The 144,179-nt window shown below is 39.1% G+C and overlaps 3 protein-coding genes and 2 pseudogenes across 3 annotated transcripts; 2 read left to right on the top strand and 3 right to left on the bottom strand.

Moving 5' to 3' along the window:
* Positions 1 to 49,523: 49,523 nt before the first annotated feature.
* Positions 49,524 to 55,600, bottom strand: LOC137831897 ((-)-germacrene D synthase). Its single transcript, XM_090296883.1, has 7 exons — positions 55,397 to 55,600; positions 55,028 to 55,316; positions 53,108 to 53,483; positions 52,783 to 52,998; positions 52,562 to 52,700; positions 50,556 to 50,801; positions 49,524 to 49,924 (listed from the first exon to the last, which is right to left on the bottom strand). The coding sequence occupies exons 1-7, from the start codon at positions 55,523 to 55,525 to the stop codon at positions 49,871 to 49,873; spliced, it is 1,449 nt and encodes a 482-aa protein (XP_090153009.1). The 5' UTR covers positions 55,526 to 55,600; the 3' UTR covers positions 49,524 to 49,870.
* A 20,822-nt stretch (positions 55,601 to 76,422) lies between these two features.
* On the bottom strand, positions 76,423 to 81,472 carry LOC137810609 ((-)-germacrene D synthase). The gene is made up of 7 exons (XM_068611972.2): positions 81,269 to 81,472; positions 80,799 to 81,081; positions 79,820 to 80,195; positions 79,502 to 79,723; positions 78,868 to 79,006; positions 77,605 to 77,850; positions 76,423 to 76,802 (listed from the first exon to the last, which is right to left on the bottom strand). The coding sequence occupies exons 1-7, from the start codon at positions 81,389 to 81,391 to the stop codon at positions 76,500 to 76,502; spliced, it is 1,692 nt and encodes a 563-aa protein (XP_068468073.1). The 5' UTR covers positions 81,392 to 81,472; the 3' UTR covers positions 76,423 to 76,499.
* Positions 81,473 to 111,951: 30,479 nt separating this feature from the next.
* Positions 111,952 to 112,287, top strand: LOC137806474 (uncharacterized). The gene has a single exon (XM_068606616.1). The coding sequence runs from the start codon at positions 111,952 to 111,954 to the stop codon at positions 112,285 to 112,287; it is 336 nt and encodes a 111-aa protein (XP_068462717.1).
* A 152-nt stretch (positions 112,288 to 112,439) lies between these two features.
* LOC137806463 (disease resistance protein Roq1-like) lies at positions 112,440 to 143,435 on the top strand (annotated as a pseudogene).
* Positions 133,594 to 136,943, bottom strand: LOC150023234 (uncharacterized; annotated as a pseudogene).
* Positions 143,436 to 144,179: the final 744 nt, after the last annotated feature.

The raw sequence follows: 144,179 nt of genomic DNA, 5'->3' as shown, positions 1-144,179 counted from the left end.
TGACTGTGTGCGTGGTTAGGAAAAGAGGGTGTGTGATCAAGATCACCTCTTTGTGGTGTTTGTGTGTTGTAGTTTGTTGTTGATTACCTAGTGAAATACCCATTGGTTTTCTAGGGACTGAATGTAGCTTTGGTAAGGAGTCAACCAGTATAAATTGGTTGTGCAATCTTTTCTCTCTCACTCATTACAAACTGTTTGATGTGGTTTTTGTTTCTGCTGCTATAAACAATCGGTTAAAATGAAATCTCAACCAATTGTTTTTTTGCAAACAATTTTAACTGTCTTGATTCTAGGCTTCCTTTATTGCTCTTTCTGTAATTCATCATTATTCTTCATTCTTAGCCAATATTTGCAAAAAGTTTGCTTTAAACAATTCCCCCCTCTTGTTAAGACCATTAATTCTAACAATTGGCATCAAGAGCTAGGTTCTTGAAATTTTCTCAAGTTCTGTTTTTCAAATTTGTTTCAATGGCTAACAAGTTACCCTTTGGGGAGGGAGCATCTATCAATAGACCATCTTTATTCTGTGGTGTGAACTATCAATTCTAGAAAGTCAGAATGCAGATTTTTTATTGAATCTACAAATAAATGTGTTAGGATCGATGGCTATAACAAGAGGGGGTTGAATTGTTTACAAAAGATTTTCACAAATACTTTGCTTAGAATGAAACATTAACAAACAATTAAGAAAAGCAATTCAGAAAGCCAATCAAATTACCAAACAGAAACAGATATCAGAATTATAATCGGTTAAAATAACGATTTAACCGGTTGTTTATGACAACAGAAAATATCAAACAGTTATGGAGAAAAGAGATAGAGAGAATTACCCACAAGGTTTATACTAGTTCACTCTATCCCAGAGCTACATCCAGTCCCCAGTCAAACCACTGAGTATTTCACTATGTAACCAATCACAGATTACAAAAACACAACACAAAGAGGTGACTTTGAATCCCACAAAGCCTACTCACCCTCTTTGCACACAGCCAACACCTCAAGCCAGAATCACACTGACTTTACAGGATTTGACAACAGTTTTTCAGAGAGTAATATGAACAATTACAAGAACCTAAACAAGGTTAGGAAACACCTGGAATCACAGTACACCAGAAACCCTATTGATCAGTTCTTGAATCACAACAAAGCTCAAAAGCAATCTTGCTAACACTTGGTAAAACACCTTTTCACAAACATTTGGTAATCTCTCAAATCAGAATATCAATATTGTCTATTTTATCAATCTTTTCAGGTTTGAAAGAAGACTTGAGAAGCTACCGTTGAAGGCAGATTTGAACAACCAAATCAGTTAAAACATTTTTTCAAAAAACCGTTATGAAAATTTATATTTAATCGGTTAAAACTACGATTTAACCGGTTGAATGGTTTTGACAGTTATACAACTGATTCAAAAAACAGTTTCAAAACATCTTTTCCAGCTAAGTGACAAACAACCAATTATCTTGAAACTTTAACCGGTTGTTTTTCCCTTTGCATGCAAAAAGACTTTAATCTTTAAAACAGATTGAAATAAGCTTTGTTTGAGAATCAAGACTGATCTTACAAAGATTCTAAACCCCATAACAAACCTAAACCTAAAACACAACACAACTTTAGGCTTCATGAGGATTTGATACATCAAAGTTTCCCATCTTCAACAATCTCCCCCTATTTGATGGAGACAATTCCTTGGGATGCTTTTAGGAATGTTCTTTGTTTAGAATTTGTTGAATCCTGCATTCACTAAACAAACACAGAAATATCTAGTTCAAAACAGATATGCACCACACATCAAATTTCAAATAAGCAGAGCTGCATAAGAACAATCGGTTATTTCGTACAGATAACCGGTTAAAAATATGTAAACCAGAAAACACATCAGCTTTAAAAATTCCAAAAATAAACCAGTAACACAGTCAATAATAGCAATGTTCAAAAACAGTAAACATAATTAAGAACATTACAGCTCCCAACAACACTTCTCCCCCTATTTGTCTCATCAAATAGACAAATGGTAGGATTAAGTTCCGTCCGGTTGACCGGGACGTCTTCGTGCGTGGCCTCAACCGTCAACTAAGGACTCCTTCCCACTGATTGCCTGCGAATTCCTGCAAAAAAGAGGACAAAGAGGCGCCCTAGCGGCCGTTTGCACTCCGACGCTCAAGTCAGCCAGCAAGAAACACCAAAAAACTGTCCACCCACGTATCTGAGCACCGCGTATGGCACTCTGGGGTGGTAAAAGAAACTGTGTATATGTGTGTGTGCTGTCTCCTTCAGGCAAAAATCTTCTCCGGTCACTTGTACGTAACCTTAAAGCCCGGGCAAGCAACCAAAGAGTTTCTCGTCAATTTGCCAAAGGTTCCAACCCCTTTTCCGACATTCTCCGCGCTATTTAAACTGCCCCCCAGCATTTAAAGCGCCTTAAAGCGCTTTTAAACTCAAACGTAACGCACTCATTAAAGCGCTTGATTACGAAACGTAGCGCATTTAAGACGTCGAAACGCTTGGGAGCCATAATAGTACCTGAATGCTAAAAAGGGAAACTGTATTGAATATCTTTAATTACCTGGCACCTGACTTGAGGGTGTTTCTATTCCGGCATTGCTGTCATACACGTGGAGGGCCTCACGACGCCTTGACCCCATCTGGGGGCGTTTCTGCCCATCTGGGGACGTTTCTGCGTGTGGGTCCTCCTGCTTGGGAGTGCTACTGCGCTAGTGGTGGCTTTTTGGGTGCCAACTCATGCCCCCAAGTATCTAGCCACTTACTCTGAGAGCGTATCTGCCTTCCTCTCACACCCTGCACCCGGTTATCCTGGGCGTGACCTTCCTCTTGGGTCGTATCTGTCCCGAAGGCGTCTCTGGGGCGGCAGGGGTACTTCGCGAGTCAGGCTGCCATTTACTGGTACTATCACTATGGCCTTGGAGCCACCTTTTTCTTCTCTTTATCACTTTCCCGAGATATCGGGACCTGAGGCTTTCCCACGACGTCGCTCCCTCCATGGTCTTTCCTACCCATGGGTATCGGGGAACCACACCATGATTGCCTTGCTTTTACACTGTTTAATCTGGCGACGCCCTCACCTGGGCGACGCCTTCACCTAGGCGACGCCTTCACCTAGGCGACGCCTTCGCCTAGGCGACGCCTCCTCTTGCCGTCTCTACATCTGGGCGACACCTCGGGCTGACTTTGACTTTCCAGTCGTTGACTTTGACCTTGACTTAGTCAACGCCCTGATACGGGACGGTACACAAGCCCCCCAGTCTTAAGCCGAAGACTTGTCTTCAGCGCAAAGACTAAAGCCTTGCCCCCGCCATCCACGTGCCTTCCTGATGACGTGTCATTCTCTGCTGACTCAACAAATTTTCGAATTACTGACGCGACATTATCTGAACCACAAGGGTATTCTTAATGACCGATTGGAAATTCCCTGCAATGGGGATGATTACGCCTTTTGGGCTACCCTTTATCGCGCGTCACGTGGCCCATCGCGTGGCCCTCCTTTAGAGACCTTTGCGCTTCCCCTGGGCAATCGACCTTCTGACGCGTGGCCCGATCCTGCGGCCCTTAGTTAGCGCCTCTTGGGTTACGAAATGTAACGTTTAAGTTACCCCAAACCCCGCGCTCACTCTACTGTTACATTCATTCACTCTGCAATTCCGCACTGTTCATCGCCTTCAAAACCCCTTTCTCTGCAATCGCGATTCTCTCCTTCCTGCGCTCTCCTACTGCCTCCAAAGGTACGGTTTTTCCCTCCTTGATGATTCTCTTTACTGTATGAACTGCCTGGGACTGTCCATATTACCGCATTTCTCTGGATGTTGCTTGTATGCTTCGTTGTTCCTCTTGTTTCCCTTCGTTCTTTTGCGGGTAGGGCGCTCCTAGGGTTCTTCCATTTTCCCCTTTTCTTCTCTCCAAACCCCTTTTCTCTGAACCCTTTCTTTCTCTTTTGATCTTCAGCATTGGTGTTGATGGCAAAAACCAAGACCACCGCGCCTCCCCCGCTCCCCAAGTCTCATTATAAGGGCGAATATGACTGGGGCCCCGACGAACTTCTGGACGAATGTTCCCTCCTGAACTCCATTGAGGACGTGGAGGCCCACAGGGGGGACCCTGCCCTCTATAACTTCAATGCTTTCCACAAGAGTCATGACTCCCAAGTCCTGGTAAGCCGAGTGCGACCTGGGATACCCGTTTGCGCGGACTCACGGGATAATGGGGGATGCGCTTTCTTCTTCCTCTACCAAATGGTGTTAAAAAGGGTGGGCCTGCGTCTGCCCCTAACTCCCTTCGAAAAAGAGCTATTGACAGAGATAAACACTGCTCTCGCCCAACTCCATCCCAACAGTTGGGCTTTCGTGAGGGGGTTCCAAATTCTCTGCGGCTACCTAGGAGTTCCCTCCTCTGTGGACGTTTTTCTTCACTTCTTCGAGGTAAAGAAACAAGGGAAAAGTTTCTGGATGAGCTTTTCTGGCATCGCCGGGCGCATCATCCTGACGCTCTTCCAGAATTCGTTCAAAGGCTGGAAGGGGAAATTTTTCAAGGTACGCGCGACCAAGCGCGATCCTACTATTCTAGAGGGCTTTCCCCTGTACTGGACAGACAAGCCCATGGCCCTTGGCTCTAGACAACTTGACAATATGCAAAGCCTTGGCGGGATTGGGAATAGTCTTTGATACCGCCAAGCTCATCGCGAACGAATTGGCTCTAGACGAACTTGCCCCGCCTGACCGGGATATATGCAAAGCCTTGGCGGGATTGGGAATAGTCTTTGATACCGCCAAGCTCATCGCGAACGAATTCAATGCCCATGGGCTTTCTACATACTTCGGTATCTGTTCTTGGCGATTTATGATGCATTAGTTGCTATGGTTATCTGCATTACCGTTTTTCACTGCACAATGTTACTTGCATTTCGCATCTCTTCCTGTATTGTGAATCCATTCACGTCGTTTGGCGCTCTAACCGCTTTATTTAACTCTTCAAGCTCTGAAACTATCTTCACCATTTTCTCACTCTTCATAACCTACTTACGTTCTTTCTTCTTGCACCCTTTCTTCTTTGTCGAAGGGCTGTTCTAACTGCTCCCCTCGCTCAACTCTTGCATTTCCAGCCATCTTGATCTTGTTAAAGAATGTCTTCTCACGATGCTTCCTCCAGGGTCCGTCCCCAAGACTTGTACCCTTGGGCCTCGGGCGAACTTCTTGATGAGTGTTCATGCTTGCTCTCCACCAGGGCCGTACGGGAACACAAAGGGGAGTTGTGTTCTTACGACCATCGGGCTTTCGCGAGGAGGCACGATGACGACATCGCTGTGCTCCCTTGCACTCTGGGGGAGCCAGTGTGTGGAGACGAACGAGCGAACGACGGGGTCCCTTTCTTTTACTTTTAACAGGTGGTGTTCAAGACCATCGGGGTGCGCTTACCCTTCTCCCGGTTCGAGAAGGAACTGCTGACGGAGATCAACGTGGCTCCAGCCCAGTTATATCCCAACAGCTGGGCCTTTGTCAAAGCCTTCGATGTCCTCTTTGGGTTTCTGGGTTGTGCACCCTCGGTTGACCTCTTTCTTCAGTTTTTTGAGGTGAAGAGACAGAGACACAACCTCTGGGTAACTCTCAGCAATGTACCCGGAAGAGTTCTCTTCACACCCTTTCAAAGCTCGTTCACGGGGTGGAAAGGCCGGTTCTTCAAGATCTGCTGTACTGATCTTGTTCCCGACGCTCTGGATGGGTTTCCGTTGTACTGGGTGAGAGAGGAAAAGGTCCTCAAAGCCAAACCCCTCAAGAATCTGGCTCCAAGTAATCAAATAGCTTGCCGGATTCTTGCTGAGGCGGGAGGTTTTGACTCTGCTACGGTGATCAGCCTGGAGTTCAACGCTAGGACTCTTGAGAAGTACATATGTAAGAACCACTGCCTTAGGAAACTTCGGCCTTCGTTACTTTCTAACTGTGCCTGTCTTTCTTCACTGTGTCTCTAACACATCTGTTCCCTTTGTGCAGGTTCGAAAATAAGCCGAGAAAAGAGGACACGACTTACTCGAGCGCTGCGGGCTGGGAAAGAAGCTTCGCCTTCCTCCAGTGATGACTCTGATGAGCGCTGAGAAGCGGCCTGTTTGTGTTTTTGCATTTTGTACTGAACATTGCTTGTAACAACAATTTTCCAATATCATAATTCTTTACAACGCCACTTTACTTTGCATATGCCTCATATACCGCGCAACTTCCTTTCGTCTCGTTCCGCCAATGATGCATGCCTTCCCTTGGGCGGCGTCTTCTTTCTGGGCGACGCCAAGACCTAGGCGACGCCTTCTTCCTTGGCGACGCCATGGCCTAGGCGGCGCATCACATTACTTCTAACAAGGAAAAATAATGGCTGAAAACCAAAGCACTTCTTTTTCTCAACTGGTTTTTCCATTTATTAGGGTGACCTCGTTAAAAAACCCCCGAAAGGGAAAAAGAGCGTCCCCTTCAACTAAATTGTTACATGTTGCTTACATAGGTCAACTGAAATAAAATTTTAAGTTGGCTGCATTCCAACTGCGCGGGATAGGGCCTCCATCTAAAGTCTTCAGGTTGTACGAACCGTTGCCCTTAGCCTCAGTAACTCTGAAGGGCCCGGTCCACTTGGGAGACAGCTTATTCTCCAGCTCGTAAGGGTGAGCTTTCCTCATCACCAGGTCGCCCACCTGAAACTGTCGTGGCTTTACTTTAGAGCTATATTGCCGCTCCACTCTTCTCTTCATCGCTTCAGCTTTTATTCTAGCTTCTTCCCTGGCCTCTTCTAGCAGATCCAGGTTTACCCGCCTCTCCTCATTAGATTCCTCCACCACAAAGTTTTGAAAACGCGGTGAGCTTTCGTGTATTTCTACTGGAATCATCGCGTCCGACCCGTACACCAAACTGAAAGGCGTCTCCATAGTAGAGGATTGGGGCGTGGTGTGGTATGCCCATACAATCCTTGGCACCTCTTCCGCCCACGCCCCTTTGGCCTTCTCTAACCTTCTTTTTAACCCCCTCAGCAGAACTCTGTTTGCTGACTCTACTTGTCCATTGGTCTGGGGGTGTTCAACCGACGCGAACACTTGCTTGATTCCCACTTCAGCGCACAGATTTCTTAACTGCTGACTGGCAAACTGGGTCCCATTGTCAGATATCAGGCGCCTAGGTACGCCAAAGCGACACACGATGTTTCTCCACACAAAATGTTGTACCTTATGCGCCGTGATCTGTGCCACGGGCTCCGCCTCTATCCACTTAGTGAAGTATTCGATGGCGACGATCAGATACTTCATCTGCCTGATTGCCAGTGGGAAAGGGCCCAGGATGTCAATACCCCATGTGTGGAAAGGCCACGGGCTGTATATGGACCGCAACTCTTCAGGTGGCGCCTTGTGCCAGTCGGCGTGCTTTTGGCATTGCCTACACCGCTGGGCGTGCCGTGCGCAATCCTCTTTCACTGTTGGCCAGAAGAAACCTGCGCGTATTACCTTGGAGGTTAAGGATCTTCCTCCTACATGGCTTCCGCAGATGCCTTCGTGTAGCTCCGCCATTATCCTGGTGCACTCATCTCCACTGACGCATGTTAGGATAGGGTGAGTGAAGCCGTGCCTGAACAACACCCCATCCACCAAAGTATATCTTGCGGCGTTCCTTTTGATTTTCTTAACCTCTTCAGGGTCCACTGGAAGGGCCCCATCCGCCAGGTATCGTTTATAGGGTGTCATCCAGGTGTCTCCCGTGGACAGGACACAAACCTGTAACTGCTCCTCCTCAGACGCACCCGCGTATATATTGATGCGGCGCGCCCTCTGCGTATCTTGGGTTAATGAGGAATGACTCCTCGGCCTTCCCCCTGATGCATAAATCTGGAGGACGTCCACCCTGTTGTCCTCCACGAATCGACGCGGAGCTTTGAGGGTCTCCTGGATCACTGTCCTCTGTCTACCCCCCTTGCCTGAGCTGGCCAGCTTTGCGAGTAGGTCGGCTCTGGCATTCTGCTCCCTCGGGACGTGTATTAACTCAAGAGCGTTGAACGCTCCTTTCAACAACTGGACGTATTTTAGATACGCCGCCATCTGGGGGTCGTTCGCCTGGAACTCACCCGACACCTGCCCCGTAATCAACTGGGAGTCGCTCTTCACTAGGAGGTTCTGTGCGCCCATCTCCTTGGCCAAGAGCATTCCTACAATCAGGGCTTCGTATTCTGCTTGGTTGTTACTTGCCTTGAAGGCAAAACGCAAGGCCTGCTCGATCAGTATGCCGTCGGGTCCTTCCAGCACTATTCCCGCACCACTCCCTTGCTGGTTTGAAGAACCATCAACCGAGAGCAGCCACTGTGAACCCGCTTCCACTTCTTGCTCACCTCCGGGCGAAAGTTCTGCTACAAAATCCGCGTACACCTGCCCTTTAATGGATCCTCTAGGCTCGTACTGTATGTCGAATTCTGACAGTTCCACAGCCCAGCGTACCATTCTTCCTGCCACATCGGGCTTCTGCAGCACCTTCTGTATGGGGAGGTTGGTCATTACCACCACCGTGAAACTGTGAAAGTAATGATGGAGCCTCCTAGCCGAGAACACTACCGCCAGCGCCGCCTTCTCCAGTGCCTGGTACCTTGTCTCAGCTCCCTGTAAAGCTTTGCTTACAAAGTAGATGGGCTTCTGACTCTGGTCCTGCTCTTGTACCAACACAGAACTGATGGCCCTATCTGTTACAGTAAAATACAAACGGAGGGGCACGCCCGTTACCGGTTTGCAGAGAACCGGAGGCGTCGCTAGGTAATCCTTCAGTTTAACGAAAGCCGCTTCGCATTCCTCAGTCCATGCAAAGCGACTGTTTCTCTTGAGGCACTGGAAGTACGGGTGCCCCTTTTCTCCTCCGGCGGAAACAAACCTCGAGAGCGCCGCCATCCGCCCTGTCAACTGTTGAACCTCCTTTACCGATGTCGGACTCCGCATGGCGATAATAGCCGCACATTTGTCGGGGTTCGCCTCTATCCCCCTCTCGTTGAGCAGAAAACCCAAGAATTTACCGGCCTCTACCCCAAAAACACACTTCTCGGGGTTTAACTTGAGGCGGTATTTGGATATTGTGTTGAACAATTCCTCCAAGTCTGCCATGTGCTGCACCCTGTTCTGCGACGCCACCACCATGTCGTCTACGTAGGCGTATACGTTCCTCCCGAGCATTGGCGCCAGGACCTTGTCCATTAACCTCTGGTACGTGGCGCCCGCATTTTTGAGCCCGAAGGGCATCACCTTATAGCAATAACTGCATGTTTCAGTCATGAACGCAGTCTTGCTCTCGTCCCTGGGGTGCATCTTGATTTGGTTATACCCTGAGAAGGCGTCCAGGAAGCTTAACACTTTGCTGCCAGACGCGCTGTCCACTAGGGCGTCGATGCTGGGCAGCGGATAGGAATCCTTTGGGCACGCCTTATTCAAGTCCGTGAAGTCAACGCACATTCTCCATTTTCCGTTTGCCTTCTTCACCAAAACGACGTTGGCGAGCCACTCAGGGTACTGAATCTCCCTAATGTGGCCAGCACTCAGCAGCTTCTGCGTTTCGTCTTTCACCACCTGTTGTCGCTCCTCATTGAACTTCCTCCTTCTCTGACGCACGGGGCGGACCGTGGCGTCCATGCTGAGGTGGTGGCACAGGAAATCGGGGTCGATGCCCGGCATGTCCGAGGCGGACCATGCGAAGGCATCCAGGTGGCGCGAAATCACTTCCGCCACCCCTTCCCGTTCTTCTGGACTTAGCGAGCTTCCTAACTTGAAAGCTTTGCCGCCAATCTCCCTTTCTAGGATGTTGGCCGCGGGTTGCTCCCTATTATCATCATCGGCGGGCGCCGCTTCTTCTACGGGCGCCGCCTCTTCCACGTGTGCTTCCTCCATTGGCACATCTGCTTCGGGCATCGCCCTTTCTGCTATGGCCTCTTCGAGCGTCTGCCTAGCGGGCGTTGCCTCGATCATTGTTGCGTCCGCGCTCGGCGGACGTTCGTACACCATGAAAACGCCTCTCTTCGTCTTCAGGCTGTTTTCGTAGCATTTCCTCGCCTCCTTTTGGTCTGATCTGATGACTATCACCCGGCCACTGAGGTCCGGTAGCTTCATCTTCATGTGACGAGTGGAGGATATTGCACTCAGACGGTTTAACGCCGGTCTGCCCAGCAAAATATTGTAGGCAGAATTAGCGTTCACGACGAGGTACCGAATGCTCTCTGTTCGGGAGGCCTCTCCGTCTGTGAACGTAGTCCTCAACTCCAGGTACCCCCGGACCTCTATCTGGTTATCCCCGAACCCATACAAACATCCCGTATAGGGACTCAGCAGATCAGGGGACAACCGTAATTTATTAAAGGTTGACAGAAACATGACGTCTGCCGAGCTTCCTTGATCAACAAGCACTCTGTGGACCTTCCTTCCAGCCGTGACGACCGAGATGACAACGGGATCGTTGTCATGGGGCACCACATCTCGGAGGTCTCTTCTTGTGAACACAATATCTGACTCCCAGGACTCCCCCGAGAGCCTCTCTTCAATTGAATTCACCCCCCTCGCGTATTTCTTCCGCTGGGAGGCGGTGGGTCCTCCGCCGGAAAAACCTCCAGCAATGGTGTGGACCTCGCCAAGCACCGGCATCTCGTGTACTGGCTCATCCGCCGGCGGCGGCAGGGTGGCGGTCGTAGTGGACTCCGCGACATAATCTTTCAAAAACCCAGTCCTTACCAGCTCATCTAGCTGGTAGCCCAACGACAGGCAATTATCAATTTGGTGCCCGAAAGCCTCGTGAAATTCGCACCAAGAGTCTTTGCGGGGCCCCAACACCTTGTCGGTTTTCGCCGGTCGCCTCAGCCTCTCGGCTATGTTGGGTACGGCGATCAGATCCTTCAACTCAACTACGAAGTTGTACCTCGCCGGTCTTGCTCTTTCTCTGGCGGGGCGTTCGCCTCCTGCGGGGCCCCGTGGCTGGGGCTTTCTGGCCTCGTAGGGGCGTCTAGCCTCTGGCTTCTTTCTCCCCGTCGTTGTCTCATTGACTCTGACGGGTTGAACTCGCGTTGGTCCCCTCGGGTGTGAGGGCACGGCGCTGGTGCGCTTCACGCATACCTCCCCTTCCGAAGCAATATGTTCTACCGCCCTACGCCGTAATTCAGCGAAAGTCCTGGGGCGATTGCGGATAATAGATTCTCCAAAGGGGCCGGGGCATACGCCTTTCACAAATGCGTACACGATCATAGGCTCCTCTGTTGTACCAACCTTCACGACCTGGGCCCCGAAGCGATTGATATACTCCTTCAGGGTCTCCCCCTGATACTGCTTCACGTCAAACAGGTCATAAGAGACCGGCGGCGGGGCCTTGTTGGCCAAATACTGTTCTCTGAATAACCGCGACAACTGGCGGAAAGATGTGATATGGCCCTCGGGGAGGCTGATGAACCAGTCCATAGCCATCCCGGTCAGGGTGCTCAGAACCGCCTATCAGGACCATCTGCGTGTGAAATGCCGCGAGGTGCGTCTCTGGGTCCTCCATCCCAGTGAAGATTACCTTGGGTCCCGCGAACGTGTTCGGGATCGCTGCGTCTAGGATCTCCTGCGAGAACGGGGTGGAAAACTCCCTTGGCGGGGAATGGTTCTCCGTCTCGTCCTGCCCAGGCCGCCTCCGATCGTTTCTCAGGCCCTGGCGCAACTCCTCATTCACACGGTGGAGCTCTTCGTTGCGCTCATGCGAGGCGTCAAGATCTGCCTGCATGCGCTCCTGCTCCATCTTCGAATCCGCCATGTCCTGCTGCAGCCCCCTCATTATTTCCAGGACCTGCTGCATGGATAGGTCTGCTGGGGCTGCGCGCGCTGCTCTTCGTCTGGTGGGGGCCATTGTCACTCCAACCTCCTTCAACGTTACTGTAGCTTGATAAATTCTCCTCGAACTTGTGATGGGGCTGATGTTTTAAATCGGCCCCACGGTGGGCGCCAAATGTTCCGTCCGGTTGACCGGGACGTCTTCGTGCGTGGCCTCAACCGTCAGCTAAGGACTCCTTCCCACTGATTGCCTGCGAATTCCTGCAAAAAAGAGGACAAAGAGGCGCCCTAGCGGCCGTTTGCACTCCGACGCTCAAGTCAGCCAGCAAGAAACACCAAAAAACTGTCCACCCATGTATCTGAGCACCGCGTATGGCACTCTGGGGTGGTAAAAGAAGCTGTATATATGTGTGTGTGCTGTCTCCTTCAGGCAAAAATCTTCTCCGGTCACTTGTACGTAACCTTAAAGCCCGGGCAAGCAACCAAAGAGTTTCTCGTCAATTTGCCAAAGGTTCCAACCCCTTTTCCGACATTCTCCGCGCTATTTAAACTGCCCCCCAGCATTTAAAGCGCCTTAAAGCGCTTTTAAACTCAAACGTAACGCACTCATTAAAGCGCTTGATTACGAAACGTAGCGCATTTAAGACGTCGAAACGCTTGGGAGCCATAATAGTACCTTAATGCTAAAAAGGGAAACTGTATTGAATATCTTTAATTACCTGGCACCTGACTTGAGGGTGTTTCTATTCCGGCATTGCTGTCATACACGTGGAGGGCCTCACGACGCCTTGACCCCATCTGGGGGCGTTTCTGCCCATCTGGGGACGTTTCTACGTGTGGGTCCTCCTGCTTGGGAGTGCTACTGCGCTAGGGGTGGCTTTTTGGGTGCCAACTCATGCCCCCAAGTATCTAGCCACTTACTCTGAGAGCGTATCTGCCTTCCTCTCACACCCTGCACCCGGTTATCCTGGGCGTGACCTTCCTCTTGGGTCGTATCTGTCCCGAAGGCGTCTCTGGGGCGGCAGGGGTACTTCGCGAGTCAGGCTGCCATTTACTGGTACTATCACTATGGCCTTGGAGCCACCTTTTACTTCTCTTTATCACTTTCCCGAGATATCGGGACCTGAGGCTTTCCCACGACGTCGCTCCCTCCATGGTCTTTCCTACCCATGGGTATCGGGGAACCACACCGTGATTGCCTTGCTTTTACACTGTTTAATCTGGCGACGCCCTCACCTGGGCGACGCCTTCGCCTAGGCGACGCCTCCTCTTGCCGTCTCTACATCTGGGCGACACCTCGGGCTGACTTTGACTTTCCAGTCGTTGACTTTGACCTTGACTTAGTCAACGCTCTGATACGGGACGGTAGAGATTATAAACAACAAAAGAAAAAATATTGTTAAGCTAAAAAGAAGGGTTGTCATTCCTTTGAAATTGCAGTTCCAGAATCTGTCTCTGAACTTCTTCAATTTGTTCATCCAGAGTAGAGAACCGAGTATCCATGTTGGTAAACCTTGACTTGCACATTTTATAGAGGTTCCTTTGATTGTCAGCAAAGGTATCCATTCTATTGATCATTTGCATTTCAAAGGATGACATGTTTGGCATCCTTTCTTCCATGTTGATGTTATGATGTATACCTTCTTGAGTTTCAGCAACAGGTTTATCTTGCATTGTTGCCTCTTCAGTTTCATCTCCTTCATTAGTTCCACTTGGGCCAGCTCGATCACCATCCTTGCTTACCCATCTTTCACCAATTTTAGTAAGTCCCATCTTGCTTAGGGATCCACTATTGATTTCACTGGAGGGCTTGATTACTTCTGCTAGCTCTCCTTCTACATCCACTTCCAAATAGTGAAGAAACTTAGAAATCAAAATGTCATAGGGATAATGAAAGTCACATAACCTCATAGCTTTTTGCATGTGCTCTTTGATGGTGTGAATCCAGTTGATCTTCACTTTATTCATGATGCAGTAGATCAAGAGAAGATCTTCTTCAGATAGAGTTGAATGGTTGCTCCCCCTAGGTGTGAGAATCCATGAAACTATGAAGGCCACAAGCCTTTCATCAAGCTTCAACCCTCAAATAGAAAAATTCCTCACTTTGGAGTGGGGATTCTTGAGACAACCTTTGTAAAACTGAATTTTGTTGAAATCTTCCACTACTCCAAGGTTTCCCCTATTAATTCTTAGTCCATAAGACTTCAGCCCGGTCACAGCAGACCATATCTCACTTGTGATGATCATATTTACACCTTTGACATGAGAAACAAGTGAGTCACCATCAAAATGAAGGTTAATGTAAAATACCTTTAGAAGACAAGGATAAATATTCCCTATAAGTTCTAGGAATCTCTTCAACTTTTGTTCCTTGAGAATACTCCTTATAGAATCCAACTTCTGCTGTTTTATCCATGTGAAGGAAACAACTTTAGGGGTATTCACATTCTTTCTACTAGTCTCAAAAGTAGATACTTGTTGATGAGATTGGTATCTCCTGCAAACCATCCTTCAAGCTTTGCAGAACTTTTGACACCCCTGGATAGATAAAAAAATATTTTTAAAGATAGATAGAAATAACAGTTCTATATCAACCGGTTATTTGTGAGTGAAAATAGTAGCTATTTAACCGGTTGAATGGTTTTGACAGTTATACAACTGATTCAAAAAATAGTTTCAAAACATCTTTGCCAAATAAGTGACAAACAACCGATTATCTTGAAACTTTTATCAGTTGTTTTTCCCTTTGCATCGAAAAACACTTTAATCTTTAAAACAGATTGAAATAAGATTTGTTTGAGAATCAAGACTGATCTTACAAAGATTCTAAACCCCGTAACAAAACCTAAACCTAAAACACAACACAGCTTCAGGCTTCATGGGGATTTGTTACATCAAAGCTTCTCATCTTCAACAAAAGGAATTTGGGATGCTATAGAAGATGGTCCTTTTATTCCACAAGTAAAAAAAGATTATGTGTTTGTTGATAAGCCTTGGTCTGAATGGACTGAGTCAAATAGTAAGAAAGCCAAGTTTGATTGGATTGTTATGAATATTATAACCTTTGCTTTGAGTAGTGATGAATTTTTCAAGGTATCACAATGCAAATCTGCATAAGAAATGTGGGACATTCTTGAAGTCACACATGAGGGGACAATTGATGTGAAGAGGGCAAGGAAGCATGCTCTCATTCAAGAATACAAAATGTTAAGAATGCATAAGGGAGAAATAATTTCTGAAGTGCAGAAAAGATTCTCTCACATTGTGAATCATCTTATGAGCCTTGGGAAGACCTTTGAGAAAGAGGAACTAAATATAAAGATTCTCAAATGTCTGGACACAACATGGCAGCCAAAGCTCACTGCCATATCTGAATCAAGAGATTTAACCTCTATGACAACAACTTCTCTGTTTTGTAAGCTAAAGGAATATGAATTGGAAATCAACCGATTGTTTGTTCAAGAAAATGAGGACAAACACAGCAAAGGCATAGCTCTGAAAACAACTGGACATAAAAGTTGTCAAGACTCAAGTGATAGTGAGGAAGATACACTCAGCTTGCTGTCAAAGAAGTTTAGCAAATTCTTGAGAAAGAACAACAACAAACATCAATCTTCCAAAAGGTACATTTCCAAGAAACTAAATGATTTCAATACTAATATGTATACATGCTTTGGATGTGGTGAGCAGGGACACATCAACAAAGAGAAAACATAATTCAAAGGAGAGAAAAGAGGCAAGACCAAGAAAGCCTATATAGCTTGGGATGACAATGAAGTGTCTTCTTCCAGTTCCTGAGAAGATGCAGAAGAAAATTGGTGTTTGAAGGCATCAACATCAAGCAGTGTAAGTTCAAATTCTTTTACCAAAGATGATAGTTACTATCAACTTCTTGAGGCCTTTAAAGAGACTCATGAAGAGGCAAATAAATTGGCTCTCACAAACAATAAATTAAAAGGTTTGAACAATTGGTTGAAAATTAAACTTAAAAACTTAGAAGAAGAGCTGGATAATTCAAAAAATGATTTTGAAAATCTTGAAATTATTTACAAAAACTCTTCTTGTAAGTGTAACTCAAGCTTTTGTGAAAATTGCAAAATTCTTGAAAACAAAATGTTTTATCTTGTGAAAACTGTGGATTAACTCACCAAAGGAAAATCAAATTTTGAGAATGTGTTAGCATCTCAAAATTGTGTGTTTGGAAAATCAAGTCTTGGTTTCAATCCAGAGTAAGAACAATGATTTTTCTAAACCGTTTTCAATCTTTGATAAAAAACAATCGGTTAAAAAGTCAAAACAATCGATTGTTTCTTGCTTCTCTTGTTTAAAGAGAGGCCATTCTGTTAAGTTTTGCAAAGCCAGAAAAATTCTTGTTCCTAAAGGCATTATGAAATGGATTCCTAAGAGTCTTAAAGATTCTTATGGTCAAACTAATATCAAAGGTCCCAAATTCTTTTAAAGATCAAATCTTGTTATTTGATATGTTCTTTTTTTCAATATCTTTCTTCTATAATCAAGGATCTGTAGAAGCTTCCTCATGTGGATGCATATGTTCAAGATAGTGCTTTGTTTCTTATGACATGAACTATTTCAAATTTGTACAGTGTCCTTGGAAAATAAATTTTTATTCTTATCTCATTCTTCCTATGCTTGAAGAATCTGTTATAAATCCAATTCATTGTTTTTACAATTATTTTCTGGGTTATCTGGTTAAATATCTGCTTTATACTCGAACAAATAATAAGTGTCTTGTTTTTATCTCAGTTTTTCAGTTTCTGTTGAAGAGTTTGGTTTTATTAATTTCAAACTTTTGTCACAGAAAATCAACCGGTTGATTCTGGAAAACAACTGATTGTTTCAGTCCTGACAATACTGGTTATTTCTGCCTTATTTCTCTAAGCTTTGAATTGAATCTCTGATCATTCTCAATACCGTTAGTGGTCAATGATGCATTTATTAGTACCTTGAACATGCATTCTCTGTGCAATTACTGCTCTTTATAGAATATATTTCTTTTTATATTGGAAATTAAAACCTTTTTAAGCTTGGTTAAATCAGCATGAGATTTCTCTCTCTGTGCTTTCTATTAGGGTCTGACGGGTCTGACATGATGCTTTATTGTTTTTTATTTGACTCTTATTTTGTTGTATTTGAACCCACTAAATGCCAGATTCTTGATTGCCTTTTCTGGTCTTAAATAAGTATGGTTATGAGTTGTTCTTCTTCACGAGAAGCAACTTGCTATTTTTCTTCTGCTCTATTCTGTTTTTGCAGTTTGCCTACACTATTCTTCTCTCACTGAACATGGAATCAACTCCTCCATCTTCCAAAAGGATGAAAACAAGGTCGTAAGAAAAGGTGTTAAACTTGAAAGCTAGAAATCGATGGATTTCTTATGGAATTTTAAAGAAAAACGTAAAAAAAATATCACTATTTAAGAAAAAATAGCATTTTTCTTAGTACATAACTGTGATAGATAATTATGATAGTATATATTAAATAAGTAAATCTTACATTTACTATTTATTTTCTTAACTCACTTTAACGTGACTGCTGTATATATTATTTATTAAAATATAATAGTTTCCTAAAATACGAAAAATATAGAATTTTTTTGGAAGTGTTGTCTGGTGGAAAATGGTTGATAGTATTTGATTTGAAAGAAGGATACAATCACGCTTAGCAACAAATAGTTGAACTATTCTTCACTCCAACCAAAGAGTCGAAAATGTCAGACGCAGCATTGCAAGTACTGGACGGAACGCAACTCAGAGGTCTCGATCTGTCCTTAAGCGACGGTTCATTCATCGGACTGTCATACTTGACATTGCTCATTCTCGCACCTGACGTCAACGTCTTATGTTAATGGGGAAGGATAGTAAAAGATGCAAAGAAGGAAATCATTATGAGAAAGAGCTAACTAAAGATATAAGAATATTAATAATATTATTCTTTATGTTCTTTGAATACACAAATACATTTTATAATATTATTGTCCGTTAATAACTATGAGATAGGTGTAACTTCTAAAAAAAACATAACAGAATTGTGATAACTCATTTTCTTCTATATGTTTCTAGAATTGTGATAACTCATTTTCTATATGTTTCTGAGCCTTATAGGCTTTTCTTTATTTCGAATGGGTTTTGATGTTTGGAGCCTATCACAATGCCTTTTGCTCCGTTGTGTACGTTGCCGAAAATGCATTTGATATTCTTAGAGACTACATCACCACCATCGCCGATGAACTCAAAGGTTTATTGTCTTCTTCAGCTCATGAACTCTAGGTAAACTTGTGCGTGTGATCGACCTATTCACGCTGAAACGTGAAAAAACAATAAACAATAAACTAATTTTTGAAAATTAACCTTTTTCTCTTAGGATGAAGGGATGTTACATAGTTCCTTCACTGGTTGTGTGTAATTTTTAGTATTAAGATGTGTGTTCTCTAATCTCGAAATCTAGATTCGTGGCCTTGATGCTTATTCTCTTTTTGCATTCATATTGAGTATGTCTGAATTGATTTTGTTATTTTGTTTAGTTGAAATCACAGAGTCTTCGTATTTTCTTTTGTAGGTAGGTAGGGGAGTATGTTTGATATCAATATGGGAGAATTTTTTATCTTAATTTGCACTTTTAAATATCTTGTAAAGTAGTAGATATTGAAACAATAACATTTTATGCCATCTGTTCCCATTTGATTACAATTGATTCTACTCTTTTTGTTATAATATTTTAATGTAGCCGTATATAACATTCAATGTATGTAGAACTTTATTCGATATTTTGACTTAATTATTAACTCTTGTGTGTCTTGTAGAAATAATGTCACATGTCAACCCAAAATTGACAAAATATTTAAAGCAGTTGAAATGTCAGGCTCTAAGCGCCAAAAGGTATTACTAGAGGTACTTGGTATGGGAACCTCGTCCTCGGCCGTTGAAGTGGTGCCTCCTATGACAATCATGCCTCCTTCTAGCCTGAGAAAAGGGGTCATCCGGGCAAGACGTCCCAGCCTCAAGCGGATACTAGGTCGTCTTCCACACCCTCAATATTGGGGCAGTCGTTTACATCTAGCCTAAGGTGTCCAAATCGGGATGATGCCTGAAGAAGAAAGCATATTGGTCACTATTGCGACGAATGACTTGGTAGAGGGGCTGACTGAGATGTTCCCTGGTGGTGACCCATACACTAGGCGGTGAACTAAAGAGAAACTCGACCGTTGTGGTGGCCAAGCTAAGAACAAAATTGGTGGAGTCCTCTAGCTCTCTAAAATCTACTCTGGAGGCCATGGGCAAGTTGGACGAAAAATGCAACCAAATTAGTGTTGAGGCTGACGAGGCTAAGCGTACGTTGCTCGATAAGGATTGTTGGTAGTTAAGAATTTTTCTCAATCGAATTGTTGATCGATAAGGGTCGCTAGTAATTAAGCGGCTGCTCTTATCGAGAGGTAGTCATTTGGTCGGTGAGGGTTGCTTGTAGTTAAGCAGCCGCCTCGTTCAAGCGGTTGATATAAGGGTCGCTAGTAGTTAAGCAACTGCAATTATCGAGTGATAGTTTTTCGGTCGGTGAGGGTCACTAGTTGTTAAGTGATTGCCTCATCCGAGCGATTGATTAGGGTCGTTAGTAGTTAAGCGGCTGCCAATATCGAGTAATACTTGTGTTGGTGTGTATTTTTTCGGTCGATAAGGGTTGCTAGTAGTTGAGCGGCTGCCATTACTAAGTGGTACCTGTGTCAACAATGTATAGAATATGCAAGATAAGAATATATAATTTTAAAGTGTCTCGTTAAAACCTTCTCGGTCGAAAACCCTCCTTAAAGATAAAAGAACCGAGCAAGAGCATATTACATTGTCTTTATTTAGAATTGTCAACTATAATAAAACTTGAGATGTTTAGCATTCCACATTCTCAGTACAGATTTACATGATAAAATTCTAAGTAATTAGCTTCGTCTGTCGCAATGTCTGAAACGTGGAAAGGTCCTTCCCAATTACTTGAGAATTTGCCCTCATTTTTTCGGGCGTCGCTGCGCATTCACCAAACCAAATCTCCCTTCTGAAAACTCTGTAGTATCACTTTTTGAATTATATTGCCTTACTTCCAGAATCTTGCATGCTTCTTCCCTTATTCTGCTTTTATCTCTGAACTCGTTGGTCAAGTCGAGGCTGACCAATAAGCTTTCTTTGTTGATGCTGAGATCGAGTGTTTGCCTTCATAGAGAGGGTTCTCCTACTTGAACTAGGATCATAGTCTTTGTTCCGTACGTCAAACTGTACAGGATTTCCTGTGTGGTAGATTGTGGCGTACACCGATAAGCCCACAAGACCTCGAGAAGTTCTTCTGTCTACTTGCCTTTAATTGGGCTAAGTCTTTTCTTTAATTCATTGATAATTATTTTGTTGGCAGCTTCGGCTTGGCCATTAGTCTGAGGGTGCTCTATCGAACTCGTGATATGTTTAATATCGAGCTTCTCATAAAATTCAACAAGTCCTTGATTGATGAATTGTCGGTCGTTGTCGGTGATGATGACATGGGGTATCCCAAAACGAAACACAATATTATTCCACACAAAATTTTGAACATTTCATGTTGTGATTGCTGCCAAGAGTTCGATCTCTATTCACTTGGTAAAGTAATCTATTCCAACTAGTAGAAATTTACATTGTCCCTTACCTGGGGTGAAAGGTCTGATGATATCCCTCAGTAAATCTGGCAATTAAAGTCTGATTCTTTTACTTGAAACTCTCATTTGAGCTGCCTGACAACGAGTTGGAAGTCACTTCTACAAATAAGTTTTATGGCCTCCATATTTAGTGCTAGATTGAGACCAGCTATAATAGCTTCATACTCGACCTGATTATTCAATGTTTTAAAATCAAATTTTAAGGCTTGCTCGAGGAGGATATCACCTGGTCCTTCGAGCTCTACTCCTGCACCGCATGACCTGCTCTTAGATGACCTATCGACATGCAAGATCCATTGAGAGTCCTCATCCTCGATCGGATGATGAGGGTTGAGCTCGACAGCAAAATTGGCCAAGGCCTGAGATTTAATTGCTCCTCTAGACTGATACTGAATCTGATATTCAAATACTCAACGACCCATCCAATCATCCGGCCAGCTTCGCTAGTACCTTCATTATTGGATAGTCAGTCTTGACTATTATACAATGATTATGAAAAATACATGTGCATCCTTCGTGTTGTTATTACCGAGGCCAAGCCTACCTTTTCGATCATCTGGTAACGTACCTTAGCACCGTGGAGTACCCGACTGATAAAGTAGACTAGTCATTCTTCCTATTCAGCCTCTTGCAGCAGTGTTGCACTGACCGCATCTTCTAAGACGACGAGATAAATCATTATGGGCTCTGTCGCGTTCGAATTTTGAATAACCCGGGGAGACGCCAAGAAAGCTTTTAATTGAAGAAAAATCCCCTTGCATTGTTCCGTCCATTGGATCTTAGCCGCCTTGCGTAACATCTGTACGATGGGCTTGGTTTTCTTTTCCAGTCTCGACACGAATCTGGAGAGAGTTGTTAGTCGCCCGATCAGTCTTTGGATTTCTTTGTCATTCTCAGAGCTATGCATCTTGGTGATTGTACTAGATTTTTCTGGGTTTGCTTCTATGCCACGGTGGGTGAGCATAAAACCCAAAAACTCTCCTTCTACCACGAACGCACACTTATTGGGGTTAAGCCTCATGACTTGGTCTTGAAGCGCTGGAAAAACTTCCTTCAGGTCTTGGACGTGCTATTGGCATGAATAACATTTCCCTATACTGTCGTTCACATAAACTTCGACGTTTCGGCCGAGCATCCCTTTGAAGATGTAGTCCATGAAACTTTGACAGGTGGCATTTGCATTTTTCAGGCCGAATTATATGACTTCATAGTAGAAATTGTCACAATCAGTCATGAACGTCGTTTTTTCCCTATCTCTTGGGTGTTGCATTTATGAGGCGATCAATGCTCGGTAGAGGGTAAGAATCTTTCAGATAGGCTTTGTTCAGATCAGTGTAGCCAATGCGCGTTCTCCACTTGCCGTTTGACATTTTTACCATGACCACATTGGCCAACCAGGTGGTGTAGTGTGCTTTCTTGATAAAGCGAGCTTTTACTAATTTCTCTGGCTCTTGTCGTGCGGCAACACGCTTCTCTTAGCCTATCTTTCGTTTCTTCTAGCGATTGGTTTAAACTCCTTGTAGACAGAGAGACGATGTGTGATGATGTTCAGACTCACCCCGGGCATATCTAAAGCTGTCAAGCAAACAAGTCAACATTATCAATTAATGTTTGGCTTACCAGCTTGATGTCATCCAGTTTCAAGGATGTTCCCATATGTGTTGGATGTTCTTCATCTCCGAGGGGCAACAGGCGAAGGTCCTCGCCAGTTTCAATGCGGGCTTCCTCAAGCCGAGGGTCAAGGTCAACAAGAGCAACCATATGTTCTCTTTTTGGAGAATCTCTTTCTCGAGATCGATCTTGTTAGAAAGCACGGCTTTAAACTAGAAGGGGGGTGAATTGTTTAAAGAGGTTTTTTCAAGAAACAATTGATAAGAAATTCAGTTTGCCAAAACACAAAGCAAAAACAACAGCACCAGAAATGGGGGGGGGGGGTGAATTGTTTAAAGAGGGTTTTCGCAAACTTTTAAAACAAGAATGAAATTATCTCAGGAAACAATTGATAAGAAATTCAGTTTGCCAAAGCATCAAACAAAAACAGCAGTACCAGAAAAACAATCGGTTGTTTATACCAGCAAACAACACACAAAACTGAATTTAAAGAGTTAGGGATAGAGAGATTGCACACAGATGTTTATACTGGTTCACTCCAAATCCAGAGCTACATCGAGTCTTCTCAGAAACCCTGAGGAAATCCACTAAGCAACCACAACTTGATCACTTACACCACAACCAAGAAAGTGACCCTGAACACCTCAACACACACACTCTTCTTGGCCAACACACCAACACTAAGATTGCTGATCTTGATCCCCTCAAGAACACACAATCAATCTCAGCAAACACATAAACGAAACTTGTTCAACAGAGTACAAGGATTACACTTGTTACAGAAGATAATCTGAAATCAATACAAGCAGAATCCTATTCCACACACTTTGATCAATCACAAACTCTAAGCAATCTCAGCTCTTTGAAAAACTCAAAAACTGTATTCAAAAAACTTGTTTCACAAATCTGTTTTTCTGAATTTATTCAAAGATGTGGTTTGTTATCAAATCTTAACAAACTCTTAAATTGCATTTAATGATTGGTCAAAGCATTTAATGACTGGAGCGTAAGCAGTTAAATCATTTAAAGCTCAGTCAAAGATAAAACAATTTTTCTGTGATGGTCCCAAAACAAACAATCGGTTGCTTCCTCGAATCAATCGGTTGTTTTGGTTTTAACAGCTCAACCATTTGAAAAACAGTTTTCAATCTTTTCTCAAAACATCTAAGTATAAACAATCGGCTGTTTCGACAAAACAATCAGTTGTTTTAACTTAGTTTGAAAAACATTTTTCTTTCACAAAGATTGAGAATGCCTATGCTTTAGATTCGATCAAGAGGTGTATTACAACACTCAAACTACCCCAGAACTAAACTAAAACAGCACAGCAACAACAAGCTCAGCCAATGCTTCAACATCCTTCAAAGGGTTTGGATTCTTCAAAGCTTGAACACCACTTGGTTCAACAATCTCCCCCTATTTGATGAAGACAAATCCCTGATGCTTGTGTTGTACCTGATTGAATCTAAAGCAGTTCCTGCAAGATACAGTTTTTAACAAAGCATAGAACTTCTGATATTTGGTTAGCACAGATATAAGAATTAAAGTTCAGAGAAAAATATCATAAACAAATATAAGAGCAAAAACCTATAAGGTTTTACTCATCCAAACAGTTTTAACAACTAAAAAAAAATTAAACACAACATATATATCTCCCCCTATTTGTCTTCACAAATAGACAAAGAGAAGAGATAAAACAAGATATTGTTTTGATTACATCAGAATTAAAGCAACAACAGCAGAAAGAAAGAGAATTTTAAAAACCAGATATAACCACTAAAAAAAAAATCGATTGTTCTGATATATCAACCGGTTGTTTTTCTTCATTCATCATCATCAGCAAACTGAAGATCAAAGATTTGATTCTGGACAACTTCGATCTGTTCATCTAGAGTCATGAAGCGTGCATTCATGTTGTCAATCCTCTGGAAATTACTAACACAGATATCATGGAGGTTTCTTTGATTTTCAGCAAAGCTATCAAGCCTATTCACCATGAGTCTCTCAAAAGGAGACATGGTTTTCATCCTTTCTTCTTGATTTCCAGCACAAGCACTTGGTCCAGCATCTTGATAATCTTCAGGTGGATCTTCATGTTGAACATCCATATCAGTAGGCTCATCTTGTTCAAGATCAGCAGCACCACTAGATGAGGCACCAAGGTCACCATCCTTGCTTATCCATTTGCCACCTACTTTGGTAAAACCCATTTTGCTGAGTGATCCATTGTTCAACTCTTGAGTTGACTTGACCAACTCAGATGTTTCATCTTCAAGGTTCACTTCAAAATAGAATAGAAATTTAGATACCGAAACAGCATATGGATAGTGATAGTCACTTAACCTCATAGCCTTTTGCATGTGCTCTTTAATGATGTGGATCTAATTGATTTTGATCTTCTTCATGAAACAGAAAATATATACCAGATCTTCCTCAGTAAGCACTGAATGATTACTCCCCCTTGGAGTTAGAATCCAAGTCACAATGAGAGCAAGCAATCTTTCATCAAGCTTTAGACCTCCAACCGAGCATGTTCTCACTTGAGCATGTTGATTCTTCAAGCAACTCTTGTAGTATTGGATTTTGTTAAAATCCTCCACTACACCAAGGTTACCCTTGTTGATTCTAAGCCCAGAGAACTTGAGACCAGCAACAGCAGTCCATACTTCATGAGTTATCTCCATTTCTACACCTTTCACATGAGAAACTAGATTGTTTCCCTCTAACTTTAGGTTTGTGTAGAACACCCTTACCAAATCTGGGTAAATGTTTCCCTTCATCTCTAGGAATTTTCTGAAAGATTGATCTTTGAGCAGTCTCCTTACATTATCAAGCTTTTGACTTTTCAGCCAATCAAAGCACACAACCTTGGGGTTGTTTATCTTTTTGATACTTGTTTCATACCTATACCTCTCAATAAGATCATTGTCTCTAGAAAACCAGCCTTCTAGCCTTTCTCCAGACCTTACAGCCCTGGTTTTGACTCTCTTTGAGGTGGGAGGAGTTGATTCCATGATGGCAGAGAAGAAAACAGAGAAGAGCTCACTTCATAGATTTTTGCAAGAGATGTTGCAAGAGATATTGCAATTGGTTGTTCTTGTGGAAGAGATCAGCTGCACTAGATTTTATAGCAGAAAAAGAATCAAATAGCATTCAATGTTATGGGTGGGTACCTGATTTTCAGAGAGAGAGGACTTGACTCTGCCTTGCATAGAAAACGTCAGAAAAAGCTAAAAAACACATGGTCTTCACATGTGATCTTTGACTAGTCATTAAGGCTCTTGAATTTCCAAGATTTTGGAATATATTCCTTTATGACAGTTGTAACTTCTCCCTGAATGTGATCAGCTTTCAATCACAGGTTCTTTGACCAAGATTCTCACCTTGAATTGATCTGCAACAGATAGAAATTCAAAATAGCAATTAAATTGATTTCTTGACAGTGCTGTCAGACTCAAAACAATCGGTTGTTTCGAGGAAACAATCGGTTGTTTTTCTGCAGCAGTTAAACTGATTTTGAATTTTAAGCATGAGCAGAAAGAGTTCAAAGCAAATGGCATTAAGCATATTAAAAGGATTTTTAACCATGAGAAAGAACTTTAATACAGAAATTAAGAACAGAGAAAGGAAGGTCTTATCTTTTATGTTAATTCTCCAATGAGCCATGTGCGTTATGATCAATAAGCCTCTTTTCACTGTTGAGGACCTTTGGACAGATGCATAGCATTGATTCAGCTTCAATGATGGTCTTTTTCTTCTAAGAACTTGATCACATGACTTAGTCCTTCACAATTCTTTAGAATTCCTGCACAAGCATGAGTTCAAGCAACAAGATTTGATCCCTTCACAAATGTGGGTACAATAGATTTCTTTTTCTCATTTGGAACCTCACATCCTTTCGGAATCCATTTCATGTAGCCTCTAGAAACAGAAAATTTTCTTATTTTTCAGAATTTAACCGAATGGCCCTTTCTCATGCAACAAAAGCATGTAACAATCGGTTGTTTCGATTTAACAATCGGTTGTTTTACTGGCTTTCTTGAAAATTTTTTTGAAAACTTATCTTGTTGGTTCTGTGGATTGAAACCCAAACCAGCCTTTCCAAAAACACAGCTTTGAGATGCCAAGACATTCTCAAAGTTAGATTTCCCCTTTCAAAGCTTCTCCACAGTTTGAACAAGATAGTGAACCTTTTTCTCAAGATTTTCACAATTTTCGCAAATGAGAGTGCCACACTTGCAAGAAGCATTTTTGAAAAGGTTTTCCAGATTTTTGAAATCATTTTTTGATTTTTCAATCTCATCTTCAAGTGATTTCACTCTCTTTTCCAACCAGCTGTTAATTTCTTTCAATCGGTTGTGTGAAAGAACCAATCGATTAGCTTCATCATGAGTTTCTTGAAAAGCTTCAAGTAATTCATTGTAATTTTGTTCATTCAAGGAAGCACATGAACTTACCTCACTTGAGCTGCAAGATTCATCATCATCTTCAGCAACCAAGCAGATGTTTGCTTTCTCATCTTCACTTGATGAAGAACTTGATGATGACAGCTCATTTTCATCCCAAGCTATGTAGGCTCTTTTTGTCTTGCCTTTCTTTTCCTTGTAGCTAGGCTTTTTCTCCTTGCTCTTGTTTGGACATTCTGCCTTTATATGACTTTGCTCACCATAACCAAAACAGGTATAGTTATTGGAATTAAAATCATTGGATTTCTTGTTTCCATACTTATTTTTGTTGTTGTCTTTGTTGCGGTTTCTCTTTAGGAATTTGCTTAACTTTCTTGACAGCAAGCTAAGGTTTTCCTCATCACTATCATCACTTGATTCTTGTTTTACTTTGTGCTTGGAAGCTTTTAAGGCTATGCTCAATGTGTGCTTGTCTTCATTCTCTTGAACATTGAGTCTATTCATCTCTAACTCATGTTCCCTAAGCTTTCCAAACAAAGAAGCAACACTTAATGATGTTAGATCTTTAGATTCGGAAATAGCAGTTACCTTGGATTGCCATGCTCTATCAAGACATTTCAAGATCTTGATGTTCAGCTCTTCCTTATCAAAGGTCTTGTCAAGACTCATGAGATGATTGATGATGTACGTGAGGTTTCTCTGGCATGAGGTTTCTGATGCTTAGAGAGACTTCAACAAATCTCTCCATGAACGCACACAAGGATTCCCCTTTTTCTTGTCGGATGTTAAGGAGGGCTAAAGGTGACATATGATGCGGTTGGCTCATTGCGTATTAAATGCTAAATTTTTTCGCCAAGGTTTTAAAATTGTCCACTGAGTTTGGTGGGAGCTATGTAAACCAATTGAGCGCCCCTTCTTGGAATGAAGTGGGGAAAACCTTACACCACACGACCTTGTTTGTATGTAGAGATTCATCTGAGTCTTATAAAGGTTCAGGCGCTCATCCGGATCTGTGGAACCATCATAGAGTTTGATGCTCAGTCCCTTTTATTTGGAGGGGAGTTGCGCTTCCATGATTTAGTCAGTAAAGGGATGTCCTTTGGGATCCTCATCATCATCGGCCGAGTAGGGTTGCTTAGTTCGTCGGGAAGCTTGATGAATTTGTGTCTGAGTCGTCGTCTTCTACTAGTTATGAGTGTGATTTTCCAATCGAGATTTGTACCGACCTGTCCTCGGGTGTTAACCAAAGTCAACACTTGGTGGGACCCATCAAGGGCACAGAGAGATGAGAAGGGAGATGCTCAGGCCTCGGGCATTGACCAGCCTCGGGCATTGACCGGCCTCGGGCATTGACCGGCCTCGGGCATTGACTAGCCTCGGGCGTTGACTGGGTCCGAATCGAGGGACATTCGCATCCGATGGGCGTCACCTCTTGATACCCACGGGTAGGAACGACCATGGAGGAGGCGGCATCATAGGAAGCGCCTACAGCTAGGTGGGGCCACCCCCCGATACCCATGGGTAGGAGTAACTGTGGAGGGGGCGGCACGGTAGGAGTGACCGTGGAAGGGGCGGCACGGTAGGAGTGACCGTGGAGGAGGCGGCACGGTAAGGGCGTGGAGGCCTCGGGCCTCGGTACCTCAGAAGAGTAATAAAGAGAAGAGAAAGGTGGCTTCAAAGCCATATTCTCAGTACCAGCAGGGAGAGACCTGACTCGTGAAGTACCCACGCATGAGGTGTAGAGACGCGGCAGTGCATGCCACCTATGGAGAACCACTGGGACAGATACGACCCGGGAGAGGGCCACGTCCCAGGGGGTAATCTACATGCATGGTACGAGAGGAAGGCAGAGATACTCCCAGGGCAAGTGACTAGAGGCTGGGGCGCATGAGTTGGCACCCAGGTAGTCACCCCCCTCGCCAGATGCACTTCGAGGAAGGGAGACTTACGCGTTGGGATTTCCCTAAGTTGGATTACACCGTCGTAAGGCCTCCACCCAGAGTTGCGCTTAAGTCATAAGGAGACACATGGCAGAAGCACTAAAACCCAAGGTATATAAGCTTTTCTAAAAGCTTAGTGAGGTACGTTTTATCATTTTTGGACATTTTACAAATTCTAAGTCATTTACGCTTACACACTGTACGCGCGAGTGATTTGAGAACAAGAGAGAAGTTAGTTAGAAATTTGTTACGCACCTTCAGAACATTGTTGTTGCGGTGTTTCGATACGGAGGTGCACAGTGTTTACTGCCATACTGACTTAAGCGTCGGAGTGCAAACGACCGCGAGGGCGCCCTTTGTTCTCTCTGTTTCAGGTATTCACGGCGGCGAAGGGTGGAGATTTGGAACGAAGGCGAAGGAGTCCTTGATACGCGAATCTTAGCTACGCACGAAGCACAATCTGGTCAACCGGCAGGAACATTTGGCACGCACCGTGGGGCCGATCTAAAACATCAGTCCCACCGCAAGTAGTTGAAACTTCAGCAGAAGGTTTCGTTGAAGTTTCTCAAGAATCTTGCAAGATTTACCGATTATCTTCGAAGTTTCATTCAGTTCTACCGTTTCTTTTCGGTTTCGTTCAGTTTCTACCGATTATCTTCAGATTCGCTCAGTTCTACCGATTGTTTTCCAGTGTTGCTCAGTTTCCACCGATCGTTTTCGGTTTTGCACAGTTTTGCCGAAGGATTTTCCAAGATTCATAGTAACAGTTCGAAGTTCTCCAAGAAATCGCGAAGAATGAGAAAAACGAGGCAAAGTTCAACGACGCACGCAGAAAGTGACGACATGACCTTGCAGCAGGTCATGGAGATGATGCAAGGCCTTCAAGAGGCAATGCGGCATCAAAGGCGGAGCAAGAGCACATACAGGTGGATCTTGCAGCGTCGCAAGGGAGGAATGAAGAGTTATGTCGCGCGAACGAGGAGTTACGCCACGGGTTGCGCAACCACCCCGGGAGTCGCGAAACAGAGGACCGCGAGTGTTTCACGCCACCTAGGGAGTTCCCAATGCCATTCTCGCAGTCTATCATGGAGGCGCTGATCCCGCACACTTTCGTAGGACCGAAGGTGACGTTCACGGGAATGGACGATCCTGAGGCACACCTCACTGCATTTCATACGCAAATGATGCTGGTTGCCGGTTCTGACGTCGTGAGGTGCAAGCTCTTCCTGAGCACGTTGACAGGGATGGCAATGGATTGGTTCATTAGCCTTCCAGATGGCCATGTCACCTCCTTCGCGCAGCTTTCACAACTGTTTAGGGAGCAGTACATCGCAAACCAGGCTCCCCCGCCGGTGTCGTATGATCTCTTTGATGTGAAGCAGTATCAGGGGGGACGTTGAAAGAGTATATCAACCGCTTCGGGGCGCAGGTGGTGAAGGTTGGCACCATGGAAGAACCGATGATTGTGTATGCGTTCAGGAAGGGGATTTGCCCTGGACCATTCTGCGAATCAATCATCAGGAACCGCCCCCGAACCTTTGTAGAGATTAGGCATCGCGCGGTGGAGCACATTGCCACAGAAGGTGAGGTGTGCGAGAAACGTGCAAGTGTTGCACCCGCACGCCCAAGAGCGCAGTCGCGTGCACAGCCTGCCCGGGTGAATGAGGCCACGACTGGGAGGAGAGGTCAAGAAAGGAAGCGCCCCTACGAGGTGAGGAAGCCCCAGGCGAGGGGGCGTGCAGATGGGAATAGGCCGGTTAGGCACAACTTTGTAGTGAGCTGAAGGACCTCATCGTCGTGCCTAACATCGCATAGGCTGAGGGTTCCCGCGAAGACTGATAAAGTGCTGGGACCGCACAAGGACGCATGGTGTGAGTTCCACCAAGCGTTCAGGCATCACATCACCAACTGCTTGGCCCTGGGTCATCAATTGGATGAGCTAGTAAAGAGTGGGTTTCTAAAGAATTATCTGACTCAGTCCTCTGCGGCCACGACCTTGGAAGTACCAGAAGAGGATTAGGCCCATGAGATGCCCATCCATGGGGAGGTGCACACCATATCTGGTGGTTTATCAAGAGGAGGATGCACTATCTCTCAGCGCAAGAGGTGTGTGCGATTAGTGAACTCGGTGGCCGAGCAGGGGGCGAACGACACGCTGGACATAGACCTTGTGTTTACGAAGGCTGATCTCCGCGACGTTGAACCCCACGACAATGATCCCGTGGTGATATCGGTCGTCACCGCCGAGAGGAAGGTACATCGAGTGCTCGTGGACCAGGGCAGCTCCGCGGACGTGATGTTCTGGTCCACATTCAACAAGCTACAGTTGTCCCCTGATCTGCTGAGGCCATACACAGGGTGTTTGTATGGTTTCGCAGGGGACCAGGTAGAGGTACGTGGCTACCTGTAGCTGAGGACGACGTTCACAGATGGAACGGCGTCGCGTACTAAGAACATCCGGTACCTAGTTGTGAACGCCAATTCAGCGTACAACATTCTACTGGGGAGGCCAGCTCTGAATAGGTTAAGGGGGTGTCGTCGACATGGCACATGAAGCTGAAGCTGCCTGACCTCAGCGGCAGAGTGATCGTGATCAAATCCGATCAACAATAAGCAAAGAAGTGCTATGAGAATAGCCAAAAAATGAAAAGAGGAGTGTTTATGGTGATGGAGTGCCCACCCAGTGTGAATACGCCAATGTTGGTAGAGCCCGTGGAGGACGCGCCACCCGTGAGGGAGACGCCCGCCGAGGCCGTGCCCACGGAGGAGGCGCCCGGTGAGGCAGTGTCCACGGAGGAGGCGCCCGCCAAGGCAGTGGCCATGGAAGAGGCGTCAGGGGGGCGGTATCCTTGGAAGAAGCACCTGAGAAGGCCTCGCCCATGGAGGAAGCGCTCGCTGAGGGGATGCCTAAAAGAGAGGGTTGCGGAAGCGAGTCTCATGCAAAGAGCGCCCGAGATAGGCGACCCGAGCCAGTGGAGAACGTAGTCGAGAGGAAGATTGGTGGCAAGACTTTCAAGTTGGGACGACTGCTGAGTCAGGAAGAGCAGGACCAGGTGGCGGCAGTGATCTCATGCCATCTGGATGCCTTTGCATGGTCCGCCTCGGACATCCCCGGCATCGACCCAGATTTTTTATGCCACCATCTCACCATGGACCCCAAGGTCCGCCCTGTACGGCAGAGAAGGAGGAAGTTCAATGAGGAGAGGCTCCTCGTCGTACAGGAAGAGACTAAGAAGCTGTTGAGCGTCGGTCACATCAGGGAGATCCAATACCCTGAGTGGCTGGGCAACGTGGTGCTAGTAAAGAAGGCAAACGGAAAGTGGAGGATGTGTGTGGACTTCACAGACCTGAACAAGGCGTGCCCCAAGGATTCGTATCCTCTGCCCAGCATCGACGCGTTGGTGGACAGCGCCTCGGGCTGTAAAATGCTGAGTTTCTTGGATCCGTTCTCGGGGTACAATCAGATCAAGATGTACCCCCGCGATGAGTGCAAAACGAAATTCATGACCGAGACGTGTAGTTATTGCTACAAGGTCATGCCGTTTGGATTGAAGAATGCAGGCGCCACCTACCAGAGATTAATGGATAGGATCCTTGCACCTTTGCTGGGTAGAAATGTGCATGCCTATGTAGATGACATGGTGGTGACCTCCCAAGAGAGAGGGCGACACACAGCTGACCTGGAAGAACTGTTCGCCACAATAGCCAAGTACCGCCTCAAGCTGAACCCAGAAAAGTGTGTCTTTGGAGTTGAGGCGGGTAAGTTTTTGGGTTTTTTGCTCACCGAGCAGGGAATAGAAGCGAACCCCGACAAGTGTGTGGCGATTCTGGAAATGAGGAGTCCCGCATCGGTGAAGGAGGTGCGACAGTTGACAGGGCGGATGGCCGCTCTGTCCAGATTCGTATCAGCTGGAGGAGACAAGGGGCATCCTTACTTCCAGTGCCTCAAAAGAAATAGTAGGTTCGTGTGGACCAATGAGTGCGAGGCAGCGTTCCTCAAGCTTAAGGAGTATTTGGCGGCTCCTCCCATGCTCTGCAAGCCACAGACAGGTGTGCCCCTTCGGCTGTACTTCGCGGTGACCGAATGGGCGATCAGTGTTGTGTTCGTCCAGGAGCAGGACCAGACTCAGAAGCCTATATATTTCGTAAGTAAGGTCTTGCAGGGGCCGGAGGCGAGGTATCAATCGTTAGAGAAAGAAGCTCTGGCAGTGGTGTTCTCGGCCAGGAGGCTCCATCACTACTTCCAATGCTTTACGATGGTGGTAACGACGGACCTCCCCATCCAGAAGGTGTTGCAAAAGCCAGATGTCGCAGGGAGGATGGTCCGCTGGGCAGTGGAGCTGTCTGAGTTCGATATCCAGTACGAGTCCAGGGGGTCCATCAAGGGGCAGGTATACGCGGACTTCTTGGCGGAGCTCTCGCCAGGAAGCACATAGCAAGAGGTAGAGGTGAGCTCCCAGTGGGTGCTTTCAGTGGATGGGTCCTCTAATCAGCAAGGAAGTGGAGTCGGTGTGGTCCTGGAGGGGCCAAACGGTTTGCTGATTGAGCAGGCCCTGAGGTTTGCATTCAAAGCCAACAATAATCAAGCCAAGGAGATGGGTGCGCGGAGCCTGCTGGCGAAGAGTGATTCACAGCTGGTCACGGGGCAGGTACCAAGCCAAGGATCCACAAATGGCAGCATACTTGAGATATGTCCAGTTGTTGAAAGGGGCATTCGTGGCGTTCTAGTTGGTCAACGTCCCAACTGGGATTTCCCTAAGTTGGGTTACAGCGTCGTAAGGCCTTCCACGTGGAGTTGCACTTAAGTCAGAAAGGCCACGTGGCAGTAAGCACTGAAACCCAAGGTATATAAGTTTTTTCTGAAAGCTTAGTGAGGTACGTTTACACACACACTCTAATCATTTTGCTAGCGCACTCACTGTACGCACGAGTGATTGGAGAGAGAGAAAAGTTAGTTACAATTCAGTTACGCGCCTTCAGAACATCGCAGTCACGGTGTTCCGATACGGAGGTGCTTGGTGTTTTCTGCTTACTGACTTGATCGTCGGAGTGCAAACGACCGCGAGGGCGCCCTTTCTTCTCTCTGTTTCAGGTACTCACGGCGGTGTAGGGTGAAGTTCTGGAACCAAGACGAAGGTGCCCTTGATACGTGAGTCTCAGCTACGCCCAAAGCACGTTCTGGTCAATCGGCAGGAACAATTAACTGAAATATAATTATATTCATATTTTATTATTTAAGATAATTAAGTATTACTTTATTAAAAAATATAAAAATGTAATCTAATTTATTAAAATGAAAAATTATAAATTTATTTAAAAAATTAAAAATATATAAATGTTATTAAAATTATATGAAAAATAAATATTTTTTTAAGGATATAAAAGTTTGAGTAAAATTTTCTTTTATAAAAGCTTTCATGTTAGACATTACTATGCAATTTGACATCTCAGCTAGGCGCACACCTCGAGTAACAACAATCATTTGTTATCACATGAAAAAGAATATTATTAAAAAATGAAAAAAAAAAAAATACAAAAATATGGGGAGACTAGACAAAAACTCATATGTTAACAAAAGTGATACATAGGCAGACTATACCTATTCATAAAGAATTCTAAGAACAAACAAGATGGAAGCGTATTATACCAATGAAATGATTCTCTATGGATAAATCCTAAATTAGACAACTTATCAGCACACGCATTCCCTTCACAAAAAATATGAGTAACCCTAAACCTGATTTTCCCATAGTAATTAAGACAAGTATTCCATCGATTACGAAGCATCCACGGAACATTAGTCTTAGCAGTGAACGCAACATAAACCAAGGCAAAATCACATTCAAGCCAGACATTAGTAAGCCCCATCTTTTGAGCTTCCTCCATACCATGTATAACTCCATAAAACTCAGCAACAATAACAGTCTAAACTTCAAGAAATGCAGAAACAGCACAAATAAATTCTCCCATACTCCCACGGAAAATACCTTCACGATTAGCAAGACCAGGATACCCTCAAGCAGCCCCACCAATATTAATTTTAACCCAGTCTAGCGAAGGAAACTCCCATCGAACAGGAAGAGGATGAAGAGATTTACCACTACGAATATTAATACCAAAAATCACGTTGAAATCTGACATGTCATTCTTCATTAAAGCTTTAGATGAATTTCCCACTAGACAAGTTAAAATCTTTAATTACCGAAATACCCCTAGAAACCTCAATCTTATCCTGAAATCGAGCATAATTCCTCATACGCCATATCATTCAAATAGAAAAAATTATCACAACAAGCTTAATCAATTTAACCAAAGGACTACCATCACTCTTAATAAAAGAAAGAAGATCATCCTTATTACAGAAATGAGAAATAAGAAAAATTTGTCAAACCCAACTCCAAATATGCAATGCATTACAACATTCAAAAAATAAATGCTAAATAGATTTCTCATGCTTCTCACAAAGCATACACATAGAATATATATGCAAACCTTTATTCTGAATATGTTGATCTGTAGGAAGCCACCCATGACAAACCTTCTAGAGTACTAGAGTTTTGGAAGACGAAATAGATGAAAACCAAATGAATTTACCCCAACCATAGGGAACTCTTGGTTCCAAGAAAAAAGTCTTAGCCGATTTAAGAGTGAAACAACTAGACTCATATAGAATCAAATTAGGAATATCCTGTTCCTCCCTAACCATGATATGATTAAAAAAATAAGGTATCTATTGTAAAGATAAGGGAATATTCCAATCACAGCATGTCCAAAACTGAGAGACTGTATCCGAAATGCTAGACCATTAGATAATCCTACAACATTTGCTAAAGAAGTAGTAGAACACCATTTATCATTCCAGAAATCAATAAAAGCACATGTACCAACAATCCAAGAAGTATAGTCAAGTATAGTAGAATAAAATTGCTTAATTCCAGGCCGAAGAGAAGAGGATCTATAAACCATTTTAAACTCGTATTTTGATTTAAGAACCCTGACATTCAAAAGAAAAGACCAAGGCCTGTTGCTATAAGCAAAGTTCCAAGCATGCTTAAGAAGATACACATAATTTTCACGATGAAGGTTAATCATCTTCAAACCTCCATTCTCAAGAAGTGAACAAATCTTCCCCCAATTAACGGTAGCTATGTCTTTTTTTAGAATATCACCAGTCCAAATAAAATTTCGACACCACTGCTCAACTTGCTTAAGAAGTGAAACAGGTTATTTGTACATATTAAAGTTATGAGCTAGAAATCCAGTAATCACCGTATTGACCAATTGAATCTGACTCATCATGCTAAGAGATTTACCTTTCTAAGATGGTAGCTTCAATTTGACTTTATAAACCAAAGGTTGAAGAAATCGACACTTTGGAGCACCAACAAAGATAGACACTCATAAATAATTGAAAGGAAAACAACCATGAATACAAGAAAGAATACGTTGAATTTTGGTGACAAATCTTGTAGAATTATCCATGGTGAAAAAACTACTTTTAGAGTTATTAACATATTGACCAGAAAAATCACCATATGTTTAAAGAAATATACTCAAATTTCTAAGAGACTTAGTATCCCCTATACAAAAAACAAATATTTCATCAACATATAAAATATGAGACGGAGTGAGATAACCTTGTGGACTAGCCATATGTAAAATTTTCTTATCATTCACAAGCTTAGAGATACCCCTACTAAGAACTTCTTCTGCAAGACAAAAAAGTAAAGGAGACAAAGGATCACCTTGTTTGACACATCTACTGCAAGGAAAAAACACCCGCCAAAATGCCATTTATTATGATAGAAAGCATAGTTGAACGGAGAATTGTACTAATCCAATCGACAAATAAGGGGTGAAAACCAAAGCGTTTCAAAAGTAATACTAAGAACTTCCAACTCAGTGTCAGAGGCTTTATGAATATCAACTTTGTAAGCTAGATTACCTCCTCTAACCTTTTTAGAAAGCATGTTAATAGCTTCAGAAGCAATACCAATACAATCATGAATTTGTCTACCCTGCACAAACCCATATTGATTAGAAGAAATGATTCTAGCAGCCACAAGTGCAAGCCTATCTGCCAATATCTTGGAAATAATCTTAAACTTAAAATTAGCAACAACAATTAGCCTGTAATCTTTAATGGAGTCAACACCCCGAGTCTTAGGAATAAGAGATACCATATTACTGTTCATTCCAGGGAGAATCCAATTTCGTTTAAAAAACTGTTGAACAACATTGCAAACATCTTTCCAATAATGTCCCAACAAAAATGATAGAAAACACCATAAAAACCATCAGGACCAGGAGCACTATTACCATTAAGACTAGAAACAACAATCTTGATTTTCAAAAAGTCAGGACATTTAATTAACATTATATTCTCTTCAGAGGAAACTAGCTCCGGAATATAAGAACCAATAAATTCCTCCATACTACTTGTATCTGGAACATTAGAAATAGGCTCAGCATAAAGATTTTTATAAAAGTCCAAAATATGATCCTCAATGAGTTTAGGATCCTCAATAACCTCATTATCAATCCGTAGACGATGAATCCCACTAGAATTATTTCTCCTTTTGACCATAACATGGAAAAAAGTAGTATTTCAATCTCCATCTTTGAACCATAACATCTTAGCCCTTTCTTTCCAAAACAAATATTAACAATGAAGAGCATGATAAAGCTCCTTCTTAGCAATCTTTTCTTAACAAAGTAGCCCATCAATGTCAGGAAAACTAGTAGTCTCTATGTTATGTTGAATACCAAGGAGGAGACCCTGTTTAAGAAGAACTGCATTGTGAACATTACCAAAAGACTTTTTATTCCAGTCTCGAAACTCAATTTTCAACCTTTTTAACTTATGTTGCAAAATAAACATAGGACAACCAACAACCTTATTAGCCAAAGAATCACGAATAAGCTTCGGACATGAAGTGTCCTGAAGCCACATAGAAAAGAAACGAAAATTGCTAACCTTCCTCAAAGAATTACTAGCATGACTAGAAAGAATAGCAGAATGATCAGAACAATTTTTAACAAGAACCTGATAAGTACAAGAATCTGATTCATCTAGACACACTCCATTACATAAAGCCTTATCTAGTCTTCTATGAATTCTATGCAACCCTCTCCTTCCATTACACCAAGTATAAGAAGATCCAGTAAAAGACATACAAGAAAGATCATTATTATTAATCCAATAAAGGAATTCATTGCAAGAAACCTGATTGGGAGACACCCCCCTTTACAGTCATCCGCCGAGAGCACAATATTAAAATCTCCCAGAATACATTAAGGCTCTGTGAAGGAACTAAGATCCCTCCACAAAAACCGTCTAGCCAAGTATGTGTTAGCACCATAAACACCAACAAAGCTAAAACATTTATCATGCAGAAGACAAGTTACAAAAATAAACTGATCATTAACCAAGAAATTTTGGACAAGATTATGAACCGACAAACACCAAAGCTTAGCAGCTTTATTAACAATAGAAGACATACCCACCAAATGCATATTAATAAATTTGAAAATGACGTCGAAAGCATTAATGTACAACATCATGGGTTCAACAAGAAAAACCAGGAGGAGATTATGTAGTTTAAGCAAACTAATCAACATCTCCACAGTTTTGTGGTTTCCTAGTCCTCTAACATTCCAGAAAAATGAAGAGACCTTCATTGCAACTTTGTAGAGAGAACTACCTTAGAAGTTTTTTTGAATTTACCAATCCCCTTAGGTGGTCTCCGTGGTTTTCTTTTAGGGCGAACTATTTCCTCCCCAATATCACTGACATCCTCCTCCATTTCATTAGGATCAGGCCAAAATTTTGAAACAACCTGATTTTCAACCGTGATATGGTCATAATTAATTTCAACAATGGCAAACAGAATAGTTGATGCACCAATATAAGGATTGCCTCCCACATCTATAGTTTCAAAACCATCAAGAGAGGAAAAGTGATTTTGCAAGGCCAACGATAGTGCTTGAACATCCCTAAGAGATTTAGCCTTTCGAGGGTTGGTTTGAGGCGACGGAGATGGTCCATTCATAATAGTAGAGACCTCCACATTATGATCGTCAATAGTAGTCTTTTTGGTGCTTTAGTATATTCATTGATTTATCCCTCCGAGGAGAGGTAAGACGCAACGGAGATGGTACAACCACAGGAGCAGAGACCTCCACATGATGGTCATCAATAAGATTCATAACTAAATGTGAATCTGAGCCCTTGGCATGCATAATGACAGGTGAATTCCTTAGCATTCCTGGTTCTGGGAAATCCGAAGTGGGAGTGGACAACCCCTACCTGGGTGAGGACTTATCATGATCCGAGGCATCCTCGGGAAGAGGCATATATGCAAAATCATCCTCCACTCCACCTGTTTTATCATAAGCAAGGTGACCCAAGGGTGACCCTGCATTAACCCCACCAAGAGCATCAACTTTCAAAATATCAGTGGAGCCTTCCACGGGCTTCGGCTGCGGATCTTTCTTTCGATACTCATTATGTTGTTTAGAGACCTCGATCCTCCCCTGTTCCCGTTCATTAGAAGGTGTCTTCTGAGAAGGTTTATGTTGAGGCCCAGGGACACGACTCTGATCATGGATCGCCCGGCACTGAGCAAGCTCATGCCCAATCATCTTACAATGAGAGGAAAAGGGAGGAAGCCATTCATATTCCACACCAGCTACAAAAGCAAAGTTTGGACGTTCATCCAAAGACAATGAAGTACCTCTAATGATGGAAAATATCGCCCTTTATTTCCAATACTCCAAAGGAAAATGGTAGATTCTAACTCAGGCCTGAGTTTTTGTACTATTCATAGTAGTTGAGACAAAGTATTTTGTCCAGGAAAAAAATCTCAAGAAATCGGGAGATAACTTCAAGGAACCCATCTCGAGGGCCCATCTCATGTCTTCTAAAGAAGCGAACTCAAACTCATAGAAATCATTCCCAAGAGGAATTGCTTTCCAAGGTCCAAGAGCCTTCTACACCGGTTGCAACTTTGTAGTTAAATGAAGGTGTGTGAGAGGATTATTCCCCTTAGATAGAATAGCTTGACCATGAAGATGGATCTTGCAATGCTCAAGATCAGCCAAGTAATCTGTCTCATCAATCCAGACAACAATCATGTCTCCCTTAATACAAGGAGTAGGTAGCTCGAACAAAGAAATGTCACATGTATTTCCCAATGCCTGAGTAAAAGTCTTCTTTTTGCTTGACATAAGAAACGCTTTCTTATTAGGAACCACTTCTTGATCCATCAAACTAGCCCATGGGATGAGGAAACCAATAGAGCCCTCCACCATTCCCAAAGGCTAACACTTCCCCAACACACATGGAAGAAACTGCACCAACGCTACCAACAACAGAACCAACCAACGACCCACCACTGTGCACACACCAAACCACTGTAGAAGCCTCTGCAGCCACCACTGTCGTGCTCCGCACGCACTGCAACGCTCACCGCCGCTCACCTGTCGCGCACTTCGCATGACACCAATGCATGTCGTGACGCACAAGCCTTAATGCACTGCGCGCCACCAACAGTTAGTTGTTGCACCTCCGCATTACCGATCTGTATTTCCCAACACCTTCGTGCCCCTAAATCTTGAAATTGGACGAATCAAGAATGTGAGAAAGAGGGAGGGAGATGGAGGGTTTCCGCGGCGGAGATCTTCGATTCAATTATACTTATTTTTAAATATTTTACAAAATTCAGTTTGAGTAACATTTAACATGAATTATATTATAATGAGATTATTAGATTTTTTAAATTGAATTATTAAAACGGCATGTTTTTTGTAAAGTAAAATTGAAGAGAAACTGGTGTTATTTTGGTTTAGGGTTTAGGGTTCCTATGGGGTTGGGAGAAGAAGCCAATTTCTTGGGTAAGCTGGGAGGTGTTGTGTAAATCGAAAGAGGAGGGTGGATTGGGGTTCAGAGATATAAGGAAGTTCAATTATGCTCTCCTGGCTAAATGGAGATGGCGCCTGATATCTGAAGGGAAAGGGAGGTGGAAGGAGTTGTTGGTATCAAAGTATGAGATGGATCTGGACTGCCCGCAATCACCAATAATATTCCAATCCTAGTGGTGGAGAGACTTACATAAAATTTGTACGGAGGGAGAAGGAGCAGGTTGGTTTCAACAATAAGTAGTCTGGAAAGTAGGACGTGGTGACAAAGTAAGATTTTGGGAGGATGCATGGGTCGGTAATAGTAACCTCAAAACATTATTTCCCAGACTTTTTTCGCTCTCTATGAACCAGGACCAAAAGGTGGAAGAGGTTGGTGCTTGGGTAGACTCAATATGGAATTGGAGATTTAGCTGGAGGAGAGCTAGATTTGAGTGGGAAATCATGTTGGAAACAGAATTGGCTACGCATATATCACGTGTCAGGCTGTCAAGGGAACAAGAAGATATACAGGTGTGGGGGTTTGATGATTCGGGGTTGTTTTCTGTAAAATTTACATATGAATGTATAGCTAAGCCTAACAGAAGTCCTCAAAAGGATGTATTCAAAAACCTATGGAAAATCAAAACCTTTCCCAACGTGTTAACCACAACGTGGAGGGTCCTTCTAGGTAGGATTCCTACAAGGGAGTGCTTGAGTAGGAGAGGGGTGATCATGAACACAAACTTATGTGTTGTATGTCAAACTAAGGAGGAATCATGTCAACATATCTTCATTGAACGTGTTGTTGCTCAGAGGGTGTGGTCATTATGGTTTAGATGGATAGGCATTGTGTTTGTACAACATAAAGCTATCTTGACTCACTTTGAAAGTTTCTACTTATCCCAACTTAGCAGTAGACAAAATCTCTTATGGAAAGGTGTATGGGCAACTATAGTGACATGTATTTGGGAGCAAAGGAATTTCGTTGTTTTTAATCAAGGGGTAGTAGATGTGGAGATTTTCCAGATGGTCCAGCTCAAGACTTGGCTGTGGTTAAAGCACATGGGTCACTCTTTTAGCTACTCCTTTGCATATTGGATGTTGAACCCTTTAATATGTATTAGAAGCTACAAGTAAATGGTTGAGGCTGGTGGTTTGTGGGTGCCCTGGATACAAGGTAGCTGTTGTGTGGACTTATTAGTGTGTGCTTAATATATCACCTATGATTGAAGAATTGCTCCTGCTGCAGAATGCTGAATAAAAATTAGCAGCATGTACCTAATATATAGATGAGGTTAGGAAGAAGTAATATGAAGTTAAGCAGGAAATTGTGGTGATGGTATGAAAACAGGTTAGAGGACACCAAGCGAAACAGAGTAAGGTGATGCAGGGTTTGCTAGGGTGGATCTGCTGGGGTGCAGTTTTGTAAAGCTGTAGGCAGATGAAGGTTTTAGGGGTTCCTCTGGTGATGTATTTTTTTAGTAATACAAATGATGCACAACACTAGTATTGTAGGAGAGTTGTAGAATCTGCTAGGCAAGTAAAGGAGGGTGGAGGAAGTAAAATGGAAAGCAGGTGGTGGAAGAGGTTAGGCTAAGGGAATTTTGTCGGCCAACTGATGTGGTGCCTTGGTGCTATCATGGTGCAAGAAGCTGGCATTGAAACAAATATTTTTGAGGTTTTTTACACAAAGCACAAGGCATTACCTGGAATACTCTACTGGTGTACTGCAAAGGTCTTCTAAGCCTGTTGTTGCTGGTTCTGATATGGAAGAGGGATCAAAGGGCAGAGTATATGAAGGAAAGTGGTTATTTGGAAAGAAGCTGGAAGGGAGATGTCATGCACAACAAACTTTTGACACTAATGCCACATGCTTATGTAAGTTATGTTGGATAGCCACTTGGCGGAGATGTGGATATAAACAAACAAGTATATATGTTATACTTGTGGTTATGCAGGTAGCAAACTAGTTTGAACCTGCAATGTGAGTAAAACAAGCATATGAGTAAGGCTTGGATGGAGTGGGGGTTGTATCAGTATTGGAAGTCCAATTGGAGGGCAACTGAAAATTGGGGACTAGGCATGGGTGGGTGCAGGATTTTAAAATCTTGTTGAGCCAAGGACCAGAGTACCCATGTAACTATTTCTGCATATGAAGCCACTATAATTAGATGGAGTTTTGGGCAAGGTCTGATGGACCAAGCGGATGACAAGTAGGTGTGGGTGGGATTGAATTTTTTGAAACCTTTAAATAGTGATTACTGTTAAGAAAAGCTACACAAGTTGTGAATGTAAAGCGGTTAGTGCTAGTTTTTGGTGTAAGAAGAAAATATGAGTTTTTTTTATAAAGGTTGGGACACCTCTAAAGTGTCCCTTTTATATTCAATTAATTCTTTGCTGATAAAAAAAAATATATGTAACCTTAGGATTAAACTTCTCCGGAACATTACTCAAAGACTCATGTTTGTAAATATCTAAAACTAAAGCAGTTATTTTTATGAGATATATCTGAAGTTGCAGGAAGAGACCCTATTCTCACTTCTTTTTGTTTCATGATTTTCATTTAAGTTAAAATTTTATTGGTTTCTTAGGAATTTTTTTTTTTCTTTCCGGTTGATAAAGGCACTCGCAACACTATCCCGTCTTCTTTTCTTTTCAACGTAAATTCCTCAATCTTCCACCCTTTAAGTCCGTATGTTTATTATCTTCAATTGTTAAAGTCGCAGGAGTCACACATCAATTGCTATACTCTTGGGTGTGTAACCATTTATATATATTAAAAAAATAAGAAATATTTTAAATTGGTGAAATAAATTGATGAAGTATCCACCAACAAGAATGGTCATAATAGAATTAATGGGTATGAAAAGAATAATATCGTTGTAATTTAAAGATAGATGTTATAACGCTTGGAAAAGATTTCGATTTCAACTATAACTCTGTAGGAGGAGACAGGACTGAAGAAGGTGTGGGGTTCCTGGGTAATCAAAGGTATGATCTTAATTAAGACGAAATTTTGGTTTTGTTTTTTCTTTGTTTATCTTTTACGTTGGAAGACAAATTCGCCAACCCGTGACTTACACGTTGGTTAATCACACCGTTGTTGCTCAATTTACGTTTTCTCCCCTTTTCCATTCTTTCCCCTAAATACTTATCGATAAATTTTTGTACCTTAAAATGTACATTGCGTTTCAGAAAAAAAGAAGGTATTGGAATAAAAATAGTTTTATCAAGTTATTCTGCATTATTTATGTCACCATTAAGTCCATAATTAACCAAAAATTATGACAATAAACCTGTTTATTAGTGAAAACATCATGAACTCACTAGCCATGTTATATTGTTGTATTAAGTTTAACTATATTAGTTGCAGACTTACTTCCTATATAGCTTCAGTGATAACAACTCATCAAGTGCAGGAAGATGGTATTGGTTATTGACCATCATCAGGGGAACTTGCACGTACCGTTCTTCATGTAGGCGTGATTTGGTCAGGGATTTCATTCCTCCCAGTATGACAGAATTCATATATGCAATGGATCAAGTGGTTGGGTAATTTGATTTGGCAAAATTATATTCATTTTTTTTTTGTTCTTGTTAGTTAATGTCTTTGTTCCATTGATTTGACAATATTATTTTTTTTGTTTTTGTTCTTTGTCGTTGTTATTTTTTTGAGATTCATATTCTTAACATTTTCCTGTAAACTATTGCATTCTTATACTTCAAACATTTTCTTCAAAGTGGGTAGCATGCAAGAGGTGTTGCTTTAAAATTCATTGCTTACTTCCACCCTTAAATCAAAATAGAACTACTATTCTTTTTTTTTAATTTGGTTTCATATTTTGCATACAATCTCCTGCTCTATTAATTTGAGATTAAAATGCATGAGATTGTAGTATATGTCATATGTTAGGCTATCCTGACAGTGTCATAAGTTTCAATGGCAACTTTAAATTTTGTTTGATTATTATTTTATCTTTATTGTCTTATATATTTATGATAACACATTCTTGTCACTATTACATAGAAGTAGTCATTCAAATTTTTGTTAAACTTTTCTTATATCTATTATGTGTTTCACGAATTATTTTGTGAGTCTTGTTCCCTGTTTTTAGTACTTTTTTTTTTTGCTACTAGTTCTAGCAAAATTCTGAAACATTTCCTTAGATATTCATGTGTTGGCCAATAGCCTACTAGGTATTTTCTACAAAGAATTTTTTCATTTGAACCATACTTGAAGTATAATTTATTTTGTACTTGAAGTTGTTGAACAAGGTGCTTTGATGCTTCCAAATCTACTTTGAAGACTTAAATAACCTGCTACAGTGTTTGTGTGTGTTGTTTAGTAGATTTTGAGTTGTCAATTCACATCTAGTATTGATCCAAGCTCACTTGACTCTTTATCCCTTTTGAAAGAAGTGTTTTCTAAAAGCTATGTTAATTTTAGTCAGTTTTTCGAGCTTTCAATCAGTTGAAAAAGATGTTGTTCAAGGTCTTCTGACTACAACAAGTTTTTTATCTAGTTGATTTATCGAAACAACTAGTTGATTGACACTTAATGTTTTTCAAAGGTTTTGAAAAAACTTTGCTTTCTTTTGTCTTTTCTATAAGGAAAAAAAAGTCGGTTATTTCGATAAAACAACTAGCTCTTTTATGTAAAATTCTTAATAGAAAAATAAATCAATCAAATATTTTTCAAATCAATCAGTTGTTTTTTTAACAGAATTTCGTTATAAATTCCAAATTGCTTTTAATTGTTTCTAACTGCTTTTGATTAATGATCTAACAGTTTTAACCACTTCTCTGAGTATAAAGGGTGTTTTGTGATCTTTTCAAAAGTCTAAAAAAAAGAGTTTATTAAAAATGTTTTCAAGAGAAGATCAAGAGCTTTTGGATCATTGCTTGTGTGTGAAGTATGAACTAGGTTTTATATTCATTTGTACTACTTCCTTGTAAAGCCTAGGTGTATTCTATTTCCTTATTTGAGTACTGTAATTCTGTGTAATTTAGTTTCAGAAAAGGTTTCTCGAAACTGTGATGTTGCCAAAGAGTGTTGTATGTTCCTGAGGGGTTCAAGATCAACATTCTTGATGTGGTTTTGGCTAAGAAGTGTTGTGTGTTCTTGAGTGGTTCAAGATCAACATTCTTGGTGTGTGTTTCGTAATCTAGTTTTGATTGCATAGTGAATTCTCAATGGTTAGCTGAGGACTGATGTAGCTCTGGGTTAAAAGTGAACTAGTATAAATCTCTTTGTGTGAATCTCTCTTTCCCTACTCTTGTAAACTGCTTTGTAATATGTTCTTTGTTTTTCGGTATAAACAATCAGTTGTTTCAGTAAAACAACTCGTTGATTTTTCATAAAGAATTGTAATTCTAATATTTTATCCAGTTAAATAGAAAATAAATTGGTTGATTTTTAGAGAACTTTTCATTCTACTTCCAAACTTTGTGGAAATTTTGTGAAAACAATTTACTCCCCTTCTTGTTTTGGCCACACATTCTAACAGAAGTGTGGTGAAAATTGATGTATGAATTGATTTGTTCTCCAAACTTTTGAGTTGAAACCTACTAGACTAAGAGTTTAAGGTCTGAAAAAGAGAAAAAAAAATCTAAAAGAAAAAGAAACAAAGAAAATCCAAATTACATAACTGAAAAAGGAAAATAATGAGAGCAACATTATACTATAAACATGAGTTGGTGAATTGTGTATGATAATTTGAGTTGATAGTGAATTTTGGTAAATTTGGTCTAAAAAATACTACACTAGACTAGACATATTTGTTGCTTTTAAATCTTGATATTTTTTTTTTTTTTTTTTGAAATCTAAATCTAGTATCATTCCTTAGGTTCCATTTGTGTGCATACTTGCGAATTTGTTCCTATTCTCGCCGGCTGACCTGGATCGAATTTTGGTGGTGGATTCTACGTCAACTTTTCTTTTTTGTTGTTGCTGCTTTGAGATGCTAATAATTCACAGTGAGGGAAGTTCCACTTGTTGATGAGACTCCAATGATCAAGTTAGTGAGAGTATACAAATATGAATATAGTGTATGAGTGTGGGTGTAGTATCTCAAAATTGCACTTACCGCACGTCTGACAAGTACATAGCCCCTCAGCCTCGAGCATGGCAAGGCGAAAAGGCTTACTTGTGCTTACTTTGAAAAGACATTTGGCTAAGAGGGTAATTGGTTCACGATTTTCAAAGCATCACCTGACGAGACGAGTTCATCACATTGATTATGGTGCGTACACGTGTTGTTTTAAGTTCCCCTTTCGAAAAAAAAAACCCTTCCCTCTTCAATATTCTATTTTTTACGCTTGCGTAGAGTTATCATAGAAAAGCAAACTCTTTCTCCCTTTCACAGTGCCTCCTTGCCCCGACGTTAATCACTAGAAAACAAGTATGTTTTCATCTCGCAAACCCTATTTTGAGCAGTGGTTGTTACTCTTTGTTATTGGTTTCGATTGGACAATGCGCTTTACTATGCTTTAACTAGTTTATACTATATATTTTTTTTCTAAAATGTGCTTTGTATTTTCATTGTTGTTCATGTCTTAGTTGCTTTCAAAGATGGATTATAACTCTACTTACCCTTGGGCTCAAAAAGAATTGCTTATAGAAACCTTTATTCTTACCACTCGTTTGAAAATTAGGAAGTTGAGGGAATCGAGGGGCCTACGCAAATGTGTGTGTGTAGAATTAGATGAAACTCATGTCAATAAAAAATAAAAAACTTCTCAAGTAACTTTTTTCTCATAATTCAAAAGATAAAAAAACAACAACTTTAAATTCCAAAAATTCAATCAAATTCACCAGTTTGCATTAAAGAAAAGAGTATTTAGTTTCATAATTTTTTACTGTTTTAATAATAGAACTTTTATAAAAGCTTTAAAGAAGTTTAAGAATTTTAGAACAACTATTTAAATTATTAAATTCTAATTGCTCACATTTTCAAAAAAAAATATTTATAAATTTTTAAAAGGGAATTTATAGCAATTTTTAAATAATTAAGTTACTAAATTTTCATTTAGCTATAAAATTGCAAAAAAGTTATATTTCTAATGTTTTTTTAAAGTATAAATTCAAAAGAGTTTACAATTTTTAAATAAATTAGCAAATTTGAAATTACTAATTAATTTAAACTAATAAATATTATAAACCATTTATAAATTTAAAAATTTTGTTCTTTTCGGTTGACTTGCTCGTCGATTGACTCTAGCAACAAGCTCTGACTCCGTCTATCTCTTATTGAATCTATTATGCGTTTGGTTGCACTGGAACGTTGCTCCGTTGAAACAGAGAGGGCTCTACCTGTCGATTGCACTCCGACGATCAAGTCAGTACAGAGCTTATAAGAAACAAGAAGTAACAAGTTTCAGTCTTAGAAACAGCGTACCTTAACCTGGGGTCTCAAGCACCTTTTATAGTTTAGCTCTTGTAACAGCTTTCTATCACGAGAATATAATCTCAACTGAAAGCATACTAAACAGGACAATATTATGTTCAAGGGCACACTCTCACGATGCTGCAACCGAACAAAATCTTTTCTCTATGGAGTGCATAAAATCATAACAGAATAACCACCATGGTACCAACTCATGTACCAGCATCAGAGGTCCAATTTGTTTACGTAGCCACCCTTAGTGTGATGCTACGTTATCTTTTGAACACATGCAACCTTACCTCTACGTGCCCTAGCACACATGGGCTTAGGTTTACAAGAAAATGTTTACTTAAGCTAGACCCACTGCGTACTAAGTACACCCCAAGGTCCAAAACTACCCATCGCTAGCCGCCTAGGCCTTATGCACAAGGGGTTATACGAAGAAGGAACTAATACATACATCTGGGGCCCAATCTTGTGGCCCACCAACTTGGCCCATGAGCCGAGCTAATCTGCCTATGGCAAATGCTAAGGTCTGACCACCGAGCGCTGAGCTTTGAGCGCTCTGATCCAATACAAATTCAATAAAGTATTTATAACAATTTGAAATTATTAAAATTAGTAATTTCGAATTTAAATATTTATCTCAACTTTCATAATTTAAATAAAGTACTTAAACACTTTTTAAAAGTTCAAACTTTTTAAAATCAAGCTATAACAAATTTAAAGAACTATGAATTTTTCACGTTTCCATATTTATCTGACATTAACTATAAAAGTATATTTATTTTAAGGAACAAAACTTTTATATTTACACCCTACTAAAAATTATTTTGTATTTTTTACTTAATTTTATATTTTATATCTTTTTCAATCCTACGAACCATTAGCCATGAAAAATATTAAAAAATTATTTCAGGTTATGATGAAAATATGTTGATATGACAATTAACAAATAAATGTCCACCTATTTGAATGTAGTTGGGCAGGAGGTACATTGAGTTCTGTTAATAGCTCCTTCTCAAAAATAGATAGAGGAGACGAAGGATGACCTTTTTGAAGAAAGTGGCATAAAAGAAGCAAAATGGACCATCAAGGTCGGACGACTCATCATAACAAACTTGTTCCCCTTCCCTAACTCTACCATTTTAACAAACCCCTCATGTTTTTTACTCAAAGTACATTCATTTTCTCTCAACTCCCTAATACGTAAACTAGTGGTGTAATAAGAAACCTCTTTCAAGAGCTCTTTCTTAGCCTAAGGTTAGGCAGAACTATAATCCATCGTCGAAAAGAAACAGAAGCATAAACACAAGTAGAATACAAATGCAATTCAGGACAGAGAAAAATGAAGCGAATCGGTGTAAGCTAAGATACATTTCTAGAAATGCAATCAACATAATGAATGGTAACCATCGATATAGTTAAGAGGAAGAGACATACCTGGATTTGCAAGAGACGGTGAAAGGTTGGTGGCGTGCGATGGCACGAAGATGAAAGGAGGGAGCTTTAGAAGAAAGTTTGGAAGTAGAACAAGAGAGTGAAAGTGAAGGGAGTGATAGCGAGAAGAGGTGTTTTCAAAAATGGAGAAGTTGAAACGGTAGGATTTCTCCACCGTTGATGCAAATGCAACGTGGACGGTCCAAATTTAGCATGGTGAGACGTCTTGTCAGGAAATATTTACTTCAATTGTTCTATCTTGAACAAAAATGAAATTTCATTATCCAAAAAGAGATGGATGTTTACCATTTCTAAAAGTTATTAATTAAAAGAAGTTTTCCTTTTAAACAAATATTTGTTCTTTGACCAACTTGTTGAATAATCTGAAAGGGATATAATCAACATGTAATTAATAAAAGAGCAAAGTTGATAACAATAATTGATAGAAGACCAAAGCTTCTGGCTTATAGGGACATCTTTTTAACTAATAAAGATTCAATATGAACTTTCATTATCCCTCCTGCATTTGTATAGTTATCTTCATATTTGTAAAGCACGTCGATCACACGTGCAAAGTTGACTGCACGCATAAGAAAAGTCATTGGTACTTGAGTAGGAGCTAAGCATGCATCATTTATGTCCTTCCAAGCATTCTCAACTAACTTTTGTAGTTCTTCAATGGCACATTCCCTTGACACTTTATGCTACTTCATATAGCAGTAAATGCTTGAAACAACATGTTCTCTCTGTTGTTCAAACTTCATAAACAAAAATAGCAAAAATAAAAATGAATCCAAACAAAAACAATATTTAACATAACATATAGGATTTATTAATGGTCTTAACCAAATTATTATTAAGTCTACCTCTTTCAAACTGCCAACTCTTAATATAAGATAAATAAGATGTTTATTGTTATAAACTCAAATTAAAATTCTATTATTACTATTTCCTCTTGACATATTTTTTAAAATTAGGTGTATTGATCGGTAGTCCCATACAAAACTTTCTCACATTCTCTTTTTAGTTAAATTAATAAAAATTAACATTAAAAAAAATCATTAAATAAAAATCAATTTTAGACACAAAAATAATTAGTTACTATATTAACTAAATTAGATATTTTAGAGACTAAAAAAGTTATTGGTATCTAAAGTAGTTTATATTATTAATAAAAAAATTAAACTAGTTTCTAAATTGGTATTTAATTAGCTACCAAATTTAGAATCTAAAGTAATTGATAGCTAAAACTGGTAGCTAATTAAATACCAATTTAAAAATAATTTATTAATAATAGAAACTACTTTAGATATCAATAAAAATTTTAATCTCTAAAATTGGTTTGTATTTAATAATTTTCTTGTAGTATAATTAGTGTCTAAAATGTACCTCGTATCCAACAATGTCATCCATGATTCTAGATATAGCTGTAGAAGCTGCAATAATTACTGGTTCATTCATTGCCCATATAAGGACCTCCTCTGTTGTATCTTCCATGCCTAGGAAAGATAAGGTAATCAATAAAGGGTAACCACTTGACATTCCTCTCACTTCCATGTACTCCTCCATTGTTGGAATGTGGTTGGTATGACACCATCTTGCCTCAGCCATGTGAGCTTGGACTAGTCTTTTCATCTAGTATTAAAGTACAAATATATAATATTGAGAAACATATTCCACATTATTCATTGGACGTAAGAAAAAAAGGTCACACTTTGTGTGTCTCAATATATAGGTTTTTTGAAATAGGTGTTGTTTCGACCTCAAATTCATTGAGATATCATCGTTAGGGTCAATCATTACATTCGAGGTATTGTCCATTTTGGAGTTCGGTGCTCGGTCACGATTTTGTCCTTAAAAGGCGTCTCGGTGGGCTAAGGGAGGAGGGTGTATATAAACTACCATTATCCTCGACTCCTAAGCGATGTGGGACTATTGAGTGTATCAGAACAAGCTCTCCTAGTCGAGGTCTAAAGGGAACGAATTCCTCTTAGTTGAAGGCTAAGCGAATAAGGGTTCGTCTTTGGAACCTCGTTTCGTTCCCACGGACAGTGCTAATGTTCCAACCTCAAGTCCGTTGAGAAAGCATCGCTAAGGTCAATTAACAAATGGTTAGTCTAAAACAACAAATAATGACATTTTTAACAAGCTTAAGAAAAAGCTCAGTCAAGCAAGAGATCTCAACATCTTACAAGGATATCATTGTCCACCTCAGTCTTCGACAAAGGAAACACCTTTATGTTTAACTTACAGATAGAACATTATGATTCCCGTGGAGTTGGGAGAAACTTCATGGCGGAGGCAAAACTACGAGATGCAAACTCAGATTGTTCAAAGGTCTGAGCATCAACCAACTGCTGAGCAGGAGGATGAGACTTAGCCAATTCAGCAAAATGAGCATCAACAGGTTTCACACACGCCTAGTCCTAATCAACAACATTCTTCTAAAACCATAGATAGAGCTCAAACACTCTCCCAAGTTACTCAATCGTGCCAACAATAGATTCCCTTTAAAGTTCTCCCTCCTCCATAAGGGTCCTGTGAATATACAAGCCCTAAGATCGTTTGACCCGTTCACCGAGAATAACATTGGCGGCGTCTGTGGGAACGAAACGAGGTTTCAAAGACGAACTCTTGTTCCCCAAGGGAATGGAAAAATAGTTCAAAAAACGAACACTCATTCCCTTAGCCCTTGACTAGGGGCTTGTTTCGGTACACCTAATAGTCCCACATCGCTTAGAAGTCGAGGCCAAAGGCAGTTTAAATACATCTTCCTCCCTTAACCCACGAAGGTACTTTTTAAGGACAAAACCATGACGAAGTTTCATAATCCAAAGTGAACAATACCTCCGGTGATTGACTCCAACAATACTATTTCAACGAACTTGAGGCCGAAACATATGTTAAATTAAATGTTTGGTTAATGGTTTTACAATCAAGTCATATCACAATTATTTAGAATACAAAGAATATATTTTTTTATAAATATGTTGTCTAAAGTTTAATAGTTAGAATTTATTCAAGGACATATATATATATATATATATATATATATATATATATATATATTCACATGGAGTCTTGACTAGATTGAATCATATGCATATTTTGGCAATTGCCTATATTAATAGTAAATCCAAATTCCTTATTTGGTCATTAAATAGAATTTATGATGTTTTAAGATGAAAAATGATGTTTTTACACATCTAATTGTACATAAAAAAAAAATATCTATTTTCTGTACTCCCAGAGTCCAAATTAGCTAGAAAAAAAATATTCAGTTTATATTTTTTTATGCAAATATAGAAATAAAAAATAGGAAAGAAAATTTTATTTAACTAATTAGTATTAGTTGAATAAAGAATAAGAAAAAAATTTAATGAAACTATAATTACCTCTTTTTTGGCATACTTCATGAAATATACTTTTCCTTGCTTTCTCATCTCTTGCTCAATTTCTTCAAAAACATCCAAAATTTCCCTATAGCATAATTGCATGTATTTTGGGAGATCAACCAAGCAACAAATATCCCACCTGCTAGTCTTGAAAAAATTATCTTTGATATATTGGAAGAATTGGGCTAATGATATATATATGTCATTTTGATGTGCCTAACCTCTCAATTGCACTTGTGAAAAGCTCAAGTTCATCAATGGTTCCATAAGCATCATAGAGGTCATCAATGGTGGAAGCTAGAGCTATTACTTTTGTTACTATCCATCTAGAATATTGTGGCTCAAAGTAGACCCCCAAAATCCAAAAACAACATTCTACGATCCTATCTCGAGTAAAAGGTAAATTGGTTGAGAAATTTAAATCCTTAATCCACCATCTGCATCACAAAAAATAGCACTAAGATTCCAAAGACAATAACAAAAATCTTTAACTAATATTCATTGATTTATGCAACGAAAGGTAAATATGTGTGAGGAAGATATTACTTGGTTATACTGCTGACTTCTTTCAAATGTAGATCTTGCAATATATTAAAATCTAATTTTGCAAATGCTAACAATTTTTCATCATGAGATGGATCTTCTTCATAGAAAGACATATAATATGTCGCCTCCAACCTAGGCAAACCTCTGCGAAGTGATTGTTTTAAGTTATGTTGCACTCGTGCCCCATGAGAACAACTTAATTGGGTGGTTATAAACTTCATTAACTGCTCGAAACTGAACTTATGTGCTTCTTCCAGCATATCTTCTCCATGACATCTTAGTCCTGCAGCTTCAAACAAACTTAACATTCCTTTAATATCATCAGCTAAACTTTCTTTAAACTTTCCAGTTTGATCTTGAAATTTGCAAAATACACCTGTTTAATTTATAAACATATGTTAATTTCAAGGTATATATTTAATTATATAACTATTATAAGGATACTACCACACAATTGACTTACATAAATTAATATCAAGCTATTTGCATAACTTGGTTTGAGTCATCCTATAAACCCAACCTTAAAAGTGATTTTTTTTTACAAATAATAAGTGTTGCATAATTTAAAGGAAATTAAACCCAACCTTAGAAAATTTTGATACCTGAAAAATATGCACAAATCGATGTATTTTTTGTGTTTCCTTTAATTTTTTCAAAATCTACACCAAACAAATTTTGTAATCATAATCATAACCATAATAATATAATAATAATAATGATATTGTATTAATAATATATTTATTGATATTAATAATATTAACAAAAATTGATGAAATGTACCTGTGATTAATAATATTCCACTATCGAAACACATTGAGAGTGAGAGATAAGAGAATTGTAACCAAGGGCTAGAGCTCATGATCAAGAGTGGGACCATACCCCGTGATCCATAATATTCATCATATTTATAAAAATGTTGTCTTTTCATTTCTATAGTTGAGAAAAGACCACATTTTTATTGCTGTAGGTTTCCCTTACTCTAATGTAGTTTATTCATTTTTAAAGACAACACCTTAAAATTGAGGCTTAAATATAAATAGTTTAGAAGTTGTGGTCTTTAGTAGTTCATATGTACACACTTATAAAAGGTGTTGTCTTTTCTTGTTTCGAAAACACTTATATCCTCGTGGGTAAGTTTAATATTGCCTAAGGCAAAAAAAAAATGTTACAATTTAGAAAATGTGAATTAAAGTAACCACGTTTTAAAATCGTTCCATATATTAAAGACAACTTTAATTAAATATGATTTAAAACACCCATAATTAAATGTCATATTTTTATTACTCTAAGTCACACTTTTTAATGTAGTTTATTTTTTTTAAAAGTAACATCACAAAAATGTAATTTAAAAAATTATGACCCAAAAAATATAGTGTAAGATGATTCATAAGTTACATTTATAAAATTATTGTATTTTTCACCTACAGCAGCCTAAAGTAATAATAAATGATATAGTGAGTGTATTTTTTGTTTCTCTTACATATTTAACTTCATCCTTATTTTAGGTACGAAACTCATTATTTTATTCCACTAGTTTATCTCCTCGAAACCACGTTTTTTCAATAGTTAGATTTGTAGCCAAAATTATTATAGTTTATAAGTTTTTCTATTTTTGTTTTTCTTTATTTAAAAAAATGCATATATGAATCCTACTTCATGGTCTGGTATGTTGCAAACCAACTTGAACTTGAATAACTTATTTCTGATTCATCTATGCAAAGAAAAGCTCAAAATTTGATTCGAACAAAGTATTTAAATTTGTTTAGACTTGTTTGTATATAGTTGACTCGATGATGTGATGATGCAATGCAACTAGTACCAAAGTAGCCCAAAGAGCAAAATCAGAATAAATTTAATAGCATCACAGAAGAAGTTATTGTTTTTGAAAAAGAAATTGGTTAAAAGTTGATGAACACATACTTGAAGATATGCGGTATCCATGTTGTCTAAGCAACCTAAAGAGTAGAGCCGTTTGGTAAAGATGATCGCTATGAGCTATGATATTATTGTCCTTTGTTGAAATGTCATAAATTTGACATAGAAGAGTGTCAATTTCGTGCTCAAAATGGTAAGAGACACCCAAACGTTGGACAGAATCAATGAAGTTCAATTTAAAAGAGAAATTGTTATGATCAATAGGTGAGACAAGGGTCTTCCTCACGTCCTCTTTTAATAGTTTAGCTTGTTGAATGTGACTATCACTTTCTTCCTGCATGAAGTAGATTAAATGTTAAATACATGAAAATGTAACATCTTAGCTAAAGAGATTGAAAATGAAAAATGACATACAGCAGAAGTAGGAACGTAGGAAAGAAAACGATCGCCCCAAACGGAAGGATGAAAATCTGCAGTGGGTCGAGTGAAGGGAGGTTTTGCACCATTGGCAGAAGTTGGAAGTGATAAGCTTCCGCTAGCCATGGTTTGTTGCGTAGTATGATGTAAGTGACTTTTTGGTGAAAAGGAGGTGTATCTCTTAACAACCCAACCTCTTACATTTATAAGAAACCAAAGTGATTTGGAGAAGGTAGTGACATAAAAGCAGCCTCAGTTATGGACCATGCAACGGAATACGTTCAGATTTGTGGCACAGAAAATTATGCAAACTGTGACCACTAAGCATTTATCCAATGAAAAAGTTACAATAATATATATTGTAAATAAAAATAAACTAGACGAATAGAAGACAAACAAAAATAACTTTTTCGATATATAACTGTCAAAAGATAAAAGAAAGGAATCCTAAATTCCAAAAATCCAATTAGATTCACATTTTGCATTAAACCGCCCTAATGAAAGAAAAGAGTATTTACTTTCATAATTTTTTATTGTTTTAATAATATAACTTTTATAGAAAGCTTTAAAGAAGTTTAAGAAATTTACAACAGCTGTTTAAATTATTAAATGCTAATTGCTCACATTTTCAATAGATATCTTTATAAAATTTTAAAAGGGAATTTATAGCAGCTTTTAAATAATTAAGTTACTAAATCTTCATTTAGCTATATAGTTTAAAAAAAATATTTCTAATGTTTTTTTAAAGTATAAAATTCAAAAGAATTTACAATTTTAAATAAATTAGCATATTTTAAATTACTAATTAATTTAAACTAATAAATATTATAAACCTTTTATAAATTTAAAAATTCAATAAAATATTTATAACAATTTGAAATTAATAAAATTATTAATTTCGAATCGAAAAATTTATCTCAACTTTCATAATTTAAATAAAGTACTTAAACACTTTTTAAAAGTTTAAACTTTTTCAAATCAAGCTATAACAAATTTAAACAACTATGAATTTTTCACATTTCCATATTTCTCTGACATTAACTATAAAAGTATATTTATTTTGAGGAAGAAAACTTTTATATTTACACCTCTTGTTGGTTTCGACTATTTTCACCCTACTAAATATTATTTTTATTTTTTACTTAATTTTATATTTTATATCTTTTTCAATCCTACGAACCATTAGTTATGAAAAATATAAAAAAAAAATATTTCAGGTTATGATGAAAAAGATGGGAATAAATTAGTATTTAAAATTTTATTTATGAATATCCATAAATTTAGTGTAATTTTATAATATATCTAAACCTTTTATTGATCTCCACTATTTTACCGTGAATATTTTTTCCCATTTTTCATTAATTTTAACTCCATATTTATGTCTATTTTAATTCTACCACGTGAACCATATGAAACTTAATAAAAATTAACGTGATATAATTTATAATATATTCATATTTGAAAATAATGTTTTTTTCTTATCAGCAATTTGAAAATAAGGTTGACACGAAACTGTTGATAATTAAAGAAAGAAATTAGAAATTAAGAATTTTATCTTCAAATATCTATAAATTTAATGGTCTGCACTATTTTGGTAGGAAACACGTTTCTTTCGCATGGATTTATAGTGTATGTTGAAAAAGTACATGCGAAATGCAGACAAATATATACATCAATGACTTGACTCCTTTATTTGTCTAATGTCCCTTATACTCATAACAAATATCATTCACTAGCTCACAAATAATTGAAGTGGTGACCCTGGCAGAGACTCTAATATTTTTATATTTTCATTTGACAACCAATAATATTATTATATTATTTTAAAATTTTATTTATTTTTAATTTTATTAGATAAATATAATAAAATTATTATTAAAAAATACTAATTATTAAAATTGGTAATTAAAATCTTCGTAACTAATTAGATATTAATTAATTAACTATCAATTTAAAAATTAGTTTATAAATTTATAAACTATTATAAATATTAATAACTTTTTTAATTTATAAAACAATATCTAATTTAATTAATATAATATTTTTTATTTTTTATTTTTAAAATTAATTTTTATTTAACAATTTTTTAATAGTGATTATTATAAAATACTTAAATTTTTTTCTAATACTCGTGGTTAAATTGTTTTGTAATACTCGTGGTTGTAAAGTTTACTTACAAGTCCTAACTCATTCATAACTCATTGCCTATCCTAGAGATTATGAGAATTCAAATAAACAACTTCTTTATCATTGACTATAAGAAAACAACACATTTTTAAACTAATAAATTGGTTTACATAGAATTCTTTTTATTAAAAATATGTAAAATAAATTAAATAATAACTTTTAAGAATACCTCATCCCTTATATACAGGTTTAAAATTCAAATTTAATTTTTTAACGTACATACCAACTTAAAAATGAGTTTAAACCCTCCAGAACAGAAATAAGCAACCAAGTACAAATATCATACATAATTCCTATTCTTATCACTTAACTTGCAAAATTCACAAAATTTTAAATAGCTATTATATTAAAATATTAATTGTATTTATTTCATATAATAATCCATATGAGTAACAACTTTAAGAACTAAATACCTTTTTCATGAACTTGTATAATTCAATTAAATATAATGTGAGTTGTTTAGTATTTATATGATAATCACTAGTGTAAAAATGACTTATTTCGACATTACATTTAAGACGTTTTTACGGTCAGACGCTGTCCCTCAAAACGTGGTGACATTTTTTAAATTAAATTTTTTTAAGAGGGCGACTATTTAATTATGTTGTCTTCTTACAACAAAGCATGATGTAAGAAGGTAGCTATGAGGTAAACCCATCCTATTGATACTAAATTTTTAATGACAATTTAATTATTTTGAAAATTTAAAATTATTGTTAATTAATACAAATACTTTTTAGACCTCTTTCTTTCATATTCCCACTCTCAACCCTCTCTCTCATAATTCAAAGACCACTTCTTGGTAGGCCTAGGATGTTAATTAAAAAGATGAAGCACAAAAAAAAATGTCTTTATAAATCAAACTAACTTGTGTTTAACTAGATTGATGGCTATTAAAATAAAATATTTGGGTTGAAGATAAGGGAGTTGAGGATTAGGAAGCAAATTTTGGAAAATCTAACCCTTCATAAAATACTGTAAAATGTAGATGCAATATTTTTTGCCTTACAACTCTTAATCTTATTTTTCTAATTTTGTTCTCCTTAAAAGTTCATCCAAAAACACAGATTTTTCACATAAAAAAGTTGCATATGTATGATGTGTATCTAACTGCATAGTTTATGTGTGCATAATAATGTTATTTTGTTTCACATCATTACCACTTAACATCGTTCATGTCAATTTAATATAAGGGATCAAATTGCTTACTATAAAAATTTAAGAAAAAAATGACTTTTTTAAAAAACTATTAAAAAAAATTGACTTTTGACTCTTAATGTAAAAACAAAATAGGTAATTTAGCATTTTTTACATTGGAGACACGTTTCCTCCTTGTGTGTCAGATTCAGTTGGTCAATACGGTGATTATTGGATTTCTAGCTTATAACTTTAATATGTATAAATGCCTTATTTCACTTCTTAACCAAGTTAAGCAGTGGTGTCTAAATTTTATTTGGACTGGTGATATTCTGAAAAAAGGCATAGTGATATAATCCAAGAAGACAAACAGATGACCAAGGATTCAAGAGACAATTCACACAGTCAGCAGTCATCTCAGCAATCAAGTCAAGGCCCCACCAAAGATCTGACAGACCTTACCAGAAGAAGAACGCGCATACACCAGAACATCAACTATTCTTTCTTCTGGTCTTCTTAAAAGTAAAAACATGTTGTAAATAATTTGGGCTCACTTTTCGGGTCCAAATAGTATAATAGGCTAGAGTAGGTTCATTTAGCATAATAAGGGGGGTGTATTTATCACTTTAGCTTGTGCCTAGTCCATTAGGGGTAGAATATAACCCTAACTTCTAGAAGTTATGCCCAAGGGATGGTTTAGACCATGGTCAACACCCTAGGCAGCCCCTCTCCCCTTCCTTTTCTACCTCTCACTCATCTTGCCCTCCAAGTTACTCCTTCCTATTAAATGATGCCTTCCTCCATGTATTTACACATTGAAATTTTAAGTAAAGAAACTCTGTTTGAGGGAATTGAGATTCTGAGTAATCCTTTCTATCTGGGTCTTATCTTGGGTGGGTAGTATCCTAAGTTGCAACTCTGAGTCTTATATTGAGTGAGTGACATCTCAAATGGTGACGCTTGCATCACTCATCTTGGAGTCCCTTTGCTCCAAGTGGCGTGAATTCCCTTTCTCATCCATAAGTTATTTTCATCTCTTCATCTTTTTCCTTCTTTATTCGTTCCATTATCCATTTTCATTTCATGTTCTTTAATGTTCCTTCCATTCGGTCATTCTTTATCATTTTAGTCTTGTTTCATTTCCTTTTTCATGTTCTCTTCAATTTCGCACCTTTGCATCATTGTCACCATATTATTGTGTTTTTCTCTTTGTCCTTGTCAAGTGAACCTTCACACTTACTTAACCACTTGGTTAAGTTCGTGTCCAGTGGGGATCTTCTTAGGGTTCGCACCTTTAAATTGCTAAAATCCAAATCTAAACAAAAGCGAAACCTTTAAAATGTGCAATCTAAAATCAACTCACATCACATAGTCACCGTGAAATGGGATACGATTTGTTCTCTCCTCTTGAGAATGGAGGTTTGAAGATTATTCATCTTCATCATGAAAATAATGCATATCTTCTTAAGCTTGCTTGGAACTTTGCTTATAGCAACAAGCCTTGGTTTTTTCTCTTAAAAGTAGGTTTCTTAAATCAAAAGACGAGTTTAGAATGGTTTATAGATCCTCATCTCTGTAGCTTGGAATTAAGAAGTTTTATTTTACTATAATTGATTATACTTCTTAGACTGTTGGTACATGTTCTATTATTAATTTATGGAAATGATAAATGGTGTTATACTACTTCTTTAGCAAATATTGTAGGGTAATCTGATGGTGCTAGCATTCCGGATACAGTCTCTCAGTTTTGGACAAGTTGTGATTGGAATATTCCCTTATCTTTACCGCAAATGCCTCATTTTTTTAATCATATTATGGTTAGGGAGGAACATGATATTCCTAATTGGATTCTAGATGAGTCTGGTCGTTTCATTCTTAAATTGGCTAGGATTTTTTCTTAGAATCAGAAGTTTCCTGTGGTTTGGGTAAATTCATTTGGTCTTCATCTATTCCGCCTTCCAAAACTTTAGTACCCTGGAAAGTTTTTCATAGGCGGCTTCCTACAGATCAACATATTCAAAATAAAGGTTTGTATATATGTTTTATGTGTATGCTTTGTGAAAAGCATGAGGAATCTATTCAGCATTTATTTTTTGAGTTGGGTTCGACAGATTTTTCTTACTTCTCTTTTCTCTAATAAGGATGATCTTCTTTCTTTTATTAAGAGTTATGGTAGTCCTTTGGCTAAATTGATTAAGCTTGCTATGATAACTTTTGCTATTTTGATGATATGGCGTATGAGGAATTATGCTAGATTTTAGGATAAGGTTGAGGTTTCTAGGACTATTTCAGTAATTAAAGATTTAACTTGTCTAGTGGAAAATTCGTCTAAAGCTTCAATGAAGAATGATATGTTGGATTTCAACGTGATTAAGTTTTTTGGTACTAATCCTCGTAGTGGTAAAGTTCTTTGTCCTCTTCCTATTAGATGGGAGTTTCCTTCACCAGGATGAGTTAAAATTAACACTGATGGGGCTGCTAGGGGGTATCCTGATCTTGCTACTTGTGGACGTATTTTTCGTGGGAGTATGGAGGAGTTTATTGGTTCTTTCTCTACGTTTCTTGAAGTTCAGACTGTTATGTGTTGAACCAAGTGGTGTTCAAGCTTTGAAGAATCCAAACCCTTTGAAGGATGTTGAATACTAGGCTGTGCTTGTTGTTGCTGAGTTGTCCTAGATAGGATCTGGGGTAGATTGATTATGTAATCCACTCTTGATTGAATCCAAAGCATAGGCATTCTCAATCTTTTAAAAGAAAAGTGTTTTTCAAAATAAGTGAAAAACAACTGATTGTTTTGTCGAAACAACCGATTGTTTTATACTTAGATGTTTTTAAAAAAGATTGAAAACTGTTTTTCAAATGGTTGAACTATTAAAACCAAAACAACCGATTGATTCGAAGAAACAACCGATTGTTTGTTTTGGTACCATAACAGAAAAACTATTTTAGCTTTGATTGAGCTTTAAATGTTTTAACTGATTACGCTCCACTCTTTAATGCTTTGACCAATCTTTTAAATGCAATGAATAAGTTTGTTAAGATTTGATAACAAACAATATCTTTGAATATATTCAGAAAAACAGATTTGAGTAATAAGATTTTAAACACAAGTTTTTGAGTTTTTCAAAGAGTGGAGATTGCTTAGAGATTGAGATTGATCAAACAGTGTGAGATAGGATTTCTGCTTGTATTGATTTCATATTTGCTTCTGTAACAAGTGTAATCCTTGTATTTTGTTGAACAAGTTTATTTGTGTGTTTTGTTGAGAAGTGTTGTGTGTTCTTGAAGGGATCAAGATCAGCATTCTTAGTGTTGGTGCGTTGGCCAAGAGAAGTGTGTGTCTTGAGGGGATCAAGGTCACTTTCTTGGTTGTGTTGTAAGTGATCTAGGTTTGATTGCTTAGTGGAATTCCTCAGTGGTTTCTAAGAAGACTGGATGTAGCTCTGGGTTTAGAGTGAACCAGTATAAACATCTGTGTGCATTCTCTCTATCCCTAACTCTTTAAATTTAGTTTTGATATTTGTTTACTGGTATAAACAACCGATTGTTTCTGCGAAACAACCGATTGTTTTACTGGTGTTGTGTTTTTAGCTTTGTGTTTTGAAAAACTGATTTCTCAATCAAGGTATTCTCAAAGTAATTTCTTTCAAGGCTTAAAAGTTTGCGAAAACCCTCTTTAAACAATTCACCCCCCTCTAGTTTAAAGCCATTTATATTGTTGAATAATCTTTAATATAATTTGTGGGTTTTAAAATTAGAAGTGAAAGGTCAAAAATTAAAACTAGAAAATAGTAGAATGAGAGTTTGGATATGTGAAAGGTCAAAAATTGTGAGTGGAATTTTAATTATATTGTTAGTGGGGTTTTAAGACTATAATGAAGATTTTTCTAGAAGAGCTTTCTAAAATCTATAAATAGGATGCTCTCTCAATTGTAAGACACCTCACTTAAAGAAATACAATAAAGAGAAATTCAAAGAAAAGTGTTTTCTTTAGAGAAAATTAAGTGTGAGTGATTGCTTGTTTTACAACTTGTTTTACACATGATCTTTTGGAAAAACTTTAACGTGTGGTTCGGCCTTGGAAGAATTGCTATATGCCCTTCCTTCTACAGATTCACCTTTTCACATTCTTCTTTTTACTTCTTCTCATCTTTCCCACGCAATTTATACATCTCTATAGACAAAACCTTTCTTTCTTTCTTTTTCTGCACCTTTTTTATTATATCTATGAACTTTCCAAAATTCGTATGTTATTTCCGTGATCATTCATGTATTATTATTTTCAATTATTAATTTTTTAATTATACTATTGTACCGTCCCGTATCAGGGCGTTGACTAAGTCAAGGTCAAAGTCAACGACTGGAAAGTCAAAGTCAGCTCGAGGTGTCGCCCAGATGTAGAGACGCCAAGAGGAGGCGTCGCCTAGGCGAAGGCGTCGCCTAGGTGAAGGCGTCGCCCAGGTGAGGGCGTCGCCAGATTAAACAGTGTAAAAGCAAGGCAATCACGGTGTGGTTCCCCGATACCCATGGGTAGGAAAGACCATGGAGGGAGCGACGTCGTGGGAAAGCCTCAGGTCCCGATATCTCGGGAAAGTGATAAAGAGAAGAAAAAGGTGGCTCCAAGGCCATAGTGATAGTACCAGTAAAGGGCAGCCTGACTCGCGAAGTACCCCTGCCGCCCCAGAGACGCCTTCGGGACATATACGACCCAAGAGGAAGGTCACGCCCAGGATAACCGGGTGCAGGGTGTGAGAGGAAGGCAAATACGCTCTCAGAGTAAGTGGCTAGATACTTGGGGGCATGAGTTGGCACCCAAAAAGCCACCCCTAGCGCAGTAGCACTCCCAAGCAGGAGGACCCACACGCAGAAACGTCCCCAGATGGGCAGAAACGCCCCCAGATGGGGTCAAGGCGTCGTAAGGCCCTCCACGTGTATGACAGCAATGCCGGAATAGAAACGCCCTCAAGTCAGGTGCCAGGTAATTAAAGATATTCAATACAGTTTCCCTTTTTAGCATTCAGGTACTATTATGGCTCCCAAGCGTTTCAACGTCTTAAATGCGTTACGTTTCGTAATTAAGCGCTTTAATGAGTGCGTTACGTTTGAGTGTAAAAGCGCTTTAAGGCGCTTTAAATGCTAGGGCAGTTTAAATAGCGCTGAGAATGTCGGAAAAAGGGTTGGAACCTTGGGCAAATGGACGAGAAACTCTTTGGTTGCTTGCCCGTGCTTTAAGGTTACGTACAAGTGACCGGAGAAGATTTTTGCCTAAAGGAGACAGCACACACACATATACACAGTTTCTTTTACCACCCCCAGAGTGCCATACGCGGTGCTCAGATACGTGGGTGGACAGTTTTTTGGTGTTTCTTGCTGGCTGACTTGAGCGTCGGAGTGCAAACGGCCGCTAGGGCGCCTCTTTGTCCTCTTTTTTGCAGGAATTCGTAGGCAATCAGTGGGAAGGAGTCCATAGCTGACGGTTGAGACCACGCACGAAGACGTCCCGGTCAACCGGACGGAACAACTATTTCTTTATATTTTACATTGAATGTGATGGAGAAAGAGTGGGCTAAATTCCCAAGATTTAGTAGGGAGTATATAGATGGTCTTGAGTCATTTTTATATTTTGCTTACTGTTGGAGATCCCACATCGACTAGAGATAAAGACATTTCATTGTATATAAGTGGGTGCAAACCTCACCTCATTGAGCCGGTTTTATGGGGTTGAGTTAGGCTTAAAGTCCACTTTGTAATATGGTATCAGAGCCATTTCAAGCCTATCCTAGCGAGTATTTGTTGGGCTTATCAGGCCACCCGCTATCGGGTCGTTATTGGACCACCCATCATATGTTATCCCGCGCACGAGCTGTCACTCTCGGCGTGAGGGGGGTGTGTTGGAGATCCCACATCGACTAGAGATAAAGACATTTCATTGTATATAAGTGGGTGCAAACCTCACCCCATGAGCCGGTTTTATGGGGTTGAGTTAGGCTTAAAGTCGACTTTGTAATACTTACATTAGATGAAGATCCCAGGAATGTAAGATTTTATGTTCGTGTGCTAATTGTAGAAATTTTTTTTGGACAAGAAGAAACGTCATCTATGATCATTTAACATCTATGATCATTTAATAGCCACGAGGTTATAATGTTTAAGTTCACCGTGGAGAAGAAATACCTTCATCTACCAAAAGTGATGATGACGTGATAGATAATGAAGATTCATAGGATGATATTGATAAGTGTCTAATTTCAGTAATATTTCATATTAAAATATAGGCACTTATGAGGATTTATTGCTAATTTACATATAAAATAATCCCTAATTTATGAATTTATACCTTTTTTACATTTTTTATGATCTTTATTTGAATAAGAGTATTTTATTCCCAAATTTGGTGTTAATTGCAGATTTCTAAGGAAGATTGGAGATTTGGATTAAAGATGAATGATTTGAGCTAAAAGGATAAAGATAGAAGGTCCCAGAATGGAAAAAGATGCAAAGGAAGATTGGGCCTTTTTTTATGTTTTATCATTTAGCCCATTAGCGCGACACAATAAACAACATAACCCTAGAAAACTAGGATAAATAGAGGGCTAGAGGCTCAACCTTAGTGTGCCAGATTGAGAGGAAAACACCATAGAGTGAGTTGTAACCCAATTGGGAGAATGGAAGGTGATAGAAGTATGCGTGGCTAATTCTACCCTTTGGGATTGAGAGTAATCTGCTCAAACTCTTATGTATTGAGGTGATATTTTATATATTAATATTCAGTTCTTGATTGATTATTGGTATTGTTGTTTTACTTTTAATTTTCCGTGACAAATTGAGAATCTTAAATCTGACCGGGAGGTATTTTTAGGGTTCGGACCTAAACAACAAATACTTAACATATTTGAGTGCTAGGAATAGACTTGAAATGTTAATTGCTATTAAACGTCTGAGCTTCGTTCTAAGTTGTTCTTATAATTATGCGAGGGATCGATAGTTAGGGGACATTCTTAAGGATTTTATATGCGAGGAATCGATATAAATGATTTTTATACGGGCATCAATTTCAATCAAAGAACTTAATATTGACATGCTAATCAAAATACTTGAGAGTGAGAGAGATGAAACTAATCCTTATTTTTCCATTTGAAACAACTAATTCTTTGTTTGTTTTCTTATTGATCAGTGCCAACACAATTAATTCAAAACTCTTTTAATTGTTCTGTTTTTATATTTAGCGATTATTGTACTCGATAATTCACTGTTCCTTGTGGGATCGATATCCGTCCTTAGGGACAATTATTACTTTTGACAAACGCGGTGCACTTGCCGTAAAAAGTCATCAGATATTTATGGCTTACTATATGACACATATAGAAATGTGGTAGAGGTAAAAGGAGGCAAAGAGGTCCTGACGACGAAGGTAGAAAGTTCTACCAATCGATTAATAATGCAAATCAAGAACTCTTCTCTGGGTGTTAAAACTCCTCCACTTTATATTTCATCATTCAACGGTATTGTACCGCCCTGGTAGTCGGAAGTGATAACGTGGCACCAAGCTATTGTATAGGCGTGTTGAGAGGACGCCAGGTTGGCAGAAGGGAAGGAAGTCGGGGGGCTCGTATAGTCGCCAGTCATTAAGTTGGCGTGCTCCGATCTCCAGCACACCAGAACCGGCGGTCACCAAGTTGAAGATGAAGTCGCCAGATGTAAACTCAGGCGACCAAGTGATTAGAGATCGCCGGAGCAAGCACATCGCCGAAGATGAAGGTGGTGCAGATTATGAAGGCGGCCGGCGAGACCACAGGGAAGGTGTGTACGAAGGCACCCTAGCTCGCCAATCCAGTAGAGATCGCACTCCAGGACAGCTATGCACTGAGTAGTATCAGGCATAAGTAACTTAGCCAAATGAGAGTCAGAAGCAGCGCCCAAGTCAAGGAGGCTCCGGATGATGGCACGTGTACAGCTGGATGCGAGCCACGTGTCAGGTCAGTAACTGCCAGGAGAGAGAAGTGTCCAGGTATTTAAGGGTTTCCCAACGAACTTCTGAGGTACGCACGTTCAGATTGTCTTCTTTACGCTTGCGAGTTCTTGAGTATACTGTGAGAGAGAACTGGTTCACGGTTCCTTGAGAGTTCTTGAGTGTTACTCTTGAAGTATTTGGTGGTTTAGTCACTGACTTGGGCGTTGGAGTGCGATCGGCCGCAGCGGCGCCGCTCTGTTCTTTTGCAGGTTCTTGAGGTGGATCGTGACGAAGGACGGAGGTTAATGCGGTGCACATGTCGATCCAAGTTTGACGAGACAAGCTCCAACGTTTTGGTCAACAGGCAGGATCAGGTATTTATTGAAATTTCTTCATGGTTGAAGTAATTCTTCATTCACTGATCTCTTACAATTACGAACGAGGTCATGCCTAGTTTGAATATTCCTTATTCTTTTAACAAAATAATGACTATGATTAGTGATTATAAAAAGATTCATGCATGTCCAAAACATTGTATCTTACACTAGTGCAAAAAGGACATATTTCGATAGTACATTTAAGGCGTTTTTACGGCCAGACGCTATCATTGAAAACGCGGTGCCATTTTTTAAATTAAATACCTCTAAGAAAGCGGCTATTTGGTAAAACTGCCCTCTTAGATGAAAGTGTTTTGTCTAAGAAGGTGACTATTGGTAAAACCACCCTCTTAGATGAAAGTGTTTTGTCTAACAGGGCGGCTAAGCTGCTCTCTTAGAGGAAACACTTTCATCTAAGAGGGCAACTTTACCAAATAACCACCCTATTAGACTCTTTTTTTTACCCTAAGTCAGAGAATGCCAATTATGCTTTCATACTTGTCTCTTTTGCTTCGTTTTCTCATCTGTTGTGTGCTTCTTCTTCATTTTCCTCAAACTTGCATTGTCTTCTTCGTGCCATTGGTAAGTTTCTTTCGAGCTCTCTACTTCTTCTTCACCAATGCTTTTTGTTTTGTTTTCGTTTCTCTTATTTGTTTCTTTCCTGTCATTACTCGAAGGTCACCATATTCCTACTGTTTCATTGCCTTCAACGCTTTGGATTTTCATTGTGCTTCATTTGCTTTGTCGCCGTTGTCACTGCCATCGTCGTTGTTGTCGTTGTCGTCGCTTTTCACCACCCCTGTTGCCTTCACGCACAAGGTTGGTGGTGTTTTAAATTTTTTTAAATATTTTTTAATGTTATTAATTTGTTTGTTTTTATATATTATAATTTGTATTTTTTAAATTTTTTTTTTTAGGTTAGAATATAATTATTAAATTATAGATGGTAGATAGATTTATATTATTTAATATTTATAATTAATTTAATGATTTTTAATTTGTATATTTAGTATTTATTATAATTTGTATTTATTATTAATTTATATTATGTTAGTTGTTAGGTTAGAATAGAATTATCGTGTTGGTATTGAGTCTGAGGGTGTTCGACCCTCGTCAATTGATACGTGTTGGCATTGAGTCTGGGGGTGTTCGACCCTCGGCAAACATGAGATTTCACATTCATTAGTAAAAACCTAAATGACTATTACAAAATATAATGGATCGAAATTGGATTAATTTTGTTCGCATAAGTGGTGACCATTGCAAAAGTTTATCAAAAGGCCACCACCTTACATAATGTTCCTCTCTCCCCTGATGTGGTGAAGGTAACGGTGGAAAGACTTCGAGTAGTTGATGCTCATGTTCCCCTACCTTCAGATGAAATAATAATTGATCCTGCCGACAACTCGAACGTGGAGGAATCGCTTTGTAGCACTCTCTGTCCCGTCTACGCGACTGCGTTCTCTGCAAAATCACCCTCAGAACCTTCTCTTGGATCTCCAAACGTGACCTGCAAAACACACAGACGACGCCTCTAGCGGCCGTTTGCACTCCGACGATCAAGTTAGACCACAGAACCACCAAATGAGAAAAACTAGTAGTGTGTGTGAAAAACTCTTGCTCTCTTTTTTCGTATCCCCTCAATCTCTCCCTGATTCTATTTTATGTCTCTCTCTCTGTCTCTGGGCCTAACAGAATTCTGTTATGCTTTTCTGGCATGTGTCAGAACCCTGTTATGCTTTTCTGAGACAATGTACCTCAAGAATCAGTAGAGTGTGGGTGTGAGAGTCTGTGCGTGTCCGCGCGTCTCTGCGTTTGGCTGCGCCTGTCTGTACCCTTAGTGGTACGGAGTGCACCTTTATCTGGACCGCACCCCTCTCAGATGATGACACGTGGAGGCATGCAACTCACATCTAACCACTCACGTGTCACTTACTGGAAGGGCTCTAGCGCTTTTCCTTGTGCGCCTAAGTTATTCCCTTGCGGAGTAACTCAGGATATTTCTTCCATCTGGGTAAGTCGCATACTCTCAGGGGAACGCCGGGTGTGGCGGGTCTAGGCACACTCACCAAGAGTTGCCCTCTGCGTAACGGCTTACCCTTCACGGTATCGCGCACGTAATGGGTTGAAGGAATCACCAATCACTGACTGGTTTACTAGTTCCCTCAGGCCACTCTCGTGCACGATTTCCTGAGATGTGCTCATGCGAGGCCCATGCGTAACGCTCTCGCTGGGAACCTCAATCCCAGTTTAACTGCGTGTAACACGGGACCCCGATGACCATGCACCCGATGACTGATCAGTGCTCTATTGCTTCTCGCGTTTTGCCCCCAGGCGTTAGTCTGGGAACTGGTCTGTTGGTGGCCACTTGGCTACTGACCACCGATCACCGTTCTGGGTGATCTGTCCCCTGACCTCTCTGCCGCCTGATCTGTCGGTGGTCACTTGGTTACTGACCCCCCAATCACCGCTCTTGGCGATCGCCTCCCTGATCTCTCTGTCACCTGGCCCACGTGTCACCCTGCGAGTGGTCCACGTGGTTCTCTGCTGCTGACGTCATCGACTACCGATGACCGATCGGATCAATAACTGTGTCCGATACATTTCAGACATTCGTAGCTTGGCCCAGGCACCTAATTCGAATTATACTTGAACCTCCAATAACAATTTCATTTAATTTATATTTATATATTACATCTAATTTAATACAAGTGTTCTTTATTTTGTAGAAACCTCGTCCGAAACCAAGTCCAAAAAAGAAGCATGAGGTTTCGATTGATGATCCTATAGCTTCCTTAGTTGCAACTGCTAGAGAGATTGGTCATAACCTTATGAAAATACCATAGGGTGATACACTTTTTCAAATAAACACTAGCATTCCATGGTACAGATTCGTTAGAATTTGCAGTTGGGGATCGGGAGCTCAATATAAATATAATTCAATTTTGTATCATGTAAGTATCTTTACCTATATTTCAATTTACTTTATGTTAAATTATTACTGATTATGCTTTAACTAATAACTTGCAGGTATTTACATGGAGTTTCTATCAATGATGGGAATGATGATGTCTATGGATTCTTAGATCCCTCATATACTAGTCCCACTAGAACAAAGAAATGTGAAACCCAATCATACATCACTAACACGCTAGAAAAAGAGGGAAAACAAATTTATTTATGCCCTTATATTAATGAGTAAGTTTAATTATAAGTCGTCAATTATTACTATTACATGTTTTAAATATTTACTAACTCTTTTCATGGATGATATAGGGGTCATTGGCAGTTACTTGTCTTATCTACAGTAGATAAGACTGTTATGTGGTTCTGTTCCCTACACAAGAGGCCATCCACACATTTGAAGAATATGATTGATAAGTAAGTACACTATAAACTTAACTCCGTATGTTACTAATTAAGCATTTACTAACGTGGTTTTTTGTATTAATCAGTTCATGGCATGGATATAACATCCTAAAAGGTCGATCCAATTCAAATTATCAAAATCTGAAGTGGATGACACTAAAGGTTTGTAATTTTTGTCTTTCTCTTTTTATTGTTTATCAATATTAACTTTTACTTTCTATTGAATTATAGTGTAATAGACAACCAGAAAGTTATGAGTGTGGCTATTACATTATGCAATGGATGGTTACCATTGTAAGACTAGGCCTTAAAAGTGATTGGAAGTAGGTAACAAGATGGTATAAATTATTTTTATAATTCTTTAACATATATGTATCTTAACACTAATTTATGTGAACCTTATTTTGTAATGTAGTTCTTTATGGATGAGCAAGCACTGCCTTCAGCCGCAATAGAATATGTGAGACATGCTTGGGCCACATATTTCCTAAATTTTTATAACTCTGGGATAGCTAATCAATAGTGTAGGAATTAGATAGATAGATAGGAATATAGAGAAAGATAATCTTATTAGTGTTTGTAATACATTTTTATCAATATATATAATTTGATTCTCTGAATTTATGTATTTGTCTGGTTGGGTTATAATTGAACAGATCAATTTAGATGAGAATTAGTATTAAACAGAATGTACTAAAAAAATTACCATCTAAGAAGGCGCAAAGGATTAAATGGTAAAAGTCGCCCTTATAAAGCACATAAGAAGGCGGCTATTTACCATAGCCGCCTGCGTAAAGGATTTTAGGGGCGGGTATGGTAAATAGTCGCCTTCTTATGTGCTTTATTAGGACTTTTACCATAGTCGCCCTTTTTGCCTGCATCTAAGAAGACGGCTAAATAGCTGCCTTATTTTCTCTAGGACATAAGACTACGCACTGATCAAAGACGGCTAGAAAGTCGTCGTTTTACCGTTAAAATAGTCGTCATTTTTAAGCTTTTCTGCACCAGTGTTATTTGGAAAGAGAATGAGGGTATAGAAGTTTGTAGTATATGTAAATCTTCACAATGGAAGGAATTTCCTAAAATCAATTCTAAGGTTGAGCAACCAAAACATGAGATAAAGTTCTTGTCAAAGTATTGCGACACTTTTCCATTGATTCCTAGACTTCAAAGACTCTTTATTTGTTCAAATATTGCTGAGTCAATGATGAGTCAATGATGTGGCATTTAGAAGAACGATCAAAGGATGGGAAAATGAGACATCCCGCTGATGGTGAAGCTTAGAACAACTTTGATAGGCTTCAGGAAGATTTTTCTAATGATTTGCGCAAGGTAAGACTTGGTCTAGAAAGTCATGGCTTTAATCCATGAGCATATTGCATACCATGTGGCCTATGGTGATGGTGGTGTACAACATTCCACCTTGGTTGTGCATGAAACCTGAATATACAATTTTATCCGATGCCCAACCTCTCCACACTGTTTAGCGGCAAGTCGGTACATCCTGACGACCGTATGTAACTATTTCCATTTTTAAATTAAATATGTAATACATTACGTACGAATTATATATGTATGTAACTATTTCATGGCACTAAAATTACTTACTGATTATATCCGTATGTAATCACTTTTGGTTTATATACGGAAAAATTCGTATGTAATGTCTATTTACATACTAAATTAAATCCGTATGTAAATATCCATATGTAACGCTCACTACATATGAATTTATACCATATTAATATTTGTATGTAATAGTCAACATGTAAATAAATAAATAACACGCGATAGCAACTCGCTGCGACAAACTGAAAAGATGGTTCTCGTAGAGCATCTCAGTGTCGCTGGTCTCAAAGGCGACGAGGAGGTCGGGGTGAGCGTTGGACTAGATGAGGGAGTTGTAGACCTACGCGACGACGATGAGACGGTCTGTTCCACGCCGGAGATGTCGATGGTTTTCTCAAGAGTGAGGGGAGAGAAGCCTTCGCCTTATTAGGTTGACGGTGTCATATTGCAAAGGGAGGGGTTCAGGCGAAGGACGCAAGAGTTTCTGACGATGACTGTTCCACATTTACTCATTTGTTTGTGATGTTGAATCACGAAGGGATTTTGAGAATTTCCTGTCATTTTCTCAAGAAAATTATGTCATCCGCATCTTCTTTGGTTTTTCTTGGGAAAACTCTCACCAATCTTGAACTCTCTTAGTATGTGTCACTCTATATACTTTTTTCTTTTTATCAGCAATGAATTAATAGAATAAAATGGAATACTTTAAGGGTGTCCCAACCCGTATATAAAACCAATCATAGCTTAATCAAACAAATAAACAGACTAAGATTAAGATCTTAATACAAAAACTTAAGCTATTTAGGATCCCTGGCCCGCATCAAACGTGATCTGCATAGGGTCAGCATAGGAAGCATGCTGCTACAAATAACCACTGGGCGATTACTGATGGAGTGATCTCCAATATAGCTAACCACCTCTACCATAAAGCTCGAGCGCAATCTGCTTCTCATATGCAGTGTTTTCAGACACATGCCCCTCCATAGTATAACAATACATGCTGACATATGCTTGCCTCCAGATTCCAACGCAGCAACCTGGATCTTCTTACATTCCATTCTTAAGAACTTGATTGTTGCTGCTCTAATGACCGAAGGCCTGTACACACACAGTGCATAGAATAATTCTATTACGTGACACCCTTCGCATCACCCAACCCGTGTAGCAGCACAATAGAATGCAGTCCATCATTTCCTTGCATGCCACCACTCTAGATGTTCTTTCACTCACCTGATATATATATTTTTTAAAAATTTAATCAAATTTTATCTCATGTTTTGCTCTGTATGCATATCTATAACTCTTTTTTTCTGAAAAATTGAGATAGGGGCTGACAAAAAAAAACTGAAAGAACTTGAACCAATTATAGACGAAGGGTATGGAAAATTAGTCGAAGAGAAAGACGCCATCGAATTCCCAGATTTTTATCGAGTAGTATGCAAGATTGTCGAGTACTTAACCATTTTCGTATAAAGCTGCAAAATTATTATTTAATTATAAAATGGCACAATTTTGTTATGTTATATGTAACACTCTTCTCTTTCACAATTTTGGATTATAATTTGTCAGGAAACTCCATGAAAAACTTGGAAATACGTAGATTAAACTTCCAGCAACCAAGGATTTGGCGAAGAATTCAATTTACGTGCATATTTCTATCATTAACATATATGTATACTTAATGGCTTAGCCATGTTACTTGTATAAGAAAAGATGCTGACAAACTCTTACTATTTTGAGGATGGTTCCCAAGTTCTTGGGTTCTTATCAATTGGTATCAAGTTTATGGACGATTCTGACTGATGGAGGGTTTTTGAACAATGGTGTTTTTTTTTTTTTATCAGCAATGAATAAATAAAATTAAAGGGGATATTTCAGGGGTATCCCAATCCATATACAGTACCCAGAAGTGGACTTCCTATAAAATCCACAAGCGATACTCTTCTTTATGGTTGGAGCATAACAACCTTAAAGTGAGAGCACCCTACCCGAAAAAAAACCAACATCGGCGACCACCGATTACACAATTGCGAACGCCGCTTCATCGATCGGCGATCATATTGATCTTTGCATACCTACGGCGACCACCGACTACGCACATGGAGATCGTTGTTTCTTAAACCGGCGATCATATTGACCTATAGAGAACGCCGATTCATACTGTTTGAACAATGGTGTATGATATGAACATGTGTATTATGTGGTGTCTATGTCGCACCCTCCCTTAATGGCTAGCTTTTGAGAACTTTGACTAATGACAAAACTTAAACAAAAAGTTCGCATTTTTGCAATAATTATAAGTTTTAATTTCTTGTGCTTACGGGTATAAAATTCTTATTTTATGTTACCAAATTCTTCTATATATTTGTTTCTTTAAATTTAGTTTTCTTAATTTACATCATGATATTTATTTAGGCTCTTACAGTACTATCTTGATGGCATTCCTATTAATCACAAATCTTACATTTATATTTTATTAACTTATTATCTTATTTATCATGCTATTCACTTTGCAGGTAGTCGAAGGCTGAGTGAGATCACTTTTAAGGAGATCACTCTATTATTTGCCAATATAATTTTCTGCACATTCCCTGCATTTGATGTATGTAATATTTTAGATATGCACATCTTTACCTGTATCTATATGACAAAGTCATATGTTGTTTGTTGTTCGCTACCCCCATTTTTCGCCGATCTGATATTGGAGTTTCATTGTTGATCTGAAATTGCTTGATTGATGGTTTGATAAGATTCATTGGTGGTCTGAAATATTTGATGTTTTGATGATGATATATTGATCATGATATATTGTTTGCTTGCATATATTGTTTCGAGAAAAGATGTTCCAAAACATTTTGCCGTAATGACAACTAAATTGGTTCATGCATCCATCAATGAGGTGTTAATATATTTAAATATTTATTGGTGTCTTTTATTTTATAATTATAAATACTTAAAATTATTTATTTCAGGCATCAGATATTGGAAGTGGGGCTACATTACCTAATCAAGTAATATGATCAAGTGTTGGAAGCAAAATTGATTAGGGATGAACAATTATGTGTGTTTTAATTTTAAATTATGTATCAACTTTTGAACAATTATGTGTGTTTTAATTTTAAATTATGTATCAACTTTTGAACAATTATTTGTGTTTTAATTTTTAATTATGTATCAACTTTTGAACAATTATGTGTGTTTTAATTTTCAATGCAATTAATGGGTGCTTATAACTTTATATAGTATTTCATTTTATTAGTATTTTATTTTTTTATTATGAAAATATATTATGTTTAGTTTAATTATGCAAACCAGATTATAAAAAAGTGATGGCTAAATTTCATTTATTTAGAATTAAAATTACGTCAGTTGAAACTAACGTATTATTTTTACAATTTTATTATAATACTGACAGTTAAAAACGTCACATTATACCCTATATAATGACGCTGAAATTCTTTTCAATGAATTAAATTGACACTAATTACATATAAAATCCGCCACTTTAAACAAAGTGTTAAAGTGACGGGTGTTGCTACGAGTAGTGTAAGACCGTCATATTAAACTTTGTAGCGGTCAGTTCTATGACGGTTTGAGAAACCGCCACACGCGTATATTGTGACACTTTATACGAAAATCATTCTCACCATATACAACGTTTTTTGTAGTGTTGGTAGTGTGCTTAATGCTCAATTTTAAGGAATGACCATTGATTGTCCATAGGGCATGAATGAGACCAGGAGGTGATTTCATGTTTCTAAACCCTATTCAATTAGCCATAGGATTCAATGGTCGTAAGTGCGGAGCTAAGACTATGGTGAACCATTCCATCCTAATGCAGAGGTAAGATCATAATAGTGACTTACTGCTCTAGATAACCTTGCACAAGGAATCGTCTTTACAACACCAACACCTAGTGAACACCACCAAAATTCCTATTACAACCATCCAAATCATGCAATCATTGTTTACACTTCAGCCTTTAATCTCATTTCCCTAATTTTATTCTCCTTAAAAGTTCACAAAAAACATATATTTTCCACATCAAAAAAATTGCATATATATGATGTGTCCTATGTGTACCTAATTGCATAGCCTATGTGCATAATAATAATAATATCATTTTGTGTGTCACATCATCACCACTTAACGTCATTCATATCAATTTAATAAAATGAATCAAATTACTTAATTTTTAAAAAGATTTTTTTTAAATCACTAGATGAAATTGACCTTTTGACCCTATAAATGTAGAGATAACAAAGATAATTAAGCCTTTTGACATTGGAGACACGTTTCCTCCATTAGTAATGTGTGTTTTTATGAAATAGTTTTGATTAATTATTTTTTTATGTATCCATCAAAACAGATTGTTTTATGTTTAAATAGTAATGATAGGATCTATTTTACTTACCAAAAAAAAAATATTCAGATTATTTATTATGAGGTAATATTATAGAAATTGAAGAAATGGATCAACAATACATACATGTATAAAAGAAATAAGCGTTTAGCTTATTTGTATGGGCACCTTATGAACTAGTAAAGTATTGATATAATCCTTCAATATTCCTCCTGAATGTGTATAACTATCTTGTTCTTTGTAAAGTACGTCCATCATTCGTGCAAGGTTGACAACACGCATGAGAAACTTCATTGGTACTTGAGTAGGATTAAGGCATTCTTCATTAATGTCCTTCCAACTACTCTCCACCATCTTAAGCAGTTCTTTAATGCCATTTTCCTTTGAGCTATTATATTGCTTCATATAGCAATCAAGGCTTGAGACAACGTGTCCTCTTTCATGTTCAAACTACATAAATATCACACAAATAACTAAATCCAAAGAAATTCTCACTTAAATAGGATTTTGATTTTTGAAAAATCATTAAAAAAAATATTAGATAAAAACTAATTTTAAAAAATAATAAATAATTAATTTTAGATTGAGAAAATTAGATATTATTTTAAAAACTAAAAATTATTGACATATACACTTAAAAAAAATCACGAAATAGAAACCAATTCTAGATATAAAAAATAATTAGTTGTTATAGTAACTAAATTAGAGACCATTTTAGGAACTAAATAAAATTTTTGTTTCTAAATTAGTTTCTATTATTGTTAAATAGTTTCTAAATTGGTATCTAATTAGCAACCAAGATTTTTACTACCAAAATTTAGAAACTATTTAACAATAATAGAAACTAATTTAGAAACTAATTTTTTTTAGTTTCTAAAATAGTTAATAATTTCGTTACTGTTGCAACTAATTATTTTGGTCTCTAAAAATTGGTTTCTATTTGATGATTTTCTTGTAACATGAAAACAGAGTCTGATAATTGATCAGGACCAAAACATATTTAATAAAAAAGTATTATTTAATCTTGTTCTCTACCTTTGAAAAATTAGAGGAATTATTGAATGTATAGGGTGAATTAAAGGTTTTTCTTCCATGTTGAAAACAAAATGTGTTTGTGTTCCATAGATATATAACCTAGTAGCATTGAGCATAAGAATAAGAACAATCTTACTATTTCTTTTAAACATACTTTTTATGATTAGTGAATTAATCCTCATAATGAAAAAAATGGAAAAGGGTATCTAATATATACCTCACTTCCAGCAATGTCATCCATGATTCTGGAAATAGTTGAAGCAGCTACAATAATTTTTGGGTCACTGGTTGCCCATATGAGGAACTCCTCTGCAGTATCTTCCATACCCAAGAAAGATACAGTTGTCAACAAAGCAAAACCACATGACATAGTTGCAACTTCCATGTACTCCTCTGCTGTTGGTGTGTGGTTGTGATGAAACCATCGTGACTCAGTACGGTAGGCTTGGACCAATCGTTTCACCTATAATTATAAAGAAAAATTATTATTTTTAAAAGTATATATATAATAAAAAGTAAATTTATAATTAAATAATGTAAAAAATATGAAAATAATAATATTAAAACATGTTATATGGATGTAAGAAAAAAATGGGTTGTCAAATTATGTATAAATTAAAAATACAAATATATAATAAGTCCTTTTCTTTGTTATTTTTGTCGGTGACAATAATTTTTTCTACATTATCAGGGATCAACATATTAGGTTACCCATTGAAAGTGTGTGTGCTCTATATATAGGAATGTGTTCTATACAAAATCTAGAATGGACCTTTACCATAAATAGGTAAGCTTGAATAATCTTTTAAACCTAGCATATCAACCTATTTAAATAAATATAAATAATATTTTCCTATTATACTAAAAGAAATATAATGTATAAAAGTAATATATATATGACGACTTACATAAAAATATCAAAATTACAATATTATTTAAAAATAAAACTCGTCCATTTTAAGAACTTCATAAAAATAAATTTTCAAAATAATTAATTTATTATGTTATATTATATGCATATTATATTATATATATAATACATATATAGATAAAAAAAAACTAATCACCCATGGACCTATTTGGTCAAAATCCAATAAATCCTTTAACCTTTTAAAGACTTATATTTTTTTTTTAAATAAGTTCATAGGTCAAACATGGTACTAGTGTTAGAATCTTTCAAAAACTACATACCTTAAGAGATTTAATATGAATGAGCTATAACCAAACTCGTACAAAATTATAATTCAATTCTAACATTGTGAAATTTTTTATTGTACATAATAAAAGATTATTTTCTTAATTCTTCCAATCATTGAAAATTATTTATGAGAAAATAAAAAATTACTCGAGATTTCAAATGCAAAAAATGTTATGACCTAATATCTAAGGAATCTAATATGCAATTTTATTTAGTTTGATATTTCCTATTGAAAAAACAAAATTTTAAAAGTAACACTTTAAAAAAAAAAAAAAACCATACTTCATTTTTAGCATACTTCACGAAGTTTTCTTTTCCTTGATTTCTCAACTCCTGCTCTGTTTCTTCAAAGATATCCAAAAGTGCCTTATAACATAATTTCATATATTCTGGTAGATCAATCAGTGCGGAGATATCCCACCTGCTAATCATTAGAAAGTTACTTTAATTTCATTTAAAGAATAAAATTAAAAAATACTAATATTATTATAAGAAAATTATTAAATAAAAATCAATTTATAAAAAAGTAATTTATTATTATATTAACTAAACTATATATTATTTTAAAAAAATATTAATATTTGAAGTAATTTTTTATTATTAATAAAATTTATAAACTAATTTTTTTATTAATATTTAATTATTTATCAAAATTTTAATGACCAACTATTTTAAATTATAAAATTGATAATTAAAATTTTAGCAACTAATTACATATTAATTTAAAAATTATTTGTTAACAGTATAAATTATTTTAAATATTAATAATATTTTTAATCTTTATAATAATATCTAATTTAGTTTTTAATGTTTATAATAATATATAATTTAATTAATATAATGATTAATTATTGTTATTTTTTTAAAATTAATTTTTATTTAATAATTTTGTTATAGTGTATAAGAATTTTTTTACCTTTCTATTGCATTGGTGAAAATCTCTATCTCATCAATGGTTGCATAGGCATCATACACATCATCAATGATGGATGATATGGCTATTACTTTCATTAGTATTCTTCTAGCAAGAAAATATTGTGGTTCATAATAGACACCAACAATCCAAAAGCAAGCTTCCACAATCCTATCTCGTGCAAAAGGAAAATTTGTGGAGACATTCAAATCTTTAACCCACCACCTGAAAAAAAAAATCCCAAATTAATTTGGTGGTTAATGACTTGGATTTATTTATCATTAATGATAATAAAATGTTACTTTTGTAGGAAAATATTACTTGGTCACATTGCTGACTTCTTTTTGATGGAGCTTCTGTAACATATTAAAATCTAGTTTTGCAAAGGTTAACAAACGTTCATCATGTGAAGGATCTTCTTGATAGAATGATATATAATATCTTGATTCTAACCTAGGCATTCCCTTGCGAAGTGATTGTCCTAAGCTATGGTGCACTAACCCAGAAAGAAATGGGCTTAATTTGGTGGTTAATGACTCAGTTAACTGAGTGAGAGTAAAACTGTATGCTTCTTGCAGTATCTCTTCTCCATGGAAGCTTAATTGGGCTGCTTCATACAAGCTTAACATTCCTTCTATATCATTCAGAATGCTTTCCTTGAAGTTTCCTTCTTGGTCCTTGAATTTGTAAAATACATCTGTTTTTTTAAGTAAATAATAGCATGTTAAATTTCAAGATACATATTTAAATATATGGTCTATACTTAGATGCTATACAATATGAAAATCTCTTCCAAAGCCATTAGGGTCTTTTGAATAAATTTCTTTATAGGCATATTTATAAGAAGAAAAGAAAAAACTATAAATATGATAGATATTTATTTTCTTTTTTTTATTATACATCAAATTAACAATAAATACATACATAAATACTTATTTATTTATTTTTTTAGTTTTTCCAATTATGATAGATAATTTTACTCTCCTTCTTATATTTTTCTATTTTAAGAATGTAAATATGCACCATAGTAGTATGTTTCAAATCAACTTAATTTTGATGAAGTGATTTTTGTTTAGGTTTTGCAATAAAAATTTCTAAATTTAAATTTAATAAAAATTTACAAATTGGTTTGGACTTATTTTTCCTCTAAACTTGACTACATGACATTTGTAGAACACAGCTGTAGGTTTAGGTTTTCTTAAATACTTTATTTTATTTTTTATTGATAACAAGAAACAGTGATATAATGAAAAGTGTAAACACATATGAGGAATTAAAGAAGAACATGGCAAGATCATACCTGATGAAATGCGATATCCTTGTTGTCTAAGCAAGCGAAAGAGCAAAGCGAGATGATGAAGATCATCATCGTAACTTACTATGTTATTCTCCTTTGTTGAAATCTCATAGATTTGATGCAATGCTTCATCAATTTCATGTTCAAAATGATAAGAAACACCCGAACGCTGGACTGAGTTGATGAAGTTCAATTTGAAAAGGAAATTGTTATCAACAGGAGAGACAATAATCTTCCTCACATATTCTTTCAACAGTGGAACTTGTTTGATGTCGCTATCATCTTCCTGCATGTGATTATGAAAACTCCAGCATAAGAAACGTTTTATTCACTTTTTTAGGATGCAAACAGTTTAACACCATATATACATAAAGTTAATCAACTATTGTAATGAATGTATTTCTTTTATGAACTTTGATGTGAATATAATACCATGAAATACTACAATTAATTGATAAATTTAGTAGACTTACATGGAAACTAGAATCATAGGAAAGGAAATAATCACCCCAAATGGAAGGATGAAAGTTTGCTGTGTGTCTGGGTTTGGCATCCTGTGGGAAAACAGGAAGTGATGATGAGGATAGCCTAGACATGCTTGGTTTTCTTTGGCTTTAAATTGAAGGGAGAATTTTTCTTTGAATATTCAAGAACCCAAACTCCTTTAATTTATAGGAGAAAAGAGAAGATAGCTAGACCCAAATATAAGAATGACAAAATGGGTCGGATCCACCACCATTTAAGTGAGGTGGATTCACGTTTTGAACTTGTCGTATTGGTTCAATGTATCTAATACATCAACTTAGCGGATTATAAGTGGGACGGGGCAGATTAATCCACCTTTTCAATTTTTACACCTTTAAAGATAGATCTCATATTTTTGGAACAAAATTTTGTGGTGATCAATGTCTTATATATAACTTTATTTACATTAATTTATTTATAAATTATTTGATTTGATTCATTAAAGTAATTTTTATATTTATTTTATTTTGTTAGGTATTAAATTATTTTTCTTAATTTTTTTTTTTTTCTTATACTTTTATTGTCTAAAATTGAAATTAATTATTATAATTAAAATAAAAAATTTAAAATATTTTTTTAAAAATTTAAAAATTTAAAAGTATCATATATTATTATTTTTAACCCGGACAATTGACAGACCAACGGAGGGTCCATTTGGCAAAAGGACCGAATAAATCACTCCATTATTAAATTTATTGTGGTTTTATTTAAGTTTCGTATTTTGAATTTCGGAACTGTAATCTCTTTTATTGATTTTCTAATTAATCTTATTTCATACTTTTAAGTTTAAGGAATTTGAACCTTTTATTTATAGAAGAATAAAACGAAATAAAATAAATAAACAATAAAACAAAATGATAATTAAGCAATTTTTTTGTTCTTTTTTCAGAATTACTTTCAGTATTTTTTTAACAGAACTGTTTATTTATAATATACTACTTTCTGTTGGGATGAATCCAGGTCGAATTGGATTGGGCTGACTAATGTTTAGAGCTTAATCATTGTGTCTTTTTTATAATCTCTATTTAAAGACATAATTGTATTTGTAATTGGTGTGCAACATAATAGAATGAAAACTTAATAATTGCCCGTGTGAATTTATCGAATCACATTAAATCTTATGTTGTTTATTTGTTTAGAGTGATTGTGTGTTGTTTTCCATGCATTTTTTCCATCACTTACAACTAACAAACTTTCAACTAACAATTATTTCAATTTTAATCACCTCAATAAAAGTGACACCTAATTAGTTTTAACTTATTTTTTTTTCATAACAGATATAAACTTCTTTTATATATATATATACACCGGACGAACACACGTGGCCGACCGACCGACCGAACTCATAATAAATGTGAGGGCGCGTGACAAAACTAAGGTAGTTAAAATACAACTCCGAAGAATAAGGAATACGCGTGTGAAGAAGATATATTCCCCGGGTATTCCGAAGCACGATTGGTAAGACCTATCCATAACCACCCTGAGCCCAAGGGGTAGAAAGCCCATTAGGCAATCCTATAAATACGGTGCTCAAGCCAGAGAAAGGTACGTTCTCATTCACTTACTAAACTACACTTAGAATCTCATACTTACTTGAGCGTCGGAGTGCCTTCGCAGGTACCCTCCCCCGCCCTACCGAAGGAGACACCAAGAAGGAGCGACCGACCGAAGGAGAAGAAGACCGACACGTCAGCAACTATACTACGTCAACCGACCGTGCCTGGGCCCCATCTCTCCACTCAGGTACAATTGGCGCCCACCGTGGGGCCGAGGCAAAATTCCAATTTTTAAAGCTATAATGGTTGCGACAAGGAACAACAACGACGCTATGGCAGAACAGATGACTATGATTCAAACCCTCCAAACTCAGATGGAAGAATTGCGGCAAAAGGGGATAGAAGATCGTCGTCAACACGAAGAAAATAGACGCCACCAAGAGGAAGAAATCGCCTTACTGAGAGAGCAGAATGCACGACTCCAGCGACAGGTCGATAATCCCGAACGAGAAGGCCAATCCCATATGGCCGACCGAACCGCCTCTCGCATACCTACGCCGGCCGACACCAATCCTGCTTCCAGAGCTGAAACAGTCGAAAGAAAGTCAAGTAAAAGAGGTCATCCTTTTACAGACGAAATCATCACCACACCACTTCCTGACAAATGGAGAGGCCTCGCCATTAAACTCTATGATGGCTCGACTGACCTGGACGAGCATTTAAATGTTTACAAGACGCAAATGACTTTGTATACCACAGATAATAATGTGTGGTGTAAAGCATTCCCCACGTCGCTTCAGGGAGAACCTCTTACCTGGTTTACAGAGCTACCTCCGAACTCCATTGACGACTTTGATATCCTAGCCGCGAAATTCTCCACTCAATATGCCACCAGCCGACCGCATCACATGTCCTCCATGTCTCTCCTAGTGGTACAACAAGAAAAAGGTGAATCTCTCAGAACCTTTTTAGATAGGTTCAACAAGGCATGCATGAATATCCGAGGGCTCAAACAGGAAGTCGCGTTACACCATTTGGTTTCGACCATCCGGCCGAGCCGTTTTACCGAAAGTCTCATCAAAAAGCCACCCCAAGACATGGAAGATCTTCGAACTCGGGCAACCAAATTCATGCAAATTGAGGAACACATTGACTATCACCAACGGTTCAAAGCCGTCGGATCCGGAGTCCTCAAAGATCAAACCCCGAGCAAAGAAAGGGAATTCGAGACCGAACGGACCGTTCGAACCACCCCAAGGTCCGACCGGAACAGAGGAGGCCGAATCCCCAGGTTCAACAGTTACACCCCTTTAACTGTTCCGAGGGGACGAGCCCTAGATGAAGCACTGCAAACGGATTTAATTCCGACACTAAAACAGTATCAAACACCACCGAATGCAGATACTGCTAAGCGTTGTCAATACCATCGGAATTTTGGTCACACGATCGAAGGATGTCAAGCGTTGAAGGACAAAATCGAAGAGCTCATCCAGGCTGGCCACTTGCAGCAGTTCGTCAAGAGGACAAGGAATTCAAGATCCCCACCACGGAGTACCGACCGTCCATCCCGTGGTGTCGACCGGTCATACCGTAACGATTACAAACGCCGAACTGACCATAGCCAGGCTTCGCGGAAACGCAGTGAAAGCCCCGTTCGGCGTACACGCGCCCGCAGTACAAGTCCCGGCCGAAACGCCCGCCCTCGCCAACGAGTCCGCGAAGTCATCAACATGATTGTTGGACCCGTTACCTTGGGCGAACCGAACCACGAAACAAATTACATAGCCGGGGGCTTTGCCGGCGGCGGGTGCTCAAATTCCGCCCGAAAGAAACATCTCCGGGACATCCAGTCCGCTCATGCTACCACGAGGAGGCGTCCACACATACCTCCAATCACTTTCACTGACGACGACTTCACAGCCATAGATCCAGCCCAGGACGACCCTATGGTAATCACCGTGGAAATTGACAAGTTCGCAATTGCCAAGACTTTGGTCGACCAAGGTAGCTCGGTCGACATATTATACTGGGAAATCTTCAAGAAAATGTGCATCCCAGAATCAGATATTCAACCCTATAACGAACAAATTGTAGGGTTTTCAGGTGAACGGGTCGACACTAAGGGGTATATAGACTTATATACAACCTTTGGTGAGGAAGACGGTCTCCACAAAACAATAAATGTACGATATCTTCTGGTCAACGCTCAAACATTCTACAACATCCTGCTCGGTCGTCCGTCCATCAACAGATTAAAAGCCATTGTTTCCACCCCACACTTAGCCATGAAATTCCCTTCGGCAAATAACGACATTGCAACCATCCATGTCGACCAAAAAACCGCTAGAGAATGTTATGTCGCAAGTTTGAAAAGTGAGCCAACTCGACGGCTCTACACGACCAATCCGGACGACCGACCCCTGCAAAAAAGAGGACGATCCCCGACCCGACATTCCGGACGGCGCATGTCCCGTCGACAGATGATAGCCCTTGTCGATCTCGACCCTCGTATGGACGATCCCCGAATGGAGGCAGGAGAAGACTTACATCCGTTTCCACTTCGCGATGATCGCCACGCTACGCATATCGGCACTTCGCTGAAGCCGGACGACCGAATGGCCATCGGCACGACACTTGTTAAAAATGTCGATCTGTTCGCCTGGACGGCCGCTGATATGCCTGGCGTAGACCCACAGGTTATCACTCACTGATTATCACTGTATAAAGAGGCTAGGCCAATAGCTCAAAAGAAAAGACATCTAGGCGAGGAACGACGCCAAGCCGCACGTGACGAAGCCGATAAATTGTTACAAGCTGGATTCATTCGGAAAGCCCATTACACCACATGGCTAGCCAACATGGTTATGGTAAAGAAAGTGAACGGAAAATGGCGAATGTGCGTTGACTACACGGACCTCAATAAGGCATGTCCAAAAGACTCTTACCCTCTGCCTACCATTGATCGTCTCGTTCATCGAGCGGCCGGACATCACATCCTCAGCTTCCTTGATGCCTACTCAGGTTATAATCAAATCCAAATGCACCCGGCCGACCGAAAGAAGACAGCCTTCATGACTGATTCCGATAATTTCTACTATGAAGTTATGCCCTTCGGACTCAAAAATGTCGGGGCCACTTATCAAAGACTAATGGACCATGTATTCCACGACATGATCGGCAGGAATGTTGAAGTCTATGTCGATGACATTGTCGTCAAGTCCGACTCATGCAAGCAACATATTGCTGACTTAAAAGAAGTTTTTCAGGCCCTCCGCCAACACCAGATGCGACTCAATCCTGACAAGTGTGCGTTCGGCGTTGAGGCGGGGAAGTTCTTAGGTTTTATGCTGACTCATAGAGGCATAGAGGCTAACCTTGAGAAATGTAAAGCTATTTCCGAAATGAGAAGTCCCAACTCCATTCAAGAAATTCAGAGACTTATCGGCCGACTCACCACTCTATCCAGATTTGTTCCTAACCTTGCCGAACGAACGAGGCCCATCGTCCGACTATTGAAAAAAGCATCCCGCTTTAAGTGGTCGACCGAATGCGAGGAAATTTTCCTCCAATTGAAAACTTTTCTATCTTCCCCACCGGTCATCCAGAAACCGGACGCCAGAGAGCCCATTATAGTCTACCTCGCCGTTTCACACGAAGCCGTCAGTTTAGTCTTAGTGCAAGAAATTAATTTTGAAGAACGGCCAGTTTATTTTGGCAGCCGCGCCCTCCATGGCGCCGAAATTCGATACCAAACGATCGAAAAGGTAGCTATGGCTCTCATCATTACCGCCCGACGAATGTGTATGTATTTTCAAAATCATCGTATTATTGTTCGGACAAATTACCCCATTGTAAAGATTCTCACTAAGCCAGATTTAGCCGGACAAATGATCAGATGGACGATAGAACTATCCGAATTCCATATTCAGTACTAACCACGAGGAGCCATCAAGTCGCAAGCTCTTGCTGATTTCGCAGCCGAACTCACTTCTTCCTCAGCCGAGACTGAACACTCATCGTGGATCCTATACGTGGACGGCTCCTCCAATGAAAGGTCGTGCGGCGCTGGAGTCGTTTTGGAAGGCCCCGGCGAGATTGTCATCGAGCAAGCCCTCAAATTCAACTTCAAAGCTTCAAACAATCAGGCCGAATATGAAGCCATTTTAGCCGGTCTACGCCTCGCTCAAGAATTGGAAATCACAAAGTTAATCTGTAAAAGTGATTCCAGGCTTGTCATCGGCCAGCTTAATGACGAATATGAAGTCCGAGAAAGCTTCCTACAGCGATACTATCACTTAGTCAAACAGTCGATGAGCACCTTTTCTGAAATTTCTATGCAGCACGTTCGACGCGATCACAATACTCGCGCGGACGCCTTGTCTCGGTTAGCAACCACGAAGTATAAAGGAATGCATAGGTCGGTCATCCATGTTACGCTTGCACGCCCAAGCATCGACCTACAGGAATGCCTAACGACCGACCCGGAATCTACTTGGAATACCCCAATTAAGCAATATTTACTCGACGGCACATGTAGTCCTCTCGGCGAAAAAACCATGAAGCTGCAGGCCGCCCGTTTTGTCTTAATTGGCGACGACCTTTACCGCCGAGGTTACACCCGACCACTCCTTAAATGTTTGACACCCGACCAAGCTTCCTATGTCGTCCGAGAGTTGCACGAAGGAATTTGCGGAACTCACTCAGGCGCACGAACAATGGCTGCCAAAGTATTCCGGGCCGGATACTACTGGCCGACCGTCCAAGGCGACTGCACCAATTTCGTCCAAAAATGTCTTAAATGCCAAGAGTTTGGCACTTTGTCCCATAAAAAACCTGAGGAACTTCATTTTATGTTATCACCTTGGCCGTTCGTCCAATGGGGTATGGACATCATTGGCCCTTTCGCCCCCGGTAAAGGCCAATGTAAATTCTTACTGGTCGGCATTGATTACTTCACCAAGTAGATCGAAGCCAAGCCTCTGACTGCAATCACCGCCCGCAATGTTCAAAATTTCGTATGGAAAAATATCGTTTGCCGCTTCGGTCGAACGGTCGGCAATTCACCGACCGGACGTTAGCTGAATTTTACGAGAAGCTCAACATCAAACACATCGCCAGTTCAGTCGAACATCCGCAAACAAACGGACAAGCAGAAGCTGCAAACAAGGTCATCCTGAACGAACTGAAGAAACGTCTCGGCCCAGCCAAGGGTAACTGGACGGAAGAACTCTTAGAGGTCTTATGGGCATATCGCTGTACTCCGCAGACGACTACACAAGAAATGCCGTACAGCCTGACATATGGTACTGAAGCTATGATTCCCGTCGAGATTGGAGAACCTTCTCTCCACCGACAAACCCTTGATCTTGATCTAAACAAGGAAAGTCTCTCGGTCGGCCTCGATCTCATCAACGAACTTCGGGACAAGTGTAGAATTAGAGAAGAAGCATGCAAAATTCGGGCGGCCAGACGATACAACTCCAAGGTCAAACCAAGACAGTTCCACAAAGGCGACTTAGTATGGCGAATGCGGAGTAGCGCCCGGAAGGAAGGAGGCAAGTTCTCTAGCAATTGGGAAGGACCATTTCGCATAGCAGATACGGCAGCCAGCGGAGCCTATTACTTAGAACATTTATCTGGGAAGGACATACCGAGAACGTGGAATGCCACGCATCTCAAATTTTATTACAGTTGAACTTAATAATAAAAGTGTACTCTTTCCTCGCTCGGTCGGTTATTCCCTAAGGAGGGTTTACGACCGAGAAGGTTTTAACGAGGCACTATAAATTAAAATCCAAATCTCCTATTCCTTTTATTACCCAATTTATGCCTCTTTCGGCATCAAAATTATTACTTTAACGAAATTGAAATTATTTATGCCTCGTTCGGCATCCGAATTATTACTTTAACGAAATTGGAATTATTTATGCCTCGTTCGGCATCCGAATTATTAGTTTAACGTAATCAGAATTATTTTTGCCACGTTCGGCATCAGAATTATTCAGAATTATTTCTGCCTCGTTCGGCATCAGAATTATTACTAACGTAATCGGAATTATTTATGCCTAGTTTGGCATCAGAATTATTCGGAATTATTTATGCCTCGTTTGGCATCCGAATTATTACTTTAACGTAATCAGAATTATTTATGCCACGTTCGGCATCAGAATTATTCAGAATTATTTCTGCCTCGTTCGGCATCAGAATTATTACTAACGTAATCGGAATTATCTATGCCTCGTTCGGCATCAGAATTTTATTCGGAATTATTTATGCCTCGTTCGGCGTCCGAATTATTACTTTAACGCAATTGGAATTATTTATGCCTTGTTCGGCATCAGAATTAACTTATTACTTTGACGAAATCGCAATTGTTTATTGCTCGTTCGGCGTTTGCATTGTTACTAACGAAATCAACTACGCCTCGTCCGGCATCCAAATTAATAAAATCTAAACAGCAAACAAACAAGGTTAAAAAATACCAATCAGGTCGATCAACAGTCAAATATTACATCCAAAATAAAACCATCATTGTACGATGCCCACATGCCGGGTCCAGCAATTATCTATGGCATATTCATTAATTCTTCAAACGAGGCGTCCGGCTATGGTCCCGGAGTCTCCGCCTCAGCCTCCTCATTAATGTCACCAGGGTTGGTCGGCACAAGCTTTCCATCGACCACCAATTTCTCAATATCATACTGGTCGTCCTCCAGGGGCGCACCGTGCAGACAAGCCACTTGTTGGATGCCTAACCGGAAGTATTCTTCGCTAATGCGAAGCATGAAGTCCTAACACTTGGCCACTTCCGCTTTCAATGCCTCCTCCCGGTCGGCTCCTTCTTTCAGTTGCGCCTCAAGACTCTTCGTGAGTTCCTCTTGCGCTTTTAAGGCCGTCTGCTTCTCCTCCAACTGAACCTTCAACCTCTCTGCCTTCCCGGCCGACATCTTAGTGGCTTGAGTGGCCTCGGTCACATCCTTCTTTAACCGGGGTATGGTAACAGTCGTCACTCTCTCTAGCTCTTCAACCACCGTCCAGCTTGCCATAAGCGCCCGACTTTGTAACTCTAATGTTTCCACCATCAGTTTAGTTGTAGGGATGGTGGCAAAAACCTCATTCTCTTCGATAGTCCGCTCCGCCTACAAGTGAGCCGCTATGTCCAGGCCGACCGCCAACAGCGTTGGCTCAGAGGCCGTAAGGGATGGCCCAGCTCGGCCCTCCTGATTTCCCTTCGGGGGCCGACCCCTTTTCTTCGCAGCAGCCGAGGCCCCCGCTGCAGGAACCGTTGTAGACGGAATGGCCGCTGATGGCCCGGCCGTGTCGACAGAGGCCGACTGACCTTCCCTACTCTGGCGCAACTTATTCATATACTTGTGCAAAGAAGCGTCCGCACGACTCATGATTTCTGCAAAACACACAGGAATTAAACACTATTAATGAAGTTATTCAGTCAAACCAAATTTACAATCACATACCAATAAAATCCGCCCAGGGATCGGACGACGCATATAACGAAATTATCTCCCTCGTAGGTAACTTGTGAGGGAGTTGGTCAAACTCCACCATAACGGCCTTATCCAAAGCCGACAGGGCCGTACGGGAACTCGCGTTAAGCACAGTCGAATTCTGGGTCAAATGGAATGGAAACTTGGTAACACCATTATTATAAAAATACTCTCGGCCGTCCGGCTCCACAAATATCTTGAAATATCGTTCCTTGAAGTTCTTGTAGGACGTGGTGAAGGCCGCAAAACGCACACTCCCCGGACGGCTGGTCAATGACACCCAACTTACCAGGTTGGACGAATGTGTGTTATAATAAAATAAAAACACTTCCGCTCTGGGCGTCAAGTCAAAAAGTTGACACACCATTCGGAAGGCCTGCATGGACGCCCATGAGTTCGGATGAAGTTGGGTTGGAGCTAGGTTGAGAAACCGTAGCACATCCATCGTGAACTCATCGAACGGCAACGTCACTTTCAAATCAGCGAATAACGTACTATAAACATAAAAGAAATCTACCGGAGCATTCTCCCTTCCATGACAGACACGGTCGGTGTACCCACATATTTCAGCAATGAGAATATCTGAAGGTAAACCCGACCGCACGACCGGGGCCCTAGCTATCACTTTATCAAGGTCGTCCGGTTTCTTAAAGACAATGGGTGTATTCCTAACGCTAATATCTACCCACTCATAGCTCGGACCCATGGACCCACTCGTACTTTCGTCACTTCCGGACGATGACTCCCCACTCTCACCCGACTCTCTACTCCCTACTCTATTTGAAGAAAGTTGCGACATAACTAACCTTTCGTTCACAAATTAACACCTCGATCGGCAACTATGGTTCCTACAGCGCAACAACTCGCAATGTGGACTCGGCAATCGGAGCAACTCGGATGCCGAACTCAAGGAAACGTGATCTCTCTGCAACTGGGGACACTATTTATAGCATTTCCCTCTCACCCCCATCCGTTAGATTCCCGCTCATCCTACGACCCATATCAGCCGGAAGTCGAAACGTCACTTAATCCACACCGCCGGATCCATCTCCGTCGTCTTCGACAAAAAGCGAACGTCCCGTCATTCCGTTACATTTAATGCCTGACACCTCGAAAGACACAACAATCATTACGACTCTTCGGAATTTATTCACCTCGAGCCTGGGGGGCAAGTGTACCGGCAGGCACCGGACGAACACACGTGGCCGACCGACCGAAGGAGACAGAATAAATGTGAGGGCGCGTGACAAAACTAAGGTAGTTAAAATACAACTCCGAAGAATAAGGAATACGCGTGTGAAGAAGATATATTCCCCGGGTATTCCGGAGCACGATTGGTAAGACCTATCCATAACCACCCTGAGCCCAAGGGGTAGAAAGCCCATTAGGCAATCCTATAAATACGGTGCTCAAGCCAGAGAAAGGTACGTTCTCATTCACTTACTAAACTACACTTAGAATCTCATACTTACTTGAGCGTCGGAGTGCCTTCGCAGGTACCCTCCCCCGCCCGACCGAAGGAGACACCAAGAAGGAGCGACCGACTGAAGGAGAAGAAGACCGACACGTCAGCAACTATACTACGTCAACCGACCGTGCCTGAGCCCCATCTCTCCACTCAGGTATATATATATATATATATATATATATATATATATATATATATTCCAAGTTACTGAGAGTTGTTATGTATTTTTTTAATGGGTTTGATTTAATTTTGTATGTTATTTTTTTTTTATTTCATAGATTTTTTTACGTAATGATAAATAATTTTTAAAGTTTCTAGTGTGAACCTAATTGATATATTAGATTTTATAATAATATTTAATATAAATTTTATAAAAAAATAAAACTTCCTCATAAAGTAGTATATATTAATATTTATATATATATATATATATATATATATTCTTGCGAGTGTGAAAAACAATTTAAATTACAGTGATTGTGTGATAAATGAAATAAGATTTTATAACTTTAGTTTATAACTTTAGTTTATAACTTAAGATTTTATAACAGGAATATAAAAATATATTTACTCGTATTAAGGAGAAAAAGAAATATATTACTTTGAAATCATTTTATAATTTTAATAATAAATTCATAGGATATTAATTATTTTGAGAATAGATTTGGAGAAAAAATGCAATGAAAATGCCAGTTAATATAGATTATTTTAAAATATATTAAACTGCAATTACTTTCTGAAGAAATGAAGAACATTGCAATGAGATTTTGAGGACAAGAATCCACGAAAAAGAAGACACAAACAATTAAGGGCGCGTGATAATCTCAATTCGTACAGATCACTTCAAATTTATTTTTAAAAGTTATTTGTTTCATTTTTCATCAAACTAATAATTTGAATCCTAAGATATTCTCTTTATAAACGTGTGATCTACGTATCAATTTTTCCCTTTTTCTTGTTTCTTTCCTTTCATAAGTAGGTAAATATATTATTATGTTAGTTTTATTGGTGATTAATTTTTTTCATTAAAAAAATTAGAATACGAGATTTTATTCAAATAATCGAAACTTGGATTTATTAAAGTAAAAATATTTCGCGGTGCATGTCATTAAGAATACAAGTAACTTATCTCAATTAAAAAAATATTTTCTTATTTGTTTCCTATTAATCATTATTTAATAATATATCCTTCTCACTTTTAGTTTTGGTATATAACAATCTTTACAACATATTTATTATAATGAATGCAGTCTAACTAGATAATTTAAAAAAAATAACAGTCTAGTTTCACCTATGTTTAAAAAAAATCATAATTATTTACCCAAAAACTTATTCTACAATGAAAAATTTTATTAAATTACAATTGTACTGGATATAGCGCGTAGGGCTCGTACTCGGTGGTTGGATCTCAGTACATGGCGTGGGTAGGTCAGCTCGATTGTTGGGCCAGTAAAACCCGTTTTGGTATGAATGAAGTAATCTTTTATACGTAAATATAAAGCTATTAATAAAGGGTATTTGTGGATCTAGGGGTACGCTTAGTACGTGTGGGGTCTAGGTTAAGGAAATATTTTCTTTTAACCTAAGTTTGTGTGTTTTAGGGCATGTAGTAGTTAGGTTGCATGTACAACGAAAGATAACGTTGCACCATGAGTAGGGTGTCCATGTAAGCATAATGTGCCCCTGATGTTGGGGCATGAGTTGGTGTCCTGGTGGTTATTATGTTATTTCGTTCTGTTGTAACACCTTGAGAGAAGGCGCCCCTGAACAGAATGTGTTTCACCTGTTGAGTATGCTTTCAGTTGAGATTAGATTCTCGTGAACGAAGAGAGGCTTGAGACCCCAGGTTAAGATACGTTGTTTCGAAGACTGACATTGAATACTTCTTGATTTTTAGTAAGCCCTTTACTGACTTGATCGTCGGAGTCCAATCAACGGGTAGGGTCCCCTCTATTTCAATGGAGTACGTTTCAGAGCGACCAAAGATAAAACAAATTCTCGAAGAGACAAACGGAGCTAGAGATTGTCACCAGAATCAACAGGCGAGCAAGTCAATCGGCAAGAACAACAATTAATTTTAAAGATCAAAATAATTAATAACTAAAATTGACTAAAATAAATAATTTTTAAAAATTAAAAAAATTATTGGTATCTAAAATAATTTTTATTATTAATAAAAATTTATAAAGTATTTTTTTTTATATTTAACTATTAACTATCAAGATTTTAGTTATTAACTATTTTATATTCTACATTAGTATTTTAGAGACTAATTTAGAATCTAAAATATTAATAGTTAAAACTTTGATAACTAATTTAAATACTAATTTAAAAATTATTTTATAAATTATTATTAATAATAAAAATTACTTTAAATACCAATAATTATTTAGTATCTAAAATATAATATTTAATTTAATTAATATAGTGACTAATTAAAATTTAGGAAAAAAAGTTAATGATGTACTGGTTTAAGGAGTCAATGAGTTATTTTATTCTATTCAAATTAAAATTTATCTATATAAAAGAATATTATACATTATTATTTAAAAATTTAATATTCAACAATAAGATACATTATACAATAATAATATTAAATGACTTAAAACAAGTAAACATTTATAAAACTATATAAGCATATAAAAAATTACATCACTATAAAATTAACATAAAGAATCAAGAATAAAACATTTAATATAAAAATAAGTGAATCAACATTGACTTTTTAACTTGTAGTAACATCAGATGAAATACATGAGACTAAAAAATCTATTTGTACGAAAGCAAAGGAACCTTAACCAATCAAGAAGAGACCCAATCCCTTGCAGGATGGCTCCAAAAGAAGACTCATCAGTGCCATTTTAGTTATCATGTCTACTCTTTTCTTCTAGTCCACACAACCTAATTTAATATCACATTTTCATGCCTATTTCGTGTTTGTTGTAGACTCGCTATATTTCACATCATTCACTATTTTTATTCTTGCCCACAAGTTCGAAAAATCATCTTATCAGTTTTGCCAATTGTTTTCATTAATTTTGTTTTTTCCATAACATCTCATTTAATCACTCTACTTTATGTTCTTTTCAAACCTCTAATTTTATGTGAGAGAGAAAATAAAACATACGGACAATGATGAAAAATAGAATTAAAATATAACAGAAAATCGAAAGAAAATTAACAGTTTTTTTTTTAAAATGGCCATATATAAAAGTTGAGGTTTAAACATAATTTTTATCTTATAATTTTGTGAATGTGTATCTTTTATTTCTAGACTTTAAAATTAAATTACCATTGCTCATTATTAATATATTATTTAATTATTAAAGTTATTGACGTATTATTAACAAAAATAAAAATTATTTCACTACAAGAATGAAAAAAATAGTTATCATACATTTCAACTATCATGAAAGGAAAGTTATTAGAGTTGGCGGTAATTTGTTGTGAAAATAAATATAAAACAGTATCCACTAAGCCGATTTTTTACTAGGAATACAAAAATAAATACTAAAATTATATTTATATTAAATAAATATAAACTACATAGGGATGATAATGTAGGGTGGGTCAAGCAGGTCAGCCGCCCGTAACCTATTAAAAGAAATGCACGCAGGCTCATAATCTAACTTGTTAACTTGCTTAAATCCGTCCCGCATAACTAACAGTCCGGGCAAATAACAGGGTAGGACGGGTTTGTTTGCTGTCCAACATTAATAAAAGAATAATAATTATTTTATTTTTTATGCAAAAAAAAAATCATATTCCACTCACCCATTATTACATTGTGATCTTTATTTTATTTTATTTAAAAAAAATTAATTTAATGTACTAAAAAAGAAATATTTTATTTTAATCATCTAAAGGAGTTAATACTAAGTTGAGTGAATTTAGTTTTAAGTAAAGTCTTATATTTAAAATTTGCTAATAAAAAGTTAATATAAAGAAGAGATTTAAATAAGATACTCCTTAAAAAATTATTTATTTTTATTATAATATTTTGTAACAAAACCTTGATAAAATACTCTGATATATAGATTTACATACATATAGAAGACAAATAGATGTAAAACAAAACTTTAATTATTTTTAAACAAACCTTCTAACAACCTTCATACTTGAATTCGTATTATTATCTTAATAGAATAAATTGAAAGAGCGATAAAAATTTGTAATTGTTCAGTACTAGAAATATGTTTTTTATAATTAATGATATTTTAATTTTTTAAAAATATTTTTCTTATGCGCTGACTCACAAGCCTACGAACTACCTCTTATGCCAAATTGGCCAATAAAATAAGTCAGCATTCCTTGCGCGGAGTGGGTCCAACGCAAGATGGACCTGTGCGGAATATAGTAGCGTTAGTCTAACGAACATAAAATAAAATATAAAATATAAATTAAATAATAATAAAACATCGTGTGAGCTTAATCGAAAATAAAATTACTTTTTCCCCTTTTCTTTGACTCTTTAATCCTTACTTTCACCTCCCATGATTCTCGAATTCTCAGTGTCATTGCTTTATGGATGAAGTTAGATTATCTCAAAACGAATAAATAAATAGAGGTATTTCTGAATACCTCAACCCTTATACAAAGCCACCAAAACCAATCAACAAACTCTTAACACAAACCAAACACATATCGTCTAACATTTCCTAACGAATCTTATACAAATCAACGACTCAAGACACCAAACAGAATACGAGAAACTTACCCCACAGGCTTTGAAATTTACCCATGACCAAACCTTCATTTGTGCCATAGAAAAGATTTCAATATGATCTATCCTACCACTATTAAAGATGTTCTTATTCTTGTGTTTGCACAACTCATCTACCACCGCTACCCACACACAACCCCAAATTTAATTAACGATTTTATTCATCTCACTTACCTTAGAATTAAGAAAGTGTAGTTTTGGCTCACAATGCTCCGTCAAAGCCACCTCCAACCACTCATAAAACTTAGACCACACTAGCCAAGCGGCTTTTCAAGTACAAAAGAGGTGAGATGTAGTTTTCTCTTCCTCTCCACACAGGCAACAAAAACTGCTAACCATACCAATACCTCTTCTCGCCAAATTCGCTTTTGTTGCTATCTTATTCTTCAGGACCCTCCAGACAGTGAAAAGGGCTGAAGGTTGAGCCTTTAACTTCCACAATCTTGCATACAAGTCCCCCACATTCTCCTAAACTTCTTCCTTGAGAATTGAGTATGCAGATTTGACAGTGAACTCTTTAGTCTCTCTAGCTTTCGAAACCCAGGTATCATTGTTCTCGGCGTCGACTCTCATTTCTTCCAACTGACACAACAACTCTTATTCCTAAGCACTTTCCCATTCAAACAAATTTCTTCTCCAATCTATCTTCCAAACCCATCCCATATGTTCTTTCATCTCTCGTGCTTGCCAAAGGAAAGAATCCATATCAGCACAGGTTGAAAACAACCTTGGGAATTTAACCTTGAGACTCGTATTACCCATCCATTTGTCCTCCCATAACCTAATCGCCCTATCATTCCCAATCTCCCATGTACAGTTATCCTCAAAGTTGCCTCTCCACCCCTCAAATGCCCACACTTCCTTCAAATCCCTCCAGCAAAGAGAATTTGAGCTATAATGCATTTGATTCCTGAGATCCCTCAATCCACCATATTTTGATTCCAGCACCTCTTTCCACAAACCTTTCTTCTCGTAGCCCAAACGCCATATCCACTTTCCTAACAAAGCAAAGTTAAACTGCTTGATCTCTAGCATTCCCAATCCTCTCTCTTCCTTTGGCTTACAAACATCTTTCCACGAAGCCCACGCTATTTTCCTTCCATCCGAGCCCTAATCCCACAAGAAATTTCTCTGTAGCTTCACCACTTCCTTTGCCACCATAGCTGGAATTTTGTACAAAAACAAATAGAACCGAGGTAATAAAGATAGAACCAATTTCGATTCTGTGTTATCAAAAGATTTCATGTGATTCTTTCTAGGATGGAATGGGATGCATTATACAATAATAATATCAAATTTTTTTAATATCTTTCACGTCATAGTGTGTTTAATTAAAACAAGTAAAGATTTATAAAAGTATATAAGCATATAAAAAGTCATATGATTATAAAATTAACATAAAGTATCAAGAATAAAGCATTTAATGTAAAAATAAATGAATCAACATTGACTTTTTAACTTATATTCACTACAAAAAATATGTTTATTAGCATGGGTCAAAAATGGACATTAGCTATAATAAATGGATGCAAAAGTGTAGTTATCATTAAAATTTGGAAGCTAATATGCTCGACATAAAAATAGTGGCGGGTGTGTGGGACACAAGTGGTGTGTTTTTTTGCGTAGGCCTAGCCTACATGCTCCTCACACAAAATTATATTTTATATTGTTTATTTAAAGAAGCGTGGGTTTAGCCTACATGTTGCCCACACAAAATTATATTTTATATTGTTTATTCAAAGAAGCGTGAGCTTAGTCAACGGATTGCCACACAATTTTTAAACAAGCGTGAGCTTAACCTTCATAATTTTATTACATATTTAAATTTAATTTAATTTAAATATTTATATATATATATATATTATGTTTGTTTGAGCTTAACCTACAAAATTTTAAATTTTTATTATTATTTATTATTTATAGTTCCAGTTGTGACCGTTTGACCCATGCAATTTTTTTTTCTTTTTTTTTAGTTTATGTCCATATAACCCACGCTTTATTTTATTTTTTTTAATAATGAAGTCTTAGTGGACACTATTTAGGGTTCCTAGCATCACCTTCACTTTCTTTTGCAACTAATTTTACTTTTTGGTGTAATAATTAAAATCAGATCAAATACATCCCTATTTTTATTTAAATTATTATTTTTAAGTTTAATTTGACCTAAACTATAGATCAGATTAACGATCACCTTGCTACTTAATTTAGCGAGTGAAATCTGTGTTCCTTTCTATATTGAATTATGTCATCCTTAAATTATTAAGTAGTTATTGATTAAATTAAGTGTTCTTAAAAGATAAGATAACATTTTTTTTGCTATAATACGTTTCATCAATACTTAAAGATTTGGTTTTAAATTATTCTAATTATAAATAAAGTTTGACTAAAAATTATTTTCAATAACTAATTATGGTCCAAATAGGCATATATTTTTAGAGATTAAAAATGGCGAAAATAATTTTACTAAACTGGTTCTTTAAATTTAAGTTTTTTTTTCTTTTAAATGTAAAAGTAATAGTTGTAGTCTTAGCAGTTCGAGATATTTTGAATTGTTCGGGTGAAATAAGAGTTGAAATATCCTTAAATATTTTTTTATTTATTTTTTTTACTAATAAAAAACTCTCTTTAAGTCTGTGTTTGGATTGGGGGTGACACTGTAGCTGCAGACGGATGTGGGGTGCCACCCCTGTTTGGATCCGCTGATGGTGGAGGGTGTGGGTAAGGGTGAGGAGAAAGTTGGGCCAAATGAGAGAGCTTTTAGAAGTGAAGATAAAGGAGAGGGTGAGGAAGTGAGTGCCAGGTAGGATGAGTGCAAAGTCATTTGTGCCCTCACTAGATTTTTGGATGTATCTGAACGTGAAGCATGCATGCGCACAATGTTATATGAGAACCTTTTCAGCAAGCACATGAGATTCCTGACCATTGTTCAGGAATCTCTTTGACCAACTTCAAAGATCAATGAATGCATAACTAAGTTGGTGAGAGAGTGGATGAATGTAATAAAGAGGTGCAACATTATATATCTGGTTCCCAACCTCACAAACTTCACAAAGCAGAGGCAATTCAGTTCTTCACAAAGCACATACCTAGAGAGCTTGGAGAGGGTCGTGAGTAAGCATAGTGGTAGGAGAGTGCGTTTGGTTCTTCGTTTGTGACCTCAGGTGAGCTTTGTGTGAATTTAGTTTCATTCTTAACCGATTATCACTGAAAATGAACGTATGTCATAATCGATTATGTGAAAAAATAGTTGAGAATCGATTATGCTCATGACATAATCGATTGTTGTGGTTTTTGAACTGGAAGCATAATCGATTATGTGCCATAAACCTTTGGATAATCGATTATGTGCTATTTTACACTAAGGTGATAATCAATTATGTTTCTTAATTTTCTAGATTTTTGATTTTCTGTGTTTTGAACTAATTTTTCAATGATTTTTTTTCAGCACAGTTTGATAAATCTTAGACTTGCATTGTGTTGTGGTTTTGTTATGCTCTCTTGAGGTATGTGTGTGTGTTTTTTTTTTTAAATTGTGTGTGAATGTTTATTTTTATTTTGAATTTAATTTGTTTAAATTATTTTAAAGTACTTGTTAATTAGTTTTTAATTTTAGATGTGAATGTTTAGGAAAATTGATTATCTAAAATTGTATATTGTTAATGTAAAAATTTCATGAAATTTAAATATGTTATTTTGCGACATGAATTGAATTGAATTTATAGATTGAAATTAGAGATTTAAATCTGTTATTTTAAAATATTGTTGTTGAAAAGATTATAAAAATTGTTGTAGTAATTTAAAAACAGAAAAATCAAATATACAGAAGATCTTTCTAACATTTAACAATGTTAATAAATAATTTATGAATGTGTACATAGTAATTTTTTTTTTTAACTTTGAAGCTGTTAATAAATAAATTTTTTATTTAAATTTAAAAAATAGATTATTGTTTAGAAATTATTATTTTTACAGAATGTAAATATACTTTTTTTAATGTTATTTTTTAAAACAAATATTGTATTAATTAAAAAAACAGAAAAAGATTACATAATAAATTAGAATTTTTAATAATAAGTGTACATAGTTACTATTTTTTGAACATTTAATTCTTTATAAAGAAATATATTTATTTATTTGAAATGATTATTTTTCCATAATGGAAATAGAAATTTTGAATGCTATATTTTTTATTTTTGGACATTTTACATACACATACCATAATGTATATGAAATACATATAATTTATTTGTCATAGTTTACATAAATTGTTAATGTTATTATAAAAAAATTAAAACAAATATTGTAGTAATTAAAAAGAACAGAAAAAGATTACATAATAAATTCGATTTTTTAATAATATGTGTAGATAATTAATATTTTTTTAACATTTAATGCTTTATAAAAAAATTATTTATTTGAAATTATTATTTTTATAGAACGGAAATACAAATTTCGAATGTTATATTTATAATTTTTTTTCATTTTACATAGACATATCATAATGTTATGAAAATATATATAATTTATTTCTCATAATTTACATAAATTGTTAATATTATTATTTAAAAATTAAATCAAATATTGTAGTAATTTAAAAAAAAAGAAAAAGGTTTACATAATAAATTAGAATTTTTACTAATATGTAGATAGTTAATACTTTTTGAACATGAAATTGTTTATAAAAAATAGATTTATTTATTTGAAATTATTATTTTTACATAATCGAAATAGAAATTTGGAATGTTATTTTTTATACTTTTTAAAATTTAATTATTTATAAATAATACATTTATTTATTTATAGTCAATATTTTGACACAATGCATGAATGTAAATTTGACATGTTATAAATAATAAACGTTAACAGAAGTTTTTATAGAAATTAATAATGTTATAGAAAGTTTTATTGTTACATAATGGAAATGTAATTAAAAAAATTAATAATGTTATACAACTTTTTATTGTTACATAATGTAAATGTAATTTAAAATATTAAAAATATTATTGTACTAAAATCCTAAACCAAAAAATTTAAGAGAAGATATATTTATTTCTTGATTGATTAAATTATAATTTTGTTAGTTTATATTTATTTTGTGGATTTTGTGGATAACATTATGAATTCGGGTAGCCATTACGATGAGGTAGAGATTGATGACATTGAGCTATTCTCTTTTGTGGTTTTTGGGTGGTTTGTGGAAGCTTAGTGGTTTGTTGATGGATCAAGGCCCTCCTAGGAGGTGTGGCTGCCTTGGAGGTGCAGGAAGAGTGGGGAATTGGGGAGGTTCGGCCAACCCCTTTGAAGGTGATGAAGTGAAGATTAAAACCTAGATGCTAGGCAAAGAGTAGTGTATGGCACAAATTTGGCAGCATAACAATACTCTATTCAATCTTGAAATACATGAGGTTGGCTCCTCCTTTTATAGGCTAAGGAGGACCTGATATGATGACCTAAATGATGAGCAAATGCAAGCCAAATGAAATGCAAAAGAGTAGCACATAGAGGCACATGGAGCACATGGCACATGGGTGCACATGGCCTCCTAACTTGCACATGGACGTCCTAGATTAGTGGAGAGCTTCTAGATAATCTAGGTTAACTCCTCCTTAATCCTAATTTGCAGAATTTAAACAAAGGTTCACAAGGCTATGCTATTTACACCACAATTAAGACTAAGCTACACTTTGTTGGGCCTTCTTGGACGTCACCCTTCTTGGATGTCAACTCTCTTAGACGCTCCTTGTGTGGCCTAGACGCTTCTTGTGTCTCTTAGACGCTTCTTGTGTGGCCTAGACGCTCCTTGTGGGTGCCCTCTATATAAGGTTTGATGGGTTGATACCAAAAGATGGGTTGTTCTTCTTGGAGATTTGAAAAGGGTGGCGGAAGCAATGGATGTGATGGATCAAGGAGGGCTCATATAGAGCTATGGGTTCCTTGTAGGTGCATGAAAGGTATGGAGAGTGATTGGTTGGGCCATATCACTTTGAGAAAGGTGGAGGTGAAGATCAAAGTGTCTAACCTAGAGAGACTAGACAAGGGAGTAAAAGCTTGCAATATTTGGCAGCAATTTACTCATAAAATTGATCTTATTAAAACATGAGCCAAGCACCCCATTATATAGGTTCAGGTGCCTTGGAGAACAAGGAGCAAGGGTAGGAAGGGGAATACACAAAAGAGCGGCTGCTAGGGTTTTGACTAAAGTCAATGTCGCACCCTAGGAGAAAAGTTCTAGAAGCTAGGTTAACTTCTTACCCTAAAAGGCTTTACTCAAGCTACAATGATAAGCACACCCCCCCCATTATGCTAAATGAACCCTATTCTACTGAAATTACAAATAAAAAAACTAGATCTCATGGCTTGGGCTTTACTTCTTGTGGTCCTCTTTGAACATATAAAAAAACATTTCTTTGCCATTAGTAGCAGAATCCCAATCTTCTTGAATCCTCTTTGCCATGGACCTAGTTGTTGATCTTGAACTAGGGCCCAAGCTTGGGCCTCTTCCATCATCCCCTCCCTCTAGAAGAGGATTTGTCCTAAAATCACATGCTTCTGCCTCTTCATCTTCACTACCTCCAAAAGGTGTTAGATCCATAACATTGAAGGTAGTATGTACTCCATATTCTTTAGGCAGGTCAATTTGATATGCATTATTATTGATTCTTTTGAGAACTTGGAAGGGGCCATCATCCTGGGGACTAAGTTTAGACTTCCTCTGATTAGGGAATCTATCTTTTCTAAGGTGAAGCCAAATCCAATCTCCCTCCTCAAAAATCACCTCTCTCTTCCCCTTATTGCTATGTTTCCTGTATTTCTCTGTTTGTTGTTGTATTTTGTATTTAATCCTCTCATGCATTTTCTTTACAAATTCAGCCTTTGTTACTCCTTCCTTATGCTCAAAATCTTGTGGATTAGGTAGAGGTAACAAATCCAAAGGAGTAAGAGGATTGAACCCATACACAGCCTCAAATGGAGAAATGTTAGTAGTTTTATGAACTACTCTATTATATGCAAACTCAATATGAGGAAGGTACTCATCCCAAGATTTGTGGTTTCCTTTCATGATTGACCTAAGCATAGTGGAAAGAGATCTATTTACAAATTCAGTTTGTCCATTTCTTTGAGGATGACAAGAAGTTGAGAAATTCAACTTAGTTCCAAGCCTTTCCCAAAGAGTTCTCTAGAAATGGCTTACAAATTTAGGATCTCTATCTGAAACTATGGTCTTAGGTAAACCATGTAGTCTTACCACTTCTCTAAAGAAGAGCTTAGAGATGTTGGTAGCATCATCCACTTTATGGCAGGGTATGAAATGAGCCATCTTGCTAAACCTATCCACTACCACAAAGATGGAATCAAAACCTCTATGTGTCCTAGGAAGTCCTAATATGAAATCCATGCTTATATCTTCCCAAGGAGCACTTGCAAAAGGTAAAGGAGTGTAGAGTCCGTGAGGCATTGTCTTAGATTTAGCTTTTAAACATGAAATGCATCTATGACAATGTCTTTGGACATCTTTCCTCATGTGTGGCCAAAAGAATTTTCTTTTTAAAAGCTCAAAAGTTTTATCAACTCCAAAATGGCCCATGAGTCCTCCTTCATGTGCTTCTTTTACAAGGAGTTTTCTATGTGTTCCTTGGGGTATGCAAAGTTTTCCTTCTTTAAATAAGTACCCTTCAGAAACATAAAAACCTCCTTGTGCTCTATGTTGACACTCAGCAAAAGTGGGTGCAAAATCATGATCTTCTTTATAAAGTTCAGGTATGTTTTCAAATCCAAGAATTGGGCTCCAAGTTTAGAAAAGAGGGCATGTCTCCTTGATAGAGCATCTGCCACAATATTTGTATTGCCCTTCTTGTATTGGATAACATATGGAAATTGCTCAAGAAATTCCATCCACTTTGCATGTCTTTTGTTCAACTTGTGTTGACCCTTCAAATATTTCAAAGACTCGTGATCACTATGTATGACAAATTCTTTTGAGACTAGATAGGTGTTCCCAAGTCTGTAGGGCCCTCACAAGTGCATAAAGCTCTTTGTCATAGGTGGGATAGTTGAGGGCGACACCATGAAGTTTTTCACTAAAATATGCAATTGGGTGCCCACCTGGCAACAACACAACACCTATTCCTACTCCTGATGCATCACACTCTAGCTCAAAAGTTTTTGAAAAGTTTGGTAAAGCTAGAATGGGTGCATTAGTGAGTTGAGCTTTCAACCTTTGAAAGGCTTGCTCATGCTTCTCCGTCCAACAAAATGGAGTGTCTTTCTTCACTAACTCATTGAGTGGTGAAGCTAGACTTGAGAAGTTAGGAACAAATCTCCTATAGAAACTTGCTAGACCATGAAAGCCCCTAACATCTCCTACATTTTGTGGGGTTGGCCACTCTTGGATGACTTTGATTTTCTCGGGGTCAACATGTACCCCATTTTCGTTTACTATAAAACCTAAAAACACTACACTATCTACACAAAAAGTGCACTTATCTATATTAGCAAACAAACTATTTTTCATAAGCATTAAAAGAACCTCCCTAAGGTGACTTAGGTGGGACTCTAGGCTTTGACTATATACTAATATATCATCAAAATAAACTACTACGTATTTACCTATGCAATCCATAAGGACATGATTCATAAGCCTCATGAAAGTGGTAGGTGCATTAGTGAGTCCAAAAGGCATCACTAACCACTCATATAATCCAAATTTGGTCTTAAAAGCAGTTTTCCACTCATCACCCTCTTTGATACTTATTTGGTGATATCCGCTTTTGAGATCAATTTTAGAAAATATAGTGGACCCATGCAATTCATCAAGCATATCATCAAGTCTAGGAATTGGATGCCAGTATTTGATGGTGATATTATTGATGGCCCTACAATCACAACACATTCTCCACTTGCCATCTTTCTTTGGCACCAACAAAACAGGTACAGCACAAGGACTTAGACTCTTTTGAACCCAACCTTTCTCCAACAATTCCTGAACTTGTGACTCTATCTCCTTAGTCTCCTCAGGATTAGTTCTATAAGCTGGTCTATTTGGTAGACTAGCTCCTGGAACTAAATCTATTTGGTGTTCTATACCTCTAACAGGTGGAAGTCCAATGGGACCTTCCTTAGGGAATATATCACCAAATTCTTTTAAAAGTTTTTGGACTTGAGAAGGTAGCTCACAAACTTTAGAAAGTGTGGCAGTGCATATAAGTGTTCCTTTACAAAGAAGGAGGCCTGAAGGTTGTTCAGATAAAAGTATCTTTTCAATCTTATTTTCAAATTTTTCTTCTTTCTGAATGACCTTGTGGGAAGGAACACTATTCTCCCATGCCTCAGCTTTCTCTCTAAGGTCTTTTTCTATTTTATTTTTTTTTCTCTCATTTTCTCTTTTTGGTTTCATTTGTACTTGGTCCTTTACCACTTGTGAGGGTGTTAAAGGATAAAGTAAAAATTTCTTTTCCTTATGAGTAAAAGTAATCTCGTTGGTAAGACCATTATGCATAGCTTTCTTATCAAATTGCCATGGTCTTCCCAATAAGATATGATAGGCTTCCATGGGTACTACATCAAATAAAATCTCATCTTTATAGTTCCCCACAGAAAGACTAACTTTTACTTGCTTGTCTACAGTTAGTTCCCCATCTTCATTGATCCATTGAAGTTTGTAAGGTTTTGGATGAGGTACTAATTGTAGATTAAGTTTTTCAACCATCCTAGTGCTACAACAATTGCAACAAGAACCACTATCCACAATGAGAGAACAAATGTTTTCTAAAACTTTACATCTTGTATGAAAGATGTTCTCTCTTTGTGTTTCATGGTTCACACTAGGGTGATTGTTGAGGGTTCTTCTGATCATCATTAATTCTCCTTCACAAGGATATGCCCCCTCACTATCTTCTTTCTCTTCTTCCCCACTAGACTCGTCATCCTGGCTGCTATACTCACCCCTCTCTCTTAAGATCATGGTTCTCCTATTTGGGCATTGGGATGCTATATGACCTCTACCAAGACACTTAAAGCACTGGATATCTCTACTGCGGGGTTGTGAGGTAGACACATCTTTTCCTACACATTTGGGAGTTTCTTTGGGTTTATCTTTTGAAATATTATCCTCCCTTTCTCTTCTATACTCTTTCTTGGGATAAGAGTTAGAGTAATAACTCTCCTTGCGACTTGATCTTTTTCTCAAATTTTGTTGCTCAACTTTTATACAAAGTGGGATCAAGTCATTCAAGTCCTTATAGGGCAAGAGTTCCACTTTATCCCTTATCTCAAGATTGAGACCACTGAGGAACCTAGCTATGGTGGTGGTTTCTTCCTCCCTAATAGAGGCTCTCATCATGTAAAGCTCCATCTTTTGCCTATACTCCTCTACACTCATGTTCTTTTGTTGGAGTCTTTGGAGCTTATCCATTAACTCTCTATTATAGTATGAAGGAATATGGCGGCGTCTCAAGGCTCCCCTAAGGTCATTTCAATATTCTATGGGAGGGTCCTTGTGGAGGCGTCTATCTCTCTCTAGTGCTGTCCACCAATACATAGCATTCCCTTGGAAGCTTAAGGTGGCTAGGGGTACTTTCCTCTCTTCACTAACATGGTGGCAAGCAAAAAGTTGTTCTACCTTCATCTCCCAATCTAGATAGGTTTCAACATTTTCTTTCCATAAAAATGAGGCAAGTCTACCCTAGTCTCCTTTGGGTGTTCCCTTCTAGTTCTTCTAGGTGGAGGTTGATAATAATCATTAATTCTCAGACTCCTCTCAGCATGTGACTCACTCGACCTAGAACTAGATGCATGTGATTTTTTTAAGTTTCTAATATATTCATCCTTTTCTTTCACAATTTTCAACTCCTCTTCTAACATAGCAAGATGAAGATCCCTTTCTTTTTTATCTTCTTTGATTTGGGCCTCATGTTGCAATTGTCTATGTGATAGTGATTGAAAGTCTTTGGCTAATTGTTTTAAAAGAGATTTTATAGACTTTCTATCACTTTCACTTGGACAAGAAGAATGAGAAGACATGTTGAAAGTTATGTGTTAGAAGCAATTGGAGAAAACTTAATTGTATGAAGTTGCCATTTTTGTTTTTCTTTTGTTTTTGGCAACTTTTCACAATATTTCCCTTTTGATGGTTGTATGTGTCCTCTAGTCCTCTTATGTTTTATAAAATTTCCAATAGTAGTTACTTTTCCCTTAGGCATAATTCCTTTAGGAGGTGGTAACAACTTTAAAAGGGAAAGAGGACTATGTTCACATACAACATCAAATGTAGAAATATGAGTAATCTTGTGGACTACTCCATTGCATGCATGCTCAAAAAGAAAAGGATACTCATCCCAAGAATTGTGGTTGTCTCTCATGATTTCTTGAAGCATATTAGAAAGAGCTATGTTTTCAATTTTATTTTGACCATTCTTTTGAGGATGATAAGAACTTGAAGAGAACAATTTAGTTTGAAGTTTTTCCAAGAGAATCCTCAAATGATGGTTTTCAAATTTTGGAGCTCTATCCAACACTATGTTTGAAGATAAATCATGAAGACTTGTCACTTCTCTAAGGAAGAGTTTATCCATATCCATGAAAATGGAATCAAAACCTTTTGTTGTCCTAGGAAGCTCTAATATGAAATTTAGGCTTGTGTCTTCCCAAGGATTATTTGCAAAAGGTGAAGGAGTATAGAGTTCATGAGACATTGCCTTAGAGGTAGTTTTAAAACAAGAAATGTATCTAGGGTAATGTCTTTGAACTTCCTTTCTCATGGGTGACAAAAGTTTTCCTTTTAAAAGCTCTAGAGTTTTATCAACTCTAATTTGGCCCATGAGTTCTCCTTCATGTAGAATTTTTCTCTTGTGTGTAAAGGTAGTCTTGTTGTTACAACTATTGTTTATGAGAATTTGTACATTTTGCAATGGTTGTCTCAATAAGACATGACAAGTTTCTTTAGGCACTAGCTCACATAAAAATTTGTCTTTGTAGATGCCTATAGATAACTTGACCTTCACTTGGTGATATCTTAGCACATATGAGAAATAGTCTACTTCATCTTTATCTATGCAAGCCTCTTTCAAGGATTCTTCTTTTGTGACTATGCTTGCAAGTGTTCCTTCACAAAAGGTAAGGCTAGGTTGTTCAACAAGAAGCATGTTTTCAAAGGTATTTTCAAATTTTCTTTCTTGTTGAAGGACCTTGTGGGAAGGAACACTCTTTTCCCACGCCTTTTGTTTTTCAAGGGTTTTCTCTTGATTTTCTATTTTTAATATGATTTTAAGGGGTGTTATAAGATATTCCTCATTCTTTCTAGATTCACACCACCCCTCACTTGGTTTTTCTTTTTCTTTAGCTTCCCTATCGTCTTCCTCTCTTTTCTTTTGTATCTTTCTTTCCTTCTTTACTTTATGGGAAGCAAACAATTTTTCCACCCTCATTTTCCAATCTAAGCAAGCTTCTACATTTTCTTTTCCATGGAAATGGGATAGGTCTACCCTAACCTCTCTTGAGCTTTCTTGTTCTCTTCTATCTCTTCTATGTCTTCTAGGGGGTGCTTGATAATAATCTTTTATTGTAAGGCTTCCCTCCCCAAAAGAATCATGATCTTTAGAGATAAATGCATGAGAAGGTAATTTTTTTGAAATGTGAGACTTCTCATCCTTTGCTTTAGTCAATTCATTAGTTTTGGTCTCATTCTCCAATTTTTTAGATGAAATTGATTGAATATCCTTGGAAAGTTGTTTTAAAAGAGATTTCAAGGATTTCACATCACTTTTAAGAGATTTAGATGAGTGAGAAGACATAACTAAAACTTTGTGTTTAGAAATGTTTTACTTTAAGAAAGATGAGGGAAGTTAATGAAGGTAGTTTTCCAGGTAAGAGAGGTGAATCACAATGGACTACTTAAATACCAAGTCTTTGCCTTAGCCAAAAACTATCCCTCAAGATCTTCACACAAACCTTTCTTTAGGTAAATCACTTAAAACACAATGAGGATGTAGAAATCAAACTTTTATGCAACAAAAACAATGCAAGTTATCTAGAAAATTATGAAAGCTTTAAACAAGACCAAACAAAAGCAATTAAGCGAAGGTAGACAACAACAAAAGGCGTAATTAAAGCAATTAACAAATGCTAAGCTTGAAAGTTTAAGCTAGTCTGCCCTAGGTGAGGCTTCTTGGACACTTGGAGCCCTTGAAGACACATTCACCGTCTAATTGCGTGATTAATAAGTAATTAACAAGAGTTAAATTGCAAAGAAATTAAATGGCACTCCCTTTGTTGTTTTTCTAATTGCACTCCCTTTGTTGTTTCTTCTTTGTTGGGCCTTCCAAGGTGTGTGGTGTATTTAGTATGTGTTTGTTGCTGCCCCTTGCCTTTGATCCTCTTGGAATTAGGTAATTAAATTCTTCAATCCAGCACCTATTAAGCAAAGCTAGACTCCTCTCAAGTCAATTCCCACTCAACAAGTACCAATTGATATTTAATCCACCACAAAACTTAGAGGTCAAAGAAATAAAGCAAGAAACAAATTAATTTGAAAAACAGTACCACACAAATGGAATTAAAAGTGACACAACTAGAAAGAGTTCAAATGAAATTAGACAAGCAAATAAAAAGGCACTCAAATAATGGATGGCACACAAAAGGAACCTAAGGAATAACACTAGATTTGATTTAAAAACCAAAACCAGCACCACTGAAACAAAATGTTGTGGTTCAGAATGTGTGACTTTCACAGATTTATGCTGAGCTGGCTCTTTACATTAGCATAATTTAGGGGCAATAGATGGGACTAATGTACGTGTTAAGGTTTAACGTGCTCATGCACCTCGTTTTTTAGGGAGAAAAGATTGGTCAACTCAAAACATATTTGCAGCATGTGACTTTGACATGAAGTTCACATATGTCATGGCCGATTGGGAAGGAACAACCTCGGATTCAAAGATATTAAAAGACGCTTTGGTACGAGACGATCCTTTATTTATTCCATAAGGTTAGTTTTAGGGGATTGGGGGTGCAGAAGAATAAATAGGTTATAGTAGTATATACTAACGCAACTTTCCACTATCTTTGTAGGAAAATACTATCTTGGTGATGCAGGTTTTATGTTAAAACCAAATATAATAACACCTTATCGCGGGGTTAGATACCATTTGAAAGAATATTCGTGAAGAGGGCCACAAAATGCTAAAGAGTTGTTTAATCTTTGACATTCATCACTTAGAAATGTAATTGAGAGAACATTTAGGGTACTAAAAAAACGATTTCCAATTATAGCCAGTGGGACTGAGCCACATTATGTTGTCGATACTATGACAAAAATTGTTTTAGGTTGTTGTATTCTACATAACTTTCTTTGCGGGGTCGACAATGATGAGTCTCTCATTGAAGAAGTAGATAATGAATTGTTACAAGAAGATGTCCAAGCAACCACCACCCATGCTCGTGAGCATGATTATAGGCTAGGGTGTCATATTCGGGACACTATACACTAGTACAAGATGATGAAAAGAATACTCTTTATTAAGTGTGGTTTTGCGCTCAAATGCCTTCGTAAAAAACGCGGTGACATTTTTAAATTAATTTGATTTACAAATGTGGCTATTTGTATAGCCGCACTTGTAAATCAAAGCATTTGATTTACAAATGTGGCTATTTAAATAGCCGCATTTGTAAATCTTTTTTACCCTAAAATTTGAATTGCACCACACCACTTTCATATTTTCTTCTCCACTTTGCCTTTCGTTTTCACTGTTCATGCGCTCGCGTACGCTTGCAGTTCATCTCTTCTTCTGCATCTTCATTAATTTGTGCCATTGTGAGTTTCTTGAATCACTTTCTTCCTCTGCATCTTCACTACGTATAAATTTTTTTCGTTTTCCTTATATTTGTTTTTTCTCCTTGCATTGTGGCCGAACCGTTCGATTGGCATTCTCATCTCCATCGCTGCTCCGCCACTGCTGCTGCCGCTGTTGCTGGCGCTCCCCTGCCAGTCTTCACCACCAACGTTGGTTCACACACAAGGTTAGTGTTCTGTTTTGAGTTTTTTGAATTTTTCTTTAATATTTTGATTTTTTTATGTATTATAATTTGTATATTATTTATAAATAATTTGTACATTGTAGGTTACATTTGAACATATTTATTATGTTTTTATTTACTGAAGCATATACAAAGTGCGGCTAAAAGAAATAGCCGCACCTGTAAATGGTATTTATAAATGCGGCTATATAGCCGCATTTGTATCTCTTCGATTTACAAGTGTGTGCTGATCAAATGCGGCTATATAGCCGCATTTATATATTCAAAATAGTCGCACTCGTTGTGTGTTTTTGCACCAATGATAGCAAACGAAATGTGGCAAGATTATGTAAACAATTAATTTCATGAAATAATATATTTCCTTCGATTTTTGAATGTTTGTCATCCTAACTTTATTTAAGTTAATTAGATGGATCGCGGGAAAAATGTTGCTTCAAATTCATCTGGTTTTTATCAAGAGTTCACGAAGTGGACGACAGAGATGGACCTAATTTTGCTCAATGCAATGATTGACGAAGTACGAAAAGGGTGTAGAATTGATGGTAGCTGGACCACTCAAGGATACACTAACATATTTATGGCTTTAAATGAGGCTGGCTTATCGGGTATTAAGAAAAATAATGTGATGAACCGTCAGAAAAGCCTCAAGGATAGGTGGAGGGAAGCCCATGATATGTTTGGGGGATTGAGTGGTTTCGCATGGAACCAGACCACCAAACGTTTTGAAGCCGAGGACGAAGTTTAAAGTGAGTTGATTAAGGTACGATGATAAGTATTTTTTATTGAACAAATACATTTGACTTCACATTTGGCATAAAATACTAATATGTGACATGTATGTAGGCCAAACCATATGCGGCGAAATGATGTGTGAATCTCATTCCCCATTATGACCTCATGGAGGAGTTGTTGTCTAATGATAGAGTCACGGAAAGTCGGGACAGGACAGCCCGTGACATCAATTCACCTCCTGACATGAGCAATTTAAGTGTCAACCTTGGGGACAATAATAAGGATTATATCCCCGACCAACCGAACTATGAGGAGGCAGATGACTACGTCCCACAATCACCTGATCCTCACTTCCAATCTAGTGACACTCCTTCTGACACGCCGTCAAACACTCCTTCTATACCATCTACTGGCTCTGCGGGCACATTCTCATCTCGAGGATCAAAGAGAAAAGGCCCTACTATGGACGGTATTGATGAACATTTTGCATAGTTGAATTCTAATATTCAACAATGCTTGTCATCAATGAAGGATGGAAATGAAAATGCCTCTCAGTTGGTGGATATCGCTCGTGCACAGGCAACGACAACTCAAGATATAGCTGCTGAAATTAGACGAAGAAACGACCTATATGCCGAGCATGTACACCACCATCGACGCCATGCCTCATACCAATACTTAGAGTCTAATATTTGGGCAATGCTCGTGGAGCTTAACATCTAGGACGAACAAGTCATGGATCAATGCTACGAGTTCTTATGTGAGCATCCAGGCAGAGTTAAGCAATTATTTGGGATGCCATACGAGCGTCGCATGACCAAATTATTTGTGTACCGATCAGGTCATCGGGTGTGATGACGTGTCTAGCAAGTGACTATGTGGGGCGTGCTCAGCAGGACACGTGGACAAGAGAAAGATGAATGGTCCAGAAGTGAGCATAGTCGCCGTTTGTGGAAGTGACGTTCTACAGTGTACATAGTCGGTTGTCTCCAGGTTTTCGTGTCATCGCCGTGTTAGATAATGGAAGATCAGGTGGTCTGACATCGCCACAAGAAGCACATCGCTGGGTTTCCCAGTAAACTTAGTTGAAGCTGTTGGAGGTTCAGGCGAGTGAGTTCAAGTGTGTAAGTTCAGTAAAGGTGATTGTTACGTCAGCATGGAGCGTGAAGGTCGAGTGAATTGGAGGAAACAGCTCGCTCATCGACGACGGGATTCCCAGAGTGGACATTCGTCGATGACGAGGTTTTCTCAGCTAGAACATGCATGACGTAGCAATGAGGAGGGTGGTATTTGCGACAAGTGATGTCACAGAGACGGTGTACTTTGTTGCATCCGATACTCGCCTTGTCGGGTGGTGTTCCAGAGCGTGTTACGTGCTAGATTACTCCTTGAACAGGAGACTTCGCTGCGCGACTGGTTACTACATAGAAAAGACGCTCAAGTTACCCCAGCCCAGATGACGACACGTGTAGGGTTGGGTACTACCAGTACCCCAACCCAAATGACGACACGTGTAGGGTTGGATGCTACATAGAAATGATGCTCAAGTTATCCTAGCTCAGATGATGACACGTGTAGAGCTGGGTACTACCTGTTATCCCAGCCCAGATGATGACACGTGCAGGGTTGGATGCGAGCCACGCGTCCAAAGCGTAACTACCTGGAGAGAGAAAAAACCTAGGTATAAAGGTAAACTTAACAGAATTTGCAGAGGTACGTTCATTACGGCTCATTGTTTTGGGTTGAGTACACTTTAGTACGGTTCTACAGAGCATAGTTTTCTCTCAGTTTTTGGGTGTTCTTGTTACTGACTTGAGCGTCGGAGCGCCACCGGCCGCAGAGGCACCATCTTGTGTTTTCAGGTTCTCAGAGAGACAATCTGTGGTGTGGACTTGAAGGGCACGTTGATGTGAATGCAACAACAAGAATACATGATTCTTTGACATTCTTAGGAGCAACTTGAGCTGGTCACAAATGGCACCTTACTTTAGAATTGGATCAATGTTCTAATTCAAGAACTCACCAAGACTTAGCACCAACCAAGACTCACATGGAAGTCCATATATTGTCAAATGGAATCAAAACACAAGAAATAAAGAACAAGAATTGCAAGCTGGACAGAATTGAAATAATAAACTACTGCACCGAACAGAAACTAGAAACAAAGCTAGAAAACAGAAAATCAAACGGTAGACATGAAAAGAAACAACAAACAAAGCTAATCTACCGAATGGAATTGAAAGAACATGAAGGAAGAACACTTATAGAAGGAGTTTGCTGGATTTTGAGAATTGGAAGAACACTTCACGCCACTTGGTTCCTTGATCCAAGATAAGTGATGGAGTGCCGCCACTTGAAGCTCACCATAGCTCACAAGATAAGGCAAAGGAAGAAGAAGACTCAAGACTCACAATTTCTCTCCAAATTTGAGTATAGTCTCTCTACTATAAAATTCCAATCTGAATTGTACAAGTTAAGCACCTTTATTTATTGCCTAGAGGTGCTGAAAAATAGGTGGGAAATTTCAAATAAAACTCATTTGAAATTCCCACCAAAAACAAGTCACATGGGAGGTGTGACCTTTTTCTACTGTGACACCTCCTAAAAACTACACCTACACCCCCCTATTAAGTCACATGGACAAAGTGACTCTCTCTAATACATTCACACCTATTTATTTAATATCCACACCTCCTACAAGAGTCATTCAAATGATGCTCTTTTATTTAATGCTTGGCCTTGCCCCTCATGGTTTAGACTTGGGCTTCTTGGGCTTGGGCTTTGAGCTTGGGCCTCATCTTTTGCAAAGACTAATAAGAAGAACTTTAAATGCTTTGGCCCTTGTCCATTTCTTTTATTGATAACATCTTTTTGATTCTCATCATACTCCCTGTACCGTCCAGGTAGTCGGAAGTGATGACGTGGCAGCAAGCGATAATGTAGGCGTGTTGAGCGGGACACCTGACTGACAGAAGGGAAGGAAGTCGGGGGCTCGTGTAGTCGTTGATCGTCAAAGATGGCGTGCCCCGATCTCCAGCATGCTTAAACCGGCGGTCACCAAGTTTGTGTTGTAGTCGCCGGATGTGAACCCAGGCGACAAAGCGATCAGAGATCGCCGAGAGGAAGACATCGCCGAAAGATCAGGAAAGCTTGTTCAAGGCTTTCGAAGCGAAGAATGAAGTTGTCAGATGGTCATTCCCTAGCTAGCCAGGGGTTGAGGCTGGGGAACAGCTTACCCGGGCATGCACAATGAAGCAAGTGAAGCAGATCATGATGGCGGCCGGCGAGACCACAGGGGAGGTGTATATGATTACGCCCGTACTCGCCACACAGAAGAGATCGCGCTCCAAGGCAGCTATAAACCGAGTTGCTCCCTGCGCAGGTAACTTAGTCGAAAATCCTGAAGAGTAAGAAGTGACGCTCAAGCAGAGGATGCTCCAGATGGTGACACGTGTACAGCTGGATGCGAGCCACGTGTTCAAATGTGTAACTGTCAGGAGAGAGAAAGTGCACAGGTATATAAGGGATTCTAACGAAGTTCTGAGGTACGCGCGTTTTAGAATACTTCTTTTACGCTTGCGAGAACTTGAGTATGCTGAGAGAGAGCATTGCACGGTTCCTGGAGTTCTTAGTTTTCTCTCAGTATTTTGGTGGTTCAGTCGCTGACTTGAGCGTCGGAGCGCGATCGGCGGCAGCGGCGCCGTTCTGTCTTTTGCAGGTTCTTGAGGTGAATCAAGGTGAAGGACGGAAGCTAGCACGGTGCAAAGCCGATCCAGAGGAAGCTACCTTTGACGAGGCAAGGCTCTTGCGTTCTGGTCAACAGGCAGGATCATCAGGCGCCCACCGTGGGGTCGTGTAAAACCTGTCCCCATCCACAGCGTGAGTTCTTGGAGTTTCTGCAGTTTCTGTGTGGTTGTGTGCTGGTGCAACCATTTTCCGCCGTTCATTCAAGCTTTTGTTCGGTGAATTCGAGTTTTCCGCCGTTCGTTCGAGTTTTGTTCGGTGAATTCGAGGTTTCTACCGTTCGTTTGGGTTTTAATCGGTAGTGTGAGGTTTTCCACCGTTCGTTCAAGCTTTAGATTGGTTTTCTTGGAGTTTCTTGCTGTTCGCGCGGTTTTCAATCGGTTGTTCGATGTGTTTTCCGTTCGATTGCGTTTCTGGTTAGGGAATTGGGGGCTTGCTGGAGAAACGGTGGTTTTGTGGTGAAGTTGCAAGTTTCTGTGAAGGTTTCGACGTACGAATCTATCGGCGTGCTGTTGCAGTTACGTTTGGGGAGGTTTTAGGGAGTTTGAGAATTTCTAACCGGTTGATTGCTGGATCGATCGTTGCTGAAGGAGATTTTGTTCGTCGAACTTTGGTTTGCTGAGTTTTCATGAGAAAGATGAGAAGCAACCGTTCAAGTCCAGTTGTGCCAGTTGCTGCTGAAGGCGCCATGAACATGGCGCAGATGATGGAGATCATGCGTGCGCTGCAGGCGAATGTGGAGGCCTCGCGCATAGAGCAGGCAAAGATGCATGAGGACCTAGTCGCCTCTCAGGCCAGGAATGAAGAGCTCAGCAAAGTGACTGAGGAGTTGCGCCAAGCTCTTCAGGAGCAGAGAGGACGCCCAGTCGCTGAAGAGGTCGCACCGTCGTCGCCACCTCGCGTTTTCCCTATGCCGTTTGCTCAGGCGATCACAGACACGCCTATCCCTGCGAGCGTGGTACCTGTGAAGGCTACTTTCACCGGCGTGGAGGACCCTGAGGCACATCTCACCATGTTCCACACGTAGATGATGCTGTCAGGAGGCTCGGATGCTGTATATTGCAAAATGTTTGTGAGCACGCTCCAGGGACCAGCGCTGGAATGGTTTGTGAGCTTGCCTACAGGTCACATAACCAATTTCCAGCAGTTTTCGAAGCTTCTCATCGAGCAATACATTGTGAACAAGGCGCCACCTAGGGTGTCTTACGACTTGTTCGACATAAGGCAATACCAGGGAGAGTCCCTCAGGGACTATCTGAATCGTTTTGGAGCACAGATGGTCCGCTCGCCTGCGAAAGACGAGGAGATACTGGTATACGCCTTCAAAAAGGGCGTGCTGTCGGGACCTTTCTGTGAGGCGCTGATCAGGGCTCACCCCGCCACGTTTGCTGAGGTTAGGCGACTTGCGGTGGCCCACATCGCCGACGAAAGTGAAGTCGCCGAGAAGAGAGGGAGCGTGGCCCCTGCTAGGCCACGTGCCCATACCAGGATCCAGTCACAGAGGGTGCTGGAGACAGCGTCGGCCAAGAGGGATCAAAGGACTCGCCATCCTTATGATCCAAGGAAAAACAAGGGAAGGGGCCCAGGGCGCCCCAGGGAGTACAATCGCCCGCCAAAGCATATGTTTGTCATGGGGTTGGCGGATCTGATCGCCATCCCCAACATAGCAGCCAGGCTCAAGGCGCCTGAGAAAGTGGGCGACAAGGTGTTAGGACCAAAACCAGACGCCTGGTGCGAGTTCCACCAGAGTTTTGGTCACACCGTTGATTCGTGTTTGGCACTGGGATACCAGCTCGACGACCTGGTCAAGAGCGGTTTCTTGAATGATTACCTGCTGGACAGGGGGACGGGGGGCGTGTCGAGCTCCCAGCCGGCGGGTGGTGAGGCTCAGCAGCATGAGATGCCCACTCATGGAGAGATCCACACCATCGCTGGAGGTTTCTCGGGCGGTGGATGCACCGCGTCACAGAGGAAGAAATATGCAAGGTCTGTGATGACGGTGGACATGTTCGAGGACCACTCGCCAGATGTGGACATTAAGGTCTCAGGGACGTTGTGCCTCATGACAACGATCCATAGTTATCTCGGCAGATGTGATGTTCTGGCCGACTTTCACACAGCTGCAATTACCCCTTGACCAGTTAAGGCCCTATGGAGGGTGCTTGTATGGGTTTGCTAGCGATCAGGTGGAGGTCAGGGGGTACATCGAGTTAAGAACTACATTCACGGATGAGGCGGGCTCGAGGACGGAGAAAATCAAGTACCTCGTCGTGAATGCTCCCTCAGCATATAACATTCTTTTGGGGAAGACCAACACTCAACAGAATAGGAGCTGTGCCCTCGACCAGGCACATGAAGGTGAAGTTGCCGTCTATGGAGGGGGTGGTGATCACCATCAAATCTGACCAGAAGGAAGCAAAGAAGTGCTATGAGAATAGCCTGAAGAACAAGAGGTCAGTAAGTTACATCACGACCACCCCGCCTCCCGGTGTGAAGCCCAGGTCGACGGCGATGGAGGCGACCGCTGGCAGCGATGTCGTCATGGTAGATGCTGAAGCAAGGGGGGAGAACGCCGATCGGGAAGAAGAGGCGAGGAACCGCCCAGAGGAAGCGAGGGAACTGGGAATCGCCAGGGCGGTGATCGCCAGGGAAACCAGACCCAAACCCATCGAGGAGTGGCTCGAAAGGGAGATCGGGGGAAGGGTCTTCAAGCTGGGAAGATCTTTGGAGGCTGAACTCCAAGACCAGATCGTCAAGGTGATAGAGCGACATCTGGATGCTTTTGCATGGTCTGCTTCAGACATGCCGGGAATCGACCCCGACTTCTTGTGCCATCACCTAACAATGGACAACCAGGTCAAACCAGTGCGGCAGAGAAGAAGGAAGTTTAACGAGGAGAGGAGGCAGGCGATCAGGGATGAAACACAGAAGCTCCTCGCCGCAGGGCATATCAGGGAAGTCCATTACCCTGAGTGGTTGACCAATGTCGTGCTGGTGAAGAAAAGGAATGGGAAGTGGCGCATGTGCGTCGACTTCACTGACCTGAACAAGGCTTGCCCAAAGGACTCGTATCCTTTGCCAAGCATAGACGCCCTGGTCGACAGTGCTGCAGGGTGTAAGTTGCTGAGTTTCCTGGACGCCTTCTCGGGGTACAACCAAATAAAAATGCATCCTATGGATGAAAGAAGACCGCCTTCATGACCGAGAGATCGTGCTACTGCTACAAGGTGATGCCCTTTGGGCTGAAGAACGTGGGCGCCACGTACCAAAGATTGATGGATAGGGTACTAGCACCAATGCTGGAAAGGAATGTGCAAGCGTACGTGGATGATATGGTCGTGACCTCGTCGGAAAAGAGCAAGCACGTTACGGACCTGGAGGAGTTGTTCACCACAATCGCCAAGTTCAGGTTAAAGCTGAACCCCGAGAAGTGCATTTTTGGCGTGGAGGCAGGGAAATTTTTGGGATTCCTCTTAACTGAAAGAGGAATAGAGGCAAATCCTGATAAGTGTGCTGCCATTTTGGCGATGAGGAGCCCGGCTACTGTGAAGGAGGTGCAGCAACTTACAGGTCGGATGGCCGCCCTGTCTCGTTTCGTATCAGCTAGCGGAGAGAAAGGCCATTCGTACTTCCAGTGTTTAAGGCGAAACAATAAGTTTGCCTGGACGAAGGAGTGCGAAGAGGCCTTCGTCAAGCTTAAAGAGTACCTGGCGAGCCCGCCGGTTTTGTGCAAACCCTTGGTAGGAACCCCTCTCAGGTTGTATTTTGCTGTGACTGAGAGGGCGCTGAGTGCGGTGCTCGCCCAAGACCAAGACCAGGCTCAGAAGCCCATTTATTTCGTCAGCAAGGTGTTGCAAGGCCCGGAGGTGAGGTATCAGGCCTTGGAGAAAGTTGTACTGGCTGTGGTATTTTCGACGAGGAGGTTGCGCCACTATTTTCACAGTTTTACAGTACTGGTGATGACCGACCTGCCCATCCAGAAAGTCCCGAAGAAGCCTGATGTAGCTGGGAGGATGGTGAAATGGGCGGTGGAGCTGTTGGAGTTCGACATCAAGTATGAGCCCCGAGGTCCGATCAAGGGGCAGATTTTCGCCGATTTTGTGGTCGAACTCTCGTTAGAAGCAGCACGAGTTGAAGGGGATGATTTTCGTTGGGTGCTCTCGGTGGACGGATCGTCAAACCTGCAGGGTAGCGGTGTTGGAGTCATTCTGGAAGGGCCCAACGGCGTGTTGATAGAACAGTCCCTAAGGTTTGCCTTCAAAGCCAACAACAATCAAGTAGAGTACGAGGCGTTGATCGTCGGAATCTTGCTGGCCAAGGAGATGGGAGCTAGGGTGCTGATGGCTAAGAGTGACTCGTTATTAGTCACGGGACAAGTAACAGGCGAGTTCCAGGCCAAGGATCCACAAATGGCGGCTTACTTGGAGTATGTGCAGGAGTTGAAGGGTTCCTTTGTCTCGTTTGAAGTGGTGCATGTGCCCAGAGAGCAGAATGCCCAAGCAGACTTGCTAGCTAAGCTCGCTAGTTCGGGCAAGGGGGGTAGGCAGAGGACGGTGATCCAAGAAACTCTGAAGACGCCTAGAGCATTTGTGGCAGACCACCTGGTTCTTCAAATAAGCAAGTCGACGGAGAAAGCGGCGAGGAGTCACAGGTCTTTGACTCAGGAGACATTGAGATCGCCGAGAATAAGGGCATGTCGGAGGGAGAGGGTGAACATGACGCAGGTCTGCGCTACGCATGAGCCAGACACGTGGATAACACAGTACCAGCGATGCCTGGCAGATGGCCTTCTCCCGCTGGATCCGACGGAGGCTAGGAAGATAAAGAAGAACTCCAGCAAGTTCACAATGATTGATGGCGAGTTGTATAGGTTTGGGTTCACACACCCACTCCTGGAATGTGTGCACGGAGAAAAATGTACAAGAATTATGGCCGAGCTCCATGAAGGGGTATGTGGAAGTCACGTCGGGGGTCGAGCTCTGGCTGCAAGAACCCTCCGTGCAGGTTACTACTGGCCAACAATGAGGGAGGACTTCAAGAAGTATGCACAGTGTTGCAAGCAATGTCAGCAGCACGCCGATTGGCACAAAGCGCCTCCAGAAGAGTTAAAGTCGATTTACTGCCCTTGGCCGTTTCATACGTGGGGAATTGACATCCTGGGACCTTTCCCATTGGCGATTGAATATTTCACCAAATGGATCGAAGCAGAACCAGTAGCCCAGATCACCGCACACAAGATCGAGAGCTTTGTATGGAAGAACATCGTGTGCCAGTTTGGTGTGCCTAAGCGCCTGGTGTCAGACAATGGGACTCAGTTTGCAAGTCACCTGTTGAAGAAGCTGTGCGAAGAGGTGGGAATTCAGCAGGTGTTTGCATCCGTCGAGCACCCTCAGACAAACGGCCAAGTAGAGTCCGCCAATCGGGTGTTGCTAAGAGGTTTGAAGAGAAGGCTAGAGAAAGCCAAGGGATCGTGGGCTGAGGAGGTACCCCGCATAGTCTGGGCGTACCACACCACCGAGCAGTCAGGAACCCACGAGACCCCGTTTAGCTTGGTATATGGATGCGACGCAATGATTCCAGTGGAAATCCAGGAGAGCTCGCCGAGATTCCAACACTTTGTAGCGGAACACTCGAATGAAGAAAGAAGGTTGAATCTAGATTTGCTGGATGAGGTTAGGGAGGAGGCGAGATTAAAAGCAGAGGCAGTGAAAAGGAGGATTGAACGAAGATACAACTCGAAGGTGATGCCAAGGCAGTTTAAAGAGGGCGACCTGGTGATGAGGAAGGCCCACCAGTACGAGATGGAAAACAAGTTATCGCCTAAGTGGACAGGACCGTTCAAAATAACCGAGGCGCTTGGGAACGGCGCCTACCGCCTAGAGACATTGGAAGGAGGGGCGATTCCTCGCACTTGGAACGCCACACACCTCAAGTTATATTACAGTTAAAGCTTTGTAAGTAGAAACGAACATGAAAAGATTTGCAAGCCTTCTGTTAAAACAGTTTAAAGGGGGCACTCTTTTTTCCCTATGGAGGGTTTTTAATGAGGCCACCCAATAAAAGAAGAGTTTTCAAGCTTAAAGTTTTTGAGTTTGCATGCATGTTTGTGTTGAAAGCTTGTAGAAAAAGTGCATGCTCTCAGTTAAAGTTTTTAAGTCCCCATCGTTTTTCGGCGATTGGCGACACAGTTAAAGTTTTAAAGTCCCCATCGCTTTTCGGCGATCAGCGGCATCAGTTAAAGTTTTAAAGTCCCCATCGCTTTTCGGCGATCGGCGGCACAGTCAAAGTTTTAAAGTCCTCATCGTCTTTCGGCGATCGGAGGCACCAGCATTGATTAAAAGACCTCAACGCCCTCGCGCGTCCTGAGGCGAGAAAGAGATAAAAGTCCTCCTCGACTTTGTGCGAGTGCAGGCGAGAATAGATTAAAAGTCCTCAGTGCATCCAGGGAAGAGGAGATGTAATCCCTGGGCAAAGTAGAGGCACTAGATAAAGACCTTCTCGCCATTGAGCGAGTTCAGGCAAGATAAAGACCTTCTCGCCGTCGAGCGAGTTCAGGCAAGATAAAGACCTTCTCGCCGTCGAGCGAGTTCAGGCAAGATAGAGACCTTCTCGCCGTCTAGCGAGTTCAGGCAAGATAAAGACCTTCTCGCCGTTGAGCGAGTTCAAGCAAGATAAAATCCTTCTCGTCTTGAACGAGTTCAGGTATGGTGTAAAGGGTGGAAGAAGTTTAAAGGATGGCTAAGGTAGGTTCAAAGAGAACACCTCGCTATCCGGCTTATTGTTCTGAAACTCAGGGAGGTAGAAAAGGATCCGAAAGGCGCCTCTACCCCTAGATGAGGGAACAATAGCCAAGTTATGAAGGCAAAAGGAAGCTTACATCGCCAGGACCCTATGGCGATCAGAAGAAGTCCAGGCGATGACAGGAGTAAGGGCTAACCTTGCCAGGCAGATCAGGTAAACTGTATTGAAATACCAGTATGAGTTGAAACCTACTGCCTAGTAAGTAGCTAATTGCCTTAAGTTTGCAAGTTATATTATATATCATCGTTTGAAGAATAATAAGTTGCTCGAGTTTTCACTTTGAGTTAACAATTGATGAGTGGATATAAGATTGATAGTTTGCTCGAGTTTGAAGCAGGGAGTAAACGGTTGAGCCCGAGGAATCGCTAAGTTAATTTGTTTAAAGCGAGTTCTACAAGATAAGTTGATCAACCATTCAGCGAGGGAGAAAGTAGATGAAGGTTAAAAAGGAAAGGCGAAGTAAACAGAGAGACGAGGTGCAAAAGCGGAAGAAGTTATAATAGAAGTCGTACCAGTTCGAATACAAAGGAAAGAAAATTACAAGTAAAGATCGTGCAAAAAGAAATAGGCGCTAAATCTCAGGAAATAAGTGATGGAGGGAAGCGATTAATCTTCAGAAGGCACGATCTTCCCATCCACCACTTCGTTGCATATTGACACCAAGCTTTGCTCGAGCTCTTCGGTTTGTTGCTTGAGCTCCTCGGTTTGTTGCTTCAGCTCGTCAGCTCGTTTCTTCAGTTCTTCAGTTTCCCCACGAGCTTGAGCAAGGTCTTCAACAACCTTTTTGCCTTCATCCCGCACCTGGGCCAGCTCTGCAGCAGTTTTCTTGTTTTCCTCTCGAGCCTTGGCGAGCTCATCCATGGCGTCGTCCCTCTCCTTCTCGACCTTTCCGAGGAGAACCTCCCGATCAGCCGACCTTTTTTCAAGGTTCTCTACCTTGGCTGCATTCGCTTTTATTGATGCCTCCAAGTTGGCCACCTTGAGCCTGTAGGGAACCAGCTTACTCTCCAGCTCGATTTTCTCTTGAGCTAGGAGGTGCAGTTTCTGGCGCAGATCAGAGGCCTCCTTGCGTGCAACCCTCAGCTCAGCACTCATGGCGTCCTCCACCCTTGAGTGATCGATTTCTGCCATCATCAGATTGCAAGACAGTTTTTCTGCCTCAATCCTTATTAGGCGATTCTCCTCCTGGAGCGTTGAGATCTCGTCCTGGAGCTTCTTGTTCGAGCTCTTCACAGCCTTTGTTATGATTGAGGGGAGGTCCTCTGCCATCATCTTTAGTTTAGCTGTGAAGGGCCCCCAGACTTCTTCGATCGAGGGGGGAAGGCTTGCAGCTGCTGTTGGTGGAGGTGCTGAAGGAGACTGGTGCTGACTTTCACCACCACCCTCTTGAGTTGGTAGAGCGAGGGGGGCTTCCTGGCGTGGTGGTGAAGTGGGGGACTCGGTTATAAGTATTGGCGAGTTGTGGGCACCTTCATCCCCACCTGGTGCGTCCCCGGCAATAGAAGTGGTTGAAGGAGGACCCTCTCCAGCAGATACGAACGGTGTGGAGGCGCTTGGAGGGTTCTCTATAAAGTTAGGCTCGCTGCCTTCAACCACAGGGAGCGCGACCGCCAAGGGTGTTGCTTGGACTGGCGGTGTTGGAGCTGGGGGAGAGGGCGGTGTTGGTGTTGGAAGAGCGGGTGGTGAAGAGGGTGCCACCCTTGTTCTTTTGGTGACAAGGCCGTCCTCAGTTGCCTCGTCATCCTCATCCTCTTGAACCACTTGAGGGGTTTTCCTTTTCGGCTTCCTCAAGATCAGCTTTTTTCGTTGAAGGGCGGGCAGTGTCTCTGGAGGAGCTGGACCTTGAGGAGGCGATCTGCCCTGGTAGTGGCGATCTCCACCACCGAGTTGGGCACGGTTTGGGAACCCGTCGCCAACTTATGAGTTCGGGCGAGCGCCCTCAGTTAAGCTAATTTGCCTTTGCCCAACATGAGGTCTGCACAGGGTAAAAATAGACAAGTAAGCACAAAAGCAAAGGCAAAATATACGAGTATGTGTGCGAATAATGTAAACAAATGGCGCATGAATTAAAAACCAAGCCCAGTACGTAACAAGCAGGACGCCCGATGGTAGATAACAGAGATGCGAAATCAGTCTCAACACAAAACGAAAACCTAAGTGTCGAGGTAAAGGCTAACCTATATGAGCTTCGAGTTGGCCGTCGAAGAACTCGAAGGAGATTATTGAGGAGGTGGGAAAGGTGATGTTGGCGGCTACTACTTTCTTCCAGAAAAGGCATAGATCTTTGTCTAGCTCGCCCATGGTGTCGAGACTTCTGGGCCTCCTAAAGCTCTCTTTGGCGTCTTTGTTCCCCTTGTGTACCCAGTACAAGGGAAAGCCGTCGAGCAGGGAAGGATCTTGGTCATTGGCGCACACCTTCACAAATTTTCCTTTCCAATCTTTGTAAGATTGCTGGAAGATGGAAAGGATTGACCTCCCAGCAATCCCGTTCAGGCTAATCCAGAGGCGGTCTCCTGGATTCTTAGCTTCAAAGAGGAAGAGGAAAACGTCAACCGAAGCTGGCAATCCCAGGTGTGCGCACATGATCTGGAACGCCCTTACGAACGCCCAGCTGTTGGGATGAAGCTGGGCGGGGGCGATATCGAGCTCGGTTAATAGCTCCCTCTCGAAGCGAGTGAAGGGAAGTCGGAGCTTCACCTTCTTGAAGAACGTCGCGTAGAGGAAGCAGAATAGCTCGTCGTTGTTCGCTTTATCGTCGGCACAGATCGGCTCATCCGGGTGGCAAGGCAGCACGACCATTTTGCTGTCATGCTCCTTATGGAATGAGAGCTCGGATTGGTCCCCTTTCCTTAGTCGGTGCACGCCCAACTCTGTGTTTATGGAAGAGGTTTCTTTCAACAAAGCTGAGGTGGCCCAAGGGTAGAGTTTCTTGTAGCCTTTTGGAGGTAGGGAGGCACCTCCGGCGACTGGCGGAGTTGCCTGAGCAGGGTTGGTGAGAGAAGTTGCGGGCCTCTTAGCCTGAGAAGAAGGAGTGCCAGATGCTCGTGTTGGATCACGCACTGGTAGAGGATTTGCCCCAAGAGCAACCCTGCGCGTTGGGGTGGAGGGTTTCGCGACGAAGAAGGGGGGTTCGCGGTGGACTTTGTATGAGCCATCGCAGGAACTGCAAAGGAAAAAGGAAAGGGATGAACAAAGGTTACAGAGAACGACTCGATTGAGGACGAAGAAAGGAAAACGAACGAACGGGAGTTCGTTGTGACGAGCGTAATGGAAGACGAAGCCCTAAGTTACGAGAGGGAAGAAAAGGAGAAAACAACCCACAACGTATGCACCAGGAAGATAATGGATGATGCGAATCGGTTAAAATGCAGCAAATATCAACAGAAGAAGTAAAAGAGGTACCTTTTGATGATCAGATGAGCGTTGAAGGGAGTTGGAGATTGAGAGGGTTGAGAAGCGTCGTGGGTTTGCAGAGAAAACTCAGAGCGTTTGAGAATGCAGAGAGATGATGAAACAGTGGAAATGAAAGGGTTTAAGGGTTTTTCAAACGTTTTTGGAAGCGCAAACGACAGCTGAAGATGATCGTTGATGAAGCCACGTGTCGAGCGATTGGAAAAAAGGGGTTTGGTAAAGCGTCAGAAAAGCAGAGGGTACGAACGATTGGAATTCCGTGCCAACGCCACGTAGATCACAGTGATGTGACCTCTTAGTCTTTTCGTTGGACAAGTCTTCGCTTAAGACTGGGGGGCTTGTGTACCGTCCAGGTAGTCGGAAGTGATGACGTGGCAGCAAGCGATAATGTAGGCGTGTTGAGCGGGACACCTGGCTGACAGAAGGGAAGGAAGTCGGGGGGCTCGTGTAGTCGCCGATCGTCAAAGATGGCGTGCCCCAATCTCCAGCATGCCTAAACCGGCGGTCACCAAGTTTGTGTTGTAGTCGCCGGATGTGAACCCAGGCGACAAAGCGATCAGAGATCGCCGAGAGGAAGACATCGCCGAAAGATCAGGAAAGCTTGTTCAAGGCTTTCGAAGCGAAGGATGAAGTTGTCAGATGGTCATTCCCTAGCTAGCCAGGGGTTGAGGCTAGGGAACAGCTTACCCGGGCATGCACGATGAAGCAAGTGAAGCAGATCATGATGGCGGCCGGCGAGACCACAGTGGAGGTGTATATGATTACGCCCGTACTCGCCACACAGAAGAGATCGCGCTCCAAGGCAGCTATACATCGAGTTGCTCCCTGCGCGGGTGACTTAGTCGAAAAGCCTGAAGAGTAAGAAGTGACGCTCAAGCAGAGGATGCTCCAGATGGTGACACGTGTACAACTGGATGCGAGCCACGTGTTCAGATGTGTAACTGTCAGGAGAGAGAAAGTCCACAGGTATATAAGGGATTCTAACGAACTTCTGAGGTACGCGCGTTTTAGAATACTTCTTTTACGCTTGCGAGAACTTGAGTATGCTGAGAGAGAGCATTGCACGGTTCCTGGAGTTCTTAGTTTTCTCTCAGTATTTTGGTGGTTCAGTCGCTGACTTGAGCGTCGGAGCGCGATCGGCGGCAGCGGCGCCGTTCTGTCTTTTGCAGGTTCTTGAGGTGAATCAAGGTGAAGGACGGAAGCTAGCACGGTGCAAAGCCGATACAGAGGAAGCTACCTTTGACGAGGCAAGGCTCTTGCGTTCTGGTCAACAGGCAGGATCAATCCCCAAGTTGGAGAGAATTCGTCCACGAATTCAGTACTCTTGCATAAAACAAAGTCAGTTTGCAATTAGATAAGAGAATACAAGAAAAAATAGGCAAACATGACTGAGTACGTTGAAATGTTGGGAGTTCAGAAAAAGATGTCCTATACATAGCCCATGTTGGAAAAGATTGTTTAGAAATGATATTATTTGAAAAACTAGAAGGTATGAAAAAATCATCCTTAACATTCTTCATCCAATATGGTGTATAAATAGGAACCTTGGGTAATGAACAAGACAAAGAAGAAGGATACCTTGTAGGCGTAGCACGAGTCAACAAAATTGAATTAGTTGAGAAGGTATTATGACTCGATTTAGCATGTACTTCATTTGTTTTTTCATTTTCTCTTTTAGTTTCTTTGGGATTGGTCCTATATGCAGGGCTATTTGGTAAAGAAACCCCGAGCATGAAGTCTATTTGGTGTTCAATCCCTCTTAGAGGTGGTAAGCCTTTAGAAGGATCTTGAAACATATCTTCATATTCTTTTACCAAATTGTCCAAACATGTGGGACTATCCTTAGCCGACTCACATCCAATAGTCCTAGGAATAGCTAAAAAATAGGCTTTAGAGTAACTATTACCTTTGTAACTTGTTGTGTGGACATGAGAAGGCTTCTCTTGGAATTTTTTATATCATTTTCTTTCTCTCTCTTTTCTCTCATTTTAACTTGGTCCTCATGAACTTCCTTTGGAGAGAGAGACTTAAGAATGACTTTGTGCCCATGGAAGTTAAAAGACATTTTGTTGGTAAAGCCATCATGAAAAACTTTTCTATCAAATTGCCATGGCCTACCTAAAAGAATATGTGTGGCTTCCATTGGGACAACATCACACAAGACCTCATCTTTATATTTACCAATAGAAAATGTAATGAGGACTTGCTTGTTAACAACAATCTCACCTACCTCACTTAACCATTGTAATTTGTAGGGCTTGGCATGAGAGATGGTAGGTAATCCAAGTTTGTCTACCACTCTTGTGCTTGCCACATTCGCACAACTCCCCCCATCCACAATCAAAGAGCATACTCTATCATTAATAAGACACCTTGAATGAAAAATATTTTCTCTTTGAGTTTCATCAAAAGGTTTTAAAACTTGACCAAGCATGCGTCTTATTACTAATAGGTCACCCTCATGTGGGTTTTCACTCTCACTCTCACTTGGGGATCTAGAAGGTGAGGAATGTCTAGAAGATTCAGACTCATGCTCACTACTATCTACCCCATCATGCATATACATAGTTCGTTTAGTAGGGCAATTAGAAGCAATATGTCCATAGCTTAAACATTTAAAACACTTCTTACTAGATGATTTAGGCCTAGAATTGGAAGTGGAAGGCTTAGACTCTCTAGGTTTGAAAGTAGAGTCCTTAGAAGGGATATTTGAAAAAGAGTTATTTTTATTTTTCCAAGAAGAGTGGTAGTAGTTATCCTTAGAAGAATTTTTGAAAGCATTTTTCCTTGCAAGTTGATTTTCAATTTTGCTAGCAAGGTGCACCACATTTTCCAAAGAAGAATATTCTTGTAACTCTACCACGTCTTGAATGTCCCTTCGAAGGCCACTCACAAACCTATCTATCTTAGCTTCATCACTCTCATCCATATTAACTCGAATTAAAAGCGTGTCTAGTTGTTTAAAGTAATCATCCACACTTAGCGCGTCTTGATGAAACCGTTGGAGTTTCAACATAAGGTCTTTCGTAAAGTATGGGGGTACGAATCTAGTGCGTAAACATGCTTTCAAATCGTTCCAAGAGACCACGGGCGACCTCTTGTGTAGGTCAATGTCCATGAGGTATTGATGCCACCATTGCATGGCATAGTCCAAAAATTCTAAAGAAGCTAACTTAACCCTATGCTCATCCCTAACCCCATTTACATAAAAAATTTGGTCCACCTTAGCCTCCCATCCTAAATCAATTTAATAAATTTAATTGAACTAATTTATATCAAAATCTAAATACTTATTGCAATATTATAAATTAAATTAAAGTATTTTATATAACATTTATAAAATTTAAATACATTTGTTCTTTTACTCAATTATTATTTAAAAAAAAAAATCAATTCTTTTTAAATTTTTTAAGATAATTTATTTAAATATTTAAAAATCAAACACTTAATCAATTTAATTTAACTAACATATATCAAAATTATTAAAAAGTAAAAAGTTTATTATAATATTAAAAAAATAAAAATAAAAACACTTTTTTCATTACATTAAGCGTGGGTCGTGGCCGACACAAAATGAAATTATTATTATTTTTTTAAAATCTCAACATGCGTCCGTTATGCGTCGAATAATCCACAAAAAATCACTTTGCGTTCGTTTTAAGTGAGTTTTGCCGACGAAAAAATATGTCCACACTTAGTCCACGCAAATATGTGGAAGCTAATTACTTGTTTTCTTGTAGTGTGCAGAACACAATACACATAACTTGTGAGTACCCAAAAACTTCCACAATTTAGAATTTTCTCTATGACAATTTTGTGGTTGATGTAAATGTAGATTTATTTTTTATGAATAATAATAAATGAATTAAAATGTACACTTAGTTTTCATTCACACAGCTCCTCACTTAGAATATAATTCAAAAAAAAATCAACAAATACAAATACCTAAACTTCTTTATCACTTGCTTTAACAAAACACAAAAGTATCTTGAACTATACTGTCCTCTTGCAAAAACAAATGACAGAAATCTGCACCTTAAAAGCTAGACCAAAACTGATTCTACTAATTGAGCTTAGCATTAGAAGCAAGTGCTGGACATAACAGACCCGTGCATTAAGTTTAGTCATGATGAAACTTTTATCGGAATTATTTAGTATTCAATCAATCACACATTCATAAATCAAAGAGATACAAATGCAATTATATAACCGCACTTGTAAATACTATTTATTAACTGCGGTTGCATTTGTATATGCTTCTGAATGAGGTGACATGGTTTAGGAGTTTAGGATTTACAAATGCAGGTATTACCAAAACCGCTTTTGTAAATGCGATTTACACTTGGCCAAGACCGGTTATACCTGTATTTTATGATGTTGATCCTTCGTGGTGGGCAAACAGAGCGGATGTTATAAGAAAGCATTTGCAGAACACGAAAATAGATTCAGAAAAGATGGAGTGAAGGTGGAGGAAACTCAGAGATGGAGAGAAGCTCTCACACAAGTGGCCAATCTCTCTGGTTGGGATATCCGAAATAAGTGAGTAATCCTCCTTCGTTTTAAGATTGATAACAATTATAAATTTCTTATGCACAAAGTTTTGGATGAAGAAGGTATGAACTAATTTGATGAAAAATCTAGCTTTCTCGATATTCGGAAGTGCTTCCCAAAAACTCAATTGCAGTAGCCTACTCTATTTTGCACAATAATTTTTCATAGCATATTAGGACTTTCTTTTTGCTAAGCATGATTTTTCTTGTGTCATTATGTAAAACCAGAGGTTTTGGATGAAACGTGCAAATTGAGTCCAATGTATACTTGTTTAATGAAAATAATATTTTGAAAGTTTAAATTTTTACGTTAGTATTTTTTCCTGTAAATGTTTATACTCCTTTTATTTTGTTCTGTTGCCTGAAGTTTTCCGTTCATTTCATTTAAATTTTCAGGCCACAATATGTACAGATTGAAGAAATTGTTCAGAAAATAATAAATATTTTGGGTCCCAAAATTTCAAGACTTCCAAAGGATGAATTAGTTGGAATAGAGTCTCGGGTTGAAGAATTAACAAATCTTTTGCGTTTTGGGTCACTTAACGATGTTCGAGTTGTTGGAATCAGTGGGATGGGTGGCATAGGAAAGACAACTCTTGCTTGGGCTTTATATGAAAGAATTTATCATCAATATGATTTTCATTGTTTTATTGATGACGTGAGCAAAATTTATCGAGATTCCAGCTCATTAGGTGTGCAAAAACAACTAATTTCCCAGTCTCTAAATGAGAAAAATCTTGAAATTTACAATGCTTTTGAGGGAACGTGTTTGGTGCATAGTAGGTTGCACAATGCAAGAACACTTGTAGTTCTTGACAATGTTGATCAAGTTGAACAACTTAACCTGTTTACAGGGAACAAAGGTAATATGTTATGAGGATGCCTAGGAGGAGGGAGCAGAATCATCATAATTTCTAGGGATGAACATATATTGAGGACACATAGAGTGGATGATGTTTATCAAGTGCAGCCGTTGAGATGGGAAAATGCTAAGCAGTTGTTTTGTAAAAATGCTTTCAAAGTTAATTATTTTTTAAGTGATTATGAACAATTGGCACATGAGGCCCTTTCACATGCTTAAGGTCATCCCTTGGCAATTGAAGTAACTATGTCATCTTTGTTTGGTCAAAATGTCTCACAGTGTATAAGTGCATTGGATAGGCTAAGATCCAATAAAAGTAAAAATATTATTGAAGTTCTACGTATAAGTTTTGATGAGTTGGAAGAAGAAGAGAAAGAAATATTTCTTGATATTGCATGCTTCATCGATGGTGGTGACATGGAATATGTGAATGAAGTTTTAAACTTTCACGGATTTCATCCTGAATATGGCATATAACTACTGATTGATAAATCACTCATAATCAATGAAGATGGGAGGATACACATGCATCGTTTGCTAAATGATTTGGCAACGAGTATTATTCGAGAAAAGTCACCTAAGGAGCCCATGAAGTGGAGTAGGTTGTGGGATTACAAAAATTTCCAAAAAAGCTATGTTAAAGAATAAGGTAAAATTAATAGATTTAGTATATAAAATCTTATATTGCCTTACCCTTCGAAAAATATAATAACATTATATATTTTTTATGCATAATGTTGTAGGCAAATGAAAATCTTCAAGTCGTAAATATTGAAGGGATGGTTTATGGAAAAACAACAATGAGGGCAGATAGTTTATCAAAAATTAGACACCTTAAGTTGCTCAGCCTTGTAGATGTGGACTTTTCATGAAAGTCTCAATCATCTTTCAAGTGAACTAGGATATCTTAGCTGGTGCAATTATCCTTTTCAGTGTTTGCCTCTAAGTTTTCAGCAGACAAATTAGTTGAGTTACACCTCGTTCATAGTAGTATTCAACAACTATGGGAAGGCATAAAGGTGATGCATATTAATTTTCTATTCTTTTTAAATAAACCAATTAAAGGACAAACACTATCTTTTAATTTCCTTTTTTCTTTAATTAGTTAAAGAAAACCCAAATGTCCTTATTAATTTTTTCTTCTACTTGCCAATCACTGTAGCCACTACACAATTTGAAGCGTTTGGATCTCTCTTTCTCCGAAAATTTAGTTGAGATGCCAGATGTTAGAGAGGCCCAAAATCTTGAAAAGATAGAACTTGAAGAATGCATAGAGCTCCGAAAAATCAATCCATCAGTTGGTTTTCTGAGAAAGCTTGCTATTTTGAACTTGAAATTCTGCAAAAACCTAGTAAGCTTACCTAATACCATGATGGATTTGTGTCTCCTTTCTTGCGGTTTTTGTTGATGAATGTGAAAGCTCCATAGATTGATGGTGGAACAAGGCTCTCCTAGGAGTTGTGATAGCCTTGGAGGTGCATGAGAAGTAGGAAGAGTAGGAGTGGTTCGACCAACTCCCTTTGTAGGTGAAGGTTTGAAGACTGAAAGAGCCTAATCCTAAGAGAGTTTAGGCAAAGAGTGAGAATGGCACAATTTTGGCAGCATTTCACTATTCAATTAATCTTGTGAAAACATGAGGTAGGCTCCTCCTTTTATAGCCAAGGAGGACCGGAAATGAATAGCCAAATTAGAAGGAAATTCAAACCAAATGAAATGAAAGTTGGCGCCTAATGGAAGCACACATGGCAAATGTGACATGGTATGTCTCATGTGTTGCCATTAGGCCTAAAGTGACCGACCTTAGTTAGATTAGGAGTTTCTAGAAACCCTAATCTAACTTAGGTTGGCTTTTAGGAGCCAAAATTCACCCTAATTACAAATTAAACAATTTTACAAAAGAAAATTCCTATGCTACTTTGACAATAATTTAAAGACTATGCTACGCTTGATTTTAGACCTCTTGGAACATGTAGAGGTAAGTTTCTCTGCCATCAATGGCAGTGTCCCAATCCTCATCAAGCCTCTTAGCCATGGCCCTTGTAGTTGGCCCAATATGTCTTGATGTTTGGCTCTCTTTTGGGTTGGTGCTTGGTCCTCTTCCATCATCCCCTCCCCCTTGGAAAGGATTTGTCCTCAAATCCAAGATGTCATCTTCTTCATTAGTACCTACAAAAGGAGACAAGTCAATGACATTAAAGGTATCATGTACTCCATATTCGGTAGGTAAATCTAATTTATATGCATTATTATTGACTTTGTTGAGGATTTTGAACGGTCCATCATCACGGGGACTAAGTTTGGACTTCCTCTTAGTTGGAAACCTATCCTTCCTAAGATGAAGCCAAACTAAGTCTCCTTCCTCAAAAATGATTTTTCTCTTCCCCTTATTGTTGTATTTGGCATACTTCTCAGTTTGTTGTTGTATTTGCATTTTAACCTTCTCATGCATTTTCTTAACAAATTCAGCTTTGTTAGCTCCTTCCTTATGCACAAATTCTTGTGGATTAGGAAGGGGTAACAAATCCAAAGGAGTAAGAGGGTTAAAACCATATACAACTTCAAAAGGAGAAGCATTAGTAGTCTTATGAACTACTCTATTATAAGCAAATTCAATATGGGGGAGGTACTCATCCCAAGATTTGTGGTTGCCCTTCATGATTGCCCTAAGCATAGTACCAAGAGATCTAATGACTACCTCGGTTTGTCCATCCATTTGAGGATGACATGATGTTGAGAATTGTAGTCTAGTGCCAAGTTTTTCCCAAAGGGTTTTCCAAAAATGGCTTATAAACTTTGGATCTCTATTGGATACTATACTCCTTGGTAAACCATGAAGTCTTACCACTTCTCTAAAGAAGAGTTTAGAAATATTTTGAGCATCATCCACTTTGTGGCAAGGAATAAAATGGGCCATTTTACTAAAACGATCCACTACCACAAAGATGGAGTCATGACCTCTTGCAGTCCTAGGAAGTCCTAAGATGAAATCCATGCTAATATCTTCCCAAGGAGCATTTGCAATCGGTAGAGGGGTATAAAGTCCATGAGGCATTGTTTTAGATTTGGATTTTAAACATGAAATACATATAAAACAATGTCTTTGGACATCTCTTCTCATGTGTGGCCAATAAAATTTTCCTTTTAAAAGATCAAGAGTTTTGTCAACTCCAAAATGGTCCATGAGTCCCCCTTCATGTGATTCCTTTACAAGAAGTTTTCAATGTGTACCTTGGGGAATACAAAGTTTGCCTTATTTAAAAAGATACCCCTTGGACACATAATAACCTTCTTGTGCTCTATGTTCACATTTAGCAAAGATGGATGCAAAGTCTTGGTCTTCTTGATAAAGTTCTTTTATGTTGTCAAATCCAAGAATTTGAGCACCAAGTTTTGAAAAGAGCACATGTCTCCTTGAGAGAGCATCCGCCACTATATTTGTGCTTCCCTTCTTGTATTTGATGACATAAGGAAATTGTTCAAGAAATTCCATCCATTTTGCATGCCTTTTATTGAGCTTGTGTTGGCCTTTCAAAAATTTTAAAGACTCATGGTCACTATGTATAACAAATTCTTTTGAAACAAGATAGTGTTCCCAAGTCTTTAAGGCCCTCACAAGTGCATAGAGCTCTTTGTCATAGGTGGGGTAGTTAAGGGTGGCTCCATGAAGTTTTTCACTAAAATAAGCAATTGGATGCCCCCCTTGTAACAAAACCGCACCTATGCCAACCCCCGATGCATCACACTCTAGCTCAAAAGTTTTAGCAAAATTTGGTAGAGCTAGAATGGGTGCATTAGTAAGTTGAGCCTTTAGCCTTTGAAAGGCTTGTTCATGCTTTTCACCCCAACAAAATGTAGTGTCTTTCTTCACTAACTCATTGAGTGGTGAAGCTAGACTAGAGAAGTTAGGCACAAAGCGCCTATAGAAGCTAGCCAAACCATGAAAGCTCTTAACATCTCCTACATTTTGTGGAGTTGGCCATTCTTGGATGGCTTTGATTTTTTCGAGGTCAACATGTACCCCTTTTCTATTTACTACAAAACCAAGAAAAACTATGCTATCAACACAAAAAGTACACTTATCACTATTTGCAAACAAACTATTATTTCTAAGCACTAGAAAAACTTCCCTAAGGTGGCTTAGGTGGTCTTCTAGGTTTTTGCTATAAACTAAGATATCATCAAAATAAACTACTACATATTTACATATACATTCTCTCAAGACATGATTCATTAGCCTCATGAATGTACTAGGTGCGTTAGTGAGACCAAAAGGCATCACCAACCATTCATATAGTCCAAATTTTGTTTTAAAAGCGGTTTTCCACTCATCACCCTCCTTGATTCTAATTTGGTGATATCCACTTTTAAGATCAATTTTGGAAAATATGATTGACCCATGTAGTTCATCAAGCATGTCATCAAGTCTTGGGATTGGATGCCTATACTTGATAGTGATGTTGTTGATTGCTCTACAATCACAACACATTCTCCATTTGCCATCCTTTTTGGGCACCAACAAGACAGGTACAACACAAGTGCTTAGGCTCTTTTGCACCCAACCCTTCTCCAACAAATCTTGTACTTGAGACTCTATCTCCTTTGTTTCCTCGAGGTTAGTTCGATATGCTGGCCTATTTGGTAGGCTTGCCCCCATAATCAAATCAATTTGATGTTCTATACCTCTAAAAGGAGGAAGTCCAATGGGTCCCTCTTTAGAGAATATATCATCAAATTCTTTTAAAAGATTTTCAACTTGAGGAGGTAGAATCATAGTCTCAAGATTTATAGCAGTGCATGTAAGTGTTCCTTTACAAAAGATAAGGCTAGGTTGTTCAACAAGAAGCATATTTTCAAAGGTATTTTCAAATGTTTTGTCTTGTTGAATTACCTTGTGGGAAGGAACACTCTTCTCCCACGCCTTTTGATCCCTAAGGATTTTCTCTTTTTCTATTTTTGTTTTTTCTTCTCCTCATCCCTCTTATGTTTCATTTGTATTTGATCTCTTACCACTTGGGAGTGTGGTAAAGGATTAAGTACAAACTTCTTTTCTTTGTGGGTGAAGGCAATCTTGTTAGTTATACCATTATGCATGGTTTTCTTATCAAATTGTCATGGTCTACCTAATAAGATGTGGCAAGCTTCCATAGGTACTACATCACATAAAACATTGTCTTTGTAGTTACCTATAGAAAACTTGACTTTCACTTGTTTATCCACAGCTAGTTCCCCATCTTCATTTATCCATTGAAGCTTGTATGGTTTAGGGTGAGGAACTACTTGTAGATTTAACTTTTCAACCATCCTAGTGCTACAACAATTGCAGCATGAGCCACTATCCACAATGATAGAACATATGTTTTCTAAAACTTTGCATATTGTGTGAAATATGTTCTCTCTTTGTGTTTCCATGGTTGCACTAGGTTGGTTGTTGAGGGTTCTTCTAATCATCAATAATTCCCCCTCTAAAGGATACACTCTCTCATCTTCTCCCCCTTCTTCTTTCTCACTAGGTTCGTCTTCACAACTAGTATATTCATCTATTCCTTTCAAAACCAAGGTTCTTTGGTTTGGACATTGTGCTTGCACATGTCCTCTTCCAAAGCATTTAAAACATTTAACATCCCTAGTGCGAATGGGAGGAGTGAGAGTATCTTTGCCTAAGGGTTTGGTAGTCCCTTTTGGTTTTTCTTTTGATATACTACCCTCTCTTTTAAAATCTCTCTTTGGATAGGAGTTAGGATATGAACCTACCCTTTGACTTGAAGTTTTCCTTAAATTTTGTTGTTCAACTTTGATACATAGTTAAACCAAGTCATTCAAGTCTTGATAAGGTAGAAGTTCAACCCTATCTCTTATCTCAAGATTTAGCCCACTTAAGAATATAGCTATGGTGGTGCACTCATTCTCCCTAATGGAGGCTTTCATCATATATAGCTCCATCTTTTGTCTATACTCCTCTACAATCATGGTTCTTTGTTGGAGTCTTGGGAGCTTGTCCATCAACTCCCTATTATAATAGGAGGGAATATGGCGGCGTCTTAGGGCTCCCCTAAGGTCATTCCAATATTCTATGGGAGGTTCCCTATGAAGACGCCTATCTCTTTCTAAGGTCGTCCACCAATACATAGAGATCCCTTGGAAACTAAGAGTGGCTAAGGGTACCTTACGCTCTTCACTTACTCTATGAAAAGCAAATAATTGTTCTACCTTCATTTCCCAATCTAAATAGACTTCTACGTTTTCTTTTCCATGGAAATGAGGTAGGTCTACCCTAACTTCTCTTGGGCTCTCTTGTTCTCTTCTATCTCTTCTAATTCTCCTAGGGGGTGGTCGATAATACTCATTTATCCTAAGACTTTCCTCCCCAAAAGAATCATGATCTTGAGAACTAGATGCATGAGAACATATTTTTTTAGATTTTTGAGAATTTTCATCCTTTTCTTTAGCCAATTTCAACTCCTTGATTTGGGCCTCATGCTCCAATTGTCTATATGAGAGTAATTGAAAGTCCTTGGCTAATTGTTTTAAAAGAGATTTGATGGATTTTATATCACTTTCATTAGATTTAGAAGAGTGAGTTGACATGACTAAAGATTTGTGTTTAAAAGTATTTTACTTCAAGAAAGAAAAGGAAAGTAGTGAAGGTAGCTTTCCAGGAAAGAGAGGTGAGTCACTAGGACTTCTTAAGTACCAAGTCTTTCCTTGCCAAAACCTATCCCTCAAAAACTTCACACAATTATTTTTCTAAGTAAATAACTTAGATTACAATGAGGAATGAAAAGACAAATTTTATGCAAAGGAAAATAATGCAAACAATTAACAAACAAAGTAATTAAACAATGCTAAACAAGTAATTACCATAAAGTAAACTAGCTAAGCACAATTAAAGATGGCTAACTACAAAGCTTTAAACTAGACGATTCCTAGGTGAGGCTTCTAGACACTTTGAGCCTTTGAAGGCACACTCACCGTCTACACGTGATTAATCCACTAATTAAACAAAGGTTGAATGTGGTTACAACTCAAAGGAATACAAAGAAATTGAATTACACAAATTAAAATTCAGCTTCCCTATACTATGCACTCCTTGGCTTGTAATTGCTCTTCTTTGTTGTGTCCTCCAAAGTGTATGTGTTTGTATTTATATTTGTGTTTGCTGCTGCTCCTTGCCTTAACCTCTTATGATTAGGCAATTAAATTCTCCAAAACAGTACCTACTAAGTAGAGATAGACTCACTACAAAGTCAATTCCACTTAAAATGCACCAATTGAAATTTATCCACCAATAATTTAGAGGTCAAGAAAAGAAAGCAAGAAACAAATTAAATTTTAAAACAGGACCACAACAAATGGATTTGATTATATGACACAACTTAGAATGAGTTTTGAATGATATTGGACAAGCAAATAAAAATAGGCACTCGACAAAGGATAGCACACAAAAGGAACCTAAAGAAAGACACTAGAATTGATTAAAAAAACCAAAACAGCACTACTGGAAAATTTCAGGTTCAGAAAGCGTGACTTAAAAATATTTATGCTGAGCTGGCTATTTTGAATTTGCTTCCGAAATTTTAACCACAAACGATTCAATGTCTTAGCAAACTTTTGGCGCTGGAATCACACCAAAACTATGCACCAATTAATTGTGATAAATTTTTCAAAATCACTGTCCAACTACCGTATATTTTGGCGCCAGGATGCACTCTTTTTTTGTTTTATTTATCATTTTTTTCTCTATTTTGTATTTTCATCTGATTCTTTTTTTCTTGATTTTCTAACACATCAAACTGTATTAATCCATATTTTCAGAATTTTTCTCCAACTTATTTAAAATTCATAACACAAAACAGCCAGTACAGAATTAGTAAAACAGAGTAGTCCTAATTCTGGAATTTAAAAACAGAATAAGAAACTTCAAAAACACAATGGAGTAGATGTATATGAATTTGTATGGAACTAGCATACAAATATGAACTCAAACTAAAAGAAAAATGCACCAAAGGATCAACAAACACAGAATTATAAATCTAGACTCAATTTAAATCAAGAAACCAAAATTATCAACAAATTCAGCACAACATAGAATTGATGACAAATTAGGAAATACATGACTAGACAAAACATCAGAGGATTTAGAAAATAAAATGACTCAAGACACATATATTGAACCGAACAAAATTTCAAACAAGACTCAAGCAACCTAAAATCAAAACAGCAACACAAACTATATAGATTCCTACACAAAATGTAAAAATAAGAAGCTCAAGAACAATTTGAACATTTTGCACCGACTGAAATACTTCAAACAGCACCTAAATCAAATTTAAAATGTAAAAACAGCAAGACAACATGAACAAGTGAATAACAACACATAAATAAGAAGAGCACAAACATAAAAATGAGAGAAGACACTTAGCTCTTGATGAACCTATGCTCATGATACCAAATGATGGATTTGTGTCTCCTTTCTTGCGGTTTTTGTTGATGAATGCGGAAGCTCCATGGATTGATGGTGGAACAAGGCTCTCCTAGGAGTTGTGATAGCCTTGGAGGTGCATGAGAACTAGGAAGAGTAGGAGTGGTTCAGCCAACTCCCTTTGTAGGTGAAGGTTTGAAGACTGAAAGAGCCTAATCCTAAGAGAGTTTAGGCAAAGAATGAGAATGACACAATTTTGGCAGCATTTCACTATTCAATTAATCTTGTGAAAACATAAGGTAGGCTCCTCCTTTTATAGCCAAGGAGGACCGGAAATGAATAGCCAAATTAGAAGGAAATTCAAACCAAATGAAATGAAAGTTGGCGCCTAATGGAAGCACACATGGCAAGCGTGACATGGTATGTCTCATGTGTTGCCATTAGGCCTAAAGTGACCGACCTTAGTTAGATTAAGAGTTTCTAGAAACCCTAATCTAACTTAGGTTGGCTTTTAGGAGCCAAAATTCACCCTAATTACAAATTAAACAATTTTACAAAAGAAAATTCCTATGCTACTTTGACAAGAATTTAAAGACTATGCTACACTTGATTTTAGACCTCTTGGAACATGTAGAGGTAAGTTTCTCTGCCATCAGTGGCAGTGTCCCAATCCTCATCAAGCCTCTTAGCCATGGCCCTTGTAGTTGGCCCAATATGTCTTAATGTTTGGCTCTCTTTTAGGTTGGAGCTTGGTCCTCTTCCATCATACCATATCGAGCCTGAATTCTCTTTAATATCTAAATGTTTATGGTTGTTCAAAATTGTATAATAATGAGTTATTAGATGAACTAAGAAAAACACACACACAACATTTGAAGAAGCTTTCTTTAGTTGAAGCTCCTAATTTTTCCTAGTCAACATCCTCTTTCATAAAGGGAATATTTTTGTGGCCTTCAGATTTATTGTATTCCAGAGCACAAAGAGAATTAATCACCTATTTGTTGCCCTCATTTCCTACTTTCCCTTGTTTGCATGAACTCAATCTAAACTTCTATAACTTAGTTCAAATCCCTGATGTCATTGGAAAGTTAAGTTGTCTAGAAAGGCTAAATTTGAAGGGAAACAATTTTGATACACTTCCCAACCTCAAAGACCTTTTCAGACTGTATTATTTAAACTTACAACATTGCAAGCAATTCAAATACTTGTTTCATCTCCCTTCACGAACCAACTTCCCCTCAAAACTTTACACACGTAAAACCTCATATTTAAAAGGATTTGAAGAGACTATGGTAGGATTAAACTTTTTCAACTGCCTAGAATTAGTTTTGAGGGAACGCTTCACTAGCATGATTTTTTCATGGATGATACAAGTTATTCAGGTGTGCATGCTCCTTCCTTCCTCTTTCCTTCTTTTAATTTATTTTTTGTGTAGGAAAACAGCTACTAACGCATAACTTTGTCGTGGTACAAGGCGTTCCACCAATGCAAATGTCTAACATCCATTCCATTCACTCCAACTATTCAAAGTGTTATCCCTAGAACAGAAATACCGAAATGGTTCAACAATCAGTTTGTGAGCATACACAATTTAATAGAGATTGATGCCTCTCCTATTGTGCATCACAATAATTGGATTGGTGTGGTGTGTTGTGTAATATTCCACCCAGGCAAAAAACTGGAGATGTGTTTGTTGGGTATGAAGTCAAGACCAATTGGGTTGGGCTGACTAGACACCATGTTTAGTGAGTGGGCTTAATCCTTGTACACAATTGAAACATAGGTCAAGTCCGGTTCACAAAATCTCTTGGGTAGAAGAGGGTTGTCTTTACAAGAGAGAAACCCAAAGCCACAGGTCATATTCAGGATGAACGAGCATGGAAAGGTTCATGTAGACCAGTCAGTGGTACTTGTGGCAGTGGGAGCACGGGTTCTGCTTCAGTTGAGGTTCCTAAACGACAGGATAGGAGAACCAGTATTCCAATGGTTGATACATCTCCAGAAAATTTCTTGTTGAATATGGAAAGTTTTGTTCTCAGGTTGTTCCAAGATCCGACAGTTCCTGTAAGTGGGAGCTGGTAGGAACAGAGAACGGGTTAGTGACTGACGTGTTGAAACTCAGGGGAGTTTTAACGAAGTCTTCAAAATGATTAAGAAGGCTGGTGGCAGCTAGAGGTGGAACATTGAGTTTCGTCGATAGATTACAGAAGTACATGTACACAGTTGAAGCGCAGATGAACATTGTTCCGTGACTTCAAGTGGGAGATTGTTGGGTATGAAGTCAAGACCAATTGGGTTGGGCTGACTAGACACCATGTTTAGTGAGTGGGCTTAATCATTGTACACAATTGAAGCACAGGTGAACATTGTTCCGTGGTTTCAAGTGGGAGATTGTTGGGTATGAAGCCATGACCAATTGGGTTGGACTGACTAGACACCATGTTTAGTGAGTGGGCTTAATCATTCTGTCCCTTTTATAATCTCTATTTAAAGAGATCATTGTACTTGTAATTGGTGTGCAACAGGATATAATGAAAACCTAATAGTTGCCCGTGTGGATGTAGGTTGCAGTTGGCTCCGAACCACATTATATCATGTGTTGTTTATTTTTTGCAGTTGATTTGTGATTGTGTGTGTTGATTCCGCGTGCGTTTTTTCCCATCAAGTGGTATCAAGAGCCTTGGTTCGTTTACACACCAGAGATCCGATTAGCAAAAATTAATCGACGAGACGTGAAAATTGCGGCTGCAGTAGCGTCCCAAAACTAGGGTTTCGCAGAGGCGACAACAACGTCCCAAAGTTAGGTTTTCGTAGGGGCTGCAGCGGCGTCCCAAAGCTAGGGTTTTACTGCGGCCCAGGATTCGCGACAGCCCAGACATGCGACTCGCGGCAGGCGCACGCAGTAGGGGGTGCGACGTGCAGTGGTGTGGGTCGCGACAGGAGTGGTGGCGGCTCGCGACGTTGTGCAGGTGGCTTGCTCATAGTAGGGTCGTGTCCAGAAAGTGCGGCGGAGTGCGCCAGTAAGGCGGCGGATCGGGTTTTGCGGCGAACAGATGCAGGTGCTTACGGTGAGCGAGATGGCACGAAGGTGCAATGCGATGGCAGTGACGGAAGATGCAGGGTGGCGCGTGCATTTTTGTGCTGGTGCAGCAGTGACGGTGTGGTGCTAGGCGCGGGGTGTGGTTGTTTTTCGCTGCAGCACGGAGTTATGACAGTTCAGTTACTGAGCACATCAATATTTGATCTTAACCAGACTTACGTCAATGGGCATTAAGTTCGATGATGAAGTTCAAGCTTTACTACTACTATTGTCTTTGCCTGACAGTTGGTCCGGAACGGGTTACAGCAGTTACCATTTCAGCGAGATCCGATAGATTCACTTTTGAAAAGATTCGTGATCTCATTCTTGGCGAGGATGTCCGAAGAAGGAGTTCTAGGGAATCATCTAGTGAATCGCTATATGTCATCAGAGGTAAGAAAAATATCAGAGATAGTGGGAGCAAGAACAAAGGAAGGAGTCAGTTAAAGACTCGGGATTGCTCAAGTGTAACATGTTGGAACTGCAAGGAGGTAGGCCATTTCAGGAATCAATGCCCAAATGATAAATAAGTCAACATTGCAGAAGACTTCGCGGACGAGGACCTTTTAATCTGTTGCGCGGATAGCAGTGTGGATTCCTGGGTCATGGATTCTGAAGCATTGCAAAATCTAGTTATTGGAGACTTTGGAAAGGTAAGACTAGCGAACAACAGAACTCTTGATGTTACGGGCATGGGTGACATAGTGTTGAAGACACCATTTGTTTTATGGACTTTGAAGGATGTCAGAGTTGTTCCAAGCTTGAGGAAAAGTTTGATTTATGTTAGGCAGTTGGACGAACAGGGACATGAAGTGAAGTTCAGAAATCAGCAGTGGAAGGTTGTCAAGGGAAATCTTGTCATGGCTTGCGGAAGAAAGAGAGGTTCGTTGTATATAGTCGGATTATCATGTCTGAGGGAGTGACCATCCCAGTTCAGAAGATATACAAAGTCCGGTTCACAGAATCTCGTGAGCAGAAGAGGGTTGTCTTTACAAGAGAGAAACCCAAAGCCACAGGTCAGATTCAGGATGAACGAGCA

This window comes from Phaseolus vulgaris, chromosome 11 (genome assembly GCF_051622355.1).
Source record: "Phaseolus vulgaris cultivar YP4 chromosome 11, ASM5162235v1, whole genome shotgun sequence".
Classification (NCBI taxonomy): domain Eukaryota; kingdom Viridiplantae; phylum Streptophyta; class Magnoliopsida; order Fabales; family Fabaceae; genus Phaseolus; species Phaseolus vulgaris.
Note: the sequence above shows the minus strand (reverse complement) of the source record. Positions and strands in the feature narration are given on the sequence as shown.

Bases quoted from the DNA above. Each gene is read 5' to 3' on its own strand.
- LOC137806474 (XM_068606616.1), top strand. From the start codon at position 111,952: ATGGATCGCGGGAAAAATGTTGCTTCAAATTCATCTGGTTTTTATCAA.
- LOC137810609 (XM_068611972.2), bottom strand. From the start codon at position 81,391: ATGTCTAGGCTATCCTCATCATCACTTCCTGTTTTCCCACAGGATGCC. The intron at 77,851-78,867 runs GTATGGTTTTTT...TTATAATTATAG, and splicing joins TGAAGTATGCTAAAAATGAA to GTGAAACGATTGGTCCAAGC. The intron at 76,803-77,604 runs GTATATATTAGA...ATATTTATGTAG, and splicing joins ATGACATTGCTGGAAGTGAG to TTTGAACATGAAAGAGGACA.
- LOC137831897 (XM_090296883.1), bottom strand. From the start codon at position 55,525: ATGGCTAGCGGAAGCTTATCACTTCCAACTTCTGCCAATGGTGCAAAA. The intron at 53,484-55,027 runs GTATGTGTTCAT...TAAATTAAACAG, and splicing joins TGGATACCGCATATCTTCAA to GTGTATTTTGCAAATTTCAA. The intron at 50,802-52,561 runs GTAATTATAGTT...CTTTAATACTAG, and splicing joins TGAAGTATGCCAAAAAAGAG to ATGAAAAGACTAGTCCAAGC.